Source organism: Aotus nancymaae, unplaced genomic scaffold (genome assembly GCF_030222135.1).
Source record: "Aotus nancymaae isolate 86718 unplaced genomic scaffold, 86718_ANA_hifiasm-v0.15.2.pri h1tg000087l, whole genome shotgun sequence".
Taxonomy (NCBI): Eukaryota; Metazoa; Chordata; class Mammalia; order Primates; family Aotidae; genus Aotus; species Aotus nancymaae.
Window position 1 is genome coordinate 62,263 of NW_026988502.1, and position 144,179 is coordinate 206,441.

At 49.9% G+C, this 144,179-nt stretch overlaps 1 protein-coding gene, 1 non-coding gene and 1 pseudogene across 5 annotated transcripts; 2 read left to right on the forward strand and 1 right to left on the reverse strand.

Annotated features, from left to right (window-relative positions):
• Window positions 1–6,536: 6,536 nt before the first annotated feature.
• LOC110568140 (NUT family member 2G-like) lies at window positions 6,537–101,749 on the forward strand (annotated as a pseudogene).
• LOC105708066 (PI-PLC X domain-containing protein 1-like) lies at window positions 56,464–95,330 on the reverse strand. Of its 4 annotated transcripts, XM_064369094.1 has the most exons (7): window positions 94,884–95,330; window positions 93,534–93,663; window positions 84,576–89,442; window positions 83,690–83,814; window positions 79,980–80,135; window positions 58,137–58,229; window positions 56,464–58,001 (listed from the first exon to the last, which is right to left on the reverse strand). In XM_064369094.1, exons 3-6 carry the CDS (start codon window positions 84,580–84,582, stop codon window positions 58,209–58,211), a joined length of 309 nt encoding a protein of 102 aa, XP_064225164.1. In that variant the 5' UTR covers window positions 84,583–89,442; window positions 93,534–93,663; window positions 94,884–95,330; the 3' UTR covers window positions 56,464–58,001; window positions 58,137–58,208. The 4 variants fall into 4 exon arrangements, with proteins under 4 accessions (XP_064225164.1, XP_064225163.1, XP_064225161.1 ...); XM_064369093.1 differs by having other exon boundaries at window positions 56,464–58,468; XM_064369091.1 differs by lacking the exons at window positions 56,464–58,001; window positions 58,137–58,229 and having other exon boundaries at window positions 79,739–80,135; window positions 93,534–93,604.
• LOC135271612 (U7 small nuclear RNA) lies at window positions 91,783–91,844 on the forward strand. The gene has a single exon (XR_010339730.1). It is a non-coding gene; the product is annotated as a U7 small nuclear RNA (small nuclear RNA).
• Window positions 101,750–144,179: the final 42,430 nt, after the last annotated feature.

Consider the following 144,179-nt stretch of genomic DNA (forward strand, 5'->3'; position numbering starts at 1 on the left):
TTCTCCTGCAGTTTCTTTTTCTTTTATCTCTTCTTCAGCTATGCACTCCTATTCCAGTTCCAACGGCAACCCATTAGTCACTTCCTCAAGAGCCCCCTCTAGGAATTACTCAATGTCATCCTCATCCATACCCAGGTTAAATTTGTTGGCCATGTCAACCACAGACTTCTTGATTTTTGCAACTTCCTCATCCTTGGCAAATTCTTTGAAGTCATCGACAAACATTGAGTGTCTTCTTCCAGGTGCCATGCCTAGTGTCCTCAGTGACACATCCCAAGACTAAGCAAGGTTCTTGGTGCTGTTCAGAATTTCATCAGCATCTTCTCAGTGTCTTCCTCCACTGCAGTATAAGCCTGGGCAAAAGTCCTCCCTCTTCAGGTAGTAGATCTTAAAAGCTGCTATAACTCCTTGATCCATCATTTGGATCAAGAAATATCACTTGATCCCAATATCACTTGATCCATCCTTGATCAAGAAATATCACTTGATTTATTGTTTGGATCAAGAAATATCACTGCAGGAAGAAATATCACTTTGATATTGGGATGAAGATCACCAATAAAAAGAGCATGTGTGGGAGCATTAAGAACAATAAGTAAAATCTTGAAAGGTGGATCATTCTCCAAATAGTCCGTTTCCTTTCCCGAGTACAGCAATGCAGGAGAGCATCCTGGAAGAGGAGGTGCATCCGTCATGACTTCTCATGACTCCTGCAGTCCGCTGGCAGTATGTGCTTTGTGCTGTACTTGAAGGCCTTGGGGTTCTCACTGTGCCAGGTCATCAAGGGTTTCAGTTGGTAGCCTGCACCATTTCCCCCAAGCAAGACTGTCACCCTGTCCATAAAAGCCTTGAAACCTGATGTTGATTTGGCTTCCTTATGGATAAAAGTCATTTCAGGCATCTCTTTCCAGAATAGGGAGGTTTCATCCATATTGAAGGTTTGCTCTGGCAAGTACATTTCCTCCACAGTCAGCTTATCTACAGTTTCCAAAAATTCTTCAGCTGCCTTCACATCAGCTCTCACAGACTCACTACTCACTTTCATATTATATAATAAGAACCATTCTTGAGTCATTTAAACCACCCAGAGCTAGCAGTAAAGTCAACATCCTAGTTGAGTCGAGCCTTTTCAATATCACAAACTTTCTGTTTTGGCTGGGATCATCATGGGACTGGGAGGAATAATAGACGTGTGTGTCTAGTCTTCAATCCGGGTCATAAGAAGTTTCTCTATATCTGGTATAGGCCTTTCTTAAATTGTTGACAGTCTCATTGCCATCAATGAAGCAGATTGTTTCAACTTTTATCACTTTGTTTTTGTTCTCCAAGATCGTAGCTAAGATGGAATGCAACCTACATGCATGGCAAGCAATAATGGTCATCAATTTTCTACCTCCCTGGTCTTTAATCACTTTTAATTTCATTTCCAGGTCACTCAATGATATGGTCTGGCTGTGTCCCCACCCAAATCTCATCTTGAATTGTAGTTCCCATAATCCCAATGTGTCATGGGAAGAACCAGGTGGAGATAACTGAATTATGGGGGCAGTTTCCCCATCCTGTTCTTATGATAATGAGTTAGTTCTCACAAGATCTATGGTTTTATAAAAGTTTTGTCCCTTCAGTGGGGATTCATTCTTCTCTCTCCTGCTGCCATGTGAAGAAGGATATGTTTGCTTCCCTTTTGGCAGTGATTGTAAGTTTCCTGAGGCCTTCTCACAGTGTTGAACTGTGAGTCCATTAAACCTCTTTCCTTTATAAACTACCCAGTCTCAGGTATGTCATTCTTAGCAGTGTGAGAATGGATAAGTACAATTACTCAATGTGACCTCTCTTTGGCAACATTAGCCATGGATTCTGTATGCTTTTGAACCATGATGAACAAAACAACATGAAATTAAATCAAGCACAAGAGAAAATGATGCAGTCAGGAGAAAATGAGATGAATGAGTCCACTGCCAGTATGACACAGAATACTGTTTTATAGTAAATGCTTAGTTTTTATAAGAAGAAGAAGCACACTCTAAAATAATGATTAAAATTATAGTACAGCAGCCAGATGTGGTGGCTCACACCTGTAATCCTAGCACTTTGGGAGGCCGAGGTGGGTCGATCACCTGAGGTCAGGAGTTCGAGACCAGCCTGACCAACATGGAGAAACCCCTGTCTCTACTAAAAATACAAACCCAGGCATGGCGGTGCATGCCTGTAATTCCAGCTATGTGGGAAGCTGAGGCAGGAGAAGTGCTTCAACCCGGGAGGCAGAGATACTGATGAGCTGAGATTGTGCCACTGCACTCCAGCCTGAGCTACAAGAGTGAAATTCTGTCTCAAAAAAAAGGTATAGTACAGTAAATACATAAGCCTGTAACATAGCTGTTTATAATCATTATCAAGTATTATGTATTGTACATATTATATGTGCCACACTCACCGTGAAGTGTTTGTTTATATCAGCATCACCACAAACACATGAGTAATGTGTTGAGCTGATATTATGCAGGCTACATTACTAGGTTACAGGAATTTATCAGTGCCATCAGAGGGGACTGCTGTCATATACACATTCCTTTGTTGACCAAAACATCATTATGCAGTGCACAACTGTACATGTGAAGTGCAGATTACATGGGTTCTGCCAGAGAACTCTGCTAACTCAAATGCCTGCCAAGATTCTCAGAGAATGTCTCCCACATTCCCCCTAATGCAACATCTCCTGGAGAACTGTCCTTCTGCACAGTTATTCATGGGGGCAGGGCTCAGGCTGCCTGGGCAGTCTATTCAGTGTCAGATTGGTGATTCATCACCTTGTAAATGAGGCCTGTCAATCAGATTCCCCTGTTGGAAAAACTAAAACACCTGGTGGAACCACAGTGGGAAGTGTAGCTGAAAAGATCATTTCTATAATTGCCATGATGCAGAAAGGCTGGGGCCAAAAACATGCAGAAAACTTTAAAGCAGACCCCAGGATTTAACAAAGAAAGCCTGTGGGCAGGGAGAGAGCAGAGCACAGAGGGGGACGGTGGACAGTGCTGGGGCCATGAGGGAGACAGAGACACAGACACACGCTCACTCTCCTTCCAGCTTCTGTTTTCAGCTTTGGTCTGCACATCTCTACATTAAAACGCTTTTTTTCTAAGGAAACTTGAGTGAGCTCCTCACAGTCCCAAGAGCCCTAAGGAAAACACTGTCTAAAACATAAAACACCACGTGCTGTGCCCAGCACTTCTGAACTCATCTCTGACAAGTGAGGCAGCCCTTTTCTTTTCTGCACAATCATCCAGATGGGATCAGAACCCATTAGGGTCTTTCCTCTCTGTTGTGCCAAGAAAGGGGGTAGGGAAAGGATGAAATCAATTTCCTTAACCATCATTACTGAGTGCTTTACTGGTGCTCCGAAAAGGTAGGAGGTGGCGCTATGCACTAAATCAATGTCAGTGCTCTCTGGGGACCCACTGTGCAGACACTCCCAGTAATGATGATGACTCCTTATTCTCTGGCAGGGGGTGATGGGAGATACACTCAGGGTGACAAAGAGGAATGCATGCATACACTTCTGACACACAGCCCCTGGAAAGAGTCCTAGGGGGTGTTAAGAGTGCTACTGGCATGGAATGTCACAACTCTGAAAAAAAAAAGGGAGAGGGAGAGGCTTTCCCTGTTACCTGGAAAGAAATGTAACAGAAAGGAAGTGGGGCTTTCAGAAAATGCCTTGCCCAGGTTAACCCTTCAGAGATTGGCTAAAGATGCATCTGATGTACAATGTTTTATTCAAATAAGTTGATGATTTATATGTGTTTCACCACAATGCCAGTTAATAAGGAATTTCCATTTCACTATAGAGTCATCCAGGGGAATTTCCAAGACATGGTCCTGAAGTCTTCCTTTAATCCTGAGAACCTTGGTGGGCATTTGAGTTAGCAGAAATGTTTGGCACAACACATACAATCTACACTATTCACATATATAGTCATGCACTGCCTGACATTTCGGTCAATGATGGACCACACGCACATGAGACAGTGGTCTCACAATGTATTAATGTAGCTGAAAAACTTCTGTCCCTAGTGGTCAGAACGTCAGCTCAATGCATTACTCATGTGTTTGTGGTGATCCTGGTCTAAATAAACCTACTCCACTACCAGAATTGCATATACAATACATACAGTAAGAACTCGGCCAAAACTGAGCTGCTTTTTGTTCTTGGCCGCAAAGTGGAACAGCTGGATGACCCGGGGCTCCTTACTTGCAAATCTGATCCTCTTTCCATAAAATTGACTCAGATATAGTGGTGTAGTCTTATATGAGTATAGCATTTCCTATTTTTCAAATATGCTCCCATACATTATTTGATCCATACAATAAACAACACTTTTGCCATTTCATCCAAAAACTCTTTATTGGCCCAGATGATATTTGCAGCCACAACTCTGATGCTGAAAGTCCGGTGCATGTTAGAAGCTCGTTCTTGCTGAAAGACGCTGCTGCTGCTGACAGCACAATAGCTGATGCAAGTAGAACTCTCTGCCCCCCTCCCCCCATGCACACAAGCAATCTGGAGAATACCAGGTGCAGTGCACACCTTGATCTGAGTTTCAGAAAGAGCAAAGCCCACAGGATGTGTCCAGGCAGATAAAAGGGCTCACCCCTTCTCTAGAATTATATCAGAAACTAAGGCTGTCAGGCAAGATGTCTCAGAGCAGGTCCCAAAGCACCTAAAAGACTACTCATCTTTTCCTTCCTGTTCTAGTAGTTATTTTTCTCATTCTCTCTCCTCCCTCTTTTAAATGTTAGTTTCTCTTCTACTTTTCTCATCTCTGAATATCTCTCCTTTTCTCTCCCAAGTCCCTGAAGCCTTCCCCAACACCCTAGCCCCCAACCTCTAGGGCAGGCCATTTTTCTGCTGTGGGCAGGAATCTGGCACTGGAGAAACCCACCATCTACACAGCTAATTTAGTACATGTCAAAGACAGTTCCTACCGGGCGGTGGCTCAGGGCTGCAATCCCAGCACTTTGGGAGGCTGAGGTGGATGGATCACAAGGTCAAGAGATGGAGACCGTCCTGGCCAACATGGTGGAACCCCGTCTCTACAAAAATACAAAAATTAGCTGGGCACGGTGATGTGAACCTGTAGTGCCAGCTACTCAGGAGGCTGAGGCAGGAGAATTGCTTGAACCCGGGAGGCACAGGTTGCAGTGAACCGAGATTGCGCCACTGCACTCCAGCCTGGGCGACAGAGCAAGTCTCCATCTCAAACAACAACAACAACAAGACAGTTCCAAAGGTTCTACATGTACGAATTCACTTACTCACCATGACAACCTCATCAGATAGACACTTCTTAGGTCGTTTCTCACAGGTGAGGAAACAGAGGCACAGAGCCACCTAGGCTGAGAGGTTCAGTCACCAGCCCAAGCTCATACCTCCATTGTGTGGCAGTGCAGGATTTGAACCAAGAACTGTGACCCTGCGTGCCCTGGCCCGAACCCCTGTACTACAGCAGCCCTCTGATGAATCAAAGGCTGGGGAGCTCTCCTCCCTTCCATTGCAAAAGGCTGATCTCTCTCCAGCTGGAGCATGGGGCGGTGGAAGGATGCAATGACCCTAAGGCCCAACTGTGCCTCTTTCCTCTAACATTCCTCGGAAAAGTTGCAAAAGTGGTAGTCTCACTAAGGGGCTCAGGACCAAAAAACCATAAAAAGATGTAGATGACTTGTGTACTTCATTTAGCATCCAAACCCTGCACTCTGCCATTCAGCAAGATAAGTCTCCACTGCCCCTGCTTCCCTGTAAAAGAGGGAAGGCTAAATAACTGCAAGTCTAATCCGCAAACCCCAAGCACCAGCCTCTGCATCTGGGAGGTAAAAGCGGCGACAGGTGAGACAGGGCAAGGGCTGGGCCAGGGCCGACAGCGGTGCCCGGCTCTGTGGCTCCGAATGCGGTTCTGGAAGGCAGTGTCCCCCAGCCCAGCCGGGCTCCTCCCTTCCCCCTCCCTAAATCCCACCTCGAGTCCAGCGCCCTTAGAGGAAATGGGTCGCCTGCAGGGGATCAGCCCTTTCTCCCCACCGTGCTCCCCACTCCAGCTCTTCTGGGCGCTGCCATCCTCTCGGTGCGTACCAGTCTTCTTTCTGAAACGGACCCCAGTGGCTCCTGGCCCTCTCAGGAGCTCTTCCTTAGTCCCGCCATGCGGGGAGCGGGGAGCTCCTCTAGGGGCGCCAATTAGGTCCCCGCGCCACCGCCGCCTCTGGCGTCTCCTAGGCCTGGCCTGGGCCGAGCTCGCTGCGGTCGACGTGGCTTAGCAGAGCTAAATTCGGCTCGCAGGAAGCCCGGAGCCAGGGGAAATCCGAGCCGAGCCGGGGTGGGAGGGGGAGAATGCAGGCGCTGGGCCGGGAGGGCCGGGCGCTGGGCGGAGGCAGGGGAGGGCCGCGCGCGGGGGAGGCGGTGGCCGGGCTCTGGTACGCACCGGCTTCCGGCTCAGCCGGCCAGGGAAGGCGGTCCCTCCCCAGTCGCCCCGCCTTTCACTCAGGTTACACTCAGGGGAAGGTGCTCCCGAGCCCGCTCTCACCTTCACCCCGCCTGCTCGCTTTCCCGCCTCCAGACTCGGCCGGCAGAGCCCACTATGCCTGACAGTTTCTACACTTCGCAAAGACAAAGAGCCCTAGACCGAAGGGAGGAGGAGGAAGAAGAGGAGCGGAGCGAGAAGGAAGAGGCGAGGTGAGCCTGAAAGGGGTAGAGTATCCGGGACATCCACACTCCTTTCTTCCCCTCAGGGCCCCCTCATGCCCGAATCCCGGAAACTCCAGCGTGTCTCCAGCCGTGGTGAGTGCGCGTGCGGAGGCGAACAGTGCTCAGGGTGCGCGGGGGCTGCGTCCGCCGGAGTTGGGGCTCGGCAGTTTCCTGTGGGTTCTCAGAGTGGAGGGTTGATTGTCTGGACCCGGAACTGAAGGGGTGTGGAGGGGACTCAGAGGGTGTGACAGTGGAGGTGGGACTGAAGCCCCTAGGATTCTAGTGGAAGGCACTCGTAGGGAAACCTTTTGTTAGCCATGGCAACCACCCGGGGCTCTGAGAGAGGAAGAAGGTCAGGGTGGAGGTTCGGGCTTAGGGATCTTCGGCCGTCTCTGGAGGAGCTGCCTGGAGCTCTGCGGGGAACCTACGCCAAGTCCCGGGCAGCGGTTCCCGAAAGCAGCGCCAGTGACATTGCACCCGGCGCCGGGCTGGGATCTCCCCGGCTGGGGCCGCCCGTGGGAGGAGACCTCGCTGGGTGGCCTGGCTCAGGCGCTCCCGAGCGGATCTGGGATCACAGGCTGGGACATCCCGGAGGGCGCCAATGATCTGGACCAGCGGCCGTGGGACAGTATCCGGATCAAGTCCCCCAGTCTGCTGTGAGCAGGCACAGACCCGGGAGGTGGCTCTCGGCCCCGGGGTCGCCTTCAGCGCGTGCTGCTCCAGACCCGGGGGTGAAATTGGCACCCGGGACAAGAGAGCGGAATGCGGCATGGTGGACACTGGGGGATGTGTGTGGGCCAAGGGGTGCATGGCTGGAGTGGTGTTAGTGGCAACTCGAAACTCCGAATCCATCCCAACCCCGTTAGGCGCCGCAGCTCCCTAGAAATAATCTGACAAAAGTTAGCAACTTGCCTATGTCTCTCGCATGTGTGACCTGCGTGGGGCAGAGCCACCCCTTCTGGGAGGGTATGGGGGCAGACAGCGGTGACAGTGGGGCGAGGCACCCTGGTGAGGGTACAGTTAGTTTGGAATCGGGACAGTGGTGCAACTTTCAGCTCCTCCTTTCTCTGTGCCAGTGTTTGAGCGTGACCTTGTGGGAGGAAAAACGGCTGAACTTGTGATGAAGGTTGAGCCTGCACCCCTGCTTGGCACAGAGACGCCATAGCGTGCCTTCACCTGGCCTTGCAGCGGGTCTCCCGGGAAGTGTCTGGGGATCCTCTGACTCTGCCGTCGGCCGGAGCCCTGACTCCCTCCTCCCTCCTACGCCAGGGTCCCCGCCGGCCATATCAGGTGCGGGGCTTGTTGGTGCGTTCGGCGAGGGGACACGTGCATGCCCCTAAGCACGCAGATGGGTGGGGGTTGGGTAGGTGACTGCATCTCATGGGCCGGGTAAATCCCGCAGAGGGAGACAGCCGTGACCCTGAGGGCAGTGCTGGCTCGCTGCGCCCCCGCATCAGCCATTCGCCTGGCTTTCTCGTGATTCTTCCTGGGCACCCCTGGGCTCTCCCGACTCCTCACCCTCGTGGGTCCCCTTGCCCCTCAAATTTGAGAGGAGCTGTTTCTCCAGGGAGACAGCAAGCACCCACCCTCGCTCTGCAGCTGGTTGTGTGTGGTGAGAGGAAGAGACAGAAGGAGAGGCAGACTCGCCAACGAGGGAAACGGGGTGAGAAGGGAGCCGGGTTGTCCAGAGGTCTCCAGGGCGCCTGCAACGTAGTAGGTGCTAAGCTGTGTTCATTGATAAGGCCCCAAGGTGGAAGGTGCTGGCAGGGGCTGAGACGCCCCCTTCCTCCCTTCCAGTCTCTAAAATGGAATTCAAATGTATCAGTCAAGCCCTCTGTGCCACAGATGTGCCTGGAAGCACCTACAACGTGCGGGCTCTACTCCTGACCTTTTCCTAGATGCTGTGGGTGGAGCCTCCTGATTTTCTTTCCCAAAGGCTGCACGGGCGCCCGGAGGCTTCATAAAGGCAAGGTGCACTGCCCCCTGCCAGCTGCTGTGAAAACTGCCGCTTGGATCCGCGGTGGGGAAGGCGCGCGCAGCGCTGGGACCCCTCACAATGCCTTCCTGCATTTCTCCTTCCTGCCCCAAATATCGGGATCCCGGACGACTGTTTTCTAGTTGGCTGAAATGACTGACCAGAGTTCACCATTCCGTGCCCCCGTCCTCTGCCAAGAACTGGGTACAGCGTGGGGGCGTTTTCTGGTCTCCCGTCTCTCTGTCTCTGTCTCTCTTACTTTGGTCGTGAGACTTAACCTCCTTCACCTCTGGGCATCTCAGTTTCCACAACTTCAAAATGAGGCCAATAACACATTCTTCAAAATACGTTCTGCAGAATAGACAGTGTGTGGATCTAATACATATAACTAAGTGAATGTGTGTGTATATAGGTAGTTCACATTCTAATGTGTGTATGTACGCATGTATGTACACACTCTAATGCGTGTATATATACATTGGGGGAAGGAGTTCCATCGTACAGTTTTTGCTAAACAAATAAAGAATGAATACAGGGCTCCTTCTGCCTTTTCAAAATCCCACAAACCCTGAAACTTGCCTTCCCTGCTTTTTTCTGGGCTGGCATTTGCTGTTTAGGGGTCTGACTGGGTAAGGCCTGGACTTGAGCAGGGTCTTTGTCGCCTACCTCCCTGGCTGGGAGGCCACAGCATCCCACCCGAGGGGAGAGAGAAAAACAGGAAGTGTTGCTAGAAGTGATGGCAGAGGGTTTCTTACAGGGGACGGAGGCTGTTCTTCGAAGCTCTGCAGCAGCCTGTGGAAGCTGCCTTCTGAGTGGCCTTCCTGGTGACTGCAGACAGGGCTGCATTCTCCCCACTTCCCTGGTGGTGTCACCAGCACTCCCGACCCACACAGAATTAGCCGTCACTGATATAGGAGCCCTTGTTATGGAGATGACACTGACTGTGAGCTGGTTCTAGCTCCTTCTAGGTCCAGGACTTTTGGGAGTGAGGTAGAGCTCTGTCTCACGTACCCACCAAGCAGCCCCTAAGCCAGCTCACCACCCAAAAGCTGGCAGTTGACATTACCCAAGGAGGGTGCCTCTCCCATATGTGACTCCAAGCCCTCTGGTCAGTTAACCTTGCTTGGATCAGCTCCTGTGTAGAAGATTGCTGACTCAAAAGGGTTTTTATTTGGGTAGAGCTTTGGCAGCAGATGGTAACTTGACCCTCACCTTAGGCCCCTCCCACACCACAAAAAGCAACCAGGAAAGCAAAACATAAAATCCACCAGTCATCGTGGAAAGGCTTTCCAGTAAGTTCTGCATGCCTATGTGCACACATTTCACATGCTGATGGAAGAGTTGACCTGGTTACCAAGAATTCTAGAATAAGACTTACATGCAGCTTCATTCAGTTGTGTAGCCTCTGGAAACTTCAGCATCCCCACTTGCACACCTGAGGATCTGAGAGATCCCTTCTACTGTAATTTGGTCACAGGAGCCCGGAATGGGGCCCTGTTAGAGCCTGCATTTGAGTCCTGGTGCCAGCGCTCAGGCTCAGTTCCTTTGCAACTCAGCTCCCAAACTATTCCAGGCTCTGGGTCTCAGTTTCACTCTAAAAATGAGAGACTTGGCTGGGCACAGTGGCTCACACCCATAATCCCAGCACTTTGGGAGGCCAAGGTGGGTGGATCATTTGAGGTCAGGAGTTCAAGATCACCCGGCCAACATGATGAAACCCCGCCTCTACAAAAAATACAAAAATTAGCTGGGTATGGTGGTATGTGCATGTAGTCCCAGCTACTCAGGAGGCTGAGGCAGGAGAATCGTTTGAACCCGAGAGGTAGAGGATGCAGTGAGGTGAGGTCACACCATGATGCTCCAGCCAGGGTGACAGAGTGAGACTTTGTCTCAAAAAAAAAAAAAAAAAAAGAGAGGCTGTAGAGTTCTGCTGCCCATCACTATGGGTTGTCCACTAAAGCTTCTTTTTGTGAAGACAGTCCCCACCTCCATTGCTCAGCAAGCATCACCCTCAAAACCCTCCCAGTAACACAGACTGCCCTGGCTGGGGACAGCTGGATTGTCTACTACCCCATGACAAGGGCACCTGACCTCTCACAGAGGGTCAGGACTATTCAGTGTTTTACCACACTCCCTTGGAAAAGTCATTTTCTAGCAGTTCTCAACACTAGATGTTGAAAGCAGTCCCCGAAGTTTCAGACTCTGCGGTCTGAAACCTGACAGAGCCAGGGTGCCATCTGGGGGGACTCCCTAATGGTACACATTGCAGAAGGAACCCCAGTGACCCCACCAGGGCCTGTTTACTTCCCATCTACAAGCTGAACACGACCTTAGAAATCAGTTTGGTCAAACTTTTTACTTTAATGCAAAAATATCGAAGCTCAGAGGGGAATTCACTGGACTGTAAAATCCGGGGTTTATTGCTTATTTGGACTTGGTGGTGGTGGTGGTTGGGTTCTTTTGATTTTGGTTGAGCCAGCATTTATTGGGAACTTATTACCTTCCAGGAGCACCATGCAAGGTGCTGAGATACAGAGAGCAAAGAATACTCGGTCCTTGTTCCTTGCTGTCCTAGAGGTCACAGTGCTCTGCGGAGGGGAACAAGGAGGTACCCAGTCAGGCTGCATATGGAAATACACAGGTGTTAAAAATTAGCCTGTAATCCCAGCTACTCGGGAGGCTGAGGCAGGAGAATGGCTTGAACCCCAGAGGTGGAGGTTGCAGTAAGCCAAGATGCCACTGCACTCCAGCCTGGACAATACAGTGAGAATTAGTCAAAACAAACAAACAAACAAAAAACACCCAGAGAGTGGCTGCTTTGCATCTGCTTTCTCTAAAAAATAAATAAATAAATAAAACTTAGTGCTTTATTTTGAATGGTTGTCCATATACTTTATGTCAGATTTTAATAGTTGATTTGGGAGGGTGGGTTTAAATGGCATGGCAGGTGGGGGGTAGGAGAAAGTGCCCAGGTTTTCAGGGGGACGCTACTCTATGAGCTAGCTGGGTGAGCTGGGCGTGTCCCTGCACCAGGTTTGAGGGGCACGTGGGTGATCGGGGCCCCAGGAGGATGAAGGGAGATGATTCTGGGGAAAGTTGTGCATGTGGGAGGCCTAGAGCCTCACTGATTCCAGTCGTATTTAGTCTGTTTATAAGAGAAAGTGATTGCATGGGGCACTCCTCAGGACAGAGCCTGTGGGAAATGGAGGAGTTGACTGAAGGCAGGAAGTTTTGCAAAACTCCTGGAAAAACACTTGAAGTCGGAGGAGGCTGATTTTAAGGTAAAATGGTTTGCAAATGATCCCCCTGGAAGCAGCAAGGCCTAGTGACGGTGTTGGGGTAGCGTGTGCCTCTCATTCCTATGAGTTTCATCAAACTTTTGGCTTCTTTGTCCCTAGGGCTGGACTCAGAATTACTAAAGAGCCAGAACCCTGACATAAGAAGCCACACAAAGCACTGTTATTAGGAGAAGGAATGCATGAGGGGAGAGGGGCCAGCGTAAGATGGTCGGGGTGCCCAGCATCATGAACTTGGCCACCTCATAGGGGCCCTTCCTGTGTGGCCTGGCTGGCCAGCAGGGATGGGACTTGTGTCAAAGTTCAAGGCACCTGCAGTGGATGCTGTTGTGGTTCCCACTGAGGACAACTGTTAGAGAGGGCCCTGGAGTCAGTGTTTTCTACAGCATCAGGGGAATTCCTGCAGGGAATCCACTGGCCAAAGACACAGAACTCCTGGGCCATGGCCCTGACCCATCTGCTCCTGGCTGGGGACCTCGGGCACATCATTTAACCTCTTTGACCCTTCAGTTCCTCAACTAGGAGACTGTAGTATCAATTCCCACTCCCTCTATCACAGGAGAGTTAGGAGGACCCCACAAAATGAAGCACAGGAATGTGCCTTATTGATGAGAATTTTAGTAGCATCTACTTTTCATTGTTTAGTGCACATCCAGTAGTGCCAAGTATTTTGTACAACTTATTCTGGGGTTCACCAGGAAGCATTGAATGGAGGGTTTGAATAAAGCTGTTTCCAGAGATGGTGCCAGCATTTAGAGAAGTCGGCAAGGGATGGTCTAGCACCTAGACCCAGTTACCACACCCAGGAGAAGTGGCATGGTGTGGGATGGGATAGGAGAACTGTAATAGCATTGCAGTAGTTGCCAGAAGCCTCTGGAAGAGAGACCACAGGCCCCTTCCTCAACCTGGCAAGGCAGGAGGCAGGAGGATCAACCCTGCAACCTTGCTCTCCTCTGGCCTGACCTGTGCAATCCTGTGCCACCAAGAGCTGAGCCCACCCACCAGCCAAAGGCAAGGAGCTCCTTGATGGAGCCCCCAGAGCAGGGCAAGGTGGAGGTGCATTAAGAGCAGGTCTGGAGGGCACATTGAGGACACACACACACACACACACACACACACACACACACAGAGAGCTATCATCTCATTTGATTCTGCAACAGCCGGGGGTGGGGAGGGGGTAGTCTCAAGATTTACCAATTGGCAGGTAAGATGCCCAGGAACTGGAGAGTAACCCCCTTGCCTAAGGCCACAGAGCTGGTGGGAGCCCACATTTTAACCCACTGTGTTTTATCAGCCCTACTAAAGTAAAAGCATCTGTTGTAAGATGTCATGAAGACCCTTAAGTTGTTATCAGTGGCATCTTAATGAGAAACAGAATAGTTTAAGTGTGAAGGTTTGCCAGGGTTTCAAACGGAGGTTTATTACTTACTCAGTGACCAAATTACTGACCTTTTCTATGTCTCATCTTCCTCTTCTGTCATGAGGGCACACTTTGTACAGTTGATGTGAAAAATAAAACAAATTTATTCAGTAAAGATCTCTCAACAAATGTTAGTTTTGATTCCCGAGAAGGTCAGGATTTAGAAAGGGCAATGTGGGGTGAGTGGTGCTCCAATGTGGCCTTTTAACCTAGTCAGCATTCAAATAATAGGATTTCAATATTTGTATGTTAAAAGTTTCTTTCTTCCTTTCTTTCTTTCTATCCTGAGGATGTTTGGATCATTTCTTTGACTCTGTGTGTGTGAGAGTGTGTGTGTGTGTGTGTGTGTGTGTGTGTGTGTGTGTGTGTTTTCTCTTTAAAACACATGAAAGTGCCAAAGGATAAAATAACAACAAATTTAAAGACCTAAATTAGCTTTATTTTGATTCTAGAATTGGGCAACACTTCATTTCACAGAATGGAGTAAGTTTTCCAGTGAGCTGAGCAGAGGAGATTGGCTTTATAAACAGAAGGACTGAAGAAACCAGAAGCAATGAACTAAGAGTGTACTCGTGGAATTTAGACAGAACCTAGAAAACCAACTGATTTGTTAACATCCAGTGACATTCGGCTGCCTCTTTTTGCTAAGGATTAAGGCCAAGGGAACTTCACAATCATACTGATTGACAATTTAATCCCTGACTCTCTCCTGATTTCTCGGGAAGTCAGATGACAACTTAGTTTTGTCGATGGCTGTTGCAAAACCTCGGTGCTTGTTTGCTTAGTTTTAAAGAAAATAAACAAGAGACACACAGCAAAGGAGATGCAACATGGAGCGATTTATTGCAAAAGAGGCAGGGTATTCTGAAAGTGACGTGCCGAATAGACAGTACCCTCTGAGAGAGGCTGCAGGGCAGGCTGCTTGCGAAGATGGGACAGCATTGACTTACTGGGGGGCTCCCTTTACTGGAGCCTTACATGGTTATTCATAAGGAAGTCGGAAGAGGCGTTACTAGTAAGCATGTTCTGGGTGGTCCTCTGGGTGCACATGCTCAGTAGCTGTACATGCTTGCTCGTACATCATGTCTCATTAACATCTGAAATCTCCACCCAGGGATATGTGTGTGTGTGTGTGTGTGTGTGTGTGTGTGTGTGTGTGTTTGAGGTGGAGTCTCATTCTTTTGCCAGGCTGGAGTGCAGTGATACGATCTCGGCTCCCTGCAACCTCCACCTGCTGTGTTCAAGCGATTATCCTGCCTCAGCCTCCCGAGTAGCTGGGACTACAGGCACCTGCCACCATGCCCAGATAATTTTTGTAATTTATGTAAAGACAGGTTTTCATCATGTTGGCCAGGATGGTCTCAAACTCCTGACCTCGTGATCCACCTGCCCCAGCCTCCCACAGTGCTGGGATCACAGGCATGATGTGTTTTTTACTATTAGAATGAGCAAAGCTTCAGTCTGAGAACAGGTAAAATCAAAATGTACATTCTCTTATGGGGGAATTCCTTACTGGAGATAGCCTGGCTTGAATGAACTGGACTGCAGTGTGAATGCAGGGGCATATTGTGTTGACCTTCAGGTTACCATACCATGGTCGCCACATCCTGAGGACATGGTTCCCTTTTGGACAGCCCATCCTGCCTCAGTGTGGGTTTGGGGAACTGGAACTTTAGCATGGGTAACTCCATTTTGATTTGCAGTCTGGCCTGTTGGGGCCTAGTGCAGAAACTTGGTCCAAAACAATGGCCTTCTATAATTTTTATTGAACAAATCTTATCTAACCATGTATGATTCTAAAACCCTTAAGGCAGTATAAAATATGACTTAAAAATTACTTGCAGTAATTCAGAAAAGCTGAGAAGAAAACAGCATTAGTTCCAGATTATTTGGCAGAATTAAAAAGAGAGTTGCAGGTGACTTTTGGAAAGTACACATTGGGGTGTGCAAGTAAAGTACTTTCTCTGAATTTCATTAACTATATTACAAAAGAAAAGATCAAGCCCAGATAGATAGCAATGTAATAGATTTTGCTACATTAAAAAAACATCCATTTGAATCCACAGTGAACTAAAACACCAGAGTGGCTAAAAATCCCCTTCATGCATAATTACTTAGCAGAGAGCTCTTGAGAAAAACCTAACCAATAAACCCCAGCCAAAGCAAATCCAGCTACTTCTGTAGCTGAGAGGGTGGAATGAGTCCAAAATATTGTTTCAAGTTCAAAAAGCTGAAAACAACCCCACATAGAAAACAAAACTCCACCTAAATTGGCATTTACCTTTTTGGAAATAAAAGGCCCAATGGAGAAATAAATAAATAAAAACCCCTTTCTTAGATTCTTAGAAGACTAGACTGGAGCCCAATATAAATCCCCTGAATTTGGCTGAGTAATAAAGGACTACATTCTCCTTCCTTCCCTTTAGTACACTGGAGACCTAATAAGGGCAAAGAATTCCCAGTGATCAAGAGCTCAAACACCTAAAACCACCCAGCGGCATTCACAGACACCAGCATCTACAGCACTGATCCGAGTTGGCCCTCAGTTCAACACTTCCGAGGGTCTTCCTGATTTTTCAAATAGAGATGTGGATTCAGGCCAGGTGCAGTGAGTGGCTCATGCCTGTAATCCCAGAACTTTGGGAGGCTGAGGTGGGTGGATCACCGAGGTGAAGAGATTGAGACCATCCTGGCCAACATGGTGAAACCCTGTCTCTACTAAAAATACAAAAATTAGCTGGGGGTGGTCGTGCACACCTGTAGTCCTAGCTACTTGGGAGGCTGAGGCAGGAGAATCACTTGAACCCAAGAGGCAGAGGTTGCAGTGAGCCAAGATTGCACCATGGTACTCCAGCCAGAGTGAGACTCCGTGTCAAAAAAAAAAAAAAAAATATATATATATATATATATATATATATATATATATATATATATGTGGATTCAAAGGGGAAAAGTGACTTATTGGCCAAGTTCACTTGGAGCCCTGCCTCCAGATCTACATGTCTCAAATTGTCATTTATACTTGGTGGGTCTCTCTTTTTATTTTTATTTTTGGAGACAGTGTCTCACTCTGTTGCCCAGGCTGGAGTGCAGTGGTGTGATCTTGGCTCACTGCAACTTCCACTTGCTGAGCTCCCACCTCAGCCTCCTGAGTAGCTGGGACTACAGGTATATGCCACTGTGGATCACTGTTGGTGAAGGAATAAGCCCACACTTTCACCAGCCTTGCAGTTCTAACACACTGGTCCTTAGTGTATGCCTTTATAGCCCCTATCAGCCTTCCCACCCTGAACTGTAGAGAGTTATGCAGCGCAGTGAGGGTGACTTGATCAGCATCTGCTCAAGTGTCTGGCAAATGGCAGATCCAGGTCTCGAGCCCTGGTAACGCTACAACCTTACTGCCTCCACCTCACCCCCGTGTGTCCTCCTTGGCTGAGCCTGAGAACACTGGCAAAAACAATAACATAAATCTAAGTCTCTATATCCTCATTAGATCCTAGACTCAGCTGATGGAGCCCAAATTATCAGCACAACAACATAACGTAACACGTAACATAATACAACCAACAAGACCACAATTTACGGTTTGTGTAAAATAGGAGTGAACCAGAAGCAGAAGCTGACTTGGCCAAGAACCGGCTTTAGCATTAGGAAGTCAGAGAGCTCAGCTGCCACCTGTGAGGCCGGGGGGAGGCAGTGGAGGGTTCTGATGGTGAGACTCAGGTATGTGAGTCTCAGGGGAACCTCCAGAAAGCTCAAGGAATTCATGGCACTCAGAGACATACAGTTGGGGGATTTGCCCATTGTTTAGTTACTTTGCATTGAAATCCCCTTCTTGCAGATGTGGGAATCAGCTACTAAGGAGATGGAGTCAAAGTCAAGCAACAGAGGCCAGAGGGGAGGAAACTCCTGCACACAGTCTGGGGACAGGGAATCTTGCTTGCACATTTTTGGGGGCAAACTGATTAAATGGCAGCAAGCAAAAAGGTGGCTCTGGGCAAAACCTTGAGTAAGGCTTCACAGAAAATAATTTCAGTCGATTGCATTTGCTAGAAAACTTTGAGTTTCACTGTGTATTCTATGTGATAGGCTGTCTGGTGCTGTCTGCCCAGGACCTGCCATCAGCACCTCCACCTGGGCTGGGCCAGATTGCCAGCTTTCTCTCATTAGAATTTCTCATTCATTTAGTATGAGATCCTGGTCTTCATAATGACTCTCTGTAAAATATATGTTTTCACTTTTTTCTTAATCTCATTGTATAGATGTGGAAACTGAGGTTCAGAGAGGTTAAGTCACTTAACCGAGGTCCCTTAGCAACAAACTGGTAGAACCAGGATTTATAAGCACAGCATTTCTGTCCGATGCCTGAGACCTCAGGCCCTATGCTATGTTATTCCCAGGTCATCCTATACCCCAGGCTCAGTGGGGACTCTAGAAGGAAAGGGAAGGGAAGCTTCTCTAAGGTTCAGATAGGAAACTGGTCACACCAGGTGCCTGGCCCCCAGTCCAGTGCACGAGATGTGCCGTGAGCACCTGTGTCCTCTGGTTGCCACGAACTCGTGCTCTGTAACATCCTTTTATACCTTTTCTTCTCTCTCTTTGCAATGACCCTCTTCTTGAACATTATCCTTCTCCTGCAGACACACATATATACACATATGCACCCACGCTTCCTGAACTTTAAATAGTCCATATGTCAAATATCTCTCACTACCTATACCAGATTAGGTCTCATTTTATGTTCATTTTGTGTCTTTTCCAGCATAGCATGAAAAACTACTATAATTAGGTGAATGAAATATAATAGAAATAAGTTTTTTTGTCTCTTTGACATCATCTTATCCTGAGTACACAGCATAGCTCCTAGCTACATAAATATTATTAAGAGAATAATTTAAAATAACTAGACAAGGAAATGCAATTTATCACAGCAAGCAGGGGTAGGGTACCAAAGTTGTCCTCACCAAAATTAGAAGAATTGTATGAATATATTAAATATGAAAATTCTTCTTAATACTCAATATATAAAGCACATAACTTCCAAAATGCCTTGTAAGTCAATGTTATTTAAAACCTAATTTTGAGTAGTTTAACAGCAACTGAAACTAGGAATTCAGATGTAAAAGGCATATTCAGGCCATTGTGAAAAAACATATTCAAAAAGCCTATATCTGATCATAAATATTCTTTGAATATATCTCTTGAAGAAATAGATACCTGATTTGTAGAGATTTAATAAATAACAGATAGAAATAGTTATTATAAATAATAACACTGATTATCCTGTGTAATCAAACCCTTGACCTACTGTGATATGCACTGTGTTTATGAAGATCAGCTGTAGGCCTTTCATCCATGAAATTATAGAATGTATAATGTGATGGTCCATGATATATTCAGTGTAATTGCTTATTTATAAAAAGAGCTATCGCTGGGTGTGGTGGCTGAAGCCTGTAATCCCAGCACTTTGGGAGGCTGAGGTGGGTGGATCACGAAGTCAAGACATCGAGACCATCGTGGTCAACATTGTGAAACCCCGTCTCTACTAATACAAAAAAATTAGCTGGGCATGGTGGTGCATGCCTGTAATCCCAGCTACTCAGGAGGCTGAGGCAGGAGAATTGCCTGAATCCAGGAGACGGAGGTTATGGTGAGCCGAGGTCGTGCCATTGCACTCCAGGCTGGGTAACAAGAGTGAAACTCCGTCTCAAAAAAAAAAAAAGAGCTATCAACAGCCCACTTTAAATAAATTCAGAAGTCACCATAGGGCATTTAAAAATGAATATTTTATATGACATTTTAAAAAGATTATGAGAATTTCCTTGAACAGTAAAATTAATGGTTGTTTGGCTGTTTAAATTCATACAGTGTAGATTCAGGATAATAGCATATAAACTGTAATTACTGTATTTGTGTCTTAATTATGAATAACCACCTACCTTACTAGTAAAGTATTTTTTGGCCTAAAATAGGAATAAAGGGAAAACAAATTAATAAGTTAAATTCCCTCATGGGTCATTTGAATGTAAAGCATAAATTAATCATAACTCTGTATGCTTATCTATCTATCCATCCACACATCTATATTTTAATTCAATAGCCTTTAAGTATATATTTCCCACTGAAAATATAACATTTTTGAACTTTTAATGTAATATTTAAACATTTAAAACTTTTAATACACTCAGAAACAATGCATCTTTTGTTTTTAGTCTTTAGTATGAATGGATTTTACAGTAATTTAAGATGTATTATAAAGTTAGAACCCCAAATTCCCAAGAATAATGAATGATCTTAGTTCAAAATTAGCTAAAGAATATTTAAGTGGTGAATCATTCACAGTACTGTTTATCACAGTAGAAAGGAAAGGAAGCAATTAGAATTTGTGAACTACAGGATAATAGAAGTAGGTGTTTACACAATAGTTCATTAGATGACTGATTGAATCACTTCAAAGAGCCACAGTTTTCTGCATATTCCCCTATAATCTCTGAGCAAAAGATATTTTCTGTATTCTTTTGTACATTTTTTTTCCACATTGATTTGGAAATGATTAAAATAGTACTGGATTGCCTTTTTATATAATTTTAAGTTTTCTCCGATGCAAAAAATCTTACCACTCTTAGCAGTCAATGAAATCTTGTGAAGGATATAAAATACATAGAAAATAGTGTCTGGAGAGCACTTTTAGTCACTAGAACAAATTCTATGTTTAGGGAAACTTGGAAGCTTGCTATAAAAGTAGTGGAATTCATTTCACTAAAAGTAAGGATAATTATGGCAATGTATCCAGTTCATATCATCTGCGTAGGCTAGGAAGGCAAGTTGGAAACAACAAATTCATACTTTTTAACTTTGTCATTGTAACACTGATGCTGGGGATGAAGGATGAGAATACAGTGAAGATAAACTATAAAGAACATGGAACTAAAACATGAATGAAAAAGAAGATTAGCCCTGAGATCTACTTACATGAGACATGGGATCTATTCACATAAGAAATGTGACTTGTTTTATTTATGTATATATTTACCATGAAATACAACAGTAGATAGAATTGCAGGCAGTAGTAGTAAGGCTGTAATGTTTAAGTTGATTTATATAGGAATTCCACAAAAATATAGTGAAGATAAAGCCAGCTGAAAGCATAAACATACATAGAGATGATACATTTTTTTAATTGGACATAATTTTTAGAGCAGTTTTAGGCTTACAGAAAAATTGAGCAGAAGATAAAAGAGATTTCCCACATGCCTTCTCCTGCACAAGCATAGCCTCCCCTACTGTCAACATTCCCCACCAGAGTAGTACATTTTTTCCCTAATGGAGGAATTAACATATTATGATCACCCAGAGCCCATATTAAATTTATGTTCACTTTTGGTGTTGTAAATTCTATGGCTTTGGGGAAATTTATAATAACATATATCTATTAGATTGGTGCAAAAGTAATAAGGTTTTTGCTATAAAAATAAAGGCAAAAACCACATTGATTTCTGCACCAAGCTAATACCATCATAATATCATACAAAGAAGTTTCACTGCTCTAAAACTATTCATCCCTCCCTGCTCTATAAACTCCTGGCAACCACTGATCATTTTAATGTCTCCATGGTTTTGCCTTTTCCAGAATGTCATATAGTTGAAATTATATAATACATAGTCTTTACACATTGGCTTCAGATTGAGACAAGGACTTCTGAAACGTGTAGGCATTAGTTTTTAGACAACAATGCAAACCAAGCTTTTCTAGATATCAGTTAATAATAAGGCCTCCAGTCCTTTGACTGTATGAAGGCTTAAAGAACATCCAGAACTCTGAAGAAACTGGCAAGTGAGTGCTTTGGCAGCCCTCTTCTCTGCATCCCCGCTATCCCTATTGATATCCCACAGAGGGGCACTTCACTAATTTGGGGCTGAAAATATATATACATGGGGAAAAGGAAAGGAAAAGAAATATCTTCTCCTCCTGATTGAATCCTCAGTTTTTATTGCAATTTGACGTCTTCCCTCTACTCATTTTCATGAGTGCAGTAGCAAAGAAATTAATTTTCCTTTACTACATTTGAGTAGTAAAAGATATTGAAAGGGAGAATAATTTCAAATCTTTAAAAATGAATTTAAATCACAGAGATTCCATTAATTTTATTTTCTCTATATATATTTGTAATAAAACTAAATGCTCTCTCATTTTTAAGCTCTTAATTCATATAAATATTGCAGAGTTAATTTTATGATGCTACATTTTCATAATCTGTTCCCAAATATTACACGACTCTTGGAGTTGAGTAAAATGTAAAAAGATATATTGCTATACTAAAATCAGGTGGTAATGTATCTAGAACATGTTCCTTAGTGTATTTGCACATTCATAAATTATATTTGAACTTAATTTCTAGAAAAGTACTGATGAAAATGATGATATTATCTGTTGCTTGAGTAATGGGACATATGATTTTAAAATTTTGTTTCTTATTTTCCCTGTTTATTAGATTATCTTAATGATAAAAGTCAGATTGGAGACTAATGATGAGTTTTATGTGTTTAAGGTTATTATACTACTTGAAAAAACTGTATAATACATATTACATTTTTAAAAGTTATTATTTTTCCTTCCTGTCAATTAAAAGGAAGTTTTTTTGTGACAGATGAGAGGACAATATATATGAACTTCAAGATGATATCAAGAAAGCTGAAAAAAATTATATGATGAACCAACATAGGAAAAGGATTTTTCAGGTTGCAATTGTATCACCATATGGTCACATGCTTTGTTTCCTATTTTAATATGTCCATTAACTTGATGTTTCTATGTGCTGGAGGGAAGGAAATAAATGACTTGTAAAATAGGTATAAAATAACTTTAACGTAATTTTCAAATACACATACACAAAGTGAACTATATTTGACAATCACTACACGTTTTTCATATAGGAAAAGTAGTGTTGTTTATACCAATTTCTTTTGCCATATAAAAACTATAATCTGTAGGGAATTAAATAAAAAGTGGGTTTTTTTTCAAAGCACTGTATTTTTCCCCAAGGGAGATGTGAGAATATTCTAAATGAACTATTAACCCAGAAGAATTTAAGAAAATTTCATTGCACTCAGGAGAGGAAAAACAAAGAATCCATCCTCCTTCTTGGTGAAGGTGAGTGATAGTCAGCATCCCGACTGACACTAATATTAGGTTAGAAATGTCTCTTCTGAATTTCACATAAAGTGTGTGGTCTTGCAGTCAACTATGATGAATTGCCTTTAAAAATCTTTTTCAAGCTTAGCATTCTACAAATTAATGAATACCTTCTAGACACTTGTAGGTATGCAATATTAGTAGAAACAGAGAAAACCAACATAATAAAAGAAGAAAAATAAACTCAATAGAGAGAAGTATTAAAAAATAAAACTTGTATTATGGAGTAAAGATAGGGTTGGGATATGGATAGAAAGGAAACAAATAACTTAGTAATGGTTTGTATTTATATAAAAGCTAATTATGTGAAGTACAATTTCATGGATTAGAAATTCTTTTCATATAAACAAATGTACTATGGGAGTTTAGGTGAAAAGAAAAACTTTGAGTGTAATCAAGCAGTGGAATAAACCTCTCCAAATATTGCTAGAATGTCCATCACTACAGGTATTTTTTAAAAGTTTATGTCAGACTAGAATATGACTTCAGTAGGTTTCTACATTTAAACCAAAATTCAATTAAATAATTATTAATAAGTCAATGATTCCAGGGCTATTGAAAGTGGTTAAAAAAGAAAGTTATTCTTAAAATAGCATTGGAATAATAAAATTTATTCACAGAAAAAAAAGCAAAGAATTTTTTTTATTTTTTGTTGTGGGAAAAGATATATTTGAAATTATTCATATTATATGAAGCCAATCAATACTTATGCAGTTACCAAATACAACTAAACCTTCTTTTCTTTTCTTAAAAAATTTTTTTTAAAATTGCATTTAAGGTTTTGGATTACATGTGAAGAACATGCAAGATTGTTGCATAGGTACACACATGGTGGTGTGATTTCCTGCCTTCCTCCCCATCACCTATATCTGGCATTTCTCCCCATGATATCTCTCCCCAACTCCCCACCCCCCACTGTCCCTCCCTTATTTCCCCCCAACACACCCCAGTGTGTGATGTTCCTCTCCCTGTGTCCATGTGTTCTCATTGTTCAACCCCTGTCTATGAGTGAGAACATGTGGTGTTTGATTTTCTGTTCTTCTGTCAGTTTGCTGAGAATGATGGTTTCCAGATTCATCCATATTCCTACAAAGGACACGAACTCATCATTTTTGATGGCTGCATAATATTCTATGGTGTATATGTGCCACATTTTCCCTGGCCAGTCTATCATTGATGGGCATTTGGGTTGGTTCCAGGTCTTTGCTATTGTAAACTGTACTGCAATGAACATTCATGTGCATGTGTCCTTATAGTAGAATGATTTATAATCCTTTGGATATATACCCAGTAATAGGATTGCTGGGTCAAATGGAATTTCTATTTCTAGGTCCTTGAGGAATCGCCACACTGTCTTCCACAATGGTTGAACTAATGTACACTCCCACCAACAGTGTAAAAGTATTCCTATTTCTCCACATCCTCTCCAGCATCTGTTGTCTCCAGATTTTTTAATGATCACCATTCTAACTGGCTTGAGATGGTATCTCAATGTAGTTTTGATTTGCATTTCTCTAATGACCAGTGATGATGAGCATTTTTTCATATGCTTGTTGGCCTCATGTATGTCTTCTTTTGTGAATTATCTGTTCATATCCTTGGCCCATTTTTGAATGGGCTTGTTTGTTTTTTTCTTGTAAATCTGTTTTAGCTCATTGTAAATTCTGGATATCAGCCCTTTGTCAGACGGGTAGGCTGCAAAAATTTTTTCCCATTCTGTTGGTTGCCGATTCACTCTATTGACTGTTTCTTTCGCCGTGCAGAAGCTGTGGAGTTTGATTAGGTCCCATTTGTCCATTTTGGCTTTTGTTGCCAATGCTTTTGGTGTTTTGGTCATGAAGTCCTTGCCTATGCCTGTCCTAAATGGTTTTTCCTAGGTTTTTTCTAGGGTTTGTATAGTGTTAGGTCTTATGTTTAAGTTTCTAAACCATCTGGAGTTAATTTTAGTGTAAGGTTTCCATGTCTTCTTAAGACTTTGGCCCTTAGAGGGCCAAAGGCTTAAGAAGACATGGCCACCTCCTCTCTGGAATGGAAACAAGCAAGCTGAAGTCTCACTGATGCTCCTGACACACAGAAAACCCAGAAAATGTCAGGTTCAATTCCATGAGGAAGAAAACACAAAGACCTTGGTCTTCATCCCTTACATGTGGAACTGGGTCCTAGGAAACCCTGGAAATTGAAGAGAAAAATGTCCTTCTTGCTATAAACAATAAAGGTATGTCCAATTTGGTCATGCACGGTCTAACCAAAACTGGACACAACCTCACAAGCTATTGTGGTGGCAGCTTTAGTATGTGTTTCCACTGGTGCCAGCCCTACCAAGGTACTTAAACCCATGACTGTGGCCACTGGGACCAGCAGTCCTGACTCAAGTTCCGGGTGAGAAACAAAAAAGTAAATTCAATCCCAGCCCCAGCAATGTTCCCTTTTCAGTGTCATGGAGCTGGCTTGCCTCAAGTCTTTCATTTTCCCAGGCTAGGTAGGGCTCCGAGGAATGCTTTAAGAGGGTTTGGGAATTCTGAGAACCTGGAGGAGCAAAGCTTGATTTAGATCCTCTCTGTCTCTCTGAGTCTTTGGCAGATACCCTGTCCTCCTGGGTGGGAGCTTATGGGGTGGTGGGGCAGAAGGACTGAAGGTCATTCACTCCTAGACCTCAATGGCTGGCTGCTTGGCCAGTACAGTGATGGCACCAGGGAGAGGTTCCACGTGGTGATGAGGGACATGTCCTAGATGGACATAGTAGAAGCCCTTCTCTGCCTCCCTGGGCCTTTCTAGATATTTACTTTTTAGTTCCCTAGGATGGAAGGGTAAAGGTGGGAGATAAGAGAAGTGGGGTGAGAGGAGGAAGGAAATGTTGACATGGGCCTGTGTGATGTCCCTGAAGCAGAAGAGCCAGGGACTGTTGGGGTCAGGTGGAAGCTGCTGGGTGAGGCAGAGAACCCTCTTCACTCCCATTCCTTAGCTTTACTCTAATGGAGTGAAGGACTGCTGGGACCTTCAACCCTGACCTTTTGTCTTCCAGTGTTCTCTTAGTGTCCTGCTCCTAGGCTTGCCTCTCTTCTGGTTCCTCTCCTGGGTGTTCTCTTCCCAGGACTCTCTGGCCACTGCTTTTTTTCAGGGTTTTTCATGCTTTTGTAGAACTGAGGTTTCAATAAACAGTTTCAGTGGGAAAAAAAAAAAAAAACTAGGTCAGGAAGGGGCCTAGTTTCTGCTTTCTGCACATGGCTACCAAGTTTTCCCAACACCATTTATTAAACAGGAAATCCTTTCCCCATTGCTTGTTTTCATCAGGTTTGTCAAAGATCAGATGGTTGTAGATGTGTGTTGTTGCCTCTGAGGCCTCTGTTCTGTGCCATTGGTCTATATCTCTGTCTTGGTACCAGTACCATGCTGTTTTGATTACTGTAGCCTTGTTGTATAGTTTGAAGTCTGGTAGTGTGATGCCTCCCTCTTTGTTCTTTTTGCTTAGAATTGACTTGGCTATGTGGGCTCTCTTTTGGTTCCATATGAATTTTAAGGTGGTTTTTTCCAGTTCTATGAAGAAGGTTACTGGTAGCTTGATGGGGATAGCATTGAATCTGTAAATTACTTTGGGCAGTATGGCCATTTTCACGATACTGATTCTTCCTAACCCTGAACATGGAATGTTTCTTCATCTGTTTGTGTCCTCTCTTATTTTGTTGAGAAGTGGTTTGTAGTTCTCCTTGAAGAGGTCCTTTACATTCCTTGTTAGTTGTATTCCTAGGTATTTTATTGTCTTTGTAGCAATTGTGAATGGCAGTTCGTTCTTGATTTGGCTCTCTTTAAGTCTGTTATTGGTGTATAGGAATGCCTGTGATTTTTGCACATTGATTTTGTATCCTGAGATTTTGCTGAAGTTGCTTATCAGTTTCAGAAGATTCCCAGGTGGAGGATCCCCATGGATCACCAGCACAGCTGTTTTGGCCTGCCCCACTGTTTTGGCCAGTGCTGCAGTTCTCTGTACAAAATACATGGGTCCAGGCACCATTTTAGCTGGTGATTGGAGCTCCTGATAGACAGAGTCACCCATTCAACTGATAAAAAAGGGGACTGAAACAGAGAGCCAGGCCAGGAGATTCCCAGGCAAAAAAGTGCCACGAATCTCAGTGCAGCTGTTTCAGCCAATGCAGTGGGTCACTGCATGGGAAATCACACAGATCCCAGTGCCTTTTCAACAGGCGACTGGAACACCTGAGACACAGAGTCGACCATTCAACTAAAAAAAAAAGGGGGGGAGGCTCTGAGGCAGGGAGCCAGGTGATCAGGCTCAGCTTGTGCCACCCCCACAAAAATACAGCAACCTGAAACACTCTGGATTGAGAGATTCACAGCAAGCACAGCTGAACCTGGGATGGTCCAGCTCTCTGGGGGAGGGGCATCCACCATTACCAAGGCAGTCCACCACTATGGACATAGTCTGCCATTGCTGAGGACACCCATCTTTACAGAGAGAGTCCACCATTATAGAGGTGGATCACCATTGTCGAGGCAGTTTTAACTATACCCATGTAACCTGGACTGCAGGGACATTCACATGGCAACTGGGCAGAGCCCACAGCAGCTCAGCAAAGCCTCTGCATGCAGACAGTGACTAGGCTGTCTCCTCTCTGGGCAAGGCAGCCCTGACAGAAAGATAGCAGCACAACAGAAACTCATAAATAAAGCCCTAACTCCCCAGAACAGAGAATCTGGGGGAGAAAAAAAGGCATGTATAAGTTCTGCTGCAGCAGACATAAACATACCTGCCCAGCAGCTCTGAATGAATGACGGAGCTCATAGCTCAGCACTTGAGCTCCTATAAAGGACAGACTGTCTCCTCAAGCAGCTCCCTCACCCCCATATATCCAAAGAGTCACCTCATAAAGGAGAGTTCAGATTGATATCTGGCGGGTATCCTTCTGCTTTCAATTTCTTTTATCTCCTGTACAAACAATTAAGTTTCCATAGTGAACTAATGAAGGATTTAGGATTAGCACCCAGCTCTACATTGGAACCCCAAAACACGCTGAGAAAGAAGATTTAAAAGACATGCTGGAACCCAAGTCTGATAGCAGTTCAACACATTTTGGCTGCCAGACAGGTTTTCCGTTGAGTGAGAACCCGCATAGCATAAAAAGAGTACAGAGGAAATATTTTCACCTATATAAATATTCCAAAAATCAAGAAAAAGTGAAAAGAAAGGGATGGCAAAGGGGCTTGCAATCACTTAAGCATTTTGCATATATGAGCTGGACTGTAAGACATGTGGAGGTAGAGCTGTGTCTCATTTTCTGCTATAGTCTTAGATAAGCAGACAGCACAGTGTCTGGCACTGGCTCGATAAATATTTTTAGATTGATTGCTTCTTTTTTCCTTTCTTTTTCTTGATATTAGTAATAAAAGAGTAAGTCAACATTGCATTGTTCATTAGGGTGCCATTTGCATATCTGCCTGAGAACTCCATCATGTTGTAGCATAATTTGCGCAAAGGACATAGGCTCCCTGGAGGAAACCGGTGTTCCTAATTGGGCCACCAAACCCAGGAGTGAGTTAGTCACAAAAGCATGATAACACATGTACTACGGTAAGGTTGCTCTCGGGAAAGCATTTGTTCACTCATTCCTATCCAACACATATTGTTAAGTACGTGTGTATACTATATACTGCATTAGACCTAGCAATTTAAACAAAGTGTCTACCCCCATAGGATAAATAAGAAAATAAACCAATAAAAGAGTTTTAAGTGGAGTACTGCTGTGAAGAGAACAAACTGGATTCCTATAGGGAGACTGAATAGAGTTAATGTTACTTATGTAGGTAAAGTGAGCCAAAAGGAATTTTCTGAAGAGATAACATGTAACCTTTTCCTGAAATAAGAAAAGGCAGCCCATGAAAGGCCATGAAAGTCATTTCTAGGCAGAAAAAATTATAGATGTAAATAGCCTAAGGAAAGGATGGGTACATTAGAGAGATGGAAAGAAGACAACATGGGCACAATTCATGAGTAAGAGGAAGGTGGGACAGATGAGGTCAAAAGTGGGTCCCCAGGTTAGTTTTTTTCAGAAATACAATAGAAATATGATTGATATTTCCAAAAGTGTCTTCTAAGGTAAGGGATGGATTTGACAGCACTCATAGAGAATATTGGAAGACCTGTTGGAGAGATATTACAATAATCTTAGTAAATGGTAAGAGTGATATGGAGATAGATTGGGTCCAGGAAATAAGGATGGAGGAAATCCAGAATGATGCTCAGACTTCTGGCCTGAGAAGCTTAATGGGAAGTTGTCCCATTTACTGAGATGGGGGTACTGGAGGAGGAGCTGGCTGATGGGGACTTCAAGAGTTTGGTTTTGGACATGTTAAGCCTAACGAGCCCTGTATCCAACTAGAGATGTCAAGTAGAAAACTAAATATACAAGGCTGAGGTGTGGTTTGCCTTGGAGATATAAACTTGGAAGCTGTTGGCTTCCAGAAGGCACTTAAAGCCAAGAGAACAGTTGAGAATACAGGGAGACATGGGAGAGAAGTGGCCACAGCAGTTCTCTTCAGGACACTTGAGTTAGAACTTGGGGAGCGTGGCCTCAAAGGAGGCTGAGAGAGAGCAGGAAAATGTAAAACAAAAATCTAGGTGGCTGTGATGTGACATCCATAGAAGCCAAGGGAAGAGAGTTTAAAGGAGGAAGAGTGATTGGTGATGCTAGATATTACAAAAATGTTAAGTAAAGCCAAGTGAGAAAAGTGTCCAGTAGATTTGGCAACATGGAGGCCATTGGTGATCTGGATTCAAAGAGATGAAGTGAGGGTGATGGCAGAAAATCAGCTGGAGTTGGCTGATGTGTAGAATGAAAAATTATCAATCAGAGGCAGCCTGTGAATCCTTTTTTTTTTTAATTGTTTTAAGTTACAGGATACATGTACAGGATGTGCAGGTTTGTTACATAGTTAAACGTGTCCCATGGTGATTTGCTGTACCTATCAATCCATCACCTATGTATTCAGCCCCACATGCATTAGCTATTCATCCTGATGCTCTCCCTCCTGCCCCTAACAGGCCCCAGTATATGTTGTTCCCCTCCCTGTGTACATGTGTTCTCATTGTTCAGCGCCCATTTATTTGTAATTCCACTTAGCTCCCACTTATTTGGAATTCCAAATGCAATGTACAGGGCTTTATAAGTGAGAACATGCGGTGTTTGTTTTTGGTTCCTGTGTTAGTTTGCTGAGTATAATGGCTTCCAGCTCCATCCATGTCCTTGAAAAGGACATGACCTCATTCCTTTTTATGGCTACATAGCACTCTGTGGTCAATCATTAAAAAGTGAATCTACTATTTATGAAATTTTGGCATCAAAGTGTACCAAAAGAATGGAGTAGGGCAGGGAGTAGGGTCAATAAAGGAAATTTACCAAGTGTGAATGGCTCAATCCTTGCCTTGGGGAAGACTGGGAGGAGGGTTAAGGCCAAGGTCAAGGTCAGCAAGAATCAACTAACAACTTCCCCAACACGGCCAGATCCTGAAGATTTGCTATGCATTGCACAAGTGTATGAGCTGCAGAAATAAGAGAACCAAGAAATCTGTGGGTGCATTAGGGCAATAATTTATGAGGAAATACTGTCTCAGCCCAGTTTAGAGCTGTGACAGTGAAGTCCCCATTGGGCTGGACAGAAGGGATTGGAGTGAGAAGTGTAGTGAGGCAAGGAAGTAGATCAGATGAGGAAAGCAACAGTAGGGGGCCCCAGTATGCGGATGTTTTCCAGTAGACATGAACAGGAATGAGCCAGTTGTGGTGGCATTGACATCAGCTGTGGGTGGTGGTGGCCATTGGTCTGAGACTGTAATCCTTCACTGATTCACAAATGGGTATTCCGAACACTGAAGTAGAGGTCAGGAGACCACGTTTAGCCATGTCTGTGTGTGTGTGTGTGTGTGTGTGTGTGTGTGTGTGTGTGTGTGTGTGTGTGATGCTGCTTCTGTTTTCTCATTTTTGGTATAGGGACATGCAGCCTTCAGGAGGACTTTGAAATACTTGCAACACAAGGCAAGCAAGCACTCTGAGTGCGGTCTGGAACTGACTTGATGTTCACTTTGACCAGATTGTATAAATTCCCAAAAGGCCAAGGGTGTATTAGAAAACCAGAGTTATGGAAGCAAGCTCAGATGCTTGCACTGGGGCTGCAAGAAGCCACTGCACAGGGAGAGGAGGCTCTCATGGTCAGAAGTTTTGTCAGCCTCTGTCCCATCACTTTGTCTGGGAATAGGCACCCATGGTCAGGAGAACTCAAGGGAGCACCAACCCAGGTTACAAAAAAAACCACTACACTTGGCCTCGAGTTCTATGGAGATCAGATAGGATGCACTTCCCAAAATGCCCCCATCTCCACCAGCCTTCCCCACAACGCTGCTTCCAAAGCCTAAGCACTACCCAGATTTCAGATTCTGAAATCTGAAATCTGAGCAGTAAATGGCAGCAGAAGCTCTTTTCTTGAGTGTCTACTACGTGCCAGATGCCATTCTAAGAGCTTTTCATCTTGTTAGTCATTTATTTCTCACAAAAACTATTTGAGGGAGGTGCTTTTAGTAATTCCATTTTAGAAATGGGGAAACTGAGGCACAGAAAAATTTGTGAGTGGGCCTATGGTGACATGAGTGGGAAAAGGTAGAGGTGGGGCAATGGGCTGGGGCAGGCTGCCTGAGCACCACGGCAAGTGCTGTCAATGAAGCTCTGTCCTAGAGGCCTGCTTCATCATCAGTATCTCACCTGCTCCTTCTGAGGGTCTCAGATTGACTTAGTCTAGAAAGTTAACAGGACATTCCCTGTGTCTGAACACCTAATTGTTAACCATGCATCCCCTAAAAGGTTGGACTCCCAGACTTACAATGGTTTCTACAGGAGACGGGCATAGTGGCCTGCACCTGTAATCCCAACACTTTGGAAGGCCAAGATGGGCAGGTTGCCTGAGCTCAGGAGTTTGAGAACAACCTGGTCAAAATGGTGAAACCCATCTCTACTGAAAATACAAAAACTTGCCTGGTGTGGTGGCCCATGCCTGAAACCCCAGCTACTTTGTGATTGAGGCTGGAGAATCGCTTCAATCTGGGAGGCGGAGGTTTCAGTGAGCAGAGATTGCACCACTGGACTCCGGCGTGGGTGACAGAGAAGACTCTGACACACACACACATACACACACACACACAATGAATAGTTTCTTTAGCTTCCTGGAGGCAGAGGTGGGCTCCCCAAGGCTATTCCAGACCATTCCCACTCCCTCAACCCCTCTGTTGGAAGGGTTGCCAGTCATGGTGAGAAAGCCTTCCAGACTTGGTTCTCAGGCAGTCATTTCATTGGAAATGTAGATGTTTATTGACCTTAGTTCAAATAATTCCAGGTAGGTCTACAAAATGTAGCTCAAATATCAGCTGGGCTCTTCAGACCCCTGACCTAGACAGGATATGACCTCATGCTTTCTGTGACTTTTATGCACTGACTTCCATTTCCATCACCCACGCCTTCTGGGAGCAGTGTGATTCACGCTGGCCAGCTCAATCTGTAATCTGGTTCTCCTCTCCCTAGACACAAAGGATCCCTTTCTGGGGCTTGGGGCAGGTATGAGGAGGCCTCTCTTCCAAGTGGCCCAAACCCTAGAAGGGGATTGAGGTGGCAGGTAGCACTGCATACAGGTAATCTGGAGTTGTTCTGCAGAGCTGGGGCTGAGGATCAGTAAAGAGGAATAGGGCCAAGAGAAGAAAAGAGGTGAGCAGATAAATGCTCTTCCAGAAGAAATGCTTAGACCGATGTCTTGCATTCTCCAAGTCACCCAGGCCCAATGTCCCCATCACTATTCCTGACAGAGCCTGTCATCACTACATGATATGTGTTTACTTTATTTGGAGTCAAGTTAATTGAGGTTAAACTTACATGCAGTAAAATTCACACTTTTTTGTGTATAGTTCTGTGAGTTTGGAAAAACACACACTGTCATGTAACGACCACCACAGTCAAGATCTAGAAAATTTCCCCAGGCTCCTGAACCTATTTTTGGCAAATTTACAGGCCCGTTCATGGAGACCCAGAATTCATCAGAGGGACTTCAGCATCCTATGGGATTCTCAAGCCATGCCACCCACATTCTGTTCTCCTCATCCTACTTCACTACTTGAAGCATATATAAAATTTTTTAAAGCTTTCCAACAACGTGATTTTATACTAAAACAAAACATGTTAGCCAAAGCCCTGTGAATCATGTTAAGCACATGGGCCATGGGTCTGGGAGACTGGGTTTAACTCCCACCTCACTCTTATGAGCCATGTGGCCTCTGGTTAAGAAGCTAAACAGAGGTACCTGGATTTACCTTTTTTAAAATAGGATATGACAGGACCTATTCATAGGTCTTCTATGAGGCTGAAATGGGTTAATATTTGCAATGTGATTAGCACAGCACCTGACATAGCACAAACATGTTATCAGCATATATTAAATAATTAAATAAATGCTTGATTAATCAGCAAATTACATCACCAGAAAACACATCTCCTCACTTTCTAGCTAATCAAAATGTTTCTGTATTAAAAGGGTCCTGAAAGACAGAGCAAAAGGAAGAGAAACTTGAAAATAACAGCATTGCCTCAACTTCCCCAGTGTGATCATTCTCTGCTTGGGGGAGAGAGAAACTGGAGGGGAATGTATTTTGCTATTTTCAGCCCACATACACACTCCCCAACTCTCCAACACAGGAGAATAATCTAGGTTTCACTAAATTACAATTATTATTATTATTTGAGCAATACATAAAGCTTTTGATTCTGAAATGATGATCCTTGTAGTTGAAAGCAGCAATTCTACATCAAATTACATTTATAACATCATATGTCTAGAAAAATGCAGCACTTTGGTGACATCTTGTCCTTTCATGTCAGGAGATCATGTTCGTGTCTCCATTTCCATGTTCCTCTCTGGGTTCAGAAAGCCATACCCAGCTGTGTTCCCTGCTGGCACCCTCATTAAGATTCTTCAACTTCTACTCCATTTCCCCAACACACACAAATGGCACTCAGTGCTGGTGAGAGTGTGAGACAGATAGACTCATACACTGATATTTAGGAGAAGCAATTGAGGTATTTCCATCAAAAACCTTAAACATATTCTTAATCCAAGATTCCACTTCTGAAAAGACAGAGACAGAAAGGGCATGTGTGGCAGGGTTGTGGGGGGAGTTGTAGAATTTAAAGGAGAAAACTCAGAGTGACACATGGGAGTTGCCTGGCAAGTGTGTGGATGTCTGAAGCCACAGGGCAGTAGGTGGTGTGTTCCAGGCTCCTTCTGTGAGCAAACCTGCTGCACTGTAGCTGCTGGTGCCCAGAGATGGGCAGCACTGTAGACCCATGTGCTACAGGACACTGCAGTGCCCAAACAAGGCCAATGCAGTCCATCCACCTGCTGCAGGCATTGTCTACTGGAATCAGAATGAATCTAGGAGACAGACTCAACTCTGCCCTGGCTCAGATACCCTGGGACAGATTCTGCAGTCTGTTAGGGGCACTGACTGGGTAGAGTGAGTTCTCTGGCTTGGCTGCCTAAACCTTTCCCTCCTCACTGTGGGTCTTGAGGACCTATGACATGAGCAGCTGTCTTAAAAGCAAAGTTTCTATACAAGTATTAGGAATTATTATCTAGATCCATACAATTTCAGAGTCTTTTTTTTTTTTTTGAGATAGAAACTCACTCTGTCACCCAGGCTGGTGTGCAGTGGTATGATCTCAGCTCACTGCAACCTCCACCTCCCGTATTCAAGCAATTTTTCTGCCTCAGCCTCCTAAGTAGCTGGGATTACAGGCACTTGCTGCCATTCCCAGCTAATTTTTTGTATTTATAGTAGAGACGGGGTTTTACCATGTTGGCCAGGCTGGTTTTGAACTCCTGACCTTGTGATCCACCTGCCTTGGTCTCCCAAAGTGCTGGGATTGCAGGTGTGAGCCACCATGCCAGGTTGATTTCAGAGTCTTTTAATCTTCTTAGATTAAATTTTCAGATGCCCTATGGTGTCTTTAGCTGTTTGACATAATTCAAAAGAATTCATCTTTGGTTGCTTTAAGCAAATAACAGAAATACTACAGTTTTAAGGAGAACTGTTGAAATCAAGGAAAGGACCCCACGTTAATAATGTTACTATTCAGAGGCACAGGGAAAGGATTGGAATATTAGTTTGTTTAGCATGTGGGAGACTTGCACTGACAAAGATGACCTCATTGAATCCTCAGGAGGCAAGAACTTACTCCTATTTCCTACCCCAGGGAACAGAGGCCAAGTGCTTTATCTAAGTTTAAGGAAGGTGGAAATGACAGAGACAGGATTTGAACCCAGGCATCTGACCACAGGCCCATGCGCTTTCTCACCAATGTAGCTGGAAGCCCTTGGCAGGGCTGGCATTTCAGTGCACAGTTAGTCCTCAGCTGTGCAAATGCTCCATCACAGAGGAGGACATTTAATCTGTTCAGTGATCTATGGACCCTCTTAGGAAAGGGAAGAGGAATTACAGGGATGAGTCATTCTCTGTCAGCAGGTGAACTGTAATGGAGTTTTTATTATGATTTTATTATTTATATATTTGTCCAAAAAAAAGGAAATAATGCACCAGAGCCCCCTGAAGGCTATTTCCTCACCAGGCTCTGCCTGTGGGTGTGCCTGAGATGTGTGTGTGCACATTGGTCTCACACTCTCACGCAGGTCTCATGCTTTATGAGATTTGGGGTTGAGGATAGTTTGTGTGGAATTGTATGGGGGGATCTAGTGGCTGCATTTGTGTGTGAAGGAGGGTGTGTGGGTAAGAGAGAGTGAATACGTTGTGTGAAATACTGAGAAAGTGCCTACTGAAACGTCCTGTAACTTCTGAAATCCTGAGCTTTGTTATCCTTTGTTTTAACTGGAAAAGGAAATGTACAGTGATATAGAGCTCTTAGTCTTCGGAGTCCAGCAGCCACAGGGGCCTGGTTTTGATGTTGTCCTGTAGTGAGGTGCACTCTGTTCTTACCAGGGACCTCCATCCCTCACAGCCATCCCTTCTGCCCTCCAAAGCCCCTCTTTTCCTCTCTCAAGGCAGAGGAGAATTTTAGATCCTCTCCAGCACAGCTTGGTTGTTGACAAAGCTCATGAGTATCTCTCAGGGAATTGCTCTAAGGCACAGGTGGTGCGTGGTCTGGGAGAACTCAAAGGTTCTCAAACCCATGCAGCTCAAGTCCCTTCTGAAATGGTGGACCCTGACTTCTAAAACCTAGGCTTTGACCTCAGTCTTGATCCCATCTGACAGAACATGAGGATTCTGAACTTCAGTTGATCTCCATGCCGTCTTCCCTGGAGATAGCAGGACTGGTTCTGGGCTTCTGTGGGTTGACTGCAGGGAAATGAACTTGGTCAAAATGGGAGAGGCCATCCTCCAAAGAAAGAGCCTTTCATGAGGGATCTTTTTATTTTAGAGATGACATTTCATTTTGTCACTGAGGCTGGAGTGCAGTGGTGTGATCCTAGCTCACCACAGCCTCGAACTCCTGGGCTCAGGTGCTCCTCCCACCTCAGCCTCCCCAGTAGCTGGGTATACAGGCACCTCATAAGGGATTTTAAGTCATTTGGGTTCCTTGGCCAGAAGCTATGTCTCTGTTTTGGGGCTGGAGTTAATAGAAGGGAGGCTGTCCATTTTTATCGATGGTGTATTATACATTACATGCAGACCAGAGGCTCAAGGTGGTGACATAGTGGGCTGTAAGCTATAGTCTCTAGCCTATGGGATAAAAAAATATACCTGGGAAGATAGTGATTAAGTAAAGCCTAATAGCAACAAAAATGTAAAAAGTCCTTTTTATGATATTATCCTGGGCTAGGACTCAGCACTCTCTGGAGTATAAGGGCATCTTAGGATCGATGATTTTGTGGCTTATGCTGCATCAGTTACTGCTGTGCCTGGTCCGTGGTAGATACTAAGCAAATGTTTATGTAAAGAAAGAGTGAATGAACCTAGGTGCCCACACCTCAGACCTATAGGTCCCATTAACATTCAGCTAACATATGTTGAGAACTTACTGCAAACTAAGTACTATATTTTTGGACTTTCATGAATGCCTGTCTTTCTAACAACAATTTGAGGCAAGTATTTTATGGAGGAAGCAACTAAAACTCAGTGATTGGCCAAAGGCACACACAGTGCATATAGGGTGGAAGTGGGATTTGAACCCAGGCTCCTTCCAGCGTGGTGCTTTGCTTTCCCTTCTATTTCACCAAGGGGTTTTGCCTTTTTCTCTTTTGTGTTGCTTTCTCCCCTCCCTCCTTCCTTTCTGTGGGAGACAGCCCTCTCCTGAACCTGTGGGTTCCACTCTCAGTTTCTGGACCATCTAGAAGGTCACTGCCCCTTAGCTCCAGATTCTAAATGGACAATGCAAGTCCAATGCCACTTGATGGTAAGGGCCAAACAAATATGAGCACAACGTAGCTCCATTGCTTTTCCTTCCCCAAAATGCATTAATAAAGTTAATTAGCATTGACCTGAAAAAAATCAGAACAATAACCTCCTGGCATTAGGATCAAATGCAATGAAGCATAAGTAATAAAAACTCCATTACTGCTCCCCACTGAGAGGCTGTCACTGATTCTCGGGGACTATTGGGAGTGGGGTCTCACACCTCCCAGAACCTTCCCTGCCTGCTCCATGCCTCACTGCAGGACCCTGAAGGTGAGCTGGGCTGGGACCAAGGAAGGATTATGTATAGTTAAATGCACAACTCGTAGTGACCTTGGCTTGACTTGGGCTGTCATCAATATCCATAAAGACTAATACAGAGCCTGTAGGAGGCAGCCGGCCATTGGAATTGGAAGCTAGTCCTCTGCCAGATGAGCCTGGTGGTTTGTTTTCATGGCTCACATGATATGAGACAGAGTCAAGTCTATTTTTTTATTTAGAAAACGATTCATGGTCCAGCAAGAAGGCTAGGGTTTAGAGCAAGGCCTCCAGGTCCTCCGGGGACCCAAATAGCCAGGCAGCAAACAAGATAAGTTGCCAGTCACAGGGACTAAGTGAGCCCAGAAAGGAAAGACAGCAAGAATCTTAGGGGGTTTGAACAACCCAGTGCCCAGGACTCCCCCCAGATAGATCAGAAACCTGGCTCATATTGATAAGAATATTCTAGATCTCATTCCCTGGCAGGCCCAGGTGATTAATTGATTGCTTCTTCTGGTCAGAATTGGCCTAGACACTGGGTGAGGGTATGAAAGTTGTAAATGACCCTGCAAAGCACTGGGGATGTACGTTGCTGATATTTTCCCACCCCACCCCTACTTTCCAGTGATCTCATTTGGATTCCTGTCCTGTGCAAGGCATTGAGGAACTAGGATGTGGAGACAGAAATATGCACAAGCCCCAGCATTTGCCCTTGAGTGGCCTTCACTCTGGGATGGTTTGAGCAACCCATTGAATTTCTGCCTCTCCTTAATACTTCCCTCTGCCCTTATTTTCCACGACACTATGAAATATTTGAGGAGCGTTCTGTGCTGAATGGAGACTTCCTTATCTCAGTCTCCACTTGGATCTCTCCAACCCATCATCTTGCTTGTGAGAGCAGCACTGGGAAGGGGATGGGGGGCCACTGCTGTCCCAAATCCTGTTGGTGCCCCTGCTGTTATATATACCCCATGGGCTGCCCCACACCCCTCCCTTGGCTCCTAAGGCCTTGCAGGGTCCCATGAACTTAGAAAAGCATGGTGGGAGCTGATGGACCCAGTTTTAGGAATAGAGGCAGATGCTGTTTATAGAGTTGCCTCCAACTCCAAGGGAAGGTTAGTTGGGGTGGAAGAAGGCATACTGAGAGGGACTAAGGAACACATACAAGTATCTTTTCAGGTAGCTCTTGAAAAATACATACTTTGGCCCAAAAGTTACTTCAGAGAGAAGCTTGCAAATGATGGGAAAGATCAAGAGTGAGGAAAAGGAAAAACTCAATACAAACTGGGCTGCATGAGTGGAGGGAATGGGGACTTCTTGAGAACACAAGGAAGTCCTTTTAAAATGTTTTCAATGGAGACAGCTCCCTCACACATTAGCACTCAGTTCCAAACAGTCCTGAGATCAAGCTGCCTGGGTTCCATGCAGATTCTGCTCCCTATGGCTGTGTGACCCTCCCACAAGATCCTTCTCTGTAAAATAAGGGTAATGACATTACTTACTTTTAAAGATTAAATGAGATCCTATGTGTAAAGTTATTGTTTGGTAAATGTTGGATATTATTATAATATTAGTATCTGTAGATTCTAAAAGCCCATAGCCCAGAAACAACAGAGACAGACATGCACAGAACTCCAAGGCATGTAGAAATTTCCTCTCCTTCTTCCAGGCTATCCAGAGAACAAAGCCATGCTGCTGAAGTAGTCAACAGAGCAAAAGCAGAAAGCAGACTGGAGGTGGATTTTGCAGGATCCTGAATTACAAGAAGCACTCAAGGTTGCCTTAAATAGGTACCACATCTGTGTACTTTAAATATGGTCTTTAAATATGAATGCATTTTTGGGACAATATTTCAAACAGTATGGGAGAGGGAGCTGCAGCCTCATGAGAAAGTCCCACTTTGCTCATCTGCCCACATTTCCATCCCTGCATCCATCAAGTGGCCCGTGTCTGGCCTACGATTTGCTAACAATTACCTCACCACTCTCTTATTCATGTGTTCATCTCCTACTTTGCCGGAATTGTTTTCTCAAAGCACAGGGGTGGTAACTGTTTAAGAAGACCTTGAACACTCCCTGGAATTCAAGGTCATGTGAAACCTACCTCTATCCTGCTCTCTGCTTTTGCTCTGCTGACACTAGATTTGCTGTTCCTGTGGACATTTCCTACTGCTGCCCCTCATCAGATTTAACTACTCCAGCAGCATGGCTTTGGTCTCTGGTTAGCCTGGAAGACAGAGAGGAAATTCTTATGTGCCTTGGAGTTATTTGCATTTGCATCTCTGCTTCTGAGTAGTGGGCTCTTGAAATCTACAGATTCTAATACAGATGTGATGATAATATCCAATATTTACCAAGCAATGGTTATATAACTTTGATCATAGAATCCTGTTTCATTTTTAGGGTAAATAATGTTATTGTTCTTATTTTACAGAGAAAGATCTTGGGGGAGGGTCATGCCACAAGGAGCAGAATCAGCCAGGAGTCCAGGCAGCTTGACTACAGAGCTGTGCTGACCCCTATGTTAGGGTGTTTTTGCATTGCCATAGAAAATACTGGAGACTGGGTACTTTAGGAGGGAGAAGAGGTTTAATTGGCTTATGATTCTGCAGCCTATTCATGAAGCAAGACACCAGCATCGGATTGGTCTCTGGGGAGGCATCAGGGAGCTTTTACTCATGGCAGAAGGTGAAGTGGTAGCGGGTGCATCACATGGCAAGAACAGGAGTGAGAGACACAGAGAGAGACAGCAGAAAGCGGGAGGTGCCGCACATGTTCTAGCAACCAGATCTCACAAGTACTCACTCACTGTCATGAGGACAGCACCAAGTCATGAGGGATCCACCCCCAAGATCTAGTCACCTCCCACCAGGCCCCACTTCCAACATGGGATTACAATTCAACATGAGATATCAGGGGATGAACAGTCAAACTTTATAAGCTCCTAAGTTATGGCTGGGTCTCTGGAAATTTCAATGCACATAGAAAGTCTCCAGTCACATAGTAGGGCCTGGTCAATGTTTGCAGACCAAAACAAAAGGCAAATGAGAGAATAAGGGGATGGAAGGAACACACCACCCTGGAAAGATGAGCCGATGGGAGTGTGCTGAGGATGAAGCTGTAACAAGGGCCCAGGGCACAGGTATGCTTGCTCTGTCTCCCTCTTGACCAGCTCACCGACCTTGGAGGAGGCAGCCTCTAGCAGGGTTGTCCCTAAAGCCCTGGGGAGGTCCTTCTGCCTCCCAAAAAACACCTCTTTCAGCTGCTTAATGGTGCCTGAAATTGTACCATTACAACCTAATTCCTATAGCTTAGGCTGGTATTCCCCTGTTAAAATGCAAATTCTCCTGGGAGAGGCAAGTTATTAAACTTTATTAGTCTTTTATATCACATGGCAAATTTATTGATCAGAGCCATCTCCTTAGAGATGGCTGGGATAAGGGAAAACTATGTAGATGGCATAAATATCCTAGGCTTCAGGGAGTGAAGTCACCTGAAAGGCCAGAAGTGAAAGAGCAGGGCTTTATGGAGAAATAATGAGAGTTTTGGAACTAGAAAGCAGACATTTCCCATGTGTTCTACTGCATAGGGCCACAGGTGATGGTAGTATGTGGTTTTGAGTCTACTGGCTGAGGAAATGGTCACAGGCACACCCCCAGCCTTGGGAGGACCAAGTTCCTGGGTCAAGATGGAGCTCTAAGTCACTAGAACAGCTTTACTGGTCTTGGCCTTATGCAAGAGAGCAGCTCTGTGGGCAGCATCATGTCCACTGTCAGTAGAGATTTGCAATGTGCTCATACACACAGTACTCTTCCAGCATGGCAGTCCTGGAAATCCCTCTAGCCCACTCAAGCCCAGTGGGAGACCCTGAGATTCTCTTCTGTGTGTGCTGCTGCTTATTTCTTGCACTTTTCTCACCCCTTGGCCCTGAAGATGACAGCTTAGTTCCATGGTGAAGCCCCATCTCTACTAAAAATACAAAAATTAACTAGGCATGGTGCTGGGCACCTGTAGTCCCAGGTACTCAGGAGGCTGAGGCAGGAGAATCTCTTGAACTCAGGAGGCAGAGGTTGCAGTGAGCTGAGATCACTCCACTGTACTCCAGCCTGGGCAACAGAGCAAGACTCTGCCTCAAAAAAAAAAAAAAAAAAAAAAAAAAACGTAAAAAAGAAAAAAAAGAAAAAGATGTCACAGAGGTGGTATATAAAAAATAACATTCAAGGTCTGACACCTCTTCCAAACGTGGGATTCTATCGCTGTGGCCCCAGCCTACCTACTAGAACAGGCTCAAGTCTGGGTGGGTTTGCAGAAAGACTGTGTCCTAAGCTGGAAAGATGCAGTTACCAAGTTAGCCACTGCCAGAGTCCACAGGCTTTGTTGGGACCAGGTTCTGTTTGTCTCTCTTTGTTCTCACTCACCGTGGCCACCAAGGCCCCTCTGCTGCTGATGCTGTGAAGACCTCATTTTCTGCCCTGCTCCTCAGACATCATCAATGGAAGGATCAAAATCCATGTGAGCAAATACAACTACAGCTGTGGTCTCCACTCCCCTTTCCAGAGGCTAAACCTTCAGGTGTAGAATCCCCATATTTCCAGGCTTTCGCATAGTCAAGTTTCTGCCAAACGCTGACAATATCTGTTTCCATCATTCCCGTTGCATGAAATGAAGCTAACTTATTGAAAATTTACTTGCCAAGTACAAGTACATCATCTCTGTTATTCATCACCAAAACCCTTTGAGGGAAGGGTCATTAACCCCACTTTTGTAAATGAAAAGTGGCTACTCTGAAAGATTAAGTGACTCTCTGAAGTTCACATTGAAAGAAGCAGAAGTGGAAGGCTCACTCTTTGATCTGCAAATGTTACAACTATTACTGGGTTAATGATGTGTCTGATTTGTAGTTCCAGAGCATATTCACATTCAGTTCTTGTAAAAGATGCATATTCTTTTTTTTTTTTTTTTTTTTTGAGACGGAGTTTCACTCGTTACCCAGGCTGGAGGAGTGCAATGGCGTGATCTCAGCTCACCGCAACCTCTGCCTCCTGGGTTCAGGCAATTCTCCTGCCTCAGCCTCCTGAGTAGCTGGGATTAGAGGCACGCACCACCATGCCCAGCTAATTTTTTGTATTAGTAGAGACGGGGTTTCACCATTTTGACCAGGATGGTCTCGATCTCTTGACCTCATGATTCACCCACCTCGGCCTCCCAAAGTGCTGGGATTACAGGCTTCAGCCACCGCGCCCGGCCAAAGATGCATATTCTTAACAAATACAGAGATAAACATATGGATAACTATTTTATTGTCTCCGTGCATGTATAATCCCTTACCTAAGTATCATTCTATCTGGTCATGTCCCACTTTACCGAACCTCAGAAGCATGTTAGGGAGAATGTACCATTAGAGTACATTTCTACATAAGGTAGAAAATGTCCCCCAGACACTGAGCTGTGCTCAGTGGAGTGTGAGGTGAGATTCTGCCACTTAAGATTGCACCAAACTGCATTTCTCTTGAAAGCTACCGTTCCAGAAGCTCTTTCAGACTCCTGACTGCCCTTTGGCTCTCTTTGGGATGCCCACTTAAGAAACCACTTTATGTGGCCAGGCGTGGTAGCTTAAGCCTGTAATCCCAGCACTTTGGGAGGCCGAGGCGGGTGGATCACGAGGTCAAGAGATCGAGACCATCCTGGTCAACATGGTGAAACCCCGTGTCTACTAAAAAAAAAAAATACAAAAAATTAGCTGGGCATGGTGGCGCGTGCCTGTAATCCCAGCTACTCAGGAGGCTGAGGCAGGAGAATTGCCTGAAGCCAGGAGGCGGAGGTTGCAGTGAGCCGAGATCGCGTCATTGCACTCCAGCCTGGGCAAGAAGAGCGAAACTCCGTCTCCAAAAAAAAAAAAAAAAAAGAAAACACTTTATCATGCCACCTCCTGATTATATTTACCCAAGGACCTTGTTCAAAGGTCCTTTTAAATGGAAAGGTTTTTAAAATACCTTTCTAAGCAACCTAACAGTGGGAGTGAGTCACAGGAGCCCTAAAGGCATCTGAGTTGCAGGTTACTAGTTTTCTGGAGCTGGAGATGTTACTAGTTTTCTGTAGTGGGTCATGGCCAGTGCCTGGGATGGGCCCAGATCATCCTGTAGAGAACATTAGGAACTAGAGTTACTCTGGACTCTGGAACATTATATGCACAGCATGGTTAGAGGACTTCTTTGAGATAGGATGCTAGGGACGATAACCCTTCAGTTTCTCTAGGATTTATCTCATTTTGAACCACAACTATGCCATGACACCCTGAAATCAATCTTTAGACTTAGGAGATACCTTCATTTATTCTTTATTTTATTTTATTTTTTTGAGACAGAGTCTCAGTTGCACAAGTTGCTGTGCCATGGCACAATCTCAGCTCACTGCAGCCTCTGCCTCCTGGGTTGAAGTGATTCTCTGTTGCTTACTAACTGAAAAACCTTGGGCATGCTGTCTAATTTACCATATTTTTAACCGATTAATTTATTATTTATTCATTTATTTCTTAGAGACCGAGTCTTGATCTGTTGCCCAGGTTGGAATACAGTGGCATGACCATAGCTCACTGTAGCCTCGAAGTCCTGGGCTCAAGCGATCCTCCCACCTCAGCCTCTCCAGTAGCTAGGTGTACGTACAGTACAGGTGTATGCCACCATGTCCAACTTCTCCTGTTTGCCATTTTCCTTGTCTTTAAAATGAGGATGACAGTTTATACCCCTGAGAGGTATAAGTATTAGAAATAATATGTCTATTACAGAATAAATTGTGTTTCCCTCTAAAAAATGTATGTTGTCATTCTAACCCCTCAAAAATGTGTATATTGACATTCTAAGCCCTCCTTGGGATGTGATCATTATTTGGACATAGGTCTTTACAGAGGCAGTTAAGTTAGAATAAGGTCATTAGGGTGGGCCCTGATCCAAAATAACTGGTGTGCTTAGTAGAAGAGGAAATTTGGCCTCGGAAACACACAGAGGAAGACCATGGAAAGAAGAGAGAAGATTCTGCCGGCAAGCCACAAAGAGAGACCTCAATAGAAACCAACCTTGCTGACACCTTAGTCTCCGAATTCCAGCTGCCAGAATTATAAGAGAATAAATTTCTGTTAAGCCACCCAGTCTGTTGTACTTGGTGCAGCCCTGGCAAACAAATAGAGTGTCTAAAACTCCTGGCATAGGATCAAGCATGATCCTTGCAAATACAGGGGCCCTTGGTTTCCCTCCCACTTCCTCTCCACCTGCTTCTCACTGGAGGCCCTTCCTCTTCCTCCCTCCCTTCCCCTTCTGCTGCCTTCTCTTCCAACCTCCTCTCTCTACCCTCTCCTCTTTCTTCTATTTCTCTTCCTCCTTATTCCTTTGCTTTTTTGTTTCTTAATCCGTTTTATTTCTGTAAGTTTTTGGGAACAGGCTGTGTTTGATGACATAAGTAAGTTCTTAAGTGGTAATTTCTGAGATTTTGGTGCACCCATCACCTGAGCAGTATACACTGTATCCAATTTGTAATCTTATCTCTCACCCACTCCCGTCCTTTCCCCCAAGTCCCCAAAGTCCCCAAAGTCCATTGTATCATTCTTATGCCTTTGCATCCTCATAGCTTACCTCCCACTTATGAGTGCAAACATACAAGGTTCTCTTCACCCAAAATGCATAGGCCTTTATCCTCTCAGCTTGAAGTGGGAGGGCTGGCCACAGGGAAGTAATCTAAGGAGTGTTTATGCTCCAGTAAGAGGAACAGGAAGACTCTGGCATTGCCCCTGGGCTGTCCAGAGTAACAAGAGAATAACAATCTGGGGAGACACTGAGTGCTCATGAGAGGGAAGACCTCTCTCTCAGGATTATGGAGTTTAGCTGAATGGAATCTTGTGAGTATAGGGGCCTTAGAGTTTCTAATTGCTCATAAATAACTTTTGCTTAACTAGAAAAACAAGGAACTACTATGTAGGGAGATGCTGTGCACTGTCTCATCCTATGGTTTCAGGGCTGAGATCCTGGCTTTGGAAGAACCTTTTTTCCTATGGTTCCCATTATCTGAATCCATACCTGCAAAGGTAGCACAGGGTCAACCCAAGGAGACCCAGGATGCCAGTGGAAACAGTGCCTGGGCCCACCCTGCAGCTCTTCCAGGGGCAGTTAGAACAGTCTCTGGCAATCTTCACTTCCAGAAAAGATAATTTCCTCCACCAGAAAAAATGAATGTAATCAGACTAGCTGGCAACAGTCTTTTGAGATTTCCTGAATGAGAGGTTCTGTGTAAACCTAGGGCACTGTTGTTTTCATATCTGCTTGCTGGGCCCGGAGAGAAGGGAAATGGGAATGCAAAGCAAGAATGCCTCCCCGGCAGCTGGTCCCCAAGCCTCTCCATCACACTTGACATTTGTGAAAACACAAACTGAGCAGTCATGGAAATAGGCAGGAGAGTGAGGACCAGGCAGCCTAAGGATGCAGGCAGGTTAACGAAGAGGGGGAATGGCAGGTCAGATGGGAAAATATCTGCACCAAAGGAAGAACATCTGGCAAGAGTGGCTCTTTGTTACTCTGAGCACCTTTCTTTGCCTTTGAGATGTGAAATTGGCCCTTCTTTCATTTCTCAACTCAGAGTGTAGAATGTCCAGAATTCCTCATTAGCAAGTGTAGAGGGAATCCTGCTCAGAGAACAGGAGAAGAGATACTAAGTGGAGAAAGTGAGAGTCAAATGGGGTGCAGGTAAGGGAGGAGATGAGAAGAGGAAAGAAGGAGGGAGGAAGGGGAAAGAGAGAAAGATAAGGGAAGGAATTCTGTTTTCCCAGAATCAGTTCCCAACCTGCGACTGGCAAAGAGCAGCTTTCCTGATGGAGGCTTTGTTGGCTTTCATATATGTTGGCGCTGTCACATCCAACAGCAGGATGAGAATTGCTTTGAAAAGCATTCCTGACCTTCCTAGGTAACACGCAGTTCAGGTCTTATTAAGAGAATCGGCAAAGATAGCAGCTGAGTAGCTGGTTGTTCCACTGTGTGGAAGTGGCAAGAAATTTAGGTCCTGATTCTTTCTTTTTTGTCCCTCCCAACTCCCTGACAATAGTGCAGCTTTGAGATGGGAGGACTCCTATTGAGGTCTAAGGGGCTCCCTGGCATGACATGAAAGACCCTTTCTGTCTCATATTTCTCAAGATGGAACATTAAATAATGCTGCAGGCTTGTACAGACTGCTCTCTGGAGAAGGCTGCCTGTGTCAGCTGCTTAATATGCAGAATGAAGAAGTCGTAAAGTCAAGTGCTTGTAACGTTTAATGTGAATTATAAAGGAGGAAAAACACCCTGAGCAGAAGGCAGGCCCATGTGCCTCATTATCTGTATATGGGAGGGGCTGCACCTGGCACCACAGCCAGGAGCACCCGCCATGTGGGCACAGGTGCGTGCATGTGAGAGAGGCACGTGTTTGGGCATTCACGTGCACACATACTCACACATGCCATCACAGGTGATGGCCAACAGCAGAGAGACTGCATTGCCTATGACTGGTGATTCACTGGCCTTCCTCAAGAACTTCCCTCTTCTGGGACAACCACCTTCTCAGGACCAAGGAGAATCATGAAAAAGAATCGTAGAACTACCAGTTTGCTTTACTGCCACAGAGTACGTGGAAAACTATGGAAGAGTCAAAGTTATAGTATTTCTTTTTTGTTTGTTTTTTCAGACAGAGTCTCACTCTGTCACGAGGCTGGAATGCAGTGGCATGATCTCGGCTCACTGCAATCTCTGCCTCCCAGGTTCAAGCAATTCTCCTGCCTCACCCTCCTGAGTAGCTGGGACTACAGGTGCACGCCACCATACCAAGATAATTTTTGCATTTTTAGTAGAGATGGGGTTTTACCATGCTGGCCAGGATGGTCTTGATCTCTTGACCTCATGATCTGCCCACCTCAGCCTCCCAAAGTCCTGGTATTACAGGCTTGAGCCACCACGCCCGGCCAGTTATAGGATTTCTAATCATCAATCACATACCACCAAATCCCATCTTTCCTCTGACAGTGACCATTCCAATAATCCTGAGACACTGATCATGAGCTGTAGCAGCTCCTGGCTGTTGCTTTCTGGCCCTGGTGTGGGTTTGAGCATACCTGGTCTGCATCACAGCCATCATTATTCCCCTGACTTGGGGAAGAAAGCCAGCCTCCTCCTAAGTACTCTTTGTCTTCTCATCAGAGAGATTCATTTTTATTTCTAAAATGTCTCACTTTCTTTGAGAAATCTGGAACATGTCTTGGGCAGGGTGGTAGCATGGCTGTCTCAGTGTGGATTTCAGGGCTTTCCAGACTGTGGCTTAGGAACAGCACAGGTGTGTTGGCCTCAGGTGAGTTACCTGCTCCCCTGGATTATGTTCTGTGAAAGGCTCAATCCCGGTGACCCAGGCTGCATTTATCAACCACAAGAACTTCTTCTGTTCTCTTTCAAGGTCACAATCCACGTCCTGACATGCCAATGTCTCCTCAGTAGGCAGAAGAGCTCAGATTATCTTCACTTCCCTCCTCTGGGATTTTCTAGAAGGAAAGGCCATGATTTTATATCTTATTAATGAAAATATACTTCATGACCTCCAAGGCGAACAGCTGCAAAATAATCTCTTTGGGGTGTGGACAGCTAGATATTCAACTTTGCCTCTTACTGCAGAATCTGAGCTTCTTGGAGTGTTTCATTGATGATGACCTCATCACTCTGACCTCTGCTAGAGGTGGGAGTGGAGACGGGGCAGTTCTTCTCCCTCGCAATCCAGCTGTTGTTTAACTGAATCCATAATACTTTACGGTACAGTTGCAACCAGGCTGAAACATTCATGCAAGACTTTGCCAAAGGGTATGGGAATACAAGAGGAAATAAACACAAAAAGCAATATGGGTTCAGACAATTTGGTTTACAAGAGATGGCCCAATGCCAGGAAGTAATACCATCTCATTAAGCATGAAACTTAAAAAGAAAAAAAACTGTGTTCCAGGGAATTTTTGTCTGTAAATCTGCTGTTTTCTTGTTCTCCTACTACTCTTCTAGATGGGGACACCTAGAGAATAGAATCATCCAGTATCCACTTGTGACTAGAAAGCTTAGCTCAACCTTAGTGTTCCATTGTGTCAGAGAGACTGTGGTTGGGGGTGAGACGGACAAGGGAGAGATCGCTATGGTTGGAATGCTCTGCAGCGGTGAGAGTAAGACGAGTCTATGCAGGACACTCAGCCAGTGATGCATAAACAACTCTAGCCTTCGTGTTCTGGAGAAGGGAAGCCATGGGAGAGTACTGAGCAGCAAGACATGGCCAAGATGGAGTGAGGGAGGGAATGGAAAAGCGGTTAATGAGCTGCAAGGTGAAATGTAGGGTGGAGGATGACATTTCAAGGGGACTGGCAGGGGTAAGCATGGCAGGGGAGAAGCATGCTGATGTCACTTAAAGAGTTTAATACACATGCACATCTCTCTTAATGCTCCACATGCTTGCTACAGCACTTTTCTTTCTTTGCCAAAAGCAATATTCACCACTGCATTTTTCAAGCTAATATGTCTTTATTCAGCATCTACTGTGTGTGAAGCCTTTCATACAGCAGACACACAAATGACACAGTCCCTGCCTTGTTGACGGCCTCATCAGAGGGACAAGATGTGTAGGAATGAAAAAGCTGCATGTAAAGAGCATCCTGGTGGTGTGTGCCTGACAAGAATGTGCAAGAGTCCACAGAGGAAAGAGATGGGGTAGGCAAGGAAGGGAGGAAGATAATTGGGATTGACGTTGGGAGAAGAGAGGAGTTTTAGTGATGTGGCATTGAGTAGGACTCACATTTCTGGGCTTCAGAAAAGGAAAGGGAAGATGGAATCACTAGATGACCTCAGTTGCCCCCCACCAGACTTCACAACCTATGGCTGTAACACAGTACCATGCTCGTGCCGAATCAGAAAGTCAGCCCATGGACTTCACAGTATGACTTGTGGTGCCTACCCTCCTGTGCCCATAATTTGCACCTGCACCACCTATGTGTGGAGATTATTTCCCAAGGAGGGAATTACTGGGAGAGAAGAGGTGTGTACAGCAGAGAAGAAAACTGAGATGGCTTTTACCAATATCAGCAGCACTCCTTCCTTGCTCCATCCTTATGACCAGATGGTGTCCGAGCAAACCATCGGTGCATGTTTCTTTGTATCAAATCACAGCCCTGTTAATGATAAATGAAGGGCTGCGCATAAAAGGGGCAAATGATTTGTTCAAGTCACCCAGCTATTTTGAGGAGTTGGAGAGCTGGGTTCAGAACTTAGGTTCTGTAATACCAAACTTGTGTTCTGTCCACAGTCTGAGTTCCAACACACTTGGAAGCAGGTGGAGACACTGAAATCCTTATAAAGAGTTGGGATTTCAACAGGTCCAAATGATAAGGATTAAGGAAACATGGGTACATCCCTTCTAGATGGGTGCTCTAGCTGCCTACCTCTTGTGTCTGAGGACTTCTTCTTTGACCCTGGCGATGAGTTCTTTAGTATGAAGTCAAATGGGGAAATTTTCCCATAGAGACTAAGGTTGCCTTTTTCTACTTTGGATTCTACCAAGGTCTATTATTGATGCATGAGATAGGTGGAGGGGGAAAAACATTAACAAAAATCTTTCTTGCTAAACTTTTATGGAACCTTGAACAATTCCCATCTGGGGCTAGTTTCCTTATCTTTGGAAGGTCTAAAGTGTACATCCCCTAAAAGACATGTTAAAAATAACATTCCCAGTGCCCTCCTAAGACATGGTATCAAAATATCTGAGGCTACGGCCCAGGAATCTCTATTTATAACAAGCTTCTCACATAATTCTGATGAGTTTCCAGGTGTGCAACCCACCCTGCTAGATGATGCCTGAGCTTTCTTCCACTCTAACACATTACATGCAGGCAGGATGTGAGGATATTCCTCAAAACTAAGATGAATCTCACTCCGTCTTGGACCTATGTCTTGTTTCTCAGCACTCTCCCATGGCTTCCCTTCTCTAGAACATGATTGCTAGAGTTGTTTATGCATCACTGGCCGAGTGTCCTGCATAGACTGGTCTTACTCTCACTGCTGCAGACCATTCCAGCCATAGCCATCTCTCCCTTGTCCTTCTCATCCCCAACCACAGTCTCTCTGACACAATGGAACACTGAGGTTGAGTTAAGGTTTCTAGGCACAAGTGGATTCTTGACTTAACTAAGAATGGGGTGGTGGAAGAAGTCATTGCCAAACAGACCCAGGAGGGGATATCTGGGAAGTCCATGGAATTATGACTTCTGAAAACTCTAAGCACCGTCTCCATCTGCTTGGTGTTTTCATGCACAGAGGCTCTAGTCCTTTATTTTATTATTTATTTGTTTATTTAAATTTTTTATTGCATTTTAGGTTTTGGGGTACATGTGAAGAACATGCAAGATTGTTGCATGGGTACACACATTGCAGTCTGATTTTCTGCCTTCCTCCCATCACCTATATCTGGCATTTCTCCCCATGCTATCTCTCCCCAACACCCCACCCCTCGCTATCCCTCCCCTACTTCCCCCCGACAGACCCCAGTGTGTGGTGCTCCCATCCCTGTCCATGTGTTCTCATTGTTCAACACCCAACTATGAGTGAGAACATGTGGTGTTTGATTTTCTGTTCTTCTGTCAGTTTGCTGAGAATGATGGTTTCCAGGTTCATCCATGTCCCTACAAAGGACACGAACCTATCGTTTTTTATTTCTGCATAGTATTCCATGGTGCATATGTGTCACATTTTCCCTGTCCAGTCTATCATCGATGGGCAATTGGGTTGGTTCCAGGTCTTTGCTATTGTAAACAGTGCTGCAATGAACATTCGTGTGCATGTGTCCTTATAGTAGAATGATTTATAATCCTTTGGATATATACCCCAGTAATGTGATTGCTGGGTCAAATGGAATTTCTATTTCTAGATCCTTGAGGAATCGCCACACTGTCTTTTACAATGATTGAACTAATTTACACTCCCACCAACAGTGTAAAAGTGTTCCTATTTCTCCACATCCTCTCCAGCATCTGTTGTCTCCAGATATTTCAATGATTGCCATTCTAACTGGCGTGAGATGGTATCCAAATGTAGTTTTGATTTGCATTTCTCTAATGACCAGTGATGATGAGCATTTTTTAATCTGTTTGCTCACCTCATATATGTCTTCTTTTGTAAAGTGTCTGTTCATATCCTGTGCCCACTTTTGAATGGGCTTGTTTGTTTTTTTTATTGACCTAACACCATAAAAACCCTACAAGAAAATCTAGGTAAAGCCATTCAGTACATCGGTGTAGGCAAGGACTTCATGACCAAAACACCAAAAGCATCGACAACAAAAGCCAAAATGGACAAATGGGATCTAATCAAACTCCACAGCTTCTGCACGGCAAAAGAAACAGTCATTAGAGTGAATCGGCAACTAACAGAATGAGAAAAAATGTTTGCAATCTACCCATCTGACAAAGTGCTGATATCCAGAATTTACAAAGAACTAAAACAGATTTACGAGACTCTAGTTCTTTACCTTGCCTGGGCTTTTGTCAAAATATCCTATGTTGATTCTCCCTTTCTCTCTTCTCACCTCCCTTCACATATGCCCCTCACCCTCACACACACACACACACACACACACACACACACACACTCCCCAACATTTTCTTTTCTTAATATAAATCACAGGTACAGGTGAAAATTCACAGGGCAAAAGAACAGAAATTATTTTCCTCTAAAGAGTCTGACCGTATTTCCCTTGACTCGTTTATATATTGGTATGAAGTCAGTTCTGGAGATTTGGTCAACAGGAAATTTGATTCTATTTATCACTCTGTAGTGTCTTTATCACTGCAAAATCTTAACTGTAGCACAGCATAAAAATTTAGGTCTCTTTTCCTTTAAAACAAGCTCCCCTTCCCACCACCACCCAGGTGGTTCAAAAGGAGATTGTGGAAGACTGTTCTGGCCCAGTGCCCCTCTGAACAGAGATGCTCACTGCATGGTTTATGTGCATAAGCAGTCGAAGACAAGGGCCAGTTGTCAGCAGGAGATGTATCCAGGCAACCTTGGTGCTAAGCAACAGATTGGAACTCAGAGTGTCCCGGTCCGTGCCAGTTAGAGCAGGCTGTTCAGAACTTGGCCTTCACTGAAGGAAAGGCTTGATTTGGGAGGGGTAGAAGACAAAGGAGGAGAGGAGAAAAGGAGAGAAGAAAGGAGAAGAGAGAGAAGAGGAAAGGGAAGGGGAAGGAAGGAGAGAGGGGAGGGGAGGAGAAGGGAGAGGAGAAGAGGAGAGGAGAGGACAGGAGACAGAGATATGAGAAGGGAAAATAGAAAGGGGAGGGAATGAGAATGAATAGAAGATAGTTGATCTCAAACAACATCTCTTATGTCATAAAGGCCAATATTTAAAGAATGATTTGAGGTTTTCCAAAAACAACAATTAAGCTTTTTGAAGTGTTTTTGAACATGTTATTTGTTAGGTGAATGCATTTCCCAGGCATCAAAATATTCCGTCTCCAGGACCTACATGACCTTGATCATTCATGGTCCAGAAATTAGTCTCACCTCACTTTCTGGCCTGCTTCTGGAGATCAGAAGCCCAGGACTGCCATGGGGGATTTATTCCTTAGGGGAGGGGTCTGGCATTGAAATGTGGATGGAGCAATGTGGCACAGAATGGAAAGGGAGAGAGGAAAGGTTGAAGAGGGAAGCCAGATGAACGAGTCCAGCTTGGTGATGGGGCATAATTACAGTCAGCCCTTATGGTCAGTATGAACCCCCTCCCCAGTCTCTACTCTCCTAAATATGTTCACAGGAAAGAAGCCAGATACTATCCACAAATTCCCTCACTATGGATGAGACACCTAAGTGCTCAGATGACCCAGCCAAGTCTGTCACACAGACCAGGGAAAACAGCTTGACAGCCATATAATCATTAGGCTGTAAATGTTTTGGTGATTGGATAGAAAGACTTGAAGTATTAGAAAGAAAGGCGGCACCTGGCATATGAGCCTCCACCCCAGGGCCATTGTACTCCTGAACCACCCCAACCACTTCTCCACAGCATGCTTTTCTCACGCATCTATCATGCCCCGTCTGTTCTAAACAAGCCTCCACCTCTATCACCACCTCCTCCTAATGGCTGCAAGCAGTTGCCACATGGCAGATATCACATGTGCCACTCATCACAGCCTCTTCCCACACACTAGCAGGATGATTAGATGCCTTTCAACAAGGCCCTGGAATAGGGTCATTAAGAGCTGTCATTCCCTTTTTCTAAGCCAATTTGTCTGTATCAGTTGTCAACCATTAGAGCCTCGCAGACTCACAGAGAGGTATCTGAGTCAGAAAACATTTGGCATATGGCGAGCACATGCGTACTTATGAGCTGTACCTCATCACTGATTGAGATCTATCATCCCCAGCCAAGGTTCTGGACTCAGCAATTTGCAAATCCCAGACTTTCACAGTTTGTCTCTTCCCCAGGGTGATTCCCAGACCAAGCTTTGCCTGGAAAGTACGAGGTGCGTTTGGTCTTGGGTTGATGAGATGTCTCTTTTGGTTTGGCTTTTAAAAGCGAGACAAGAAGAATGCTAGGGACATCAAGCCCATGGTAGCGCTAGATGAAGATATTCTGAAAAAACTAGATGACTGTGTGTGTGTGTCTGTTTGTGATAGAAACTAGAAACTGTTCAAAGATAGGCTTCCAGAGATTTTATAACACATATACACACATGCTGGCAGAGAACCACACTTTTGGGAAAGATATTATGTGAAACTCATGCAAACCACCAGATAAAATGTTTATTTTCTTTAGTAGAGCCCTATGTTTCCATTTAATGGGCAATTTGTTTAACCACACAGTAACTGAACCCCCTTCATCTATTGGGGGAATTCTGTAGTGAGCTGGGAGAATTCTGATATTTTCTTCCTTTCGATAGTCAGTCTAAATTTATGCAGCACCTAAAGTGAAGTGATAGATGCTTAAGCAGAGTTGTCACAAGCTGGGACCTCACTATATGACCGAGGAAACTCAACGAATTAGAAGATGACCATGGAGATTTTGTATATCCACAGGGAGAGAGTTTTCCAGAAGATGGGCAAATCCCATCTTAAAGTCACATATGCCTCCAGCATGGCCTAGTTACTCTAGTTTTTAAGAAATCCAGTCTGGGTGCAGTGGTTCATGCATGTAATCCCAGCACTTGGAGACCAAGGTGATAGGATCGTTTGAGCCCAGGTGTCAAGACCAGCCTGGACAACATAGCAAGATCCTGTCTCTACAAAAAAGTAAAAAATAAAAAATAGCCAGGCATAGTGTTGTTTGTCTGTGGTCCCAGCTACTCGGGTGGCTGAGGTTGGAGAGTTGCTTGAACTCAGGAATTCAGGGCTGCAGGGAGTCATGATTATGCCACTGCACTCCAGCCTAGGTGACAGAGTTAGAACCCGACTCCAAAAATAAAAAAGAAATCAAAAAATTCTGGACACTCCAACTTCTTATTAGCAGTTTGAAACAGTAGGAATAGTAGGGTCTTCCTATAATGGATAGTGATCTGTGAAATAAGGTTGACGTTCTAACAAAAGAAACAAGACTAGTTAAGATCATTCTCCATTTCCTGTTTCAACCTGTTGCTTCATGTTTGTTACCCCCAGTGTCTGCCTTCAGCTCCTCCTTACTGAGACCATTGGACCTTCCAGCTGCCAAATCCTACTCCTTGAAGGACCTCAAAGCTTCACCTATGCTGTCCAAATTCCCACATTAGGAACAGCACGAAGGCCAAATCACTGAAAAGAGAAGTGCTGAATGAAAATCAGGTAAGAAATTAATCTGTTTGGCATTTTGTTACCTCTCTTCTGTGTGTAATCTGGGAGGCTAATTACTTGATTTTCTGTATAGTCACTGCCAACAACAATAAATACAATTAATATAAGGTAACTCACTGCCAGTGAGGATAGTAATCACCAGGAAATTGAAGAGAAAGTCTCTTCATGATACCTTTAGATACAACTCATTATCCTCCTCCTTTAGTGTGTATTAATTTTAAAATTTGATTGCCTTAAGCTTTCTACAGAAATACCTTGGGTTCTATCATTTGTTATCTTTTCTTCCCTCCATTCACGGCCACACATGGGTCAAGAAGGAGTAACTAGAACAGAATGTGTCTTCACCTGTTCCTGCCACCCTGGGAAGGTGAAATGATTTTAGAGCACATGACCAGCCTGATGGGGTTTCTGAGAATACCCAGTCTTTGCTCTAAGAAGGGATCCACCAAGAGAAATAGGGGGAGAATATCTTGCTCTAAGCACACAACACATTTTTGCTTAATTTTCCTAAATCAAGGCTTTCTTAGATGGGACTTGGAGTGTGCTGTAATAGAAACAGAATGATCCTTGGTGTTTAATACTTGGGTTTACACATAATGGTTGAGAACATTTTAAAAATATTTCTTAACACAGCTTAGACGTTCAGTTTCTTAATCTTCAGAATGGAAGCCAACACCTTTTGCATAGAATTTACATTGTGATAAAATGTAAGAGTGGCTGAATAAATACTTTCTGTTCCTCTAGCCTATTCTTACATCTTTTCTAAAAGTTATACCAATTTTTCTTTTTTTTCTTCCTGGCTTGGATGCTGAAGAGCTTAGAGCCAAATTTGTTTATGCCTTTACTAAATATACAATGTGTATCATGCGTGCTAACCACTTACAATATCTTATCTTTGCTATTTTGACATTTCCTTTTCCCCACTGTCCTCATTTCAATATTTTAACTTTTATCTCATCTTTTTGATGTTCATATTTATAGTCATCTCAAATCCATGTAATTAGTATTTTTAAAACTGTCATATTTTCTGTGTTCCACTCCTGGCATACTGTCATCGTTCTCTAAACCCAAACGTATAGTTTCATGATAGCTTAACTGAAGAGGAAAAAATTCTCATTAGTGCAGATATACTTTCAAACACAAGTCTGCTGTGGCCTCAGAGCCCTAATCAGAGTCCGGCTTTGATGGGTACTGGAGAAGTGACATTCCCCAAGTGCTTCCGTTCACAGCCAGGGGAGCAGGCAGGTGCTAACAGGAGACAGCCCAAAGTTCACTGTGCTAAAAGTTGAAGAGTTCTTGGTCCTGAGTTGCAATTTCAAGTAACATATGAGTCTTTATTGAGTATCTATTAATAAGATTAGTCAGATTCATACAGGTATAAAGACACGATGTCCTACGTGTTCTTCAAAAATGCTCATTGTACCCACACTACAGCTGAAGTTTTAGCAAATGATTTATGCATCACAGATTACCCTGCCAAAAGTAGCATCAGTTTTGGTTGTGTGTAAAAAAAAAAAAATGAATTCCTACTTTTTTGGAGGGGATGGGGTGAGAAAATATGGTTATATTAGTTACCACACAGAAGGAAAAAGAAAGTTACCACTCATTGGAAAGAGTCTCGACTCTGCAAGCCGTGTATCTTATATTCTGTGGGTAGGTTTATCTTAATTTAGGGATTACACCATGTCATTTTTGTAAATTTAAGGATTACACCATGTCATTTTTGTGTGGATTGTTTGTGGATTTGGGGATGATGGTGGACTTTGGGGCCTGGAGGGGTTGGTTGTGGATTTGGCAGCTTGGGGGGATGGTTGTGGATTTGGGGGCTCAGGGGTATGGGCTGTTTGTGGATTTGGGTGTTTGGGGCGCTGATGGTGGATTTTGGGGTTCGAAGGGTTACTTGTAGAATTAGGGAATCTGGGGGATTGATTTGGATTTGGGGGTGGGGTTGGGCTGTGGATTCTGTGTTCTGCAGGGAGCCCCTCTATCCTGGAGGATGGCCTCACAACAGTGCACCCAGATGACCAGGTGACCCTCTTACTGGAAATGGGTTTCTTCTCGCAGGCACCCTGGGAGCTGTTCTGTGGCCAACATGGCACTGATTCCTACAATGTCTACTCTCAGGAGAGCGATGGCAGGGAGGAGAGGTCGGGTGTGCGGGTAGGGGGAGCACAGAGGAGGTGACACAGCAAACACCCAGGATGGCAGGAGCAGGGCCTTGGCAGAGGCAGGGGGAAACCCCAGCCCTTGGGCCATGGGGAGAGGGAGAGGGATCTAGGGAGAGAGAGAGGGAGAGAGACAGGGAATGAGAGGGAGGGAGGGGGGAGACCTGTGGGCCCCACTCACATTAGGTTCAGGGTGTTACTGGCTAGTGGTGGGTCCTTGGGGTGGGGGTGGAGCTTTGCTGGTGGTTTAAGAGGGATCCCTGATGTGCGTGTTGACAATCCCCGTGGGGTGTGCGGGTTGGTGGGGTGAGCCAAGCAGGCTGCATGTGGACATCCCACCATGAGGTCGCAGCAAGGCCAGGGTGGCCGGTTCGGTGTCCGTCACGCCAACCGGGGAAGCTAGAGGAGGTGGAGAATGGCAAACATTCGCAGTGACTGAGCTGCTTCTGGTCTAAGAAAGCGAGACCTCTATTGGCCATGGGGATCGAGGCAGTCTGAGGTCAGGGGAACTTCATGCAGGGCGCCACGCAGCATCCCACGGTGTGGCCTCATCCAGTGGACGATGACCGGCCGTAGCGCCGGTGATGGTGTTAGCTGGCAGCCATCCAGCAAGGCGGTGTCGCGAACCCCAGGGCTTGGTGGGGCTGATTCAGGGTGGGCAGTGAGGACAGAGGACCTCCCTGATGTGAGGAAGGATGGGTGGGAGTGAGGTGTACAGGGAACCAGACCCCACCCCCCACCCCTTGGGTACCCGGAGTTTGGAGATAAAGCAATGAGAAAAAGATTAAGAATGGAAGTGGGACCAGGGTCATCACCTGTACTGGAGGCAGCAGAGGCCCCAAGCTGAGGTTCCCACAGTATTTTCTGCTTATGATCACTCTGAGCAGTCAGCAGATGCTGGAGCGAAGCTGCAGTGACAGTGGGGAGAGGGCGGCAGGATGGTGGAGCATTCTTTGGTGAACAGGAGCCAGTGCATCCTTCTGAAGATTGCTAGTGCTGGCTACTTTGTGGAAAACATTGAAAAGCAGAAGCCTGGCCAGGCACGGTGGCTCACGGCAGTAATCCCAGCAATTTGGAAGGCCGAGGCAGGTGGATCACAAGGTCAGGAGTTCAAGACCAGCTTGACCAAGATGGAGAAACCCTGTCTCTATTAAAAATACAAAAAAATTGCTGGCCTTGGTGGCTCAGGTCTGTAATCCCGGACTTTGGGAGGCTGAGATGGGTAGATCACGAGGTCAGGAGTTCAAGACCAGCCTGGCCAAGATGGTGAAGACCCATCTTTACTAAAAATACAAAAAATTTAGCCAGCCTTGGTGGCAGGCACTTGTCATTCCAGCTACTCGGGAGTCTGCGGCAGAGAATTGCTTGAACCAGGGAGGTGGAGGTTGCAGTGAGCCAAGATCATGCCACTGCACTCCAGCCTGGGTGGCAAGAACGAAACTCCACCTCAAAAAAATAAAAAAACCTAACGAGACCCAAGGCTCTCAAACGGCACCTCATGAAGCCCAGGGGAGTGCTTTGGGGTGGGCCCCATGGGGAGGCTCCGTGGGATTACAAGCAGTTCTCTGAAACACACAGCACCTTGAGAATCAGCGAGGAGATGGTTCTGGGCAGGCTCCGGCCCAGACGTGCACCTGCGGGGTGCGGGGACCCCTCTTCTGGGTCAGCCAGTGCCCCTGCGCCTGTGAACCTCTGGTGACATGCCCCAGCCTTTGCAAAATATCTTTCTTCCCACCACCTGTAAGGGGTACATGGCTTCTGCATGGGACCAGGACTCTGGAGGCTTCCATGGAATCTGACCTGCTCCCTTCCAAGGCCGGCACCTCCTGATCCTGCTACCCCTCTGAGCCGTGCCTGTAATCTTGGGTCCCTGACCAGCTAAGTTCTTTCTTTTTCTTTCTTCTTTTTTTTCCTTCTTCCTTCCTTCCTTCTCTTCTCTCTCTTCTCCCCCTCCCCCTCCCCTTCCCTTCTCTCTTTTCTTTTCTTTCTTTTGGAGTCTAGCTCTGTCACCCAGGCTGGAGTGCAGTGGAGCAACCTTGGCTCACTACAACCTTCACCTTCTGGGTTCAAGTGATTCTCCTGCCTCAGCCTCCTGAGCAGCTGGGATGAAAGTTGCCTGCCACCGCACACGGCTAATTTTTGTGTTTTTAGTAGAGACAGCATTTCACCATGTTGGACAGGCTGGTCTCGAACTCCCGACCTCAGGTGATCCACCCACCCTGGCATCCCAAAGTGCTGGGATGACAGGCATGGGCCACTGCGCCAGGCCAAGGAGCTGGGTTTTTTTAATGCTCCTGGGTCCTCCTGTCACCTCACCGGCTGCCTAGACAGAGCTCATTTTACATGACGACAGAACTGAAATCAGAGCTGCCTGTGCAGGAGGCCAGAGTTTCACTATGATTCAAATCCGTCTCCCCAAAGACCCTGGGATTGGAGTTTCCAAGGATAATTTGGTAGGTAGCAGATCAGAGAGTGGGGAGTGCTGATTGGTTGGGGCAGACATGAAATCATAGGGAATCAAAGCTGTCCTGGAGGCTGACTCAGTTCCTGGGTGGAGCACAAGACCAGGCCAGCTGATTTATCATCTGGGACCTGCCAGCTCACCCTTCAGCGTCTGAGATACACCTCAGCACCGACCTAATGTTTGACAATGGTGATGTGATCCCCAGGAGCAATTTGAGGGGAGGTATAATCTTTTTAATTTTGTGTTTATTTTTGAGACGGAATGCAATGGTGAAATCTCTGCTCACTGCAGCCTCTGCCTCTGGGTTCCAGCGACTCTCCTGCCTCAGCCTCCCGACTAGCTGGGATTACAGGTGCCTGCCACCACACCCAGCTAATTTTTGTATTTTTAGTAGAGACGGGGTTTCAGCATCTTGATCAGGCTGGTCTCGAATTCCTGACCTTGTGATCCACTTCACTCAGCCTCCCAAAGTGCTGGGATGACAGGCATGAGCCACCATGCCTGGCCTAGAATCTCTTTTTAAATTTAATTTTTTTTTTTTTTTTTTGCTATGGAGTCTCTCTCCATTGCCCAGGCTGGAGTGCAGTGACACAATCTCGGCTCACTGCAGCCTCCACTTCCCAGGTTGAAGGGATTCTCCTGCCTCAGCCTCTCAAGTAGCTGAGATTACAGGCCCCCGCCACCATGCCTGGCTAATTTTGTATTTTCAGTGGAGACGGGATTTTACTATGTTGCCCAGGCTGGTCTCGAACTCCAAACCTCAGGTGATCCGCCCGCCTCAGTCTCCCACAGTGCAGGGATTACAGGCGACAGCTACCATGAGGGCCCAGCTGAGGGTCAGAATCATGCAGCTCCAGGTACCTAACTCCTAAACCATCATTTGTAATCATTTGTGGCTAATATGTTCCTCCTGTAAAGGCAGTGTAGTCTCCAGGCAAGAAGGACCTTTGTTTGGGGAAAGGGCAGCTATCATCTTTGTCTTAAAGCTAAACTAAAAAGATATTGTGACGTACACCCAGGAGTGAAAAAGGACAGCTGGAAGGTGAGAAGCAGGAGGGGCTGGGTGAGGTCACATCTCTCTCACTGCCCTAAACTTCTCACTTAAAATTTTTGCAGGGCTGGCTGTGGTGGGTCATGCCTGTAATCCCAGCACTCTGGGAGGCCGAGGCAGATGGATCACCTGAGGTCAGGAGTTCGAGACTAGCCTGGCCAACATGGTGAAATCCCGTCTCTACTAAAAAATACAAAAATTAGCTGGGCATGGTGGTGGGTGCCTGTAATCCCAGCTACTTGGGAGGCTGAGGCATGAGAACTGCTTGAACCTGGGAGGTGGAGGTTGCAGTGAGTGGAGATCATGCCACTGCACTCCAGCCTGGGTGACAGAGCGAGACTCCATCTCAAAATTTAAAAAAAAAATAATTTGCAACGGCAGTTTTGGTCTCAGGGAGTCAGGTCCTTTCCTGTGGGACTGACCAGGCCCCTGGTTCCCCTCCCTGCTTGGCCCACCCTGTGGGAAACAGGGGTGGGGGTCTCTGGGGGTTACCATACAGTCCCTATGTGTTCCTGGGGGCTGCCTAGAGAGCGGAGACTACAATTCCTGCTGGTGTCATTTGAGGTGATGTTTAATTTGTATCTAAAAGCTGATGCAAGCAAACAGAGCAGTGATGTGGCTCATGTCTGTAATCCCAGGACTTTAGGAGGCTGAGGTGGGGGACGGCTTGAGCCCCAGATTTAGAGACCAGCCTGGGTAACAGTCAGGTCCCGTCTCTACAGAAAATAATAACTATAAAGAAATAAAATAAAAAGTTCAACAGTAAAGATAAGTTTATAAGGGCCGGACGCGGTACCTCACACCTATAATCACAGCACTTTGAGAGAACGAGGCAGGTGGATCACTAGGTCAGGAGTTCAAGACCAGCCTGGCCAATATGCTGAAACCCCAGCATGTCTACTACAAATACAAAAACATTCACTGGGCATCATGGCACGTGCCTGTCATCCCAGCTCCTCTGGAGGCTGAGGCAGGAGAATTGCTTGAACTGGGATCCGTGAGGCGGAAGTCGCAATGAGCCAAGATCGCACCACTGCACTCCAGCCTGGGTGACAGAGCGAGACTCCGTCTCAAAAAACAAAAACGTTTGTAAAGTAAAAAAGGAAAAATAGTTATTTTTTTAAGTCACCTATTCTCCAGAAAAGGTAACCTGTTCATACTCAATACTTATTTTTAATCATTCATTTGCAATTTAGTTACTGAATTTTGCATTCAACTTGCATTTATTTTTATTTTTTTTATTTCTTTAAAGATGGGGTTTCACCCTGATGGCCAGGCTGGTCTTAAACTCCTGACCTCAGGTGATCCACCCACCTCGGCCTCCCAAAGTGCTGGAATTACAGGTGTGAGCCACTATGCCTGGCCTTTGTTCTAAATTGCATTTTAGGTTTTGCGGTACATGTTAAAAACATGCAAGATTGTTGCATAGGTGCATATGTGGCAGTGTGATTTGCTGCCTTCCTCCCCTTCACCTATATGTGGCATTTCTCCCAATGCTCCCTCCAAAGCTCCCCACCCCCCGCAATCCCCCCCGACTCCCCCGCAACAGACCCCAGTGTATAGTGTTCCCCTCCCTATGTCCATGTGTTCCCTTTGTTCAACACCCATGAGAACATGCGGTTTGATTTTGTGTTCTTGTGTCAGTTTGCTGAGAATGATGGTTTCCAGGTTCATCCATGTCCCTACAAAAAAAGCGAACTCATCGTTTTTGATGGCTGCATATTCCATGGTGTATATGTGCCATATTTTTCCTGTCCAGTCTATCATTGATGGGCATTTGGGTTGGTTTCAGGTCTTTGCTATTATAAACTGTGCTGCAATGAACATTTGCACGCATGTGTACTTATAGTAGAATGATTTATAATCCTTTGGATATATACCCGGTAATGGGATTGCTGGGTCAAATGGAATTTCTATTTCTAGGTCCTTGAGGAATCGCCACACTGTCTTCCACAATGGTTGAACTAATTTACACTCCCACCAACAGTGTAAAAGTGTTCCTATTTCTCCACATCCTCTCCAGCATCTGCTGTCTCCAGATTTTTTAATGATCGCCATTCTAACTGGCGTGAGATGGTATCTCAATGTAGTTTTGATTTTCCTTTTTTTTCTTTTTACAGACAAGATGTCACTGTGTCACCCAGGCTGGAGTGCAGTTGTGTGATCATAACTCACTGTAGCCTTGACCTCCCTGGCTCAAGTGATCCTCCCCGCTCAGCCTCCCAAGCAGCTGGGAGTACAAGAGGTGGTGTGACATCACTGTATCTGGTACTACAAGTGCACGCCACTTTGCCCAGGTAATTTCTATCTTTTCTGTAGAGACAGGGGCTGGGTACACTGCCCAGGCTGGTCTGGAACTCCTGTATTTCAATCTCTGCTTACTTGATCGGTGGAAAATGGTCATCTATTTTCATGTTGAATAGTGGTGTCTCCTCGCATGCATTTGTTTTGAGAATGCCATACAAAGTCAAGTGAGTTTCCTGTCGTGTGTCTGATCAGAGGTGATTTTGGTATTCAAAGGCCTGTGTTACGATTTTGAGCATGGGGATTTGGAGCATAAATGATTAGCAGGTGGACAAGTGCAGCTGGGATCGGGGTGAGGAGCCCTCATCCCTGATTCTGCCCTTCATCCCTGACTTCCTCACTCCAGGTCAGTGCTTTATTTTATTTTATTTATTTAGTTTTTGAGATGGAGTTTTGCTGTGTCTCCCAGGCTGGAGTGCAGTGGCACCATCTCGGCTCAGTGCAACCTCTGCCTCCTCGGTTCAAGTGATCGTCCTACCTCAGCCTCCCCAGTAGCTGAGATTACAGGCGCCTGCCACCATCCCTGGCTAATTTTTTATATATCTGGTACAGATGGAGTATCACCCTGCTGGCTAGGCTGGTCATGAACCCGTGATCTGAAGTGATTTGCCTGCTTTGCCCTCCCAAAGTGCTGGGATTACAGGACTGAGCCACTGTACCTGTCCTATTTAGTTATTTATTTATTTTGAGACAGAGTCTCACTCTGTCACCCAGGCTGGAGTGCAATGCCATCACCTTGGCTCACTGCAACCTCCGCCTCCTGGGCTCAAGCGATTCTCCTGCCACAGCCACCCAAGTAGCTGGGATTACAAGCACCCGCCAACACACCCAGCTAATTTTTTATGTTTTTAGTAGAGACGTGGTTTCACCATGTTGGTCAGGCTGGTCTTGAACCCCTGAACTTGTGATCCCAAAGTGCTGGCATTACAGGCATGAGGCACCATGCCCAGCTTCATTTATTTTTGAGATGGAGTCTCTCTGTCACCCATGCCGGAGTGCAGTGGCACGATCTCACCTCACTGCAGCCTCTGCCTCCCGGGTTGAAGCAATTCTCCTGCCTCAGCCTCCTGAGTAGCTGGGATTACAGGCACCAGTCACCAACCCTGGCCTACATTTTGTATTTTTTTAGTAGAGACAAGGTTTCACCTTGATGGCCATACTGCTCTTGAACTCCTGATTTCAAGGAATCCGCCTGCCTCGGCCTCTCAAAGTTGTCTCTTTTCTCTAGTAAAGCTGTAAGACCCACCTTCAGAGACACCAGTCCATATCCTTTTTGCTTCTCAGGAAGGAGAGGGGGAATGGAATTGGTGATGGTTTAAAAGAAGCCAGCTCAGGCTGGGCACAGTGGCTGACACCTGTAATCCCAGCACTTTGGGAGGCTGAGGCAGGCAGATCACATGAGGTCAGGAGTTTGAGATCAGCCAGGCCAACATGGTGAAACCCCATCTCTACTAAAAATACAAAAAATCAGACAGGAGTGGTGGCGGGTGTTGTGATCCCAGATACTTGGGAGCCTGAGGCAGGAGAATCTCTCGAGCTTGGGAGGCAAAATTGGCAGTGAGCCGAGATCACACCACTGACCTCCAGCCTGGGCGACAGAGCAAGACTCCATATCAAAATAAATAAATAAATAAATAAAATAAACATTTATCTCCACCTGGTGTCCCTCCTTGCTATTGGACGGAGTGCTCCCCGTCCTCAGTATTTGAAACTCAATCACGGGGTGATGGAATATTCCAGTGGAGAAGAGGGCTTTGCATCACAGGTAGCGCCCCGACCAAGAGCTTCCGTGCCGAGGATCAGGAGGGGTTGCCAAACACACCTTGCAGCACACAAGGGCACTGTCAACAGGGAATTCCCAGCATTTCCAGGGCCCCACACTCAGCCTACTTAACTCAAGCACCTTTCAAAACCCTCAGCTCACAAAAGAGAGGCAGGGCCAAGGCATGGATGAGACATCAGTCTGCCAACTGGAGGTCACTGCCGGTAGTCTGGCCCACAACCAGCGGATCAGAAAACAGTGGGGGAGGAGCACTGGGTGCCGTGACAACAGTTCCACATCACACCAGGACACAGACGGAGGACGGGACCCGTGTCCATGGTTCCACGTCACAGCAGGACATAGATGGAGGAAGGCTGGGCCCTGTCTTCACATCCACATCACATCAGGACACAGAGGGAGGACAGGTCCCATGTCCAGGGGTCCTGGTCACACCAGGACAAAGAGGGAGGAAGGCTGGGCCCTGTTTCCACACGTCCACATCACACCAGGACACAGAGGGAGGAAAGGCCCCATGTCCAGGGTTCCACGTCACACCAGGACATAGAGGGGGGAAGGCTAGGCCCTGTGTCCACACATCCACATCACACCAGGACACAGAGGGAGAACAGGCCCCATGTCCACGGATTCACGTCACACCATGACATAGAGAGAGGAAGGCTGGGCCCTGTGTCCACACGTCCACATCACACTGGGATACAGATGGAGGACAGGCCCTGTGTCCAGGGGTGAATGTCATACCAGGACACAGTGGAAGGACAGGCCCTGTGTCCAGGGGTCCACCTCACACCAGGACACAGAGGGACAGGCCCCGTGTCCAAGGTTCCATGTCACATGAGGACATAGAGGGACAAAGGCTGGGCCCAGTGTCCACACGTCCACATAACACCAGGACGCCAAGGGAGGACAGGCCCTTTGTCCAGCGGTCCATGTCACACCACCACGCAGAGGATGGACAGGCCCCATGTCCAAGGGTCCACATCACACCAGGACACAGAGGAAGGACAAGCCTCATGTCCAGGGGTCCACATCACACCAGAACACAGGAAGGACAGGCCCCGTTTCCAGAGGTCCACACCACACAAGGACAGAGATGGAGGACAGGTCCCATGTTGAGGGTTACACGTCACACCAGGACACAGAGGGAGGACAGGCCCCATGTACAGGAGTGAATGTGAAACCAGGACACAGAAGGACAGGCACCGTGACCAGGCGTCCAGATCACACCAAGACACAAAGGGAGGACAGGCCCCACATCCAGGGGTCCACATCACACCAGGAAATAGAGGGAGGAAGGCTCGGCCCTGTGTTCACACGTCCACATCACACCAGGAGACAGAGGGAGGACACGCCCCATGTCCAGGGTTCCACGTCACACCAGGACGTAGAAGGAGGACAGGCTCCGTGTCCAGGGTTCCACTCCAAACCAGGACACAGAGGGAGGACAGGTCCCATGTCCAGGTGTCCTCGTCACACCATGACATAGAGGGAGGAAGGCCGAGCCCTGTGTCCACACGTCCACGTCACATGAGGACACAGAGGGAGGACAGGTCCCATGTCCAGGCATCCATGTCACACCAGGACATAGAGGAAGGACAGGCCCGGTGTCCAGGGGTCCACATCACACCAGGACACAGAGGGAGAACAGGCCCTGTGTCCAGCGGTCCACATCACACCAGGACACAGAGGGAGAACAGGCCCTGTGTCCAGGGGTCCACATCACACCAGGACACAGAGGGAGAACAGGCCGCGTGTACAGAGGTCCATATAAAACCAGGAAACAAACGTAGGATAGGCCGCATGTCTAGGGGTTAACATGATGCCAGGACACAGAGGGAGGAAAGGCCCCATGTCTAGTGTTCCCCGTCACACCAGGACATAGAGGGAGGAAGGCTGGGCCCTGTGTCCACACGTCCACATCACAACAGAACACAGAGGGAGGACAGGCCCCATGTCCATGGGTGCAAGTCAAACCAGGAAATAGAGGGAGGAAGGCTGGGCCCTGCGTCTACACGTCCACATCACACCGGGACACAGAGGGAGGACAGGCTCCGTGTCCAGGGGTCCACATCACACCAGCACACAGATGGAGGACTGGCCAGGTGTTCAGGAGACCACATCACACCAGGACACAGTGGGAGGAAGACTGGGCCCTGTGTCAACATGTCCACATCACACCAGGACACAGAGGGAGGATAGGCCCCATGTCCAGGGGGCCACGTAACACCAGGACATAGAGGGAGGACACGCCCGGTGTCCAGGGGTGCACATCACACCAGGACACAGAGGAAGGACAGGCCCCATGTCGAGGGGTCTGCATCACACCAGGACACAGAGGCAAAACAGGCCCCATGTCCAGGGTTTAACGACACACCAGGACATAGAGGGAGGAAGTCTGAGCACTGAGTCCTCACATCCACATCAAACCAGGTCACAGATGCAGGACAGGCCAGGTGTTCAGGAGTCCACATCACACCAGGACATAGAGGGAGGAAGGCTGGGCCCTATGTCCACACATCCACGTGACACCAGGACACAGAGGGAAGAGAGGCCCCATGTCAAGGGGTCCACATCACACCAGGACACAGAGGGAGGACAAGCCCCATGTCCAGGGGTCGATGCCACACCAGGACACAGTGGAAGGACGGCTGGGCCGTGTGTGAACACTGCCACATCACACTAGGAAAAATAGGGAGGACAGGCCATGTGTCCAGGGGCCCAGGTTACACCAGGAAACAGAGGAAGGACTGGCTCCGTGTCCAGGTTTCCATGTCACACCATGACATGGAGGAAGGCTGAATCCTGTGTCCACACGTCCACATCACACCAGGACACACAGGGAGGACAGGCTCCATGTCCAGGGGTTCACGTCACACCAGGACACAGACGGACGAAGGCTGCGCCCTGTGTCAACACGTCCACATCAGACCAGGACACAGAGGGAGGGCAGGCCCCATGTCCACGGGTCCACGTCACACCAGGACATAAAGGGATGAAAGGCCCCGTGTCCAGGGGTCCACATCACACCGGGACACACAGAGTTGACAAGCCCCATGTCCAGGGGTCCAGGTCACACCAGAACATAGAGGGTGGAAGGCTGGGCTCTTTGTCCACACTTCCATACCACATCAGGACACAGAGGGAGGACAGGCCCATGTCAACTGGTTCACATCACACGAGAACATAGAGGGAGGAAGTCTCGGCCCTGTGTACAAACATCCATGTCACACTGGGACACAGAGGGAGGACAGGCCCTGTATCCTGGTGTGAATGTCACACCAGGACACAGAGGAAGGACATTCCCCCTGTCCAGGGGTCCACATCACACCAGGACACAGAGGAAGGACAGGCCCCCTTTCTAATGGTCCACCACACACCAGGAGATATAGGGAGGACAGGCCCCATGTCCAGGTGTCCACATCACACCGAGACACAGACGGAGGACAGGCCAGGTGTTCAGGGATCCACATCACACCCGGACATAGAGGGAGGAAGGGTGGGCCCTTTGTCCAAATATCCCCATCACAGCAGGACACAGAGGGAGGAGAGGCCCCATGTACAGGGGTCCACGTCACATCAGGACACAGAGGGAGGAGAAGCGCCGTGTCCAAGAGTCCACGTAACACCAGGACACAGGGGGAGGAAGGCTGGGTCGTGTGTCCACATTTCCACATCACACCAGGACAGTGAGGGAGGACATGCCATGTGTCCAGGGGTCCATGTCACACCAGGACACAGAGGAAGGACAGGACCCATGTCCCAGGGTATAGGTCACATCAGGACATAGAGGGAGGAAAGCTGGGACCTGTTTTCACACATCCAAATCACAACAGGACACAGAGGGAGGACAGGCCCAATGTCCAGGGGTCCACATCACACCAAGACACAGAGGGAGGAGAGGCCTCGTGTCCAGTGGTCCACATCACACCAGGATATAGAGGGAGGACAGGCCCCATATTCAGGGATCCACATCCCACCAGGACACAGAGGGAGGACAGGCCCCATGTCCAGGGGTCCACATCACACCAGGAAATAGAGGGAGGAAGGCTGTGCCATGTCCACACGTCCACATCACAGCAGGACACACAGTGAGTACAGGCCTCATGTCCAGGGGTCCACGTCACACCAAGACATAGAGGGAGGACAGACCCCGTGTACAGGGGTCCACATCACACCAGGACACAGAGGGAGGAAAGGCCCCATGTCCAGGGGTCCACGTCACACCAGGACACACAGGTAGGACAGGCCCCGTGTCCAGGGGTCCACATCACACCAGGTCACAGAGGGAGGACAGGCCCATGTCCAGGGTTTCACGACACACCAGGACATAGAGGGAGGAAGTCTGGGCCTGCTGTCCACACGTCCACATCACACCAGGACACATAGCGAGGACAGGCCCCGTGTCCAGGGGTGATTGTTACACCTTGAGACACAGGAAGGACAGGCCCCGTGTCCAGGGGTCCATTTCACACCAGGACACAGAGGAAGTACAGGCCCCATGTTGAGGGGTCCACATCACACGAGGAAACTGAGGGAGGATGGGCCCTATATCCAGGAAATCACATCGTACCAGGACACAGACAGAGCACAGGCCAGGTGTCCAGGAGTCCACGTCACATCAGGACATAGAGGGAGGAAGGCTGGACCCTTTGTGCACACGTCCACATCACACCAGGACACAGAGGGAGGAGAGGCCCCATGTCCAGGGGTCCACATCACACCAGAACACAGTGGGAGGACGGCTGGCCCGTGTGTGCACACTGCAAGATCACGCCAGGACACAGAGGGAGGACACGCCATGTGTCCAGGGGTCCATGTCTCACCAGGATAAAGAGGAAAGACACACCCCGTGGCCAGGTGTCCATGTCACACCATGACATAGAGGTACGAAGGCTGGGTCCTGTGTCCACAAGTCCACATCACACCAGGACACAGAGGGAAGACAGGCTCCATGTCCAGGGGTTCACGTAACACCAGGACAGAGATGGACGAAGGCTGTGCCCTGTGACCACACGTCCACATAAGACCAGCACACAGAGGGAGGACAGGCCCCATGTCCAGGGGTCCACGTCACACCAGGATACAGCGGAAGGACAGGCCCCGTGTCTATGGGTGCACCTCACACCAGGACACATAGGAAGGACAGGCCCCGTGTCCAGGGGTCCACATCACACCAGGACATAGACAGAGGACAGGCCAGGTGTTCATGGTTCCACATCACACCAGGACATAGAGGGAGAAACTGTGGGCCCTCTGTCCACATGTGCATATCACACCAGGACACAGAGGGAGGACAAGCCCCGTGTCCAAGGGTCCACGTAACACCAGGACATGGAGGAAGGAAGGGCACTGTGTCCACTGGTCTACATCACACGGGGACTCAGGGAGGACAGGCCCTGTGTCCAGGTGTGAAGGTCACCCTAGGACACAGAGGAAGGACAGGCCCTGTGTCCACAGGTATACATCACACCAGTAAACAGAGGAAGTACAGGCGCCGTATCCAGGGGTCCACCTCACACCAGGACACAGAGGGAGGACAGGCCCCATGTCTAGAGGTCCACGTCACACCATGATATAGAAGGAGGACAGGCCCCGTGTCCAGGGGTCCACATCACACTAGGACACAGAGGGAGGAGAGGCCCTGTTCCAGGTGTGAATATCACACCAGGACACAGAGGAAGGACAGGCCCTGTGTCCAGGGGCACACATCACACCAATACACAGAGGAAGTACAGGCCCCATGTCCAGGAGTCTACAGAGGGAGGACAGGCCAGGTGTTCAGGGGTCCACATCACACAAGGACATAGAAGGAGGAAGGCTGGGTGCTCTGTCCACATGTCCACATCACATCAGGACAGAGAGGGAGGAGAGGCCCTATGTCCTGGGATCCATGTCACACCAGGATATAAAGGCAGGGCAGGCCCTGTATCCAAGGGTCTACGTCACACCAGGACACAGAGGGAGGACAAGCCCCATGTCAAGGGGTCCACATCACACCAAGACACAGAGGGAGGACACGCCACATGTCCAGGGGTCCACATCACACCAGGACATAGGACAGGCTTCATGTCCAGGGGTTCACATGACACCAGGACAGAGATGGATGAAGGCTGCACCATGTGTCCACACCTCCACATCAGACCAGGTCACAGAGGGAGGACAGGCCCCATGTCCAGGGGTCCATGTCACACCAGAATATAGAGGGATGACAGGCCCCATGTCCACGGTCCACGTCACATGAGGACGTAGATGGAGGAACGATGTTCCCTGTGTCCACACGTCCACATCACACGGGGACATAGAGGGAGGACAGGCCCTGTGTCCTGGTGTGAATGTCAAACCATGACACAGAGGAAGGACACGACCTGTGTCCAAGTTTCCACATCACACCAGTGCACAGAGGAAGGACAGACCCCGTGTCCAGGGTTCTACATTGCACCAGGACATAGAGGGAGGACAGGACCTGTGTCCAGGGTTCCACATCACACCAGGACACAGTGGGAGGACAGGCCCCATGTCCAGAGGTCCATGTCAAACCAGGAAATGGAGGGAGGACAGGCCCTGTGTCCAATGGTCCACATCACACCAGGACTTAGAGGGAGGACAGTTCCTGTCTCCAGGTCTCCACATCACACCAGGACACAGAGGGAGGACAAGGATCATGTCCAGGGGTCCACATCACACCAGGAAATAGATGCAGGAAGGCTGCGCCCTGTGTCCACACTTCCACATCACAGCAGGACACACAGTGAGGACAGGCCCCATATCCAGGGGTCCACGTCACACCAGGATATAGAGGGTGGACAGGCCCCGTGTCCAGGGGTCCACATCACACCAGGACACAGAGGGAGGACAGGCCCCATGTCCAGCGGTCCTCATCACGCAATGACATAGAGAGAGGAAGGCTGTGCCCTGTATTCACACGTCCACATCACACCAGGACACAGAGGGAGGAGAGGCCCCATGTCTAGGGGTCCACATCACACCAGGACACAGTGGGAGGACGGCTGGGCAGTGTGTGCACACTGTGACATCACATCAGGACACAGAAGGAGGACAGGACATATATCCAGGGGTCCAGGACACAGTGGAAGGACAGGCCCAGTGTCCAGGTGTCCATGTCACAGCATGACATAGAGGGAGGAAGGCAAGGCCCTGTGTGCACTGGTCCACATCACACGGGGACACACGGAGGGCAGGCCCTGTGTCCAGGTGTGAATGTCACCCCAGGACACAGAGGAAGGACAGGCCCTGTGTCCACGGGTACACATCACACCAGTACACAGAGGAAGTATAGGCGCCATATCCAGGGGTCCACCTCACACCAGGACATAGAGGGAGGACAGGCCCTTGTCCAGGGTTCCACATCACACCACGACACAGAGAGAGGACAGGCTCCATGTCCAGGATTCCACGTCACACCAGGATATAGAGGGAGGACAGGCCTCGTGTCCAGGGTTCCACATCACACCAGGACACAGAGAAACGATACGCCCTGTTCGAGGTGTGAACGTCACACCAGGACACAGAGGAATGACAGGCCGTGTCCAGGGGTACACATCACATCAATACACAGAGGAAGTACAGGCCCCGTGTCCAGGGGTCCACCTGAAACCAGGACACAGATGGAGGACAGGCTAGATGTTCAGGGGTCCACATCACACCAGGACATAGAGGGAGGAAGGGCGGGTCCTCTGTCCACATGTCCACATCACATCAGGACAGAGAGGGAGGAGAGGCCCCATGTCCAGGGGTCCACATCACACAAGGACACAATGCGAGGAGGGCTGGGACATGTGTGCACCCTGCCACATCACACCAGGACACAGAGGGAGGAAAGAACATATGTCCAGGGGTCCAGGACACAGTGGAAGGACAAGCCCCATGTCCAGGTGTCCATATCACACCATGACATAGAGGGAGGAAAGCTGGGTCCTGTGTCCACACATCCACATCACACCAGGACACAGAGGGAGGACAAGCTTCATGTCCAGGGGTTCACGTGACACCAGGACAGAGATGGACGAAAGCTGCACCCTGTGTCCACACCTCCACATCAGACCAGGACACAGAGGGAGGATAGGCCCCATGTCAATGGGTCCACGTCACACCAGGATATAGAGGGAGGACAGGCCTCGTGTCCAGGGATCCATATCACAACAGGACACAGAGGGAGGACAGGCTCCATGTCCAGGGTCCACGTCACACCAGGACATAGATGGAAGAACGCTGGGCCCTGTGTCCACACGTCAAAATCACACTGGGACACAGAGGGAGGACAGGCCCTTTGTCCAGGCGTGAATGTCACACCAGGATAAAGAGGAAGGACAGGACCTGTGTCCAGGGTTCCACATCACACCAGTGTACAGAGGAAGGACAGGTCCCGTGTCCAGGGGTCCACCTCACAGCAAGACACAGAGGGATGACAGGCCCCATGTCCAGGGTCCCACATCACACCAGGACTTAGAGGCAGGACAGGACCCATGTCCAGGGTTCCACATCACACCAGGATACAGTGGGAGGACAGGCCCCATGTCCAGAGGTCCACGTCACACCAGGAAATGGAGGGAGGACAGGCCCTGTGTCCAGCAGTCCACATCACACCAGGACTTAGAGGGAGGACAGGCCCCGTCTCCAGGGCTCCACATCACACCAGGACACAGAGGGAGGACAGGCCCCATGTCCAGGGGTCCAGGTCACACCAGGAAATAGATGGAGGAAGGCTGCGCCTTGTGTCCACACTTTCACATCACAGCAGGACACACAGTGAGTATAGGCCCCATCTCCAGGGCTCCACATCACACCAGGACATTGAGGGTGGACAGGCCCCGTGTCCAGGGTTCCACATCACACCAGGACACAGACGGAGGACAGGCTCCATGTCCAGCAGTCCTCATCACACGATGACATAGAGGGAGGAAAGCTGGGCCCTCCCTGTGTTCACACGTCCACATCACACCAGGACACAGAGGGAGGAGAGGCCCCATGTGCAGGGGTCCACATCACACCAGGACACAGTGGGAGGACGGCTGGGCAGTGTGTGAACATGGCGATATCATACCAGGACACAGAAGGAGGACAGCACATATGTCCAGGGGTCCAGGACACAGTGGAAGTACAGGCCCAGTGTCCAGGTGTCCATGTCACAGCATGACATAGAGGGAGGAAGACTGGGTCCTGTGTCCACACATCCACATCACACCAGGACACAGAGGGAGGACAGGATCCATGTCCAGGGGTTGTCACACCAGGACAGAGATGGACAAAGGCTGCGCCCTGTGTCCACACCTCCACATCAGATAAGGACACAGAGGGAAGACTGGCCCCATGTCCAGGGGTCCACGTCACACCAGGATATAGAGGGAGGACAGGTCCCATGTCCAGGGGTCCACATCACAATAGGACAGAGAGGGAGGACAGGCCCCATGTCCAGGGATCCACGTCACACCAGGATATAAAGAGAGGAAGGCTGGGCCCTGTGTCCACACGTCCACATCACACCAGGACCCAGAGGGAGGACAGGCTCCATGTCCATGGGTTCATGTCACACCAGGACATAGAGGGAGGAAGGCTGGGCCCTGTGTCCACACGTCCACATCACATGAGGACACAGAGGGAGAACAGGCTCCATGTCCACGGGTTCACGTCACACCAGGACATACAGGGAGGAAGGCTGGACCCTGTGTCCACATGTCCACATCACACGGGGACACAGAGGGAGGACAGGCCCTGTGTCCTGGTGTGAATGGCACAACAGGACACAGAGGAAGGACAGGCCCTGTGTCCAGGGGTACACATCACATCAGTACACAAAGGAAGCAAAGGCCCCGTGTCCAGGGGTCCACCTCACATCAGGACACAGAGGGAGGACAGGCCCCATATCCAGGGTTTCACGACACACCACGATATAGAGGGAGGAAATCTGGGCCCTGTGTCCACACGTCCACATAACAACAGGACACAGAGCGAGGACAGGCCCTGTGTCCAGGGGTGATTGTTAAACCAGGAGACAGAGGAAGGACAGGCCCTCTGTCCAGGGTTCCATGTCACACCAGGATATAGAGGGAAGACAGATCCCGTGTCCAGGGGTCCACACCACAACAGGAAACAGAGGGAGGACAGGCCCCATGTCCACGGGTTCACGTCACACCAGGACATAGAGGGAGGAAGGCAGGGCCCTGTGTCCACATGTCCACATCACACCGGGACACAGAGGGAGGACAGGACCTGTGTCCAGGTATGAATGTCACACAAGGACACAGAGGAAGGACAGGACCAGTTTCCATGGTCCCACATCACACCAGGACACAGAGGGAGTACAGGCTCCATGTCCACGGGTTCACGTCACACCAGGACATACAGGGAGGAAGGCTGGGTCCTGTGTCCACATGTCCACATCACACCAGGACACAGAGGGAGGAGAGGCCCCATGTCCACGGGTTCACGTCACACCAAGATATAGAGAGAGGAAGGCTGAGCCCTTTGTCCACACATCCACATCACACGGGGACACAGTGGGAGGACAAGCCCTGTGTCCTGGTGTGAATGTCACACCAGGACACAGAGGAAGGACACGCCCTGTCTCCAGGGGTACACATCACACCTGTACACAGAGGAGTACAGGCCCCATGTCCAGGGGTCCACCTCACATCAGGACACAGAGGGAGGACAGGCCCCATGTTCAGGGATCCACGTCACATCAGGACATAGAGGGAGGAAGGCTGGGCCCTGTGTCAACACGTCCCTATCACACCGGGACACAGAGGGAGGAAAGGCCCCATGTCCAGGGGTTCACGTCACACGAGGACAGACAGCGAGGACGGGCCCCATGTCCAGGGGTCCACGTCACACCAGGACATAGAGGTAGGAAGGCTGGGCCCTGTGTCCACACGTCCAATCACACCAGGACAATGAGGGAGGACAGGCCCCATGTCCACGGGTTCACGTCACACCAGGACATAGAGGGAGGAGGCTGGGCCCTGTGTCCACATGTCCACATCACACAGGGACACAGATTAAGTAAAGGCCCCGTGTCCAGGGGTCCACCTCACACCAGGACACAGAGGGAGGACAGGCCCCGTGTCCAGGGTTCCACATCACACTTGGACACAGAGGGAGGACAGGCCCCACATCCAGGGTTTCATGACACAGCAGGATATAGAGGGAGGAAGTCTGGGCCCTGGGTCCACACGTGCACATCACAACAGGACACAGAACGAGGACAGACCCTGTGTCCAGGGGTGATTGTTCCACCAGGAGACACAGGAAGGACAGGCCCTGTTTCCAGGGTTACATGTCACACCAGGATATAGAGGGAAGACAGGCCCCGTGTTGAGGGGTCCACATCACAGCAGGACACAGAGGGACAACAGGGCCCATGTACCAGGGTCCACGTGACACTAGGACAGAGAGGGAGGACAGGTACCATGTCCAGGGGTCCACATCACACGAAGAATTGGAGGGAGGGAACGACCCATATCCAGGGGTCCACATCACACCAGGAAATAGAGGGAGGAAGGCTCAGCCCTGTATCCACACGTCCACATAACTCCAGAACACAGAGGGAGGACAGGCCCCATGTCGAGGGGTCCACGTCACAGCAGGACATAGAAGGGGAAGGCTAGGCCCTGTGTCCACATGACACAAGGACAGAGAGGGAGGACAGGCCCCATGACCAGGGGTCCACATCACAACAGGACACAGAGGGAGGACAGGCCCCATGTCCAGAGGTCCACGTCACACCAGGACATAGAGGGAGGAATGCTGGGCTCTTTGTCCACACGTCCATATCACACCGGGACACTGAGGGAGGACAGGCCCCACATCCAGGGGTCCACATCACAGGAGGACACGGATTGAGGATAGGCCCCATGTGCAGGGGTCCACGTCACAGCAGGACATTGAGGGAGGAAGGCTGGGCCCTGTGTCCACACGTCCACATCACACCAGGACACAGAGGGAGAACAGGCCCCATGACCACGGGTTCACATCACACCAGGACATAGAGGGAGGAAGGCTGGGCCCTGTGTCCACACGTCCACATCACACGGGAACACAGAGGTAGGACAGGCGCTGTGTTCAGATGTGAATGTCACACCAGGAGAAAGACGAAGTACAGATCCCATGTCCAGGGGTCCACCTCACACCAGGACACAGAGGGAGGACAGGCCCCATGTCGAGGGGTCCACATAACACCAGGATATAGAGGGAGGACAGGCCGCTTGTCCAGGGGTCCACATGACACCAGGACACAGAGGGAGGACAGGCCCCATGTCCAGCGGTCCTCGTCACACGATGACATAGAGGGACAAAGGCTGAGCCCTGTGTCCACACGTCCACATCACACCAGGACACAGAAGGAGGACAGATCCTGTGTCCAGGGGTCCATCTCACACTAAGACACAGAGGAAGGACAGGCGCTGTGTCCAGGGGTCCACACAACACCAGGATACAGAGGAAGGACAGGCTCTGTGTTCAGGGGTCCACATGACACCAGGACTCAGAGGAAGGACAGACTCCGTGTCCAGGGGTCCACATCACACCAGAACACAGGAAAAACATGCCCCGGGTCCAGAGGTCCACATCACACAAAAACACAGACAGAGGACAGGCCCCGTGTCCAGTGGTCCACATCACACCAGGAAATAGAGGGAGGAAGCCTGGGCCCAGTGTCCACACGTCCACATCATACCAAGACACAGAGGCAAGACAGGCCCCATATCCAGTGGACTATATCAAACTAGGACATAGAGGGCGGATTGGCCCCATGTAAAGGAGTCCACATCACACCAGGACACAAAGGGAGGACAGGCCCCATGTCCAGGGGTCCAAGTAACACCAGGACACAGAGGTACGACAGGCCCCATGTAGAGGGGTCCACATCACAGCAGGACACAAAGGGACGACAGGGCCCATATACAGGGGTCCACGTGACACTAGGACAGAGAGGGAGGAAGGCTGGGCCATGTGTCCACATCTCCACATCACACGTAGAAACAGAGGGAGGACAGGCCCTGTGTCCACATGTGAATGTCATACCAAGACAAAGAGGAAGTACAGGCCCCATGTCCAGGGGTCCACCTCACACCAGTACACAGAGGGAAAACAGGCCACGTGTCCAGGGGTCCACATAACACTAGGACACAGAGGTAGGACAGGCCCCGTGTCCATGGGTCCACATCACACCAGGACACAGAGGGAGGACAGGCCCCATGTCAAGATTTCCAGACCCATCTGACCAACACGATGAAACCTCGTCTCTACTAAAAATGCAAAAAAAAAAAAGAAAAAGAAAAAAGAAAAAACAAACTAGCCCAGCATGGTATTGGGTGCCTGTGGTCCCAGCTACTCAGGAGGCTGAGGAAGGAGAATCACTTGAACCTGGGAGGCGGAGGCTGCAGTGAGCCCAGATCACACCACTGCACTCCAGCCTGGGTGACAGAGTAAGACTCGGTCTCAAAAAGTCAATGTATGGCCGGGCACAGTGGCTCACACCTGTAATCCGAGCACTTTAGGAGGCTGAGGCAGGTGGGTCACAAGGTCAGGAGGTCAAGACCAGCATGGCCAAAATGATGAAAGCTCGTCTCTACTAAAAATACAAAAAACTAGTCAGGCCCAGTGTCAGGTGCCTGTAATCCCAGTTACTGTGGAGGCTGAGGCAGGAGAATCGCTTGAATCTGGGAGGCAGAGGTTGCGGTGAGCCGAGATTGCGCCACTGCACTCCAGCCTGGGTGACAGAGGGAAACGCCATCTCAAAAATATACATATGTAATTAAATAAATAAATAAATAATTTAAGAATTTTAAAACTTTTTACAAGGGGGTTGGGGGAACACATGTAGCCAGGAACAGAAGTGTGGGGAGGCCGGGGCACCCTCTCTGGGTGCCTTCAGGACGCCTTGACCGTGGCCTGCAGCCTGCAGAGCGGGAGCTGGTCAGCTCACGTCTCAGCCCTTCTGAGGCTGCTGTCTGGGCTCCCAGGTGCCTGCAACCCCGGTAAAATAACACAGACCCTGATGGGGGTGCCCATGGAGCCAGGAAGATGCTGCTCACATATCCTTTTTGGCCGCGCCCAGCCATTTTTCCTTTTTCTTTTTAATTTTATTTTAAGTTCTGGGGTACATGTGCAGATCTTGCAGGATTGTTACATAGGTATACACATGGCGTGGTATCTCCTAATGCTATCCCTCCCCAATCCCGCCACCCCCTGTTATCCCTCCCCTAATCCCCTGTTTTGTTGTATTTTGAGATGGAGTCTCGCTCTGTCACCCAAGCTGGAGCGCAGTGGCACAATCTCAGCTCACTGCAACCTCTGCCTCCCGGGTTCAAGCCATTCTCCTGCCTCAGCCTCCCAAGTAGCTGGGACTACAGGCACTCGCCACCACGCCAGACCAATTGTTGTATTTTCAGTAGAGGAAGAGTTTCACCACGTTGGCCAGGCTGGTCTCGAACTCCTGACTTCAGGTGGTCCACCTGCCTCAGCCTCCCAAAGTGCTGGGATGACAGGCGTGACCCACTGCGCCCAGTCTAATTTTTTGTTGATTTTTCTTGAGACGGAGTCTCACTCTGTCTCCCAGGCTGGAGTGCAGTGGCACAATCTCAGCTCACTGCAACCTCTGCCTCCCAGGTTCAAGCGATTCTCCTGCCTCAGCCTCCCAAGTAGCTGGGATTACAGGCACCCGCCACCATGCCCGGCTAATTTTTGTATTTTTAGAGACAGGGTTTCACCGTATTAACCAGGCTGGTCTCAAACTCCTGGACTTGTGATCCGCCCGCCTCGGCCTCCCAAAGTGCTGGGATTACAGGTGTGAGCCCCCATGTCCGGCTCTGCTATGCAGATTTCTAAACCCATCACAGGAAGCAGTTCTCACTAGGAGCCACCCCCAGCTCCAGGTCGGCCTGCAGGAGAGCCGGGAGCTGCTGTTGTTCCAAACTCCACCTGCTGCAGGGATCACGGCAGCAGCCACACCCAAGGATACCAGGTAAGCAAATGCAGGGTGAGGGTGAGGATCCCCCAGCCCTGGGAGAGACCTGTGGCCATCCTTCTCCCTCATTACTCACCCTGCGGGGACACAGCATCTCCCCAAAGATGGTCTTGATGCAGGAGATCAGGTACTCGTGCAGGTCCTCACTCAGCCCCTCGAAGTTCCTGCAGACCAGGATGACCACCTCACGAGGGTGCCGCTCCAGCCACTCTGAGATCTCAGAAAGCCTGCCCTGGGGGGAGGGAGGGGGCGGGGCAGAGTCCTTCATGAGTCCCACAGCTCGGGGAAGGCTGGGCTCCGTGGGTCACACCTGTCATTCCAGCGCTTTGGGAGGCCAAGGCGGGCGGATCACCTGAGGTCAGGAGTTCAAGACCAGCCTGGCCAACATGGCGAAACCCCGTCTATACTAAAAACATGCAAAAAAATTAGCTGGGTGTGGTGGTGGGTGCCTGTAATCCCAGCTACTTGGGAGGCTGAGTCAAGAGAATTGCTTGAACCTGGGAGCTGGAGGCTACAGCCAGCCATGTCGGCCAGGCACGTTGGCTCATAGCTGTAATCCCAGCACTTCAGGAGGCCGAGCGGGGACAGATCACCTAAGGTCAGGAGTTCAAGACCATCCTGGCCAACATGGCAAAACCTCTGTCCCTACTAAAAATACAAAAATTAGCCAGGCATGGTGGTATGCACCTGTAATCCCAGCTACTCAGCAGGCCGAGGCAGGAGAATCGCTTGAATCCAGGAGGTGGAGGTTGCAGTGAGCCAAGATCAAGCCACTGCACTCCAGCCTGGGCAAAAGAGCAAAATTCTGTCTCAACAAAAGAGAAAAAATGAGGTCGGAACAGTGGCAATCCCAGTGCTTTGCGAGGAGGCTGAGGCTGATCCCAGAGAATTGGCTTCAGTCCAAGAGTTTGAAATTAGCCTGGTAACGCGGCTACAAAAAAGAAGAATTAAAGAATTAGGTGTGGTGGTTCACACTTCTAGTCCAAGCTGGAGGAAGCTTAGACAGGTGGATCCTCCTGCAGACAGAAGGCTGCAGTGAGCCAACTCAGCCCGGCTCGGTGGCTCATGCCTGTCATCCCAGCACTTTGGGAGGCCGAGGCAGGCGAATCACCGGAGGTCAGGAGTTCGAGACCAGCCTGGCCAACATGGTGAAACCCTGACTCTACTAAAAATACAAAAATTAGCCGGGCGTGGTGGCTGGTGCCTGTAATTCCAGCTACTTGGGAAGCTGATGCAGGAGAATCTCTTGAAGTGGGAGGTGGAGGCTGCAGTGAGCCAAGAGGGCACCATTGCACCCCAGCCTGGCAAAAGAGAAAGACTGTCTCAAAAAAACAAAAAGTCCAGGAACCCTACCAAGCTCTGGCGGGGAAAGGAAGAGGTGGGCAGGGCAGGAAGAGGCCAGCGTAGGGGTCAGAGCAAGTGGAGAAAGGGGGAGCTGGTCTGGGTGCTGGGGGTCACACCTACAATCCCAGCACTGTGGGAGGCCAAGGCGGGAGGATTGTGGGAGGCCGAGGTGGGAGGACTACATGAGCCCAGGAGCTCAAGACCCGCCTGGGCAACATGGCAAGAGCCCATCTCTACAAAAACCTGGAAAACGAGCCCAGTGTGGTGGTGTGTGCCTGCAGTCCCAGCTACTCAGGAGGCTGAGGCAGGCAGAATGCTTCAGCCCAGGAGGCTGAGGCTGCAGTGAGCTACCATTATACCACCCTATGCCAGCCTGGGTGACAGAGCAAGACCCTGTCTCAAAAAAAGCAAGCATGTGGATGTGTGCACATGTGCATGTATGTGTGTGTGCATGAATATGTGTGTGTCTGTGTGGGTGTCTTTGCACATTTTTTTTTTGGAGATGGAGTCTTGCTCTGTCGCTAAGGCTGCAGTGCAGTGGCGCCATCTCCACTCACTGCAACCTCCCCCCGCCAGGTTCAAACTAGTCTCCTGCCTCAGCCTCCCAAGTAGCTGGGACTACAGGTGCGCGCCACACTGCCCGGCTAATTTTTGTATTTTCAATAGAGACGGGGTTTCGCCATGTGGGCCAGGCTGGTCTTCAATTCCCACCCTGGGGTGATCCACCTGCCTCAGCCTCCCAAAGTCCTGGGATCACAGGTGTGAGCTTCAGCTCCTGGTCTCTCTGCCCAATTCTGTGTGCACGTGTCTGTCTTCACACGTGTGTCTCTGCACACACACCTGTCTATATGCACGTGTGTGTCTGTGAAGGCATGTCTGTGTTTCTGCACACATGTCCATTTGTCTGTGTGCACCTCGACTGGAAGCCACTTCACAGGCAGACTTGTGATGTCTGGAAACTCCAGGAAATGAGTCCGATTCAGCAGGTGCAGAGTAAGTGAGGGGGATGGTGTGGGACAATGCCTTTGCACCCCAAAGCCTCTGGGTGCCTGCCATGGTGTCACAGGGAGCCACAGGCAGGCCTTAGGACAGTGACTTCTCACGTTGAGATTATAGAAGCCCCTCTGGCAGCCAGGAACAGAACACACTGAATAAAGCCTGGACGGGGGACAGGGAGATAACTGACTCTGTTCTGCAAAATCCAAGAGCGCTGGGCATGGAGGCTCACACCTGTCATCCTGGCACTTTGGGAGGCCGAGGCGGGCAGATCCCCTGAGCTCAGCAGTTCAAGACCAGCTGGGCCAAGCTGGTGAAACCCCATCTCTATTAAAAATACAAATATTAGCTGAGCATGATGGCGGGCACCTGTAATCCCAGCTACTCGGGAGGCTGAGGCAGAAGAATCACTTGAACCCAGGAGGTGGAGGTTGCAGTGAGCCCAGATGGCGCCATTGCTCTCCAGCCTGGGCGACAGAGCAAGACTCGGTCCCAAACAAAAAAAAAGTGCAGACAGCCTGACAAAGCCCAGGGGACAAGTGCTAGCCAAAGTAACTGGTGAAAAACGCAGGAGGAAACCATGCAAGCTCAGAAACGCACATTGGTGCAGAAGTCCCCGTAAGCCAGGTACAGTGGCTCACGCCTATAATCCTAGGACTTTGGGAGGCCAAGGTGGATGGATCATGAGGTCAGGAGATCAAGACCATCCTGGCTAACACTGTAAAAACTCATCTCTACTAAAAATACAAAAAATTAGCCCGGTGTGGTGGTGCATACTTATAATCCCAGCTACTCCAGAGGCTGAGGCAGGGGAATCGCTTGAACAGGTAGGAAGACGTTGCAGTGAGCTGAGATTGCACCACTACACTCCAGCCTGGGCGACAGAGCAAGACTCTGTCTCAAAAAAATAGAAAGAAAACAAAAAGAAAAAAAGAAATGAGGAAATTCACATCGGTCAAGAACCCCCCGTACGCCAGGTGTGGTGGCTCACGCGTGTAATCCCAGCATTTTGAGAGCCTGAGGCAGGCGGATCACCTGAGGTCAAGAGTTCCAGACCAGCCTGGCCAACCTGGTGAAACCCCGTCTCTACTAAAAATATGAAAATTAGCCGGGTGTGGTGGTGGGCGCCTGTAATCCCGGGTACTTGGCAGGCTGAGGCAGGAGAATCACTTGAACATGGTGGGCAGAGGCTGTAGTGAGCCGAGATTGAGCCACTGCACTCCAGCCTGGGTGACAGAGCAAGACTCCATCTCCAAAAGAAAAAAAATAAGTGCTCCTAACAGATCAGCAGGCGTCAGCATCTCCTGGTCTCTTGTCTGGCCCTGAAGCTGACATCGTCATCCCACTAAAGGTCAGGAACCTCCCGTCTCTATGGCAGTCTGGTTCCCCACGGGAGGCCGGCCGCCTCCTGAGCGCTCCCCGTGCATCCCCCCAGCCTGGTCGTACCTCCACCGGTGCCATGGTGTATACCATGTGAACAAAGTGCAGGTTCTTCTCAGAGCCGTCCAGCATGAGGGCAATCTGCAGGTGTAAGTACCGCACGCTGGCATCCAGCTGCTCCGTGATGTCCAGTACCTGTGGGCAGAGGGGCTGTCACGTCTCCCTGCTGGTTGCCGTGGCTTCAAAGCTCATATTGCACAGGCTGGTTTCTTTTATTTTCTTCAGAGGGAGTCTCGCTCTCTCATCCAGGCCAGATTGCAGTGGCATGATCTCGACTCCCTGCAACCTCCACCCTCCAGGTTCAAGCGACTCTCCTGCCTCACCCTTCTGAGTAGCTGGGATTACAGGCACCTGCCACCACGCCTGGATAATTTTTCTATTTTTAATAGAGATGGGGTTTCACTGTGTCGGTCAGGCTGGTCTCGAACTTCTGACCTCAGGTGATCCACCTGCCTCAGCCTCCCAAAGTGCTGGGATTACAGACATGAACCTCCATTCATGGCTAGGAGTGGCAAAATTATTAACATAAAAAGGTGAAAGAGGGGCTGGGTGCGATGGCTCAGGCCTGTAATCCCAGCACTTTGGAAGGCCGAGGTGGGTGGATCACGAGGTCAGAAGTTCAAGACCAGCCTGGCCAACATGAAGAAACCCCGTCCCTATGAAAATACAAAAAACAACCATGTGTGGTGGTGGATGCCTGTAATTCCAGATACTCGGGAGGCTGAGGCAGGAGAATCACTTGAACCCAGGAGGCGGAGGTTGTAGTGAGCAATTGCACTCCAGCCTGCTGACAAGAGAGAGACTCCGTCTCCAAAAGAAACAAAAAAGCTCAAAGAGTGTGGTGTTATGTCCTCTACACAAAATATTAATTTAAAATGCCAAAACTGGCCAGGTACCATGACTCATGCCTGTAATCCCAGCACTTTGGGAGGCCGAGGTTGAAGGATCACCTGAGGTCAGGAGTTCGAGACCAGCCTGGGCAACATAGCAAAACTCCATCTGTATAAAAAAAAATTTAAAAATTAAAGAAAGGTAGCCAGGCATGATGGCACATGCCCATAATCCCAGCTACTCAGGAGGCTGGGGCAGGAGGATCGTGTAAACTGGGAAGGTGGAGGCTGCAGTGAGCTCTGATCGCACCATGTACTCCAGCCTGGATGACAGAACAAGGCCCTATTCCCAAGAAAATAAATGCAGGCTGAGGGCAGTGGCTCACATCTGTAATCCTGGCACTTTGGGAGGATGAGGCGGGTGGATCACATGAGGTCAGGAGTTCAAAATCAGCCTTGCCAACATGCTACAACCCAATCTCTACTAAAAATACCAAAAGAATGCTAGGTGGGCATGGTGGTGGGCACTTGTAGTCCCAGCTACTCAGGAGGCTGACGTAGGAAAGAACCACTTAAACTTGGGAGGCAGAGGTTACAGTGAGCTGAGATCACGCCATTACACTCACGCCTGGGGAACAGAGCAATACTCCATCTCAGAAGAAAAATAAATAAACAAATAAAAATGAAAGAAAGAAAAGAGGCCAGGTGCCGTGGCTCATGTCTGTAATCCCAGGACCTTTGGGAGGCTGAGATTGGTGGATCATGAGGTCAGTATTTCAAGACCAGCCTGGGCAAGATGGTGAAACTCTGTCTCTACTAAAAAATACAAAAATCAGCCGGGCGTGGTGGCGCACGCCTGCAATCCCAGCTACTTGGGAGGCTGAGGCACAGAATTGCTTGAACCCAGGAGGTAGAGGTTGCAGTGAGCCGATATCGAGCCACTACACTCCAGCCTGGGCCACAGAGCGAAACTCCATCTCAAAAACAACTTAATATAATACAACGTAGCAACATGATGACCCACTCTTCTTCCTTTGGGGAGGGGGCTCTGGGTGGGCAGAGGTTCTGTGTTTAATACTGTCTCCCTGCAAATATGCCGCCACACTCTGCCTCCTGAGCTCCTGGGGACTCACTCAGACCTTACCTGAGTGATGGAGCATTTCAGCATCACGGGCTGCAGACCCTACCTGGGTAATGACAATATCAGCAAAACTCACACCCTACCTGGGAGAGGGACCATGTCAGAATCACTCACACCCTACCTGGCAGAGGGACCATGTCAGAATCACTCACACCCTACCTGGGAGAGGGACCATGTCAGAATCACTCACACCCTACGTGGGAGAGGGACCATGTCAGAATCACTCACACCCTACCTGGGAGAGGGACCATGTCAGTATCACTCAGTCCTGACCTGGGTCAGGGAGCATCTCAGAATCACTCACACCCTACCTGGGACAGGGAGCATCTCAGCATCAGTGACACCCTACCTAGGAGAGGGAGCATCTCAGCATCACTCACATCCTACCTGGGAGTGCGACTGTGTCAGCATCACTCATACCTTACCTGGGAGAGCGGCCATGTCAGCATCACTCAGTCCCTACCTGGGACAGGCAGCATGTCAGCATCATGTGGTGCAGAGCCTACCTGGGTGACGGATCATTTCAGCATCACGGTGCGCGTGATGCAGGGGAAGCCTTGTTGAGCAGCTGCAGCAGCCGGGACTCCTCCTGGGAAATGGGTGACTTCTTGTTGAGTCAGTATATTATGGTGTCGTAGCTCCCTGCAGGCAGAGCTCACGCAGGCACATCACCCATCAGCCCCATCCCCGCCACCCGCTGTGCATCCCTCAGCATCATGTTTACAGCGCAGGCACAGGCATGGCGGGGCTGGGTGGATGCTGTCCCCAGAAACTCACGTCCACTGGAACCACAGGACAAGACCTGTGTGGAAACAGGGTCTCCTGGGATGTCATTAAGTTGAAGTGAGGTCATGCTTGAGTAGGGCACGTCGCAAATCCAGTCACAGGTATCTATCTGAGAGACAGATAGCCTGGGCGCGATGGCTCACACCTGTAATCCCAGCACTCTGGGAGACCGAGGCAGGTGGATCACAAGGTCGAGAGATTGAGATCATCCTGACCAACATGGTGAAACCCCGTCTCTACTCAAAGTACAAAAATTCACTGGACATGGTGGCGGGCGCCTGCAGTCCCAGCTACTCAGGGGGCTGAAGCAGGAGAATCACTTGAACCCAGGAGGGGGTGGTTGTGGGGAGCTGAGATCGCACCATTGCACTGCAACCTGGGTGACAGAGCAAGACTCTGTCTCAAAAAAAAAAAAAAAAAAAACAGGAGGAAAGAGAGACACAGAAAAGACTTCATGAAGACAGACGCAGAGCTGGAGTGATGGGGTCATGAGCCCAGGACACCTGGAGCCCCTAGGAGCTGGGAGACAGGGGGAGCAGCCTCCCACCAGAGCCTCAGGAGGGGGTGTGGTCCTGCCCACAACTTGATGTCAGACTCCTGTATCCAGAGGTGGGAGAGAGAAAATTTCGGTCGTTTGTGGCCTCATAATGTGTGATCACTTGTTACGGTGGCCGCAGGAAACACAGACCTTTATGGGGACCTTTGTGCAGTCTGACCAAGGGCTGGGCACCTGCATTTCCTGCCTGTGAAACATAGCTGTTATTTCTTAAATATATGTATACATTGAAATATATACAAATATATATGTATATAAATATATTTGAATATACACACACAACATATAAATGTATGTATATACATATATGTAAATATAAATACATACAACATGTAAATATATGTATGTAAACATGGGAATATACATACATATAATATGTAAATATGTGCATATAAAAATGCATGATATATGCATGTAATATGCAAAGACACATATAAACATATACGAAGATACATATATAACTACATGCAAATAATATATTTAAAAATATATACATATACACACAAATAAATGTATACATAAATATATACAAGTATATTCGCAGAGATACGGTCTCACTATGTTGCCCAGGCTGGTCTCAAACTCCTGGGCTCAAGTGATCCTCCCGCCTCAGCCTCCCAAAGTGCTGGGATTAGAGGTGTGAGCCACAATGCCTGGCCTGAATGTATTTTTAATTTCTGAGCCTCAATGCCTATGGCTAAAGCCCCCAGCTTAAACATTGCACAGATGGACCACACCTTCAGCTGTAGCGAAAACGTGGAAACAGTCCAGGTGTCTGTTGACAGATGAGTAGATAAATAAAGTGTTGTCCCCTCGTGCTGTGGAATATTACTCAGCCATGAAAAAGGAACGAGGCTCTGATATAGGCTGCAACGTGGATGAACCTTCAGGATGTTAAGAAGCCAGATATGAAAGACCACATGTCCTAAGATTACATTAACATAAAATGTGGAGAACAGAGAAATCCACAGTGACACAATGTGGATTTGTGGTTGACTGAGACTGGGGTGGCAATGGGAGAATAAGAAATTATTATTTTGAGATGGAGTTTTGCTCTTGTTGACCAGGCTGGAGTGCAATGGGGCAATCTTGGCTCATCACAACCCCCACCTCCCGGGTTCAAGTGATTCTCCTGCCTCAGTCTCCCGAGTAGCTGGGATTACAGGCATGGGCCACCACACTTAGTTAATTTTGTGTTTTTAGTAGAGACGGGGTTTCTCCATGTTGATCAGGCTGGTCTCGAACTCCTGACCTCAAGTGATCCACCCGCCTCAGCCTCCCAAAGTCCTGGGATGACAGGCTGGGATCCACCATGCCTGGCTGCAAATATCCCTTTATTAGCAGCATGAGAACAGACCCACACAGTACAGACATGTGTATGTGTGTATATGCATGGGCATGTGTGTATGTGTGTGTGGGGCTGTGTGCCTGTGCACATGTGCATGTTTGTGGATACCTATGTGTGTGTGTGCATGCTATGTATAAATGTGTGCATGTGTACATGTTTACCTATGTGTTTATGTGTGCCTGTGTGTATACATGTGTGCATGTGTACCTGTGTGTCTATTCATGAGTACATAAATGCACGTGTACTTGTGTGCACATCCATGCCTGTGCATGTGTGTATATATACAGGTGTATACATATGTGCTCATTCCATGCACATGTACGTGTGCTTGTGTACTTATGTGCATGTGTGCATACCTATGTGTGTATATGTACATATGTATACATGTGTGTTTCATGCCTACGTGCATGTGTGTATATGTACGTCCATGTGCACCTATGTACACGTGTGCATACTTATGTGTGTGCATATGTACATGAGCACATGTACGCATGTGTGTATTTGCATGCATGAGTTCGCATACTCATGCCTATGTGCATATGTGTATGTGTATATATATGTGTGCATATGTGCACACACCTATCTGTGTGTATATACATGTGTGCTCAGATGTGTGCATTCTATGCACATGTGCCTGTGTGTGTACCGATGTGCATGTGTGCATACCTGTGTCGGTACATGTGTATACGTGTGCATGTACATAGGTGCACATGTGCATGTGTGTGCATACCTGCGTGTGCGTGTATACATGTACCTGTGTGCACATGTGTATGTGTGTGCACACCCATGCCTATGTGTGTATGTATACACGCACGTGTGCACTGTGCATATATGTGTGTCCGCATCAGCGTGCTTTGTGGGATTTCCCTACACCCAGGATTGCTCCTACAGCTGGCACCTCCACTGGGGAACACAGGGGCAACAGCCCCTGCCCCTCCCACCCTCACCTGGGATGGAGAGGTGGTGGAGGGGCACATCCCAGCGCTGGGGACACAGCGCCGACATCCAGTCGTCATTCGCATTTCTGCAGTGCAGGCCTGAGAAGCAGCTGGAAGCACTCGCCTGCCCAACCATCAGCGGTGAACTCTGGGAAGGAACCTGAGGACGAAGAGGAGGAAAAGAGGTTTTCCGTGGTGAAATTTGTGCTGTTGGCAGGCACAGTGGCTCCTGTTTGTCATCCTAGCACTTTGGGAGGCCGAGGCGGGCGGATCACGAAGCTAGGAGCTCAAGACCAGCCTGGCCAACATGTTGAAACCCCATCTCTACTAAAAATGCAAAAATTAGCTAAGTTCCTGCAGAAAGGGTACTCCCACTAGCCATCGTGGCACGAAGAGTACAATGAACAAAGGAAAACATACACATTTATCCCTGACACATTTGGGGTCGTCCTTACTGCTGGGTCTGATCTCCGTTGGCTGGAGCCAGACCTCACCATCTAAACTAAAACCCGACTGGCTGATAACTTAAAACTTTTCTAAACAGGTGAAAGCCATGCAGAGCGGGGACATGCCTGTGAGCACGTCCAGCACAGATATCTCCGTTAAAATACAAGGACACAGAATGTACTATGTGCCTGTGAGCACGGCATGTCTAACAGCTACTTAGGATAGGGCTTCTAGCAAAAAGGCAAGAAGGCTTTTGAAGGAAGTGTTTAAAATGATTATTCCTAACATTTATGAATCTTTCTTAAACAAGAAACAAAACTTTGAGGAGGAATTTTTTTTTCCATCCCACAGTTTAATTTGCAGGGCCCTGGTTGCAGAACCCAACAGTGTAGCAGAAGAGTTCTCTTTCCTTCCCATGCATATGGAACCAAAAGAGAGAGAGAGAGAGAGAGAGAGAGAAAGAGAGAGAGACAGAGAGACAGAGACAGAGAGACAGAGAGACAGAGAAACAGAGAGAGGTCCAGAGCCACCCAGGGCAACCCCCACCCCAAGGAGTTCACAAAGCCTCTTTCCTGGGGTGACTGCAGCATGTCTCTTGCCTTCTGGGGAGCCCCTACCCTGAGATCATACATTAAACCCTCCTGCCTCGGACAGTGAAAAGGTCCCCACAGGTGATTCCGTGGGGTCTCCCAGCTGTGGGGTCTACCAGGCACGGGGGCCTAAATTCTGGGTGTGTCAGAGCCACGTAATGCACTGCCTGGGGGGGGCCCAGGTCCTGCACCTCCCAGACTGGCCCCCACAGGGGCTCCACCTCCATCTGTTGGGGTATCGAGCCTTGGTGTGGGAAATCTCTCTGATGAAGGTTCCCAGGCTTATAAAACAAGGAAAACAAGGCCAGGCACGGTGCCTCACGCCTGTCATCCCAGCACTCTGGGAGGCCAAGGCGGGCAGATCATGAGGTCAAGAGATCGAGACCAGCCTGGCCAAGATGGTGAAACCCCGTCTCTACTAAAAATACAAAAAACTTAGCTGGGCCTGGTGGTGGCCACCTGTTATCCCAGCTATTCGGGAGGCTGAGGCAGAATTGCTTGAACCCGGGAGGCGGAAGTTTCAGTGAGCCAAGGTCGCACCACTGTACTCCAGCCTGGCGCCTGGTGATGGAGTGAGACTCTGTCTCAAAAAAAAAAAACATGGAAAACACGTTTTTGTGTTTTGTTCTGTTTTGAGATGACGTCTCGCTGTGTTGCCCAGGCTGGAGTGCAGTGGCGCGATCTTGGGTTCAAGCGATCCTCCTGCCTCAGCCTCCCAAGTAGCTGGGATTACAGGCACACACCACCACACCAGGCTATATTTTTTTGTATTTTTAGTAGAAACGAGGTTTTGCACCATGTTGGCCAGGCTGGTCTTGAACTCGTGACCTCAGGTGATCTACCCACCTCAGCCTCCCACAGTGCTGGGATGACAGGCGTGAGGCACCGCACCTGGCCAGGGTTTCTTGTTATCAGAATCCCCCTATGTCTCTGTAGCCAGGAGCTCTTTTCTTCTCCCCTCCTTCTTTCTGGCCTAATCAACTCTGCTCCTTAAAACCACTCCACCTGCGTCCCGGTCATTTCACCTAAACTTGCTCATGCTCTGACCAGTGCGTGGTATTTCTAAGCCAACAGCGCCACCTAGTGGAAACAGAAATCCTCTTCATAATACACATCGCCAGTCCTCTGCCATCCTCTTCATTCCCCTCTCATACCGTTAAACGGGAGGGTCTGGCCACGCCGTGGCTCACGCCCATCATCCCAGCACCTTGGGAGGCCCTGGTGGGCGGATCACGAGCTCAAGAGTTCGAGACCAGCCTGGCCAACATGGTGAAACCCCGTCTCTACTAAAAGTAGGAAAATTAGCCGGTCGTGGTAGCGGGAGCCTGTAGACCCTGCTACTCGGGAGGCTGAGGCAGGAGAATGCCTTGAACCCGGGAGGTGGAGGTTGCAATGAGCCGAGATTGCACCACTGCACTCCAGCCTGGGGGACAGAGTGAGATTCTGTCTCAAAATAAAATAAAAAGTGTTACAGCTCTTTTAGAATTTGTCTAGCAGCCTTTCCGTTTTTTGCCAAAAAGCCCCTAAAAAATTTATTTAAAAAGAATAATAAAATAAAAAAATAAATAAAATACGGCCAGGCATGGTAGCGCACACCTGTAATCCCAGCATTTTGTGATGCCAAGGTAGGCAGATCACCTGAGGTCGGGAGTCCAAGACCATCCTAACCAACATGGAGAAACCCGTCTCTATAAAATTAAATTAAATTAAATTAAATTAAATTAAATTAAATTAAATTAAATCAGGCTCTAAGCTACTACTCTGATGGGAGAGCTCTGCTTTCAACAGTTAGGAGGAAGATGGCTTCTGTAGCAACATTTGAGTCTGGATATTGTCCCGTCAGCAGGAAAATGGTCATTCTGTACCTTTTTTCTTTCTTTCTCTTTCTTTCTTTCTTTCTTTCTTTGTTTTTGAGATGCAGTCTTGCTCTGTTGCCCACGTTGGAGTGCAGTGGCGCAATCTCAGCTCACTGCAACCTCTGCCTTCAGGTTCAGGCAATTCTCCTGCCTCAGCTTCCCAAGTACCTAGGATTACAGGCACATGCAACCATGCCCAACTAATTTTTGTATGTTTCGTAGAAAGAGGTTTCACCATGTTGGCCAGGCTGGTCTTCAACTTCCGACATCAGGTGATCCACGCATCTTGGCCTCCCATAGTGCTGGGATTACAGGCGTGAGCCACTGTGCCTGGCTTTATGTAAGATTTTTAAGGACTAACTTAGCCTGTTGAGTTTCAGATCTGAGGAATGTTCCAGATGGACCTGGGGTCTCCTCTCAGAAATGGGACCCAGAGAGGCAGGGCGTAGTGGCTCATGCCTGTAATCCCAGCACTTTCAGAGGCCGAGGCCTGAGGCCAGGAGTTCAAGACCAACCCAGCCAACATGGTGAAACTCCATCTCTACTAAAAATACAAAATGTAGCCAGGCATCGTGGAACATGCCTGTGATCCCAGCTACATGAGAGGCTGAGGCAGGAGAATCATTTGAAGCCAGAAGGCAGAGGTTGCAGTGAGCTGAGATCACGTCACCGCATTCCAGCCTAGGTGACAGAGGGAGACACTGTCTCAAAAGAAAAAAAAAAAGAAATGAGACGTGGAGGAAGGGAAGGAGCCCCCATCTCCTAGAGAAGAGGCTCACCTCAGCAGACTCCAAATTGCAAACCCATCTTGGGCCCAAAACACAGGGGGAGTTAGGAATTAGTTGCTCTTAGCTGGGTGCAGGTGCTCATGCCTGTAATGCCAGCACTTTGGGAGGCCGACGTGGGTGGATCACGAGGTCAAGAGATCGAGACCATCCTGGTCAACATGGTGAAACCCCGTCTCTACTAAAAATACAAAAAGAAAATTAGCTGGGCATGGTGGTGCGTGCCTGTAATCCCAGCTACTCAGGAGGCTGAGGCAGGAGAATTGCCTGAACCCAGGAGGCAGAGGTTGCGCTGAGACGAGATCATGCCATTGCACTCCAGCCTGGGCAACGAGCGAAATTCTGTCTCAAAAAAAAAAAAAAACAAAAAAAAAAGTTGCCTAAAGAGGAGCACACAGTCTGCGCTGCTGCCCTCCAGCTGGAAGGGAACCTCAGTTCTTTCCTATTGGCTGGAGCCCTTCACAGAATGTCCCCCACCCCTTCCAGTACCTGCTGCACTGCCCCTCCCCCTCTGCAGAATGTCTGGGGTCCTATGTTCTAAACTGCTTTACTTTCAAATTTTACCGGACCTACCTGAACTCAGGAGAATCTGTTGAGGCAGGTCACTCTCTGGGTCCTGCTCCTGACTTTTCTCACTGTGGAAACTGTCAGACAGCGGTGATCAGCACCCAGCCTGAGGGGATGGCTTCAAATGGAGGTGAGTCTGTAGGGACAGGGACATTATCCAAGTCTCTGTCACATTTCAAATCCTTGGGAATTCAAATTTGACACTGCCCCAGGGACAGTTGATAGGGCTAGTGTCGAGGAGGGAGGGAGCACTGGATGTCCCCAAAGACATCACACCTGGAGAGGGCCATTGCACCCTGAGTCTGTGGTTAGGGAGGACAGCTCCTTGGAGGTGGACCAAGATGCCTGGAGGAATATACCATGTAGAGGAAAGGATGGAGTGTATGTACTGATTCTTTCTAGAGGGGGACAGGTCACGTCACCATGTTTGTAGGGAGTGGTGGGATCGTGTTGTGCCGGTGGCCCAATGAAGATGGCGGGCAAGCCTGAGCCCTGTGTTATGTCTTCGGGCACCTGGAAGGTGCCCTTCCATAGTGTTCAGAGGGATTTGGACTGGACTTTTCTAGATCTTAGGGAGGAGTGAGGAGAAGTCGTCTCAGCCAGAGACGACTGTTGGGTGTGATGGCTGGGACAGAGCATGCAGTGACAGCCTCTGGGTGGGCGAGCCTGGGGCTACTGTAACTGCTGCAGCCTCTCAGCTCGCTCCTCAGAGGTGGCTTCTCAGTCAGTTCAGGTAGCTGTTGGCTTTAACAGGGGTGGGGGCAGTGGGGAAGTTCAGGCAACACGGCCTGGGCTTCCCAGGTTGTTCTGAATTGTTCGTCCTTTTGTGGAAGCTCAGGTCTTCAGACCCACTTCCTCTTGTCTGCTAGCTCACGGCCTGTCCTCTGCACTTTGTGTTTCTGTGGAGATGAAGAATTTGCCTCTATTCCATGTCTACTACCTCATGAACAGGGGACAGGTGTGGACTCTTGATGGTTCTCAGTGGAAAGGTCTGAAAAGACTGGTTTCCTTTTCAGTAGAGGAAGGAGAGTAGCGCACAAATAGGAAGATGGTCCTCTTATTATTTTTATTCAAGTTAGGATGTGTGTCCTGACTGATGAGGTGCATGTGCTGTATCCCTATTCCCCTTGACTGGAGACTGCATAAAGTCCTAGCGAACAGGGATGAGCTCCAGACAACTTTGCCACAACTGGCCTGTGGCCCAAGAACCTCTGGTTCTTGGTTGGTCACTATATTCAGTTATTGGGAGCTCAAAGGAAAAGGACCAGAGATGGCTCGTTGTCCCATGACCTACTGTAACATGACCAGCAGCTGTCAAAGACCCCAGACACCCCCTCTGACAGCCCCACTGCTCACCGCTTGCTGGCTGTGCTCTAATCATGTGCTGCTCTTGCTGACTGTGCAATGACAGTATCTCAGGGAACTCCACCACGGCTTCTCAGACCTGCTCCCTGGGAACAGAGCTTCCTGAGTGGCAACCAGGACCACCGAGCACTGAGGAAAGTGTCGCCTGACTCTGACCCATGTTTAGCAATTGCTGGGCATGGTGCCAGAACAATCACTTGCACACTGGGTGTGATGCGTATGGGTTATCTTCAGGGTTCAGGGGTGCTGGCTTGGGACAGATTTCCATCCAGTGGTTTTCTTTCATTGTTTCTTTTTCAAGATGGAGTCTTGCTCTGTCACCCAGGCTAGAATGCAGTGGTGCAATCTTGGTTAACTGCCAGGCTCTCTAGTGAAGGGACCCTCCTATGGAGGAACAGAGCATGCGATGCACAATCAGGGACACGTGCAAACTGCAGTTTCCCTGTCACATGACCTCAGCTGTAGGACACCCCTCTGATTCCCCAGTGACTAGAGTGGACCTGGAGACCCCAGCTCATTCACCTCTTTCCTTCATCTCCACAGCATGCCCAGAGCTGGAACCGGGTGTCACCAAGAACCCTGGCGCCTCCATGCCAGTGTTCACGGCTCTGTCCTTTGCCACACCTGCTCCTGGCCCAGATGGGCCGCCCCTAGTGACTGCAGTGGTTTCTCCAGGCGGCCCTCCGGTGCTGTCTGCCTTCCCCAGGACCCCTCTGGTGGCAGCACAGGATGGCCAAGGCCTCAATTTGGCTCGGGCTTCCAACGTCCTCGTCCGGATGAAGACAGAAGTGGGGCCTGTGAAGGCCCCTCAGGCACAGACCTTGGTCCTACCTCAGACCCCCCTCGTCTGGCAAGCTCCAGGTGCCATCTGTGAGGGAGAGGCATGTCCACTTCCCCGAACCCTGGCAGCTGCCCCTGTGGTGCCCGCTATGGCTGCCCACGTCATTGGGGGCACCCAGGCCTGAGACAGAAGCTGGTCCCAGGGCCTTCGTCCTCCAGCACCACCACCTGCTCCCCAGCCAGGCCCCATCATGGCTCCAGGAATGCTTGTCCATGGTCACAAGGGGTTCATGGAGAGGGTAGCCTGGCTCCCTCCCAGGCGAAGGCCCCGCCGGACAACTCCTGCAACCTCCAGAGCGTGTATCAGAACTTTCATCTCTGGCAGCACTACAAGCCCCTGGCCGGGAGGCACGTTCCCCAGAGTCCGGACACAGAAGCGCTTTCCTGTTTCTTCATGTGAGTGTCCTCGGGGCACCGGAGCTCACCCTGCAGCTCACCCATAAAGAGGCTGCTGGATGGACGGGAGGTCACGCTGTTCAGGGGAGCTTGCAGGGTAGTCTTGAAGGCGACACGTTGAGCTATGAAAGGGCACATTTTCAGGAACGTCCATCTGGCTGCCGTTCAGGACAGACTCTCAGGGGCCTCATCTCACCTGCCCCTCACTGTCCCGTGAGTCCAGCCAATCCTTACTGGGCAGGTATTTGCAGCTTTGCCCTCGATCCCTTCTAGAAAAAGGGATGACGATGCTTCATTCAGAGGACGGTGAAGAGGTGACTTGAAATCACATGAGGCACACAGCACAGTGCCCAGCACATGCTGGGACACGTTACATGATAACTGTTTTGATTACTGTCCCTACTGCTATCGTTATCAGGACTAGGCTATCTAGGACAGTGTTCCCCAAAGCCACGGGCTCCAGTGATGGCTCTGAGGGCACCACGAGCCCAGCAGCCCAGGGCCACGGACTGTGGTGACTGAGGCAGCAATGCCAGCATCTGAGAGTTTGTCGATTCAGTCCCAGTCGTGCCTCTCTCCATCCTGCGGTGCCTCCGTGATCCTGTGTCCCCCGCTGATGAGCAAACCCATACTCCACGGGAGCTTGAGCACATCCACCCGGCAACACACTAGCCACTCCCCTAGGCAAGTCCCCTGCCCAGGGTGAAGGTGTAAGGAGGCCCCATCTTTGTCCCAAAAAATCTTGCTGCCCCTGCATCCTGGAACTGGTTGCATTCTCCCTTGGAGCTGAGTGCACTGAGGACCCTGATTCGTGGAGTAGAGTTGCCCCAGGCTCACAGGCTTGGCGTGGAGTGGGCTTCGATGCCGTTCTGCTTTAGTTCTGGTTTCTACTCGTCTCCAGGACTCTGAGGCTGCATCCCCAGGGGCTGCCTTGCTCCAGAGTCTCCAGGAAGCTGGTTAAATGCTCAGTCCTGGGGCCTTGGAACCTGCATGTTAACCCTCGCTCCCCGGGCATTCTGTGTGTGCGCTGTCTCAGTCAGCTCGGGCTCGGCCATAACTAATCCTATAGACTGGGTGCTTTATCAGGACACACTCACGTCTCCCAGTTCCAGAGATCGGAAGTACCAGATCAAAGCAACAGCATATTGGTGTCCTGGGTGGAGAGGGCTGCCTCTGGCTGTGTCCTCTTGCGGGTGAGAGGGAGAGCCCTGGTGTCTCCTACTGCCCTTATCGGGGCTCGGATGCCATGATGGGAACTCACCCTCATGACCTGCTCTAACCCTGATTAACTCCAAGAACTGACACACCACAGACGGATTAGGGCTTCAGCACAGGAATGCTGGGGACACTCATGTTCCACACATAGTACTGAGTTCATTTGTCAACACTGTAACACTGAGGACTCGAGGGGCAGTTGGAGAGACCAGCCGGTGGCTTGTGTTGATGACTGATCTTGGGGGCATATCCTGCCCATGTGGGGGAGAACAGGACAGGGATGGACAGATGGCAGGACATGTGTGGGGGGGACAGGGCCCGGGTGTTGGGACCAGTGGGCTTGGGACGGAGGGTGGGCTTATGGACTGGGACTGACTGCACCGCCTTACAGCCCAGTTCTCAGATCCCTGGCCCGGCGGAAGCCCACCATGATCCTGGAGGAGGGACTGTGGCGAGCCGTGCAGGAATGGCAGCACACGAGCAAGTTTGACCGGATGATCTACTACTAGATGGCGGGAAAGTGAGTCTGGGGTGCAGGGGCAGAGCCCACATGGCAGGGTGACAGAGGGTGACAGAAGTCGGATGGCCATGGTGGCTTCTCAGTGTGGAGCATGAGGAGGGTGTGGACAAACGAAGGCCCTCCTGGGCACCTGGCCCCCTCAGGAAGCTGCTCCTCCCTCCTGGAGTGCTCTGGGGTCTCTATCCGGCCCTGGTGGGAAGCCACGCCCTGCTTGGCCTCGGGCCAACCCCTGCCTGACACTAAGGGTCAGGGAGGGAGGAGCCAGCATCACAGCCCAAAGGAGATCACTGCCAGCTGTGAGGATGGGGAGAAGGGGCGCTGGGGACTATGGACAGAACAGGGTGCACTCTCCTAACAGCAGTGGTCAGAAGTCAGTTTTGACCCATCCCAGCCTGGCCAGGATTGGAGAAACACGCGCTGCGTCAGGGGAGACCTGCGTCCAGGACACCATGAGACCCAATTCTGGCCTGCCTGCCTTTGCTCCTCGTAGTCCCTTCCCTTAAGACAGAAAGACAGCAGCCTCAGGGGAAAGGGGCCCTGTCTTTTGCACCCAGCTTTTGCTTCCTCCCGACCGGGGTCTCCCACGCTTCATCTTCCTGGGTTATCCTTCAGGGACCCACAGTCCCAACCTCAGGACTCATGCAACTGGGCAACATCATGGACGCCTTCCGCCATAAACCCCACCCCTGGTGTCCTCCTGGGCCTCGGGGCCCTGACTTAAGTCAGAAAGCCCTGTTGATGCCATGGGCTCTGCAGGGCCCGGGTGAGGGAGGGAGAGCCCAGAACTCTGGGAGTAGTTCCCTCTGGGACTGGGGGATGGGCCCCAAGGAGGGCCTGGACAGCCTGCCTGAGGCATGCCTTCCCATCCCTGCCATCGGCTGCTGCCTGGTCCTGGGGGCAGAGGGCCTGGAGCCTCTCAGGATGGCCTACACCTTCTTCACCCCAGGTTCCTGGAGTTTGAGGCTGAGGAGGAGATGCAGATTCAGAAGTCACAGTGGATGAAGGGGCCCCAGTGCCTGCCTCCTCCAGCCCTGCCGAGGCTTGAACCTCAGGGACCGTCGGCCCCTGAGGTGGTCAAGCAGCCAGGTATGGCTTCCCACATTCCCACAGGAGCCACGGCAAAGTCCAGAGGGGCCGAGGGAGGCCACTGTCTCCACACCCCATGCCTCCCTTCAAGAGAGGGATTTGTTCCTTCCAACAAGACAGCTCAGGGGAGCTGGGGGGCTGGGCGGCCCGTGCTCATCAAGTGGGTATTCACCTGGTCAGGTTTCCTAGCTACTCTCTCCCCTTGCCATTCCAAAACTCAACAATCTGCCCAGGAAGCAGGGATGAGCGGGTGGAGTACTCAGCATATCAGTGACTCCAAGCTTCCTCCAAAAGGATGCTGTCTCACATGTGCCCCTCCTGTGGCGTCTCTTCTAGGGGCGCTGTGGTTTAGGTGGTCCTGACCCAGCTGGGACCCACTTCAGGTCCCTGAGCCCTGCCCTCCCCTGTGTGATGCAGGCAGGAGGAGCAGCCCTCACCACGCCCATCCTCCTCCCTCAGTGTACCTTCCCAGCAAGGCCGGCCCCAAGGCCCCACCTGCTTGCCTGCCACCACCCAGGCCCCAGCGGCCAGCGGAGACCAAGGCCCACCTGACATCACCCAGGCCGCAGCAGCCAGCGGAGACCAAGGCCCCCGAGGAGATCCCCCCTGAAGTGGTGCAGGAGTATGTGGACATCGTACAGGAGCTGCTGGGGCCTCCCGTTGGGGCCATGGGGGAGCTCAACGGAGAATGGGAAGAGGGCGAAGTGAAGCAGGAAGGGGACGGGATGCTTCTAGACCCAGGTGTCCTGAGCTACGCTGACAATCTGTGTTCCCAGAAAGACTTCATCGCCAAGGTGGGCTAGCCTCAAGTGCTGGAGTCTGCAGAATTCGAGGGGGTGGCACTCACAGGTCCTTGGAATTAAGTTCTGTTCCTTAGCTCCTCCGCAGTAGATGGCTGTGTTGCCATCGATTTGACTGTCTGTGTATGTGATTGTGTCCGTGTCTTTGTGTCTGTGATCGGTTACTCTGTGTCTGTGTGGATGAGAGTGTGGAGTGTGGAAATTACTTGTGTCCATTTTCCTGTGTCATATGTGGGTCTCTTTGTGTGTCTGTGTGTGGTTTGTGTGTCTCTGTCTGCATGTGTGTACGCTACCAGGTCTATGGTCTGTGTGTGTAGCTGTGGTTGCCATGATATGAGACAGCTCCAGAAGGGTGGGGACGGGGCGCTCACTGCTTTCTGCATCTCCTCCAGGTGTCCTTGGCTCCAGGTTACTCCCTGCCCGGGAAGCTCACACCGTCTCCCTTCTGTTTCCAGGTGGAGGCTGTCATTCACCCCCGATACCCGGAAGAATTGCTTTCCCCAGATCCACACATGGATTTCTAAGGCCCTAAGCCAGGAGCTGGAGCAGGAGGAAGGACTCACCCTTGCCCAGGTAGAGCAGGGAGGGAGGGGAACCCAGGTACCCTGGGGGCAGGAGGGACCCGGCACATAAGCCCCACCTGATTGTCCACCCCACCCTGCGGGGGATGCTCGGCTTCTTGGGGAGCCACTCCGAGGTGCGGAGGTGCAGGTTCAGATGGAATGGGATGGAGAGGAGCCAGGGAGGGGAGTCAGGATGCAAACTGCAGTGAGGCCCAGCGGGATGCCCAGTGGAGCCACACCCTCTGTCTTTGACAGAAAGTCCAGCTGCCTCAGGCTTCCCTGCCTGCCACCCAAGCGCCTTGGTCTTCACCACCCTGGGCCCTGTTCACACTTGAGGCAGAGCCAGTAAGTGCCCCCTTTACTCCCGCAGGTAGCAGAGAAGCACCTCCTATCCTTGAAGGAGGAACCGTGTGAGAGGGCAGTCCCTAGTCATGGCACCACCCAGCTGGACTCAATCTCTTCTAAGTCTGCAGCGGGCCAAGGAGCAGAGAGAGATGTGCCTGGCCCCCAGCAAGGGGTCAGCATGGAAACCTGCCCACCCCAGACGGCTGCCCGGGACGCTCAGAGACAAGGCAGTGTGTGCACTGGGATGGCCTGGTCCAAAAACCCTGTTGTGCTTTTGGAGAGGCTGGATTCTCACAGGCTGAGGTCTGCCCAGCCAAACTCTCATTCCCAGGATCACAGACCCACCCCCCAGAGGGATTCCCGGGACCCTCAGGGACGAGGCAGGGTGCGCACTGGGATGGTCAGGTCCATAAACCCTGTTGTGGTTTTGGAGAGACTGGATTCCCGCTGGCTGAGGGCTGCCCGGCCAGACTCTCCTCCCCAGGACCATAGACCCACCTGCCCAGGTGTGGGGACCAAGGACACCTGGGGTCTCCCTGGAGCCTCTGCTCTCAGGAGTCACGCAGGCTGTCTGAGGGGTCAAGTGAGGAGGAGAGGGAAATCCCTGGCATAGTTTCTGCCGTGGGTACCAACTACAGGCTGCCGGCCTGGAAGCTGTCCCAGAGCCCTGTCCCTGCCTCGGGCCTTCTCAGCCTAGAAGGGTGGGAACCCCAGGGAGCTCTTCAGTCCCAATCTGTAAAGAGAAGAGACCTCAGCCCAGCACCCGCTCCTGCCACCAAGTCCAAGAAGCGAGCTCTCTTCAGAGGCCCATCCCCTGTTCAGATGCCCCACCTAAGGTCTGGGCTCAGAGTCTCTGGGGCGCAGTCCCTGGCTTGGGGGCTGGGTGGCCCCTCACAGTCTAAAAAGAGAAAGGGTGATCCCTTGCTTTCTAAGAGGAAGAGAATGCAGCATTGTAGCCAGTAGAGGGACAGGGCAGGCTCTCTGGTGCCAATCCCCAAGGGTGGGGCTCTCAACTCTCGGACCCTCAGGGCATCAGGTGCCTCAAAGCAAAGACTTCTCCCCCAGTGCTGATCTTGCTGGGCCTTAGCTTGATGGGGGAGGGTGGGGGAAGGAAGGGGCAGGAGGGAGGGGAGGGAGAGGGTGGCTGAACCGGAAGGGAGGGTCTAGGGGTAGGGGGTGGGGAGCAAAACCTTGGAGGTCTCATGTGTAAATCTGAATAAACACAGTTGTGTTGGAAATGCTCTCCGGGCTGCTGCCTCTGTCCTCAGGGCTGTGCTGCTCAGTGGAGGGGGTCTGTGAGGGAGTACAGAGGGCCTGGGAGATGCCAGGCACTGGGTACCCACGGGGGCCAGCCCCACGCGTTCCTCCAGGCGTAGGCTGCCCCTTCAGATGCTCCAGGAACTAACGGATGCTGAGGAGACCCTGATCCCTCCCACCAACCACTCACAAGGCCCCGACTGCTTTAGTTATCAGCATCCCTGGAAAATCCTGGGATGTTGAGAGCTGGCTGGCTCTTGTTCTGCCCCGTGGGAGCTGAGGAGAAGGCAGCTGCCCGCAACAGGGACACGAGTAGAGGCGGTCACTCCTGCTTATCCCTCATCAGGAAGAGCTCAGGCCCTGGGCTGAGGGGAGATATCGAGGCATCCATCCACACAGGTGTGTTTGGGATACGACGGTGTGTGGGGAGCAGGGGAAGTCCTTCTGCTGGTTTCTGGTCAGGAAAGAATCTTGTCCAACTGGCGGAAGCAGATGCTCCTTGCTGTGCCTGTCACAGGGACCGGCCTCGGGGCACACGGGGTCCTGCATGGAGGCCCCCACACCTATGATTCCCTTCCCATATGATGATGGAACTCTTGTGTGGAATTGATGCAGACACAGATTTGAACCCAAGAGGTGGATGTTGCAGTGAGCCGGGATAGCACCATTGTACTCAAGCCTGGGCAACAACAGCAAAACTACAGCTCAAAAATAAAAATAAAAATAAATTAGCTGGGCTAATCCCAGCTGCTCGAGAGGCTGAGGCAGGATAATCACTTGAACCTGGGAGGCAGAGGTTGCAGTGAGCCCAGATGGCGCCATTGCACTCCAGCCTGGGCGGCAAGAGCAAAACTCCTACCAAAAAAAAAAAAGAAAAAAATAATGATCCAGGCATAGTGGCATGCTCCTGTAGTCCCAGCTACTTGGGAGGCCGAGGCAGGAGAACTGCTTGAACCCAGGAGACGCCCACCATCCCACCCAGCTAATCTTTCTCTATTATTTGTAAACATGGGGTTTCACTACGTTGGCCGGGCAGGTCTCAAACTCCCGATCTCGGGTAATCCACCTGCTTCAGCCTCCCAAAGTGCTGGGATTACAGGCGTGAGCCACCATGCTCAATCCATCTCTTTCAATAAGCTTCTGCACAGCAAAGGAAACAAACGACAGAGCAAAGAGACAACCTGCTGAATGGGAAACGACGTGTGCAAACTGTTCACGACAAAGGACTAAAATCCAGAATATGTAATGAGCTCAAATAACCAATGATGAAAAACAACAAAAATCCCACTAAAAAATGGGCAAAGGACATCAAAAAACATACAAATGGCCAACTGATATATGAAAAAATGATCACATCAGTAATCACCAGGTAAGTGCGAATCAAAACTACAACGAGATACCTACCACCTTACCACAGCTAGGATAACTATTCTTAAAAATACAAACAGCGGATGCTGACATGATGCGGAGGAAAGGGAACTCTTACACACTGAGGCGGGACTGGAAATTAGTAACGTCGTTATGAAAACCAGTATGGAGATTTCTCAAAATACTAAAAACAAAACCACTACTTGATCCAGCCATCCCACTACTGGCTATTTAACCAACATAAAAGAAATTGGTATATCAAATCAGTATACACTCACATGTTTATCACAGCGCTATTGACAACAGCAAAGATATGGAATCAACCCAAGTATCCAACAATGAGCAGACAAGGAAAGCGTGGCATATATACACGATGGAATGCTATTCAGCCAGAGAAAACCATGAAATCACGTTGTTTGCAGCAACATGGATGAAGCTGCAGGTCATTATGTTAAGTGAAATAAGCCAGGCCAGCCATAGGAAGAAAAACATCACACATTCTCACAAACATGTGGGAGCTAAAAACAACGACAACAAAAAAAAAGTTGACCTCATGGAAACAAAGAATACAATAACAGGTTTCAGAGGCTGGGAAGGGATGGGGGTGAGGAAGAGAGGTTGGTTAACGGGTACAAACATACAGTTAGAAACAGTAAGTTCTAACGTTCTATAGCAGAGTACGGTCACCATAGTTAGCTCAGGCTTGGAGTGCAATGGTGCGACGTATTTGCAATATGTTAGCAAATACGTATTGTATATTTCAAAGTAGCTAAAAGAGAAGGCTAGAATTGTTACCAGCACACAGAGATGATAAATCTCGGCCAGGCACGGTAGCTCACGCCTGTAATCCCAGCACTTTGGGAAACTGAGGCAGGTAGATCACGAGGTCAGGAGTTCAAGATCAGCCTGGCCAAGATGGTGAAACCCTGTCTCCACTAAAAATACAAAAATTAGCTGGGCATGCTGGCAGGCGACTATGGCTGTTTCAGGAAACATCCATTTAAACTGTTTCCTGGATTGCAGGCATAAAAACATGACTGAAGACATATACCGGCCCTACTGCCTGGACAATTCATAACCGTCGTAACAGTTACCATCTCGCTACTCAGAAGATTATATGCAAGTTGTATTTTTCATGAGACTCTACGACCTACTACCCCTAACTCTGACATACACATATTGTACAACCTTAACATATAATTAGCAAATCTGATAACCAACATTCTGTAAATTACCAGCTATTACAATATTTTGGTGTTTGCCTGTTAACCAAGCTGAGGGGGGAAGGGGGAGGTTGGAAGAAGCCTCATTTCACCTGCCCTTTCCCAAATTGCACTTCGAGAGTGTTCAAAAACTCAGTGTGTCCAGGTCTAAATCTCCAAGTGGGTCTAATTTTCACTGCTTAACAAAAGCGATGTAGAAAGCAATTACTGTACCCTCCATCAATCTTTTCAGATTGCACAGAATCCCCTCCTGAAAATTCCAATAGAAAAAAAGACAGGCATTCCCGTTTTAGTATGTACGTCGTCTTTCACACAAGTCATCGAGAGTGAAAGTCTTTAAAACATTGAAATGTTCTCGGTATTGCTTTCCGATGAACGTGATAAAATAGACAAATAATCCATATTTACCAAGATTAAAAACACTTCCAACACGTATGGAAAATCTCTCCAAAAACACAAAATCTAATTCAAAAATTATAACTAAAAAGAGAGGAATCGATCCAAGATGGCCGTTTAGGAGGAACTCGGGATTGCAGCTCCGAGAGAAAGTGCAGAGGGTGAGTGGACGCCGCATTTCCAGATGGATTTTTACTGCCCACAGACCAGGAGATTCACAGGCGGAGGAGCCCCACAGATCGCCAGCACCGCTGGTTTGACCAGCGCGGCCGCTCGGCCTGCGCCCTAGGGCAGCGGCTCTGTGTGCAGAGTGAGCGAGACTGAGTCCCCTCTAAGCCAGCAAGGGGAGCTGAAACGGGGAGACAAGCCAGGAGATTCCTGGGCAAAAACGCGCCACGAATATCAGAGTCGCTGCTTCAGTTGACGCAGCGGCTCACAGGGCAGCGGATTTTTACTGCCCACAGACCAGAAGATTCACAGGTGGAGGAGCCCCACGGATCGCCAGCACCGCTGGTTTGACCGGCGCGGTCGCTCGGCCTGTGCCCTAGGGCAGCGGCTCTGTGTGCAGAGTGAGCGAGACTGAGTCCCCTCTAAGCCAGCAAGGGAAGATGAAACGGAGAGTCAAGCCAGGAGATTCCCAGGCAAAAATGCGCCACGGGAAACACAACTGAACCCGGGATGGTCCAGCTCTGTGGAGGAGGGGCGTCCTCCATTACGGAAACACCCTGCAGTTCCCAGGGCAATTTGCAGTAACCAAGGCAACCCGCCACTACACAGACTCCGTCACTACAGGGGCGGGCCGACATAGCGGAAGCAGTTCTAACTACACCCATATAAACAGGACTGCAGGGAAGTTCACACGGAAGCTGGGCGGAGCCCACAGCAGCTCATCGAAGCCTCTGCAGGCTGAGTGTGACTAGGCTGCCACCTTGTGGGCAGGAAAAACGGCAGCAAGACAGCGGAAAATCATACAGCCCTAAATCCCTGGGACAGAACACCTGGTGGGAAGAAAAGGGGGTTTATGAGTTCTGCTGTGGCAGACTTAAAATTACCAAAATCAGAAAGACAGCAACTACAAAGTCGATAGGTGGATAAATCCACAAAGATGGGAAGAAACCAGTGCAAAAAGGATGAAAACACCAGAAACCACAACACCTCTCCTCCTACAAGGGAGCACAACTCCTCACCAGCAAGGGAACAAGAATGGATGGAGAATGAGTGTGATGAAATGACAGAATCAGCTTTCAGAAAGTGGATAATAAGAAACTTCCGCGAGCTAAAAGAACATGTTCGAACCCAACGCAAAGAAACTGAGAACCTTGAAAAAAGACTTGACGAAATGCTAACGAGAATGGACAACTTAGAGAGGTATATGAGTGAATTGATGGAGCTGAAAAACACAACATGAGAACTTTGCGAAGCATGCACAGGTTTCAACAGCCGAATTGACCAAGCAGAAGAAAGGATATCAGAGGTCGAAGATCAACTCGATGAAATAAAACGAGAAGGCAAGATTAGAGAAAACAGGGTAAAAAGGAATGAACAAAGTCAACAAGAAATATGGGACTATGTGAAAAGACCTAATCTACGTTTGATAGGTGTACCTGAATGTGACGAAGAGAATGCATCCAAGCTGGAAAATACTCTTCAGGATATTATCCAGGAAAACTTCCCCAACCTAGCAAGGCAGGCCAATATTCAAGCCCAGGAAATACAGAGAACACCACAAAGATATTCCTCTAGAAGAGCAACCCCAAGGCACATAATCGTCAGATTCACCAGGGTTGAAATGAAGGAGAAAATACTAAGGGCAGCCAGAGAGAAAGGTCGGGTTACCCACAAAGGGAAGCCCATCAGACTCACAGCACATCTCTCAGCAGAAACCCTACAGGCCAGAAGAGAGTGGGGGCCGATATTCAACATCCTTAAAGAAAAGAACTTTCAACCCAGAATTTCATATCCAGCCAAACTAAGCTTCCTAAGTGAAGGAAAAATAAAATCCTTTGTGAACAAGCAAGTACTCAGAGATTTCATCACCACCAGACCAGCTTTACAAGAGCTCCTCAAGGAGGAACTACACATAGAAAAGAACAACCAGTACCAGCCACTCTGAAAACACATGAAATGGTAAAGAGCATCAACACAATGAAGAATCTGCATCAACCAATGGGCAAAACAGCCAGCTAGCATCAAAATGACAGGATCAAATTCACACATAACAATATTAACCCTAAATGTAAACGGACTAAATGCCCCAATCAAATGACACAGACTGGCAAATTGCATAAAAAGCCAAAACCCATCAGTGTGCTGTATCCAGGAAACCCACCTCACATGCAAGGATACACAAAGGCTCAAAATAAAGGGATGGAGGAAGATTTACCAAGCAAATGGAGAGCAAAAAAAAAGCAGGAGTTGCAATTCTCATCTCTGATCAAATAGACTTGAAAGTAACAAAGATCAAAAGAGACAAAGAAGGACATTACATAATGGTAAAAGGATCAATGCAACAAGAAGAGCTAATGATCCTAAATATATATGCACCTAATACAGGAGCACCCACATACATAAAGCAAGTTCTTAAAGACTTACAAAGAGATCTAGACTCCCACACAATAATAGTGAGAGACTTCAACACACCATTGTCAATATTAGACAGATCAACGAGACAGAAAATTAACAAGGACATCCAGGACTTGAACTCAGACCTGGAACAAGCAAACCTAATAGACATTTACAGAACTCTCCACCCCAAATCCACAGAATATACATTCTTCTCAGCACCACATCACACCTACTCTAAAATTGACCACATAATTGGAAGTAAATCACTCCTCAGAAAATACAAAAGAACGGGAACCATAACAAACACTCTCTCAGACCACAGTGCAATCAAGTTAGAACTCAGAATTCAGAAACCAACCCAGAACCGCACCGCCTCATGGAAAATCAACAACTTTCTCCTGAATGTTGACTGGATAAACAACGAAATGAAGGTAGAAATAAAGATGTTCTTCGAAACCAACGAGAACGAAGACACCACATACCAGAATCTCTGGGACACATTTAAAGCAGTCTCCAGAGGAAGATATATAGCAATAAGTGCCCACATGAGAAGAAAGGAGAGATCTAAAATTGACACCCTATCGTCAAAATTGAAAGAGCTAGAGGAGCAAGATCAAAAAAACTCAAAACCTAGCAGAAGACAAGAAATAACTAAGATCAAAACAGAATTGAAGGAGATAGAGACACGAAAAACCCTACAAAAAAATCAATAAATCCAGGAACTGGTTTTTTGAAAAGATCAACAAAATAGACAGACCACTAGCCAGACTAACAAAAATGAAAAGAGAGAATAACCAAATAGATGCAATAAAAAATGATAAAGGGGATATCACCACAGATGCCACAGAAATTCAAACCATCATCAGAGATTATTACAAACAACTCTATGCACATAAACTAGAAAACCTGGAAGAAATGGATAAATTCCTGGACACTTGCCTCCTCCCAAGCCTAAACCAGGAAGAAGTCGAAACCCTAAATAGACCAATAACAAGGTCGTCTGAAGTCGAGGCAGCAATTAAGAGCCTACCACCCAAAAAAAGCCCAGGTCCAGATGGGATCACAGCCGAATTCTACCAGACATACAAAGAGGAACTGATACCATTCCTACTGAAACTATTCCAAATAATCCAAAAAGAGGGAATCCTTCCCAAATCATTTTATGAGACCAACATCATCCTGATACCAAAACCCGGCAGAGACTCAACAAGAAAAGAAAACTACAGGCCAATATCCATGATGAACATAGATGCAAAAATCTTCAATAAAATACTGGCAAGCCGATTGCAACAGCACATCAAAAAGCTTATCCATCATGATCAAGTAGGATTCATCCCGGGGATGCAAGGCTGGTTTAATATACGCAAGTCTATAAATGTAATTCACCACATAAACAGAACCAAAGACAAAAACCACATGATTATCTCAATTGAGGCAGAGAAGGCCTTCGACAAAATTCAGCAGCCCTTTATGCTAAAAACTCTCAATAAACTAAGTATCGACGGAACGTATCTCAAAATAATAAAAGCTATTTACGACAAACCAACAGCCAATATCATACCGAATGGGCAAAAACTGGGAGCATTCCCCTTGAAATCTGGCACTAGACAAGGATGCCCTCTCTCACCACTCCTATTCAATATAGTACAGGAAGTTCTAGCCAGAGCAATCAGGCAAGAAAAAGAAATAAAGGGTATTCAGTTAGGAAAGGAGGAAGTCAAACTGTCTCTATTTGCAGACGACATGATTGTGTATCTAGAAGACCCCATCATCTCAGCCCAAAATCTCCTGAAACTGATAAGCAACTTCAGCAAAGTCTCAGGATACAAAATCAATGTGCAAAAATCACAGGCATTTCTATACACCGATAACAGACTTAAAGAGAGCCAAATCAAGAACGAACTGCCATTCACAATTGCTACAAAGAGAATAAAATACCTAGGAATACAACTAACAAGGAATGTAAAGGACCTCTTCAAGGAGAACTACAAACCACTGCTCAACGAAATAAGAGAGGACACAAACAGATGGAGAAACATTCCATGTTCATGCTTAGGAAGAATCACTATCGTGAAAATGGCCATACTGCCCAAAGTAATTTACAGATTCAACGCTATCCCCATCAAGCTACCAATGACCTTCTTCGCAGAACTGGAAAAAACCACCTTAAACTTCATATGGAACCAAAAGAGAGCCCGCATAGCCAAGTCAATTCTAAGCAAAAAGAACAAAGCGGGAGGCATCACACTACCGGACATCAAACTCTACTACAAGGCTACAGGAATCGAAACAGCATGGTACTGGTACCGAAACAGAGATATAGACCAATGGAACAGAACAGAGGTGTCAGAGGCAACACAACATATCTACAACCATCTGATCTTTGACAAACCTGATAAAAACAAGCAATGGGGAAAGGATTCCCTGTTCAATAAGTGGTGTTGGGAAAACTGGCTAGCCATATGCAGAAAGCAGAAACTCGACCCCTTCCTGACACCTTACACTAAAATTGACTCCAGATGGATTAAAGACTTAAACATAAGACCTAACACCATAAAAACCCTAGAAGGAAACCTAGGCAAAACCATTCAGGACATGGGCGTAGGCAAGGACTTTATGACCAAAACACCAAAAGCATTGGCAACAGAAGCCAAAATAGACAAACGGGACCTAATCAAACTCCACAGCTTCTGCACGGCGAAAGAAACAGTCAATAGAGTGAATCGGCAACCAACAGAATGCGAAAAAATTTTTGGAGCCTACCCGTCTGACAAAGAGCTGATATCCAGAATTTACAATGAGCTAAAACAGATTTACAAGAAAAAAACAAACAAGCCCATTCAAAAATGGGCCAAGGATATGAACAGATAATTCACAAAAGAAGACATACATGAGGCCAACAAGCATATGAAAAAATGCTCATCATCACTGGTCATTAGAGAAATGCAAATCAAAACTACATTGAGATACCATCTCACACCAGTTACAATGGCGATCATTAAAAAATCTGGAGACAACAGATGCTGGAGAGGATGTGGAGAAATAGGAACACTTTTACACCGTTGGTGGGAGTGTAAATTAGTTCAACCATTGTGGAAGACAGTGTGGCGATTCCTCAAGGACCTAGAAATAGAAATTCCATTTGACCCAGCAATCCCATTACTGGGCATATATCCAAAGGATTATAAATCGTTCTACTATAAGGACACATGCACACGAATGTTCACTGCAGCACTGTTTACAATAGCAAAGACCTGGAACCAACCCAAATGCCCATCGATGATAGAATGGACAGGAAAAATGTGGCACATATGCACCAGGGAATATTATGCAGCCATCAAAAACGATGAGTTCGCGTCCTTTGTAGGGACATGGATGAACCTGGAAACCATCATTCTCAGCAAACTGACACAAGAACACAAAATCAAACATCGCATGTTCTCACTCATAGACGGGTGTTGAACAATGGGAACACATGGACACAGGGAGGGGAGCACTATACACTCGGGTCAGTTACGGGGGAGCGGGGGGGGGGGACAGCGGAGGGGTGGGGAGTTGGGGAGGGATAGCATGGGGAGAAATGCCAGATATAGGTGAAGGGGAGGAAGGCAGCAAATCACACTGCCACGTATGCACCTATGCAACAACCTTGCATGTCTTTCACATGTACCCCAAAACCTACAATGCAACAACAACAAAAAAAGAGAAATGTAAAAACAATTGCATACACAAACTTTGAAATGCCTATGGGGTGACATTACTGAAGCCATTACTCAAAAGAAACCTCTGTAAAATCGAGAACGCACAATCAAAGCAATAAGATGCTGGAGAAAGCCAAACCAGAGGGGCCGCGCAGTCCCGCATTGCAAATGTCAACACATTCATTCCTAGACGAATACATCCAAGGTCACTCACTAAGAAGAAGAAAAGTGCGTGGCTCTCTAGAGCATGCAAGTTTCGCCCCGCGCATCAGGAAGGGGCTGCGCCGGCGCGAGGACTGGCCGGTGGGCGTTCCGGCAACCTACAGCTTGCAAGGACCGCGGCCACCCCCCGGGCCTAGGAAGTGTGGCCCGAGGGCAGGCCCGAGTCCTCGGGGTGACCCTACCCGCCCCTCCCCCCGCCCCGGGATTCTGCAACGCTCCCCGTCCCCGCGCCCGACTGCACAGCGCCGCCGCCCCCAGCCCGCGGGCCTCCCAGCTCTGCTTCAAACAAAGCGAGCGCTAAGAGGCTGAAAGCGGCCAGGGAAGTGGGGACAGGAGGGTGGCGGCTATGTTGGCGGGGGGCGGCGGAGATAGGGGGATGGAGGAGTACGGGCCTACGATAAAGGAGCGCGCGCCCGCCCCGAGGCCCAGGCACGCCCCGCCCGGGTCCCCGCCGCGGCCCGGCCGGCAGTGGGCGCGGTGCGGGCGCCGCCGGAAAAACAATGTTCCGACGGGCCCCGCGCAAGCCGCTCTCACCTGCGCCCCCGGCCAGGCCGCCGCACCCCTGGCTCGCTCGCAACACGCACCGCCTCACGGGGCTGCACGACCCACGCTCGCCCCGCGCGGACCTTACCTGCTGGCCGCTGAGGCCGCCGTCCACAGGCCCGCGGTTGCCGCTGTCGCACGTTCGCGCTTCCGCCGGCCCCAGCCCGAGCCAAAAGGTGCCTTCTAGACCCCGCTCCGTCGCCGCGGACGCCGCCGGCTCCTTAGCCGGCGGCGAACCCGCGCACTGCGCCCCACCGACTACAACTGCAGCCCCAGCGCCCGCTACGCCGGCGAAGTGGAGCGGGACGGGGCGGTGGAGCGAGGCGCAGGCGCGGTGGAGCGGGGCGGGGCGGTGGAGCGAGGCGCAGGCGCGGTGGAGCGGGGCGGGGCGGTGGAGCGAGGCGCAGGCGCGGTGGAGCGGGGCGGGACGGTGGCGCGAGGAGCAGGCGCAGTGGAGCGGGGCGGGGCGGTGGAGGGAGGCGCAGGCGCGTTGGAGCGGGGCGGGGCGGAGGAGTGATGCGCAGGCGCGGTGGAGTGGGGCGGGGCGGTGGAGTGGGGCGGGGCGGTGGAGTGGGGCGGGGCGGTGGAGTGGGACGGGGCGTCTAAGACGGGGCCTGAGCCCCCGACTTCCAGGTGCGAGGCGGCAGGCGGCCGGAGCCCTGGAGACTGAGGGGGCGGAGCTTCTCCCGGAGGGCAGGCAGCCAGAGAACAGCTTCGTTTTCGTTTTCAAACAGTAGGACTTTTTTTTTTTTTTTTTTTGGTATTAAGACGTGTTTTCACCATGTTGGTCAGGCTGGTCTTGAACTCCCGACCTCAGGTGATCCACTCGCCTTGGCCTCCAAAGTGCTTGGATTACAGGCGTGAGCCACCGCGCCCGGCCAAGACTTTCAAGGAAGGACATGCCCCCTTTGTCCTGGGACGTAAGCCGCAAGTCGTCCTGAGTGGTGCACACCGCGAATACTGAGAAAGCTGGATCACAGGGCTGGGCTGCGAGCCTTCCACTGTGAGGAGGGCTCAGAGGCTGGCCCAAGCCCCACTGTGCGAGGGGCGCACCCAGAGACGGCCCTGCACAGCCAGGTCCCGAAGGTCACCCCCCAAGACGAGGCCGATAGCGATGTGGGTGAGGACCCTGACCCTGAGACCACACCCCAGAAGGCTGATGAGGACACCGGCCTGGCCCAGGTAGGCCTCCCCTTCTCTGTCCCAGCTGTGGGCCACAGGCCTTTCCTCGGGAGGGGTTTGGGGTTTTCAGTGGGCATCACCCCACACCTTGTTTCCGGGAATGTGGCACACTGGCTGGCTCCCTCCCCACCCACCATTGTGTCTCCCCTACACCCCCAACTGTCCCCTGTGTGTGATGCTCCTCTCCCTGAGTCCACATGTTCTCGTTGTTCAACACCCACCTATGAGTGAGAACATACGGTGCTTGGCTTGGCTTTCTGTTCTTGGGTCAGTTTGCTGAGAATGATGGTTTCCAGGTTCATCCAAGTCCCTACAAAGGACACGAACTCATCGTTTTTTATGGCTGCTTAGTATTCCATGGTGTACATGTACCACATTTTCTTTGTCCAGTCTATCATTGGTGGGCATTTGGGTTGGTTCCAGGTCTTTGCTATTGTACACAGGGCTGCAATGAACATACGTGTGCATGTGTCTTTATACTAGAACGATTTGTAGTTCTTTAGGGTATATTCCCAAGAGTGGGATTGTTGGGTCAGATGGAATTTCTATTTCTATATCCTTAAGAAATCGCCACACTGTCTTCCACAATGGTTGAACTAATTTACACTCCCACCAACAGTGTAAAAGTGTTCCTATTTCTCCACATCCTCTCCAGCATCTGTCTCGAGTTTTTAATGATCGCCATTGTAACTGGCATGAGATGGTATCTCAATGTAGTTTTGATTTGCATTTCTCTAATGACCAGTGATGATGAGCATTTTTTCATATGTTTGTTGGCCTCATGTATGTCTTCTTTTGTAAAGTATCTGTTCATATCCTTCGCCCACTTTTGAATGGCTTGTTTGTTTTTTTCTTGTAAATCTGTTTTAGTTTTTTGTAAATTCCGGCTATCAGCCCTTCGTCAGATGGGTAAGCTGCAAAAATTTTTTCCCATTCCGTTGGTTGCCGATTCACTCTAATGACTGTTTCTTTTGCCGTGAAGAAGCTGTGGAGTTTAACTAGGTCCCATTTGTCTATTTTGGCTTATGTTGCCAATGCTTTTGGTGTTTTGGTCATGAAGTCCTTGCCTACGTGTATGTCCTGAATGGTTTTGCCTAGATTTTCTTCTAGGGTTTTTATGGTGTTTGGTCTTATGTTTAAGTCTTTAATCCATCTGGAGTTAATTTTAGTGTAAGGTGTCAGGAAGGGATCCAGTTTCTGCTTTCTGCATATGGCTGGCCAGTTTTCCCAACACCACTTATTAAACGGGGAATCCTTTCCCCATTGCTTGTTTTCATCAGGTTTGTCAAAGATCGGATGGTTGTAGATATGTTGTGTTGCCTCTGACGCCTCTGTTCTGTTCCATTGGTCTATATCTCTGTTTTGGTACCAGTACCATGCTGTTTTGATTACTGTATCCTTGTAGTACAATTTGATGTCCGGTAGTGTGATGCCTCCCGCTTTGTTCTTTTTGCTTAGAATTGACTTGGCTATGCGGGCTCTCTTTTGATTCCATATGAAGTTTAAGGTGTTTTTTTCCAGTTCTGTGAAGAAGGTCTTTGGTAGCTTGATGGGGATAGCGTTGAATCTGTAAATTACTTTGGGCAGTATGGCCATTTTCACGATATTGATTCTTCCTAAGCATGAACATGGAATGTTTCTCCATCTGTTTGTGTCCTCTCTTTTTTTTTTTTTTTGAGACGGAGTTTTGCTCTTGTTACCCAGGCTGGAGTGCAATGGCGCGATCTTGGCTCACCGCAACCTCCGCCTCCTGAGTTCAGGCAATTCTCCTGCCTCAGCCTCCTGGGTAGCTGGGATTACAGGCATGCGCCACCATGCCAAGCTAATTTTTTTGTATTAGTAGAGACGGGGTTTCACCATGTTGACCAGGATGGTCTTGATCTCTCGACCTCGTGATCCACCCGCCTCGGCCTCCCAAAGTGCTGGGATTACAGGCTTGAGCCACCGCGCCCGGCCTGTTTGTGTCCTCTCTTATTTCGTTGAGCAGTAGTTTGTAGTTCTCCTTGAAGAGGTCCTTTGCGTTCGTTGTTAGTTGTATTCCTAGGTATTTTATTCTCTTTGTAGTAATTGTGAATGGCAGTTCGTTCTTGATTTGGCTCTCTTTAAGTCTGTTATTGGTGTGTAGGAATGCTTGTGATTTTTGCACATTGATTTTGTATCCTGAGACTTTGCTGATGTTGCTTGTCAGTTTCAGGAGATTTTGGGCTGAGACGAGGGGGTCTTCTAGATATACAATCACGTCATCTGCAAATAGAGACAATTTGACTTCCTCCTTTCCTATTTGAATACCCTTTATTTCTTTTTCTTGCCTGATTGCTCTGGCTAGAACTTCCTGTACTATATTGAATAGGAGTGGTGAGAGAGGGCATCCTTGTCTAGTGCCAGATATCAAAGGGAATGCTTCCACTTTTTGCTCATTCAGAATGATATTGGCTGTTGGTTTGTCCTAAACACCTTTTATTATTATGAGATTCGGACCGTCAGTACCTAGTTTATTAAGGGTTTTTAGCATAAAGGGCTGCTGAATTTTGTCGAAGGCCTTCTCTGCATCAATTGAGATAATCACGTGGCTTTTGTCTTTGGTTCTGTTTATGTGGTGAATTACATTTACAGACTTGCGTATGTTGAACGAGCCTTGCATCCCTGGAATGAATCCTACTTGATTATGGTGGATTAACTTTTTGATGTGCTGTTGTAATCGGCTTGCCAGTATTTTATTGAAGATTTTTGCATCTATGTTCATCATGGATATTGGCCTGTAGTTTTCTTTCCTCGTTGAGTCTCTACCGGGTTTTGGTATCAGGATGATGTTGGTCTCATAAAATGACTTGAGAAGGAGCCTTGAACACGGGGCCTGTCTTCCCTCTGTGTCCTGGTGGGATGTGGACATGTGGACATGGGGGCCAGCCTTCCTCCCTCTATGTCCTGGTGTGATGTGGACCCCTGAACACCTCCCCTGTCCTCCATCTGTCTCCTGGTGTGATGTGGACCCCTGGACACAGGGCCTGCCCTCCCCCTGTGTCCTGGTGTGATGTGGACCCCTGGACATGCGGCCTGTCCTCCCTCTGTGTCCTGGTGTGATGTGGACATGTGGACACAGGGCCCAGCCTTCCTTCCTCTATGTCCTGGTGTGACATGGACCCGTGGACATGGGGACTGTACTCCGTCTGTGTCCTGGTGTGATGTGGACACCTAGACACGGGGCCTGTCCTACCTCTGTGTCCTGGTGTGATGTGGACCCCTGGAAATGGGGCCTTTTCTCCCTCTGTGTCTTCGTGTGATGTGGACCCCCGGACACGGAGCCTGTCCTCCCTCTGTGTCCGGCTGTGATATAGACGTGTGGACACAGGTCCCAGCCTTCCTGCCTCTATGTCATGGTGTGACGAGGACCCCTGGACATGGGGTCTGTCCTCCCTCTGTGTCCTGGTGTGATGTGGACGTGTGGACACAGAACCCGGCCTTCCTCGCTCTATGTCATGGTGTGACATGGAGCCCTGGACACGCGGACTGTCCTTCCTCTGTGTCCTGGTGTGACATGGACCCCTGGACACATGGCCTCTCCTCCCTCTGTGTCCTGGTGTGATGGGGCACTGTGCACACATGGCCCAGCCATCCTCCCACTGTGTCCTGATGTGATGTGGACTCCTGGACACGGGGCTTGTCCTCCCTCTGTGTCCTGGTGTGATGTGGAACCCTGGACATGGGGCCTGTCCTCCCTCTATGTCCTGGTGTGATGTGGATGTTTGGACACAGGGCCCAGACTTCCTCCCTCTATGTCCTCTTGTGACGTGGACTCCTGAACACCTGGCCTGTCCTCCGTCTGTGTCCTGGTGTGACGTGGACCGCTGGACATGGGGCCTGTCCTCCCTCTGTGTCCTGGTGTGATGTGGACGTGTGGACACATGTCCCAGCTGTCCTCCCTCTATGTCCTGCTGTGACGTGGACCCCTGGACTTAGGGCTTGTCCTCCCTCTGTGTCCTGGTGTCATGTGGACACCTAGACACGGGGCCTGTACTCCCTCTATGTCCTGGTGTGGCACGGAGCCCTGGACATGGGGCCTGTCCTTCTTCTGTGTCCTAGTGTGATGTGGTCCTCTGGACATGGGACCTGTCCTCCCTCAGTATCCTGGGGGGATGTGGACTTGTGGACACAGGGCCCAGCCTTCCTCCCTCTATGTCCTGGTGTGACGTGAACCCCTCGACATGGGGACTGTCCTCCCTCTGTGTCCTGGTCTGATGTGGACGTGTGGACACAGAGCCCAGCATTCCTCCCTGTATGTTCTGGTGTGACGTGGACTCCTGGAAACGTGGCCTGCCCTCCATCTGTATCCTGGTGTGATTTAGACCCCTGGACATGGGGCCAGTCCTCCCTCAGTGTCCTCGTGTGATGTGGACCCCTGGACATGGGACCTGTCCTTCTTCTGTGTACTGGTGTGATATGGACCCCTGGACACGGGGCCTGTCCTTCCTCTGTCTCCTGGTGTAACAATCACCCCTGGACACAGGGCCTGTCCTCGCTCTGTGTTCTCATGTGATGTGGACGTGTGGACACAGGGCCCAGCCTTCCTCCTTCTATGTCCTGGTGTGGCGTGGACCCCTGGACCTGAGGCCTGTCCTCCCTCTGTGTCCTGGTCTGATGTGGACGTGTGGACACAGGCCACAGCCTTCGTCCATCTCTGTCCTGGTGTGTCTGAAATCCCTGGATATGGAGCCTGTCCTCCCTCTGTGTCCTGATGTGATGTGGATAGCTGGACACGGGGCCTGTCCTCCCTCTGTTTCCTGGTGTGATGTGGACGTGTGGACACAGGGCCCAACCTTCCTCCCTCTATGTCCTGGTGTGATGTGGACCGGTGGACATGAGGCCTGTACTCCCTTTGTGTCCTGGTCTAATGTGGCAGTGTGCACACACGGCCCAGCTGTCCTCCCACTTCGTCCTGGTGTGACGTGGACCGCGGGACATGGGGCCTGTCGTTTCTATGTGTCCTGGTGTGATGTGGACACCTGGACATGGGGCCTGTCCTCCCTCTATGTCCTGGTGTGGCACGGATCCCTGGACATGGGGCGTGTCCTTCCTCTGTGTCCTGGTGTGATGTGGTCCTCTCGACATGGGGCCTGTCCTCGCTCTGTACCCTGGGGGGATGTGGACTTGTGGACACAGGGCCCAGCCTTCCTCCCTCTATGTCCTGGTATGATGTGGACCCCTGGACATGAGGCCTGTCCTCCCTCTGTGTCCTGGTCTGATGTGGACGTGTGGACACAGGGCACAGCCTTCGTCCATCTCTGTCCTGGTGTGTCTTAAACCCATGGATATGGAGCCTGTCCTCCCTCTGTGTACTGGTCTGATGTGGACGTGTGGAAACACAGCACAGCCTTCGTCCATCTCTGTCCTGGTGTGTCTTAAACCCCTGGATATGGAGCCGGTCCTCCCTCATGTCCTGGTGTGACGTGCACCCCTGTACATGGGGCCGGGTCCTTCCTCTGTGTCCTCTTGTCGTACGGATCCCTGGACACAGGGCCTATCCTCCCACTACGTCGTGGTGTGACGTGGACCGCTGGACATGGGACCTGTCCTCCGTCCTCCCTCTGTGTCCTGGTGTGATGTGGACTCTTGGACATGGGGACTGTCCTCACTCTGTGTCCAGGTGTGATGTGGACGTGTGGACACAGGACCCAGCCTTCCTCCCTCTGTGTCCTTGTGTGATGTGGACGGGTGGACACAGGGCCCAGCTTTCCACCCTCTATGTCCTGGTGTGAGGTGGACCCCTTAACATTGGCACTGCCCTCCTTCTGTGTCCTGGTGGGAGGTGGACTGCTGGACACGGGGCCTGTCCTCCCTCTGTGTCCTCGTGTGATGTGGACACCTGGACATGGGGCCTGTCCTCCCTCTGTGTCCTGATGCGATGTGGATGTGTGGACACTGGACCCAGCCTTCCTCCGTGTCCTTGTGTGATATGGACGTGTGGACACAGGGCCCAGCTTTCCTCCCTCTATGTCCTGGTGTGACGTGGACCCTGGGCATGGGGACTGCCCTCCCTCTGTGTCCTGGTGGGAGGTGGACCGCTGGACATGGGGCCTGTCCTCCCTCTGTGTCCTCGTGTGATGTGGACACCTGGACACTTGGCCTGTCCTTCGTCTGTGTCCTGATGTGATGTGTACGTGTGGACACAGGACCCAGCCTTTCTCCCTCTGTGTCCTAGAGTTACTTGGACCCCTAGACGTGAGGCCTGTCCTCCCTGTGTGTCCTTTTGTGATGTGGACGTGTGGACACTGGACCCAGCTTTCCTCCCACTATGTCCTGGTGTCACGTGGACCCCTGGACATGAGGCTTGTCCTCCCTCTGTGTCCTGGTCTGATGTGGACGTGTGGACACAGGGCACAGCCTTCGTCCATCTCTGTCCTGGTGTGTCTTAAACCCCTGGATATGGATCCTGTCCTCCCTCTGTGTCCTGTTGTGATTTGGACATGTGGACACAGGGCCCAGCCTTTCTCCCTCTATGTCCTGTTGTGACGTGAACCCCTCGACATGGGACCTGTTCTCCCTCTGTGTCCTTGTGTGACATGGACCCCTGGACTTGGGAACTCTCCTCCCTCTGTGTCCTGGTGTGATGTGGACGTGTGGACACAGGGACCTGCCTGCCTGCCTCTCTGTCCTGGTGTGGCGTGGACCACTGGACATGGGGCCTGTCCTCCCTCTGTGTCCTGGTGTGATGTGGACGTGTGGACACAGGGCCCAGCCTTCCTCCCTCTATGTCCTGGTGTGACGTGGACCGGTGGACATGAGGCCTGTCCTCCCTCTGTGTCCTGGGCTAATGTGGCAGTGTGCACACACGGCCCAGCTGTCCTCCCACTTCGTCCTGGTGTGACGTGGACCGCGGGACATGGGGCCTGTCGTTTCTATGTGTCCTGGTGTGATGTGGACACCTGGACATGGGGCCTGTCCTCCCTCTATGTCCTGGTGTGGCACGGATCCCTGGACAAGGGGCGTGTCCTTCCTCTGTGTCCTGGTGTGATGTGGTCCTCTCGACATGGGGCCTGTCCTCCCTCTGTACCCTGGGGGGGATGTGGACTTGTGGACGTAGGGCCCAGCCTTTCTCCCTCTATATCCTGGTATGACGTGGACCCCTGGACATGAGGCCTGTCCTCCCTCTGTGTCCTGGTCTGATGTGGACGTGTGGACACAGGGCACAGCCTTCGTCCATCTCTGTCCTGGTGTGTCTTAAACCCATGGATATGGAGCCTGTCCTCCCTCTGTGTCCTGGTCTGATGTGGACGTGTGGACACAGGGCCCAGCTTTCCTTCCTCTATGTCCTGTTGTGACGTGGACCCCTGGACATGGGGACTGTCCTCCCTCTGTGTCCTGGTGTGACGTGGACCGCTGGACATGGGGCCTGTCCTCCTCTGTGTCCTCGTGTGATGTGGACACCTGGACACGGGGCCTGTCCTCCCTCTGTGTCCTGGTGTGATGTGGACGTGTGGACACATGGCCCAGCTGTCCTCCCTCTATGTCCTGCTGTGATGTGGACCCCTGGACTTAGGGCTTGTCCTCCCTCTGTGTCCTGGTGTCATGTGGACACCTAGACACGGGGCCTGTCCTCCCTCTATGTCCTGGTGTGTCACGGAGCCCTGGACATGGGGCTTGTCCTTCCTCTGTGTCCTAGTGTGATGTGGTCCTCTGGATAAGGGGCCTGTCGCCCCTCAGTATCCTGGGGGGATGTGGACTTGTGGACACAGGGCCCCGCCTTCCTCCCTCTATGTCCTGGTGTGACGTGGAACCCTGGACATGAGGCCTGTCCTCCCTCTGTGTCCTGGTCTGATGTGGACGTGTGGACACAGGGCACAGCCTTCGTCCGTCTCTGTCCTGGCGTGTCTTAAACCCCTGGATATGGAGCCTGTCCTCCCTCGTGTCCTGGTGTGACGTGCACCCCTGGACATGGGGCCTGTCCTTCCTCTGTGTCCTCTTGTCATACGGACCCCTGGACACAGGGCCTGTCCTCCCCCTACGTCCTGGTGTGACGTGGACCGCTGGACATGGGGCCTGTCCTCCCTCTGTGTCCTGGTATGCTGTGGACTCCTGGACATGGGGACTGTCCTCCCTCTGTGTTGTTGTGTGATGTGGGCATGTGGACACAGGGCCCAGCTTTCCTCCATCTATGTCCTGGTGTGATGTGGACGTGTGGACACATGGCCCAGCTTTCCTCCCTCTCTGTCCTGGTGTGATGTGGACGTGTGGACACATGGCCCTGCTTTCCTCCCTCTATCTCCTCGTGTGACGTGTACCCCTTGACATGGGGACTGCCCTCCCTCTGTGTCCTGGTGGGAGGTGGACGTGTGGACACAGGACCCAGCTTTCCTCCCTCTATGTCCTGGTGTCACGTGGACCCCTGGACATGGGGACTGCCCTCCCTCTGTGTCCTGGTGGGAGGTGGACCTCTGGACATGGGGCCTGTCCTCCCTCTGTGTCCTCGTGTGATGTGGACACCTGGACACTTGGCCTGTAATTCCTCTGTGTCCTGATGTGATGTGCACGTTTGGACACAGGACCCAGCCTTCCTCCCTCTATGTCCTGGAGTGACGTGGACCCCTTGACATGGGAACTGCCCTCCCTCTGTGTCCTGGTGTGATGTGGACGTGTGGACACAGGGCCCAGCTTTCTCCCTCTATGTCCTGGTGTGACATGGACCCCTGGACATAGTGCCTGTCCTCCCTCTGTGTCCTGGTGTTATGTGGACACCGGGACATGGGGCCTGTCCTCCCTCTATGTCCTGGTGTGGCACGGAGCCCTGGACATGGGGCCTGTCCTTCTTCTGTGTCCTGGTGTGATGTGGTTCTCTGGACATGGGGCCTGTCCTCCCTCAGTATCCTGGGGGAATGTGGACTTGTGGACACAGGGACCAGCCTTCCTCCCTCTTTGTCCTGGTGTGATGTGAACCCCTCGACATGGGGACTGTCCTCCCTCTGTGTCCTGGTCTGATGTGGACGTGTGGACACAGAGCCCAGCATTCCTCCCTGTATGTTCTGGTGTGACGTGGATTCCTGGACACGTGGCCTGCCCTCCATCTGTATCCTGGTGTGATTTGGACCCCTGGACATGGGGCCAGTCCTCCCTCAGTGTCCTCGTGTGATGCGGACCCCTGGACATGGGACCTGTCCTTCTTCTGTGTACTGGTGTGATATGGACCCCTGGACACAGGGCCTGTCCTTCCTCTGTCTCCTGGTGTAACAATCACCCCTGGACACAGGGCCTGTCCTCGCTCTGTGTTCTCGTGTGATGTGGACGTGTGGACACAGGGCCCAGCCTTCCTCCTTCTATGTCCTGTTGTGACGTGGACCCCTGGACCTGAGGCCTGTCCTCCCTCTGTGTCCTGGTCTGATGTGGACGTGTGGACACCGGCCACAGCCTTCGTCCATCTCTGTCCTGGTGTGTCTGAAATCCCTGGATATGGAGCCTGTCCTCCCTCTGTGTCCTGATGTGATGTGGATAGCTGGACACGGGGCCTGTCCTCCCTCTGTTTCCTGGTGTGATGTGGACGTGTGGACACAGGGCCCAGCCTTCCTCCCTCTATGTCCTGGTGTGACGTGGACCGGTGGACATGAGGCCTGTACTCCCTTTGTGTCCTGGTCTAATGTGGCAGTGTGCACACACGGCCCAGCTGTCCTCCCACTTCGTCCTGGTGTGACGTGGACCGCGGGACATGGGGCCTGTCGTTTCTATGTGTCCTGGTGTGATGTGGACACCTGGACATGGGGCCTGTCCTCCCTCTATGTCCTGGTGTGGCACGGATCCCTGGACATGGGGCGTGTCCTTCCTCTGTGTCCTGGTGTGATGTGGTCCTCTCGATATGGAGCCTGTCCTCGCTCTGTACCCTGAGGGGATGTGGACTTGTGGACACAGGGCCCAGCCTTCCTCCCTCTATGTCCTGGTATGACGTGGACCCCTGGACATGAGGCCTGTCCTCCCTCTGTGTCCTGGTCTGATGTGGACGTGTGGACACAGGGCACAGCCTTCGTCCATCTCTGTCCTGGTGTGTCTTAAACCCATGGATATGGAGCCTGTCCTCCCTCTGTATACTGGTCTGATGTGGACGTGTGGAAACACAGCACAGCCTTCGTCCATCTCTGTCCTGGTGTGTCTTAAACCCCCGGATATGGAGCCGGTCCTCCCTCGTGTCCTGGTGTGACGTGCACCCCTGTACATGGGGCCGGGTCCTTCCTCTGTGTCCTCTTGTACGGATCCCTGGACACAGGGCCTATCCTCCCACTACGTCGTGGTGTGACGTGGACTGCTGGACATGGGACCTGTCCTCTGTCCTCCCTCTGTGTCCTGGTGTGATGTGGACGTGTGGACACAGGACCCAGGCTTCCTCCCTCTGTGTCCTTGTGTGATGTGGATGGGTGGACACAGGGCCCAGCTTTCCACGCTCTATGTCCTGGTGTGAGGTGGACCCCTTAACATGGGCACTGCTCTCCCTCTGTGTCCTGGTGGGAGGTGGACTGCTGGACACGGGGCCTGTCCTCCCTCTGTGTCCTCGTGTGATGTGGACTCCTGGACATGGGGCCTGTCCTCCCTCTGTGTCCTGGTGCAATGTGGACGTGTGGACACTGGACCCAGCCTTCCTCCCTCTGTGTCCTTGTGTGATATGGACGTGTGGACACAGGGCCCAGCTTTCCTCCCTCTATGTCCTGGTGTGACGTGGACCCCGGGCATGGGGACTGCCCTCCCTCTGTGTCCTGGTGGGAGGTGGACCGCTGGACATGGCGCCTGTCCTTCCTCTGTGTCCTCGTGTGATGTGGACACCTGGACACTTGGCCTGTCCTTCCTCTGTGTCCTGATGTGATGTGTACGTGTGGACACAGGACCGAGCCTTCCTCCCTCTGTGTCCTAGAGTGACGTGAACCCCTGGACGTGAGGCCTGTCCTCTCTGTGTGTCCTGGTGTGATGTGGACGTGTGGACACTGGACCCAGCTTTCCTCCCGCTATGTCCTGGTGTCACGTGGACCCCTGGACATGAGGCTTGTCCTCCCTCTGTGTCCTGGTGTGATGTGGTCGTGTGGACACAGGGCACAGCCTTCGTCCATCTCTGTCCTGGTGTGTCTTAAACCCCTGGATATGGATCCTGTCCTCCCTCTGTGTCCTGTTGTGATGTGGACGTGTGGACACAGGGCCCAGCTTTCCTTCCTCTATGTCCTGTTGTGACGTGGACCCCTGGACATGGGGACGGTCCTCCCTCTGTGTCCTGGTGTGGCATGGACCTCTGGACATGGCGCCTGTCCTCCCTCTGTGTCCTCGTGTGATGTGGACACCTGGACACGAGGCCTGTCCTCCCTCTGTGTCCTGGTGTGATGTGGACGTGTGGACACATGGCCCAGCTGTCCTCCCAGTATGTCCTGCTGTGACGTGGACCCCTGGACTTAGGGCTTGTCCTCCCTCTGTGTCCTGGTGTCATGTGGACACCTAGACACGGGGCCTGTCCTCCCTCTATGTCCTGGTGTGGCACAGAGCCCTGGACATGGAGCCTGTCCTTCCTCTGTGTCCTAGTGTGATGTGGTCCTCTGGATATGGGGCCTGTCCCCCTCAGTATCCTGGGGGGATGTGGACTTGTGGACACAGGGCCCAGCCTTCCTCCCTCTATGTCCTGGTGTGATGTGGAACCCTGGACATGAGGCCTGTCCTCCCTCTGTGTCCTGGTCTGATGTGGACATGTGGACACAGGGCACAGCCTTCGTCCATCTGTGTCCTGGTGTGTTTTAAACCCATGGATATGGAGCCTGTTCTCCCTTGTGTCCTGGTGTGATGTGGACGTGTGGACACAGGACCCAGCCTTCTTCCCACTACGTCCTGGTGTGATGTGGACCGCTGACATGTGGTCTGTCTTCCCTCTGTGTCCTGGTGTCATGTGGACACCTTCACACGGGGCCTGTCATCCCTCTATGTCCTGGTGTGGCACGGAGCCCTGGACATGGGGCCTGTCCTTGCTCTGTGTCCTGGTTTGATGTGGTCCTCTGGACATGGGGCCTGTCCTTCCTCAGTATCCTGGAGGGATGTGGACTTGTGGACACAGGGCCCAGCCTTTCTCCCTCTATGTCCTGGTGTGACGTGGACCCCTGGACGTGAGGCCTGTCCTCCCTCTGTGTCCTGGTCTGATGTGGACGTGTGGACACAGGACACAGCCTTCGTCTGTCTCTGTCCTGGCGTGTCTTAAACCCCTGGATTTGGAGCCTGTCCTCCCTCGTGTCCTGGTGTGACGTTCACCCCTGGACATGGGGCCTGTACTTCCTCTGTGTCCTCTTGTCATACGGACCCCTGGACACAGGGCCTGTCCTCCCCCTACATCCTGGTGTGACGTGGACCGCTGGACATGGGGCCTGTCCTCCCTCTGTGTCCTCGTGTGATGTGGACTCCTGGACATGGGGACTGTCCTCCCTCTGTGTTGTTGTGTGATGTAGACATGTGGACACAGGGCCCAGCTTTCCTCCCTCTCTGTCCTAGTGTGATGTGGCCGTGTGGACACATGTCCCAGCTTTCCTCCCTCTATATCCTCATGTGACTTGTACCCCTTGACATGGGGACTGCCCTCCCTCTGTGTCCTGGTGGGAGGTGGACGTGTGGACACAAGACCCAGCTTTCCTCCCTCTATGTCCTGGTATCACGTGGATCCCTGGACATGGGGACTGCCCTCCCTCTGTGTCCTGGTGGGAGGTGGACCTCTGGACATGGGGCCTGTCCTCCCTCTGTGTCCTCGTGTGATGTGGACACCTGGACACTTGGCCTGTCCTTCCTCTGTGTCCTGATGTGATGTGCACGTGTGGACACAGGACCCAGCCTTCCTCCCTCTATGTCCTAGAGTGACGTGGACCCCTTGACATGGGAACTGCCCTCCCTCTGTGTCCTCGTGTGATGTGGACACCTGGACACGGGGTCTGTCCTCCCTCTTTGTGCTGAGGTGATGTGGATGTGTGGACACAGGACCGAGCCTACCTCCCTCTGTGTCCTTGTGTGATGTGGACGTGTGGACACAGGGCCCAGCTTTCCTCCCTCTATGTCCTGGTGTGATGTGGACCCCTGGACATGGGGACTGCCCTCCCTCTGTGTCCTGGTGGGAGGCTGACCGCTGGACTTGGGGCCTGTCCTCCCTCTGTGTCCTGGTGTGATGAGGACACCTGGACACTTGGCCTGTCCTCCCTCTGTGGCCTGGTGTGAAGTGCACGTGTGGACACAGGGCCCAGCTTTCCTTCCGCTATGTCCTGGTGTCACGTGGACCCCTGGACATGAGGCCTTTCCTCCCTCTGTGTCCTGGTGTGATGTGGACACCTGGACACGGGGTCTGTCCTCCCACTACGTCCTGGTGTGATGTGGACGTGTGGATACAGGGCCCAGCTTTCTCGCTCTATGTCCTGGTGTGACATGGACCCCTGGACATAGGGCCTGTCCTCCCTCTGTGTCCTGGTGTCATGTGGACACCGGGACATGGGGCCTGTCCTCCCTCTATGTCCTGGTGTGGCACGGAGCCCTGGACATGGGGCCTGTCCTTCTGTGTCCTGGTGTGATGTGGTCCTCTGGACATGGGGCCTGTCCCCCCTCAGTATGCTGGGGGGATGTGGACTTGTGGACACAGGGCCCAGCCTTCCTCCCTCTATGTCCTGGTGTGACGTGAACCCCTCGACATGGGGACTGTCCTCCCTCTGTGTCCTGGTCTGATGTGGACGTGTGGACACAGAGCCCAGCATTCCTCCCTGTATGTTCTGGTGTGACATGGACTCCTGGACACGTGGCCTGCCCTCCATCTGTATCCTGGTGTGATTTGGACCCCTGGACATGGGGCCAGTCCTCCCTCAGTGTCCTCGTGTGATGTGGACCCCTGGACATGGGACCTGTCCTTCTTCTGTGTACTGGTGTGATATGGACCCCTGGACACGGGGCCTGTCCTTCCTCTGTCTCCTGGTGTAACAATCACCCCTGGACACAGGGCCTGTCCTCGCTCTGTGTTCTCGTGTGATGTGGACGTGTGGACACAGTGCCCAGCCTTCCTCCTTCTATGTCCTGTTGTGGCATGGACCCCTGGACCTGAGGCCTGTCCTCCCTCTGTGTCCTGGTCTGATGTGGACGTGTGGACACAGGCCACAGCCTTCGTCCATCTCTGTCCTGGTGTGTCTGAAATCCCTGGATATGGAGCCTGTCCACCCTCTGTGTCCTGATGTGATGTGGATAGCTGGACACAGGGCCTGTCCTCCCTCTGTTTCCTGGTGTGATGTGGACATGTGGACACAGGGCCCAGCCTTCCTCCCTCTATGTCCTGGTGTGACGTGGACCGGTGGACATGAGGCCTGTCCTCCCTCTGTGTCCTGGTCTAATGTGGCAGTGTGCACACACGGCCCAGCTGTCTCCCACTTCGTCCTGGTGTGACGTGGACCGCGGGACATGGGGCCTGTCGTTTCTATGTGTCCTGGTGTGATGTGGACACCTGGACATGGGGCCTGTCCTCCCTCTATGTCCTGGTGTGGCATGGATCCCTGGACATGGGGCGTGTCCTTCCTCTGTGTCCTAGTGTGATGTGGTCCTCTCGACATGGGGCCTATCCTCCCTCTGTACCCTGGGGGATTGTGGACTTGTGGACACAGGGCCCAGCCTTTCTCCTCTATGTCCTGGTATGACGTGGACCCCTGGACATGATGCCTGTCCTCCCTCTGTGTCCTGGTCTGATGTGGGCGTGTGGACACAGGGCACAGCCTTCGTCCATCTCTGTCCTGGTGTGTCTTAAACCCATGGATATGGAGCCTGTCCTCCCTCTGTGTACTTGTCTGATGTGGACGTGTGGACACAGGGCCCAGCTTTCCTTCCTCTATGTCCTGTTGTGACGTGGACCCCTGGACATGGGGACTGTCCTCCCTCTGTGTCCTGGTGTGACGTGGACCGCTGGACATGGGGCCTGTCCTCCCTCTGTGTCCTGGTGTGATGTGGACGTGTGGACACATGTCCCAGCTGTCCTCCCTCTATGTCCTGCTGTGACGTGGACCCCTGGACTTAGGGCTTGTCCTCCCTCTGTGTCCTGGTGTCATGTGGACACCTAGACACGGAGCCTGTACTCCCTCTATGTCCTGGTGTGGCACGGAGCCCTGGACATGGGGCCTGTCCTTCCTCTGTGTCCTAGTGTGATGTGGTCCTCTGGATATGGGGCCTGTCCCCCCTCAGTATCCTGGGGGGATGTGGACTTGTGGACACAGGGCCCAGCCATCCTCCCTCTATGTCCTGGTGTGACGTGGAACCCTGGATGTGAGGCCTGTCCTCCCTCTGTGTCCTGGTCTGATGTGGACGTGTGGACTCAGGGCACAGCCTTCGTCCGTCTCTGTCCTGGCGTGTCTTAAACCCCTGGATATGGAGCCTGTCCTCCCTCGTGTCCTGGTGTGACGTGCACCCCTGGACATGGGGCCTGTCCTTCCTCTGTGTCCTCTTGTCATATGGACCCCTGGGCACAGGGCCTGTCCTCCCCCTACGTCCTGGTGTGACGTGGACCGCTGGACACAGCCTTCCTCCCTCTGTGTACTTGTGTGATGTGGACGTGTGGACCCAGGGCCCAGCTTTATTCCCTCTATGTCCTGGTGTGACGTGGACCCCTGGACATGGGGACTGCCCTCCCTCTGTGTCCTGGTGGGAAGCTGACCGCTGGACTTGGGGCCTGTCCTCCCTCTGTGTCCTGGTGTGATGTGGACACCTGGACACTTGGCCTGTCCTCCCTCTGTGTCCTGGTGTGATGTGTACGTGTGGACACAGGACCCAGCCTTCCTCCCTGTATGTCCCGGTGTGACGTGGACCCCTGGACCTGAGGCCTGCCCTCCCTCTGTGTCCTGGTGTGATGTGGACGTGTGGACACAGGACCCAGCTTTCCTCCCGCTATGTCCTGGTGTCAAGTGGACCCCTGGACATGAGGCCTTTCCTCCCTCTGTGTCCTGGTGTGACGTGGACCCCTGGACATAGGGCCTGTCCTCCCTCTGTATCCTGGTGTCGTGTGGACACCGGGACATGGGGCCTGTCCTCCCTCTATGTCCTGGTGTGGCATGGAGCCCTGGACATGGGGCCTGTCCTTCTTCTGTGTCCTGGTGTGATGTGGTCATCTGGACATGGGGCCTGTCCTCCCTCAGTATCCTGTGGGGATGTGGACTTGTGGACACAGGGCCCAGCCTTCCTCCCTCTATGTCCTGGTGTGACGTGAACCCCTCGACATGGGGACTGTCCTCCCTCTGTGTCCTGGTCTGATGTGGACGTGTGGACACAGAGCCCAGCATTCCTCCCTGTATGTTCTGGTGTGACGTGGACTCCTGGACACGTGGCCTGCCCTCCATCTGTATCCTGGTGTGATTTGGACCCCTGGACATGGGGCCAGTCCTCCCTCAGTGTCCTCGTGTGATGTGGACCCCTGGACATAGAACCTGTCCTTCTTCTGTGTACTGGTGTGATATGGACCCCTGGACACGGGGCCTGTCCTTCCTCTGTCTCCTAGTGTAACAATCACCCCTGGACACAGGGACTGTCCTCTCTCTGTGTTCTCGTGTGATGTGGACGTGTGGACACAGGGCCCAGCCTTCCTCCTTCTATGTCCTGGTGTGGTGTGGACCCCTGGACCGGAGGCCTGTCCTCCCTCTGTGTCCTGGTCTGATGTGGACGTGTGGACACAGGCCACAGCCTTCGTCCATCTCTGTCCTGGTGTGTCTGAAATCCCTGGATATGGAGCCTGTCCTCCCTCTGTGTCCTGATGTGATGTGGATAGCTGGACACGGGGCCTGTCCTCCCTCTGTTTCCTGGTGTGATGTGGACGTGTGGACACAGGGCCCAGCCTTCCTCCCTCTATGTCCTGGTGTGACGTGGACCGGTGGACATGAGGCCTTTCCTCCCTCTGTGTCCTGGTCTAATGTGGCAGTGTGCACACACGGCCCAGCTGTCCTCCCACTTCGTCCTGGTGTGACGTGGACCGCGGGACATGGGGCCTGTCGTTTCTATGTGTCCTGGTGTGATGTGGACACCTGGACATGGGGCCTGTCCTCCCTCTATGTCCTGGTGTGGCACGGATCCCTGGATATGGGGCGTGTCCTTCCTCTGTGTCCTGGTGTGATGTGGTCCTCTCGACATGGGGCCTGTCCTCGCTCTGTACCCTGGGGGGATGTGGACTTGTGGACACAGGGCCCAGCCTTACTCCCTCTATGTCCTGGTATGACGTGGACCCCTGGACATGAGGCCTGTCCTCCCTCTGTGTCCTGGTCTGATGTGGACGTGTGGACACAGGGCACAGCCTTCGTCCATCTCTGTCCTGGTGTGTCTTAAACCCATGGATATGGAGCCTGTCCTCCCTCTGTGTACTGGTTTTATGTGGACGTGTGGAAACACAGCACAGCCTTCCTCCATCTCTGTCCTGGTGTGTCTTAAACCCCTGGATATGGAGCCGGTCCTCCCTCGTGTCCTGGTGTGACGTGCACCCCTGTACATGGGGCCGGGTCCTTCCTCTGTGTCCTCTTGTCGTACGGATCCCTGGACACAGGGCCTATCCTCCCACTACGTCGTGGTGTGATGTGCACCCCTGGACATGGGGCCTGTCCTTCTTCTGTGTCCTGGTGTGATGTGGTCCTCTGGACATGGGGCCTGTCCTCCTTCAGTATCCTTGGGGGATGTGGACTTGTGGACAGAGGGCCCAGCTTTCCTCCCTCTATGTTGTGGTGTGACGTGTACCCCTGGACATGAAGCCTGTCCTCCCTGTGTCCTGGTCTGATGTGGACTTCTCTATACAGGGCACAGCCTTCCTCCATTTCTCTCCTGGTGTGTCTTAAACCCGTGGATATGGAGCCTGTCCTCCCTCTGTGTCCTGGTGTGATGTGGAACCCTGGACACTGTTCGTGTCCTCCGTCTATGTCCTGGTGTGCTGTGGGACCCTGCATATGGGGCCTGTCCTCCCTCTGTGTACTGGTGAGAGGTGGACCCCTGGACATGGGGCCTGTCCTTCCTCTGTGTCCTGGTGTGATGTTGAACCCTGGACATGGGTCCAGTCCTTCCTCTGTGTCCTGGTGTGACATTCACACCAGGACTCAGGGCCTGTCCTCCCTCTGTGTCCCGGTGTGATGTAGACGTGTGGACACAGGGCCCGGCATCCCTCCCTCTATGTCCTGGTGTGACGTGAACCCATGGACATGGGGCCTGTCCTCCCTCTGTGTCCTGGTCTGATGTGGACGTGTGGACACAGGGCCCAGCCTTTCTCCCTCTATGTCCTGTTGTGACATGAACCCCTCGTCATGGGGACTGTTCTCCCTCTGTGTCCTTGTGTGATGTGGACCCCTGGACTTGGGAACTCTCCTCCCTCTGTGTCCTGGTCTGATGTGGACGTGTGGACACAGGGCCCTGCCTGCCTGCCTCTCTGTCCTGGTGTGACGTGGACCACTGGACATGGGGCCTGTCCTCCCTCTGTGTCCTGCTGTGATATGGACATGTGGACACAGGACCCAGCCTTCTTCCCTCTATGTTGTTGTGTGACGTGGACACCTGGACATGGGGCCTGTCCTTCCTCTATGTCCTCATGTGACATGGACCCCTGGACATATGGCCTGTCCTCCCCGTGTGTCCTGTTGTGTTGTGCCAGTGTGGACCCACTGCCCAGCCTTCCTCCCACTGTGTCCTGGTGTGACATGGACCCCTGGTCACAGAGCTTGTCCTCCCTCTGTGTCCTGGTGTGATGTGAATCCCTGGATATGGGGACTTTCCTCCCTCTGTGTCATGGTGTGATGTGGACCTGTGGTCATGGTGCCCAGCCCTTCCTCCCCCTCTGTGTCCTGGGCCGTTGGGTGTGGGCCGAACAGTGGCCGGGGACCTCCAGCGGACTGAGTGTGATGTCTCATCCATGCCTTGGCGCTGCCTCTCTTGTGTGAGCCGAGGTTTGTGAATGGTGCTTGAGTTAATTGGGCTGAGTGTGGGGCCCTGGAAATGCTGGGACTTCCCTGTTGACAGTGCCCTTGTGTGCTGCAAGGTGTGTTTCCCAACCCCTCCCGATGCCCGGCACGGAAGCTCTTGTTGGAGGCGCTACCTGTGATGCAAAGCCCTCTTCTCCACTGGAACATTCCATCAGCCCGTGATTGAGTTTCAAATACTGAGGACGGGGAGCACCCCCTCCAATAGCAAGGAGGGACACCAGGTGGAGATAAATGTTTATTTTATTTATTTTTTTATTTATTTTGATATGGAGTCTTGCTCTGTCGCCCAGGCTGGAGAGCAGTGGTGTGATCTCGGCTCACTGCAAACTTTGCCTCCCAAGCTCAAGAGATTCTCCTGCCTCAGGCTCCCAAGTATCTGGGATCACAACACCCGCCACCACTCCTGTCTAATTTTTTGTATTTTTAGTAGAGATGGGGTTTCACCATGTTGGCCAGGCTGGTCTCAAACTCCTGACCTCATGTGATCTGCCTGCCTCAACCTCCCAAAGTGCTGGGATTACAGGTGTCAGCCACTGTGCCTGGTCTGAGCTGGCTTCTTTTAAACCATCACCAATTCCATTCCCCCTCTCCTTCCTGAGAAGCAAAAAGGATATGGACTGGTATCTCCGAAGGTGGGTCTTACAGCTTTACTAGAGAAAAGAGACAACTTTGAGAGGCCGAGGCAGGCGGATTCCTTGAAATCAGGAGTTCAAGAGCAGTATGGCCATCAAGGTGAAACCTTGTCTCTACTAAAAAAATACAAAATTTAGGCCAGGGTTGGTGACTGGTACCTGTAATCCCAGCTACTCAGGAGGCTGAGGCAGGAGAATTGCTTCAACCCGGGAGGCAGAGGCTGCAGTGAGGTGAGATCGTGCCACTGCACTCCAGCATGGGTGACAGAGAGACTCCATCTCAAAAATAAATAAATGAAGCTGGGCATGGTGCCTCACACCTGTAATGCCAGCACTTTGGGATCACAAGGTCAGGGGTTGAAGACCAGCCTGACCCACATAGTGAAACCACATCCCTAGTAAAAACATAAAAAATTAGCTGGGTGTGTTGGCGGGTGCCTGTAATCCCAGCTACTCGGGAGGCTGTGGCAGGAGAATCGCTTGAGCCCAGGAGGTGGAGGTTGCAGTGAGCCGAGGTGATGGCATTGCACTCCAGCCTGGGTGACAGAGTGAGACTCTGTCTCAAAATAAATAAATAACTAAGTAGGACAGGTACAGTGGCTCAGTCCTGTAATCCCAGCACTTTGGGAGGGCAAAGCAGGCAAATCACTTCAGATCACGGGTTCAAGACCAGCCTAGCCAACAGGGTGAAACTCCATCTGTACCAGATATATAAAAAATTAGCCAGGCATGGTGGCAGGCGCCTGTAATCTCAGCTACTGGGGAGGCTGAGGCAGGACGATCACTTGAACCGAGGAGGCAGAGGTTGCACTGAGCCGAGATGGTGCCACTGCACTCCAGCCTGGGAGACACAGCAAAACTCTATCTCAAAAACTAAATAAATAAAATAAAATAAAGCACTGAGCTGGAGTTAGGAAGTCAGGGATGAAGGGCAGAGTCAGGGATGAGGGCTCCTCACCCCGATTCCAGCTGCACTTGTCCACCTGCTAATCATTTATGCTCCAAATCCCCATGCTCAAAATCGTAACACAGGCCTTCTAATACCAAAATCACCTCTGATCAGACACACGGCAGGAAACTCACTTGGCTTTGTATGGCATTCTCAAAACACAGGCATGTGAGGAGACACCACTATTCAACATTAAAATAGATGACCATTTTCCACCGATCAAGTAAGCAGAGATTGAAATACTGGCACTGCGGGAGACCTAGACAGGCATATTGCTTCAGCCCAGGAGTTCCAGACCAGCCTGGGCAGTGTACCCAGCCCCTGTCTCTACAGAAAAGATAGAAATTAGCTGGGCATAGTGGTGTGCACTTGTAGTACCAGCTACAGCGATGTCACACCTCCTCCTGTACTCCCAGCTACTCGGGAGGCTGAGCGGGGAGGATCCCTTGAGCCTGGGAGGTCAAGGCTACAGTGAGTTATGATCACACAACTGCACTCCAGCCTGGGTGACACAGTGACATCTTGTCTGTAAAAAAATAAAACAGGAAAATCAAAACTACTTTGAGCTACTATCTCACGCCAGTTAGAACGGCGATCATTAGAAAATCTGGAGACAACAGATACTGGAGAGGATGTGGAGAAATAGGAACACTTTTACACCATTGGTGGGAGTGTAAATTAGTTCAACCATTGTGGAAGACAGTGTGGCGATTCCTCAAGGACCTAGAAATAGAAATTCCATTTGACCCAGCAATCCCATTACTGGGTATGTATTCAAAGGATTATAAATGGTTCTACTATAAGGACACATGCACACGAATGTTCATTGCAGCACAGTTTACAATAGCAATGACCTGGAACCAACCCAAATGCCCATCGATGATAGACTGGACAGGAAAAATGTGGCACATATACACCATGGAATATTATGCAGCCATCAAAAATGATGAGTTCGCGTCCTTTGTAGGGACATGGATAAACCTGAAAACCATCATTCTCAGCAAACTGACACAAGAACACAAAATCAAACATCTCATGTTCTCACTCATAGACGGGTGTTGAACAAAGGGAACACATGGACACGGAGGGGAGCACTATACACTGGGGTCTGTTGGAGGGGAGTCGGGGGGACAGCGGGGGTTGGGGAGTTGGGGAGAGATAGCATTGGGAGAAATGCCACATATAGGTGAAGGGGAGGAAGGCAGCAAATCACAGTGCCACGTATGCACCTATGCAACAATCTTGCATGTTTTTCACATGTACCCCAAAACCTAAAATGCAATTAAAAAAAAAAAGGAAAGGAAAAAAGGCCAGGCATGGTCACTCACACCTGTAATTCCAGCAGTTTGAGAGGCCGAGTTGGGCGGATCACATGAGGTCAGGAGTTCGAAACCAGCCTGACCAACATGGTGAAACCCCATCTCTACTGAAAACACAGAAATTAGCCAGGCGTGGTGGCCAGCACCTGTAATCCCAGCTTCTCGAGAGCCTGAGGCAGGAGAGTCGCTTGAATCCGGGAGGTGGAGGCTGCATTGAGGTGAGATCACACCACTGCACTCCAGCCTGGACGACGGAGCAAGATCCCATCTCAAAAAGAAAAAAAACAAGAAACTTCTATCTCCAATATTTACGGTTCCTGAAATTGCCTCCTCACATATTTTCAGTTCGGCCTAAAGGTTTCTCTGTACACAGTGAACTGTGAGGTAACAGAAAGTGTAAACAGACCAGAACCTACTCTTCTGCTGACCGCTGAGTTTCAGCCAAAGGCAGCCAAATGTTGAAACCGGGTTCAAATAAGGTAAACGCCAAGCTGCCACCAATGAGGCTGTTTCTGTGCCTGGCTTCTGCCTCCCCTCCCTCCCTCCCTTTTTTCCTTTCTCCCTTCTTCCTTCTTCCTTTCCCTTCCCTTCCCTTCTTCCCTTCCCTCCCCTCCCATCCCCTCCCTTTCCCTCTCCCCCTTCCCTTCCCGGCTACCCTTCCCTCCCTTCCCCTCCCCTCCCCTCCCCTTCCCCCTTCCCTCCCCTCCCCTCTTCCCTCCCCTTCCCTTCCTTCTCCTCCCCTCCCCTCCCATCTCCTCCCCTCCCCTTCCCTCCACTTCCCTACCCTTCCCTACCCTCCCTTCTCCTTCCCCTTCCCTCCCCTCCCCTTCTCCCCTTCCCTCCCCTCCCCTTCCTTCCCCTACCCCTTTCCCTCCCCTTCCCCTTCCCTTCCCTCCTCTTCTCCCTTTCCCTCCCCTCCCCTTCCCTCCTCTTCCCCGCTTCCCTCCCCTCCTTTCCGCTCCCCCTTCCCTTCCCTCCCCTCCCTTCCCCCTTCCCCTCCCGTTCCCTTCCCCCTCCCCTCCCTCCTTCCCTCCCCTCCCCTCTTCTCACTTTTCCTTCCACCCTTCCCTTCCCTGTTCCCTTCTTTCCTTCTCTGCTTCGCTTCCCTCCTTTCCCCACCCCTCCCCCACCCCTCCCCTCCCCCTTCCCTCTCTTCCCCTCTGCTCCCCTTTCCTTTCCCCTTCACTTCCCCGTTCCCTTCTTTCCTTCGCTTCTTTCTTTCCCTTCTTCCCCACCCTTCCCTTTCTCATTCCATTTCTCCCTTCCCCCCTTCCCTCCCCCCTCCCCTTCCCTTATCCCCCCAACTTCCTTTCCTTTACTGAGATGGAGAATCTCTCTTGTCACCCAGGCTGGAGTGCAGTGGCACAATGTCAGCTCACGGCAAACTCCACCTCCTGGGTTCAAGGAATTCTCCTGCTTCAGCCTCCCGAGTAGCTGGGATCACAGGCATGTGCCACCACACCCGGCTAATTTTTGTATTTTTAGTAGAGACGGGGTTTCATGATATTGGTCAGTCTGGTCTCCCAGTCCTGACCTCAGGTGATCTGCCTACCTCGACCTCCCAAAGTACTGGGATGACAGGCGTGGGCCACCATGCCTGGCCAAGAACAGATTTTAATCAGCAAGAGGGATGAAGGTCTAGTGTGCCCTGACCTCACCCTGGATTCATGCAGGGCTGAGTGGGAATTTCAAAGAAGGACGCTTGGCACAGTTGGCAAAGAAGGAGTTAAAGGTTTTCTTGGTGTAATACCAGAGGCAGGCATCTGGGAGCCCAAGCCATCAAAGCATGCTCTGCTCCCAGGAGGCCCAACTCAGAGGAGAGGCTTTCAGACATGCCTCAGCTGAAAAACGTCTCAAAGGGTTGGAGGGAGGACTCGACTTTAGCACCTTTCTGTAAACGCTCTGGGAGACGGTGGTGGGGTAGGTGGTGTCTTGTCCTTGACTGGAACAAACAGCAAATTATTTTGGAAACTCTGTCAAGAACTTCCACGGGGCCTGGGGCCACCCCAGCAGTAAGGCCTGACCTGAAGCTGTTCATGTTGCTTCACGTCCTTTTTTGTTTTTGAGATGGAGTCTCACTCTTGTTGCCCAGGCGGGAGTGCAGTGATGTGATCTCGGCTCACTGTAACCTCCACTTCCCAGGTTCAAGCGATTCCCCTGCCTCAGCTGGGATGACAGGCACCTGACACCATGCACGGGCAATGTCTGTATTTTTATTCGAGATGGGGTTTCACCATTCTGGCCAGGCTGGTCTGGAACTCCTGACCTCATGATCTGCCTGCTTCAGCCTCCCAAACTGCTGGAATGACAGGTGTGAGCCACTGTACCTGGTGGTTTACGTCTTTTACTGGGGCGCAGGGAGGTGGAGATGAAATGCTCTGTGCTGGTGGAGGCTGAGGTCTGCTCGCAAAGGGCCTTGGGGGCACCTGGTGGACATTTAGAGGAGGGCAGAGTGTCACAGGGACAGCAGAGCGCTCACCACGGACTCCATGAAATCAAGTCTGCCAAGACCAGGAGTGTGTGCAGCGACTTCTGGGTGCGTTTGAAAGAATCCACCCAGCCGGGCACGGTGGCTCTCGCCTGTAATCCCAGCACCTTGGGAGGCCGAGGAGGCCGGATCACCTGAGGTCAGGAGTTCGAGACCAGCCTGGCCAACATAGTGAAACCCCGTCTCTACTAAAAATACCAAAATTAGCCAAGAGGTTGCAGTGAGCCGAGATCTTGTCACTGCACTCCAGCCTGACCAACAGAGCAAGACTCTGTCTCAAAAAAAAAAAATTAAGAATTCACCCTATGGACATTGTCCTCAGACCCAGCAACCCCCGCCGTGACCCCTGTGAGCCCCGAAAATCTGAGACAGGTCTCAGTTAATCTAGAATGTTTTATTTCACCAAGAGTCATGACACGCACCCGTGACCCAGCCTCAGAATGTCCTGACCACAGGTGCCCAGGGTGGTCGGGGCACATCTCAGTTTTATATGTTCTAGGGAGACAGGTGACATGAATATGCAAGGTGAACGTGATTCGGTCAGGAAAAGCGGGACATCTGGAACAACAGCAGGAAGACTGGAAGCCGGAGGGAGAAACTCTTTTGAGTTTCTGATGAGCCTTTCCAAAGGAGGCAATCAAATATGCATCTATCTCAGTGAGCAGAGGGTGACTGTGAACAGAACAAGAGGCAGGTTGGCCCTAATCAATTGCCAGCTTGAATTTTATTTTTAGCTTCATGATTTGGGGGTTTGGAAACTTCTTTTTCTTTCATGCTTCCAAAACTACAGAGCCAGACTTGGTCTCAAAAAATTAAAAGTAAAAAACTATCTTGCCAACCGGTGACTGCCGTAAATACCACTGCAGTGCACACTTTGAAAAGGCAAGCTGACATTATATAATTTCACATTGAATGATTAAAAACAAAAATGCCGCTGAGCGTGGTGGCTCATGCCTGTAATCCCAACACTTTGAGAGGCCGAGGTGAGTGGATCACCTGAGGTCAGGAGTTCAAGACCAGCCTGGCCATCATGGTGAAACCCCATCTTTAAAAAAATAAAACGTAGCTGGGCATGGTGGCACGTGCCTGTAATCACGGCTACTCGGGAGGCTGAGGCAGGGGAATTGCTTGAACCCAGGAGGCGGAGGTTGTGGTGAGCCGAGATCGCGCCATTGCACTCCATCCTGGGTAAGAAGAGCGAAACTTCATCTCAAAAAAAAAAAAAAAACAATAAAAATAAATAAATGCAAGTTGAATGCAAAATTCAGTATTTAAATTGCAAATGAAGGATTAAAAATAAGTGTTGAGTATGAACAGGTTACCTTTTCTGGAGAATAGGTGAGGTAAAAAAATAATTATTTTTCCTTTTTTACTTTACAAACATTTTTGTGTTTTGAGACGGAGTCTCGCTCTGTCACCCAGGCTGGAGTGCAGTGGCGTGATCTTGGCTCATTGCGACTTCTGCCTCACAGGTCCCAGTTGAAGCAATTCTCCTGCCTCAGCCTCCAGAGGAGCTGGGATGACAGGCACGTGCCATGATGCCCAGTGAATGTTTTTGTATTTGTAGTAGACATGCTGGGGTTTCAGCATATTGGCCAGGCTGGTCTTGAACTCCTGACCTTGTGATCTGCCTGCCTCGGCCTCTCAAAGTGCTGTGATTATAGGCGTGAGGTACCGCGTCCGGCCCTTATAAACTTATCTTTACTGTTGAACTTTTTATTTTATTTCTTTATAGTTACTATTTTTTGTAGAGACGGGACCTGACTATGTTGCCCAGGCTGGTCTCTAAATCTGGGGCTCAAGCCATCCCCCACCTCAGCCTCCTAAAGTGCTGGGATTACAGACATGAGCCACGTCACTGTTCTGTTTGCTTGCATCAGCTTTTAGATACAAATTAACTAAACATAACCTCAAGTGACACCAGCAGGAATTGTAGTCTCCGCTCTCTCTAGGCAGCCCCCAGGAACACATAGGGACTGCATGGTAACCCCCAGAGACCCCCACCCCTGGGTCCCACAGGGTGGGCCAAGCAGGGAGGGGAACCAGGGACCTGGTCAGTCCCACAGGAAAGGACTTGACTCCCTGAGACCAAAACTGCCTTTACAAATTATTATTTTTTTAAATTTTGAGACGGAGTCTCACTCTGTCACCCAGGCTGGAGTGCAGTGGCATGATCTCCACTCACTGCAACCTCCACCTCCCAGTTTCAAGCAGTTTTCATGCCTCAGCCTCCCAAGTAGCTGGGATTACAGGCACCCGCCACCATGTCCGGCTAATTTTTGTATTTTTAGTAGAGACGGGGTTTCACCGTGTTGGCCAGGCTTGTCTCGAACTCCTGACCTCAGGTGATCCACCCGCCTCGGCCTCCCAGAGTGCTGGGATTACAGGCATGACCCACCACACCCAGCCCTACAAAAATTTTAAGTGAGAAGTTTAGGGGCAGTGAGAGAGATGTGACCTCACCCAGCCCCTCCTGCTTCTCACCTCCCAGCTGTCCTTTTTCACTCCTGGGTTTGTGTCACAATATCTTTGTAGTTTAGCTTTGAAAGGTGCTGTGTGTCCCAGAGAACTGCTTGTAATCCCACAGAGCCTCACCATGGGGCCCACCCCAAAGCACTCCCCTGGGCTTCATGAGGTGCCGTTTGAGAGCCTTGGGTCTCGTTAGGTTTTTTTATTTTTTTGAGGTGGAGTTTCGTTCTTGCCACCCAGGCTGGAGTGCAGTGGCATGATCTTGGCTCACTTCAACCTCCACCTCCCTGGTTCAAGCAATTCTCTGCCGCAGCCTCCCGAGTAGCTGGGATGACAAGTGCCCGCCACCGTGCCTGGCTAAATTTTTTGTATTTTTAGTAAAGATGGGTTTTCACCATCTTGGCCGGGCTGGTCTTGAACTCCTGACCTCGTGATCCACCTGTCTCAGCCTCCCAAAGTCCTGAGATTACAGACGTGAGCCACCAAGTCCAGCAATTTTTTTGTATTTTTAGTAGAGACAGGGTTTCTCCATGTTGGTCAGGCTGGTCTTGAACTCCCGACTTCAAGTTATCCATCTGTCTTTGTCTCCCAAAGTGCTGGGATTACAGGCGGGAGCCACTGTGCCTGGCTAATTTAGATTCTTAGAAAGAAATGCTTAGCAGGGAGGTAGGAACAGAAGCTGTGTCTGGAAGGAGAGTGTATCCTGGTCATGCGCACAGGCCCAGAGCTTCTCCCTAGGGAGGAGCAGGCAGAGCAGTATTGGTGGGGGAGAGCCCTCAGGGTCAGGGAAGGTGTCTCAGGCACAGCCACATGCACCTGCTTAAGGGTAGGGTTTATGGTCCTTTGACCCAAGGGCAAAATGTAAGGTCACGCCGGATAAAGGAGCAATCTTTTTTCTTTTTCTTTTTTTTTTTTTTGAGACAGAGTCTCACTCTGTCACCCAAGCCAGAGTGCAGTGGCGCAATCTTGGCTCACTGCCACCTCCACCTCCCTCCCTAGTTCTAACAAGTCTCCTGCCTCAGCCTCCTGAGTAGCTAGGATTACAGGCGTGTGCCACCAAGCCCAGCTAATTTTTGTGTTTAATAGAGATGGGGTTTCTCCATGTTGGTCAAGCTGGTCTTGAACTCCTGACCTTGTGATCCGCCCACCTCGGCCTTCCAAATTGCTGGGATTACAGCCATGAGCCACCGTGCCTGGCCAGGCTTCTGCTTTTCAAAGTTTCCCCCAAAGCAGCCAGCGCCAGCAATCTTCAGAAGGATGCACTGGCTCCTGTTCACCAAAGAATGCTCCACCGTCCTGCTGCCCTCTCCCCACTGTCACTGCAGCTTCGCTCCAGCATCTGCTGACTGCTCAGAGTGATCGTAAGCAGAAAATACTGCGGGAACCTCAGCTTGGGGCCTCTGCTGCCTCCAGTACAGGTGATGACCCCGGTCCCACTTCCATTCTTAATCTTTTTCTCATTGCTTTGTCTCCTCCAAACTCCAGGTACCCAAGGGGTGGGGGCTGGAAGCTGGTTCCCTGCACACCTCACTCCCACCCATCCTTCCTCACAGCAGGGAGGCCCTCTGTCCTCACTGCCCACCCTGAATCAGCCCCACCAAGCCCTGGGCTCTGGGACACCACCTTGCTGGATGGCTGCCGGCTAACACCATCGCTGGCACTATGGCTGGGCATCGTCCACTGGATGAGGCCCCACCGTGGGATGCTGCGTGGCACCCTGCATAAAGTTCCCGTGACCTCAGACTGCCTCGATCCCCATGGCCAATAGAGGCCTCACTTTCTTAGACCAGAAGCAGCTCGGTCACTGTGGACATTTGCCGTTCTCTGCCTCCTCTAGCTTCCCTGGTCGGTGTGACAGACACTGAACCGGCCACACGGGCCTTGCTGCGACCTCATGGTGGGACGTCCACACGCAGCCTGCTTGGCTCACCCCACCAACCCCCACACCCCACGGGGACTGTCAAGACGCACATCATGGATCCCTCTAAACCACCAGCAAAGCCCCACTCCCACCCCAAAGACCCAGCACTAGCCAGGAACACCCTGGACCTAATGCGAGTGGGGCCCACAGGTCTCCCCCTCCCTCCCTCTCATTCCCTGTCTCTCTCCCTTTCTCTCTCCATCTGTCATTCCCTCTGTCTCTGTCTCTCATTCTCTCCCTTGCTCCCTCTCCCTCTCCCCGTGGCCCAACGGCTGGGACTTACCCCTGCCTCTGCCAAGGCCCTGCTCCTGCCGTCCTGGGTGTTTGCTGTGTCACCTCCTCTGTGCTCCCCCTACCCGCACACCCGACCTGACTCTCCTCCCTGCCATGGCTCTCCTGAGAGTAGACATTGTACGAATCAGCACCATGTGGGCCACAGAACAGCTCCCAGGATGCCTGCCAGAAGAAACTCATTTCCAGTAAGAGGGTCACCTGGTCATCTGGGCGCACTGTGGTGAGGCCATCCTCCAGGATAGAGGGGCACCCTGCGGAACACAGAATCCACAGGCGAACCCCACCCCCAAATCCAAATCAATCCCTCAGAGTCCCCAATTCTACAAGTAACCCCTCCAAGCCCCAAAATCCACCATCCCCAAATCCACGAACAACCCACACAAAAATGACATGGTGTAATCCCTAAATTTACAAAAATGACATGGTGTAATCCCTAAATTAAGATAAGCCTACCCACAGAACATAAGATATATGGCTTGCAGAGTCGAGGCTCTTTCCAATGAGTGGTAACTTTTTTTTCCCCTTTTGTATGGTAACTACTATAACCATATTTTCTCACCCCATCCCCTCCAAAAAAAATAGGAATTCATTTTTTTTTTTTTTACACACAACCAAAACTGATGCTACTTTTGGCAGGGCAATCTGTGATGCATGAATCATTTGCTAAAACTTCAGCTGTAGTGTGGGTACAATGAGCATTTTTGAAGAACACATAGGACATCGTTTATAACTGTATGAATCTGACTAATCATATAATAGATACTCAATAAAGACTCATATGTTTTTCGAAATTGCAACTCAGGACCAAGAACTCTTCAACCTTTAGCACAATGAACTTTGGGCTGTCTCCTGTTAGCACCTGCCTGCTCCCCTGGCTGTGAACGGAAGCACTTGGGGAATGTCACTTCTCCAGTACCCATCAAAGCCCGACTCTGATTAGGGCTCTGAGGCCACAGCAGACTTGTGTTTGAAAGTATATCTGCACTAATGAGAATTTTTTCCTCTTCAGTTAAGCTATCGTGAAACTATATGTTTGGCTTTAGAGAAAGAGGACAGCATGCCAGGAGTGGAACACAGAAAATATGACAGTTTTAAAAATACTAATTACATGGATTTGAGATGACTCTATAAATATGAACATCAAAAAGAGATGAAAGTTAAAATATTCAAATGAGGACAGTGGGGAAAAGGAAATGTCAAAATAGCAAAGATAAGATATTGTAAGTGGTTAGCACGCATGATACACATTGTATATTTAGTAAAGGCATAAACAAATTTGGCTCTAAGCTATTCAGCATCCAAGCCAGGAAGAAAAAAAAGAAAAATTGGTATAACTTTTTTTTTTTTTTTTTTTTTTTTAATTGAGACGGAGTCTCGCTCTTGTTACCCAGGCTGGAGTGCAATGGCGCGATCTCGGCTCACCGCAACCTCCGCCTCCTGGGTTCAGGCAATTCTCCTGCCTCAGCCTCCTGAGTAGCTGGGATTACAGGCACGCGCCACCGTGCCCAGCTAATTTTTTTGTATTAATAGAGACGGGGTTTCACAATGTTGACCAGGATGGTCTCGATCTCTCGACCTCATGATCCACCCGCCTCGGCCTCCCAAAGTGCTGGGATTACAGGCTTGAGCCACCGCGCCCGGCCAAATTGGTATAACTTTAAGGAAAGATGTAAGAATAGGCTAGAGGAACAGAAAGTATTTATTCAGCCACTCTTCCATTTTATCACAATGTAAATTCTATGCAAAAGGTGTTGGCTTCCATTCTGAGGATTAGGAAACTGAACGTCTCAGCTGTGTTAAGAAATATTTTTAAAATGTTCTCAACCATTATGTGTAAACCCAAGTATCTAACACCAAAGATCATTCTGTTTCTATTACAGCACACTCCAAGTCCCATCTAAGAAAGCCTTGATTTAGGAAAATTAAGCAAAAATGTGTTGTGTGCTTAGAGCAAGATATTCTCCCCCTATTTCTCTTGGTGGATCCCTTCTTAGAGCAAAGACTGGGTATTCTCAGAAACCCCATCAGGCTGGTCATGTGCTCTAAAGTCAT

Excerpts from the sequence above, each read along its gene's own strand:
- LOC105708066 (XM_064369091.1), bottom strand. Across the intron at positions 80,136-83,689 it reads ACACCATGGCACCGGTGGAG|GGCAGGCTTTCTGAGATCTC; the intron begins GTACGACCAGGC and ends CCCTCCCCCCAG.